At 37.3% G+C, this 121,896-nt stretch overlaps 2 protein-coding genes and 1 non-coding gene across 4 annotated transcripts; 1 reads left to right on the top strand and 2 right to left on the bottom strand.

Moving 5' to 3' along the window:
• Positions 1–2,026: 2,026 nt before the first annotated feature.
• On the bottom strand, positions 2,027–63,780 carry LRRC69 (leucine rich repeat containing 69). Its single transcript, XM_054590051.1, has 5 exons — positions 63,745–63,780; positions 60,410–60,595; positions 20,267–20,368; positions 14,807–14,986; positions 2,027–2,149 (listed from the first exon to the last, which is right to left on the bottom strand). The coding sequence occupies exons 2-5, from the start codon at positions 60,590–60,592 to the stop codon at positions 2,030–2,032; spliced, it is 585 nt and encodes a 194-aa protein (XP_054446026.1). The 5' UTR covers positions 60,593–60,595; positions 63,745–63,780; the 3' UTR covers positions 2,027–2,029.
• LOC129084483 (U6 spliceosomal RNA) lies at positions 26,600–26,703 on the top strand. The gene has a single exon (XR_008530608.1). It is a non-coding gene; the product is annotated as a U6 spliceosomal RNA (small nuclear RNA).
• Positions 63,781–65,856: 2,076 nt separating the features above from the next.
• OTUD6B (OTU deubiquitinase 6B) lies at positions 65,857–78,230 on the bottom strand. Of its 2 annotated transcripts, XM_054590250.1 has the most exons (7): positions 78,078–78,230; positions 77,323–77,474; positions 74,996–75,076; positions 72,757–73,069; positions 71,684–71,745; positions 68,850–68,956; positions 65,857–68,113 (listed from the first exon to the last, which is right to left on the bottom strand). In XM_054590250.1, exons 1-7 carry the CDS (start codon positions 78,157–78,159, stop codon positions 68,029–68,031), a joined length of 882 nt encoding a protein of 293 aa, XP_054446225.1. In that variant the 5' UTR covers positions 78,160–78,230; the 3' UTR covers positions 65,857–68,028. The 2 variants fall into 2 exon arrangements, with proteins under 2 accessions (XP_054446225.1, XP_054446226.1); XM_054590251.1 differs by lacking the exon at positions 68,850–68,956.
• Positions 78,231–121,896: the final 43,666 nt, after the last annotated feature.

Raw genomic sequence — 121,896 nt, 5'->3', positions numbered from 1 at the left:
TAGTAGTCCCTCAAAAAATATCTGTTTAATACATGAATAAATGGGAAAACATTTTGTGAGGAAGAGAATCAAGCTTATACATGTGTTAAGTTGAGGAGCTTGGAAACTGTTTAAAAATGGGGGAAAGAGCGAGGCGTGACCCACTCAGGTGTAGACAATGAAGCTAAACGAAACTGGTGGTGAGTTCCTTCAAATAAAGGAAAGGTACAGCAAAAGAAGAAAATGGGACTGAGTAGACAATCTCATAGAACCCTTGCTTTGGCCGGCGCGGGGAAGATATAGGAGAGAATTCAGTTAAAGTTATGGGACATAGGTTGTCAGAGAAATAAGGAATGAATGTAAGGCATATGGTTCAAAGAGGCAAAAGATGCTCAAAACTGCAGGAAGACCAACCAGATGAGGAGCACAAGGATTGGTAGGCAGTCACCAATGATCTCTGAAAAGCCTCTGCTGGAATAATGGAGCAGAAACCAGGTCTCAGTATCTCAAAATGCAAAGAGGACAAGGTGAAAGGTGTAGAGTCAAAATTCTCTTTTTGTGTCATCTGAGCCCCATGGATACCTGAAATATTTGTTAAATAAATGAGTGCATAGTTGAATAAATGGATACTATTTTCTCCCCTGAGTCAAGATGGCACATAAATTTTGGCTGAAATCATGGGATTAAAATGGTAAACAAAACACTCTTTTCAATAGCATAGTTTGCATAAAAATATTTCCCTAATCAAAATCAACTTACTGAATTGTTTTTCCTTAATTAACTACAGTTTATTCCTGTAATTTGTTTTTAAGGAGCTCCTATGACTTTCATTTGTACTTTGTTTTGTATTTTAGTTTTAAATGCATTCTTAGTTAATGGAGTTTTTAGAAGGTTACCTTGAGGCCCCCATCTGTGTCTCAGTAGGACCTGACTCTTGTATTTTTTGGACTTGAGGGCCTCTCGGCTGTGCTCCATTGACTTAGCTTCCCAGGCGTGCTAGGGGCAGCTCATGCATAAAGCAGGATGTCCTGACGTGAACTAATAGAAGGCCTAGTGAGAAAGGTAACATTGGTGATATATGGAATATAAGAATCCACTCAGCTTTCCACCAGAAGGACCACCAAGTAGTTATATGAATAAGTATATTTCTAGTGGGGTTTAAATGTAAAATTATGGTTACATTTCTTGCTTTTCTGAACACAGTAGAGTGTATCAAAGTTGTCTGGAGGATTTCTTAAGATAGATTGCTGGGTCACCCCCTGCCCTGTTTCTGATTCTGTGGTCTGGGGTTAGGCCAGATAATATGCATTTCTAACAATTTCTCAAGTGATCTGAATGCTGTTGGACACACTTCCAAATACCACAGGTCTATGCAATCTATACCATGTATTTGTATAATGTCTTTCCCTACTTTTCTGTTGTCCTCCACAGAAAAAGAGCCAAATTCTCATTTCAGCTCTACTGCCCTGGCTTCTGTCAGTATAATTTGTGAAAATATATATATAAAAATGAACTTTAAAAGCCGGAACAAAGTGATGTTAGGAGTAACCAACCCTGGGTTTCCAGTCTTCTACTCGTTTATAAGTGGAATGAAGGTTTTATCTTAGTTAATAAGATGTTAGTGCCTCTTAAAAAATAAGAGCTCAACTGAATTATACAAATTTTATACAACTGCCTAACATTAAAAAGTGATCTTTTTCAATTGTAAAGCTTGCAATTTCACTTGTGAAAGGAGTCTCTATCAAAGTCTCTAAATACTAGAAAAGGAGGGTGGTGGTCATAAGATGATGGGAAAAAATAACACTCATTTGCCTCATGGATCTTAATTTTTCCATTTATTGGTTTTTAAGTCAAAGGAGAAACAGCACATCTAGAGTCTAAACAGTAGGCTATAATACTAAAATTGGGATATTTAAGAGTAATTATTTTTCCTCCTTTGCTAATGTATTGACAAGGAGAAGAGACAGGGCATGATATCATAATTAGGGCACAATGTGACTGTGTAAGCAGAGATGACAGAGCAAGTCCTATGAGGCTCTAAATGAGCGTCTCACTTGCTCACCACTTGAGCAATTCCAAACAGGTTAGGGCCACGTTGATTAAAACATTCGAAAGAACAAATGGATGTTTGAAGAGGTACCAGCTGTAGATTTCTGCTTATCTTCCACTTCTGAAAAGTAAAGATAAGAAATGAAATTAAGGCATTGCTCAAGAAATCATTTGGAATAAAATAAATATTATTTCCTCAGAAATTTCATAACATTATTTTCTGAAGGACATATTATTCTATTTATGCTTGGTTTGATACTTCCCCCACACAAACTAACTTAACTAGCTAAGAAAGGTTTATTCAACACTAAATAAAGTTCAAATAATAAAAGACTATTAATGTTTTTATCACATATACTATGTTGTCTAGCCATTAACATGTTTGGGACGAAGGCAAATTACAGTACAAAACCCACACAAACTTGACTTCTGTCCTTACAGGCATATTAAATGAATCAACCAACAGACATTTATTGAACTACTCAATGGACATCTTGGTTTTGCCTGTCTTGTCTGCAATGTTCATTAAGATCTTCACTGGCTGGGTTTCAGACAAGTTGTCCAACACATGGCTTAAGTTTTTATACTTCAAATATTTCTAATCTTAATGCACAAAATAGGTAGTCAGAAACTGTTAGCCAATGTACTGTCTTGAAAACTAATACTGGAAATAAGGATAACCTTAAAAGCTTACCATTTTTATGCTTTACATACAACTTCTGAAGTCAACAAAGCTCTCAGAGAACCCAAAAATGACACACACAACTAGTAGTTTAACTGGTTGATCATGCAAATTAGTTTTATTATGAACCTATTGAGGCGTCATTATCATAATCCACAGTGAGAAACCTTATTACTGTTCTGTTCTCTCCTCCACAAAAAGAATTTTATGGCCTGTTTAAAGGTTCAAAAACCTAAGCAAAGTTATTAATTCTTCCTTGAGAGAGTAATAGCCTTTCAACCCTGATGATACATCTTTGGGAAGCCAAAGTCATATATCATACCACCTTCACATCCACTTCCAACAGTGATTATGAAGTGCTCAGAGGATACATGGCATTATTCTGATAATAAAATATTTTAGACAAGGGTGAAAATAGTACAAAATCTCTACAAACCTGACTTTTCCCTAGAGGAAAGTTTAGTTTATTAGTCAGCAAACATTTACTGAAATCCCCAATAGACATCTTATTTTTGCTTGCTCACCATAGATCTTCCATTCTTCTGGAACAAAAACTCACCTTTCTTTTGGGGAACCACCCTTTCTCCAATTTCAGCGCACATATTATGGGAGGGAGAGGACAGCAGATCCAACTCCATGACTCAAGACAAAGACACATAACTCAGGCCCAGCACATGACCCAATAATGCCAAATAAAGCCAAAGAGCATCAGCCCCAGGGCCTTTCCTACATCTATTGAGGGAGGAAAGCTCTCCCTCTGCTGTCAGAGGACACAGGTTAGGGAGCTTCTACCTGAGGACCAAACTAAGACAAAAACAGAGACAATACATAGAAAAGAACAGATTCCTGGTGATAAATTTAGCTACCTGATCCAGCATGACTAAATACTCAGCCACACACACCCCTGGGCCTTCTTCATTACTCAGTTCTTGTGTGAGTTGGGTTTCTTTAACTTGCAGCTACGAGTTATGAAAACTTACAAGGAACCTAAATTCTGCACCATATTAGGCAAAGTGCCAAAGATACAGAGATATGTTAAAAAATCCCTGCCTCTAAAAATCTTTTTAGCCTCCATTTGGAAAGATGAGACATAAACACAAAAAATTACTAAAATCATAAGGCTCAACCCAATTATAAGTTCTATGTGAGTACAGAGAAGGGAGATACCAAAATGGGCTGCATATTAAACAGGGTTTCAAAGTGGAAGAGAATGATGATCTGGGTTTTGAAGAATGACTAGGATATGGTTGCCTGGAGAGGACTGAAGAGACATTTAGAAAGGGTGAAATATCAGAGCAGAAACTCCAGAATACACATATTGTATTGGGAACACAATATATAGACCATAAAATGTTGACTCATGGATAGCAACAGTAAATGCATTAGTCCAGGGATAAAAAAATTCATAAGTAGTTTTACAATGATAGACATATTATATGTAGTATTTTAAACTTACTCGGTATGGGATCATAAAGATTAATTAGGTTATATTTAACTGATAAAGAAGAGTTTGTTCATATGTTTTTAAAAGAATGATGTTGACTTCAGCAAAGTGGGAGTAAAGGTGGCATACCTCAACATAATAAAGGACATATATGAAAAACCAACAGCCAACCTCATATACAATGGGCAAAAACAAAAAGCTTTCCCACTAAGATCGGGAACAAGACAAGAATGTCCACTTCCACCACTTCTAGTCAACATAGTTTTGGAAGTCCTAGCCACAGCAACCAGACAAGAGAAAGAAATAAAAGGCATCCTAATTGGAAAGGAGGAAGTAAAACTGTCATTGTTTGCAAATGACATGATTGTATACATAGAAAACCCCATAGACTCCACCAAAAAACTACTCAACTCAACCTAATAAGTGAATTTGGCAAAGCAGAAGGATACAAAGTCAATATTCAGAAATTGAAGGTATTGTTGTATACCAACAAGGAAATATCAGAAACAGAAATCAGGAAAAAAATCCCATTTGCTATAGCAACAAGAAAAATAAAGTACCTAAGAATAAAGTTAACCAAGGAGGTAAAGGATCTGCACTCAGAAAACTATACAACACTGAAGAAAGAAATAAAGGAAGACACAAATAAATGGAAACATATACCATGTTCATGGATTAGAAGAATTAATATCATCGAAATGTCCATACTACCCAATGCAATTTACCCATTTAGCTCAATCCTTATTAAAGTAACAATGACATATTTTACAGATATAGAACAAACATTGCAAAAATTTATATGGAACCATAAATGACTCCAAATGGCTGCAGAAATTTTGAGAATGAAGAAAAAGTAGGAGGGATCTCAATACCTGACATCAAACTATATTACAAGGCCAGTGTAATCAAAACAGTCTAGTACTGTCAGAAGAATAGAGACATAGATCAATAGAAAAGAGTAGAGAACCCAGAAATTAACCCATATCTCTATGGTCAATTAATATTCAACAAAGAGGGCAGAAGCACAAAATGGAGTAAAAATAGCCTCTTCAACAAACAGTGTTGGGAGATCTGGACAGCTACATGCAAAAAAATGAAATTTGACCATAAACTTACACCATACACAAAAATAAATTCAAGATGGATAAAAGACTTAAATATAAGTCACAAACACCGTAAAAGTCCTAGAGGAGAACATAGGCAAGAAAATCTCAGATATTCCACACAGCAATATTTTTACCGGTATGTCCCCTAGAGTAAGGGACATAAAGAAAAGAGTAAACAAATGGGACTTCATCAAAATAAGAAGCTTCTGCATGGCTAAAGAAAACATCAGAAAAATGAAAAAGGAGCCAACTATATGGGAAAATATATTTGCCAATGATACCTTGGACAAGGGTTTGATCTCCAAAATATATAAAGAACTCACATGACTCCACTCCAGGAAAACAAACAATCCAATTAAAAATGGGCAAAGGACCTGAACAGACACTCCTCCAAGGAGGACATACAGAGGGCCCAGAGACATATGAAAGGATGTTCAGCATCACCAGCCATCAGAGAGATGCAAATTAAAACCACAATGAGATACCACTTAACACCAGTCTGAATGGCCATCATAAACAAATCAACAAATAACAAGTGCTGGTGAGGTTCTGGGGAAAAGGGAACCCTAGTACACTGTTGGTGGGAATGCAGACTGGTGCCAACAGTTTGAAATTTCCTCAAAAAGCTAAAAATGGAAACTTCTTTTGACCCAGTGACTCCACTGCTGGGATTATACCCTAAGAATCCTGAAATTCCAATTCAAAAGAACCTATGCACCCCAATGTTCATCGCACAATTTACAATAGCGAAGTTTTGGAAGCAACCTAAGTGCCTAACAGTAAGTGACTTGATAAAAAAACTATGGAACATTTGTACAATGGAATACTATACAATGGAAAGAAAGAGCGAGCTACTACCCTTCACGACAACATGGAAGGAACTGGGGAGAGCATTATGCTAAGTGAAATAAGCCAGGCAGTGAAAGACAAATACCATGTGATCTCAACTATAAGTGGAATCTAATCAAGAAAACAAAGAAGCAAAAGGAAGGAAAGGGGAAAGTCAAGGAACATATAGCAAGAACTCATGGACAAAACCAAAGGGGAAGAGCTGAGGGAGGGAGGGAGGGAGGGGGCAAGGGAAAGTGGTGGGGGGTAGGCAGAGACAAATGTATTTGAAAAAATAAATTAATTAATTAAAAAAAATACCCTTCAATTGAATCTATTGGTTTCCAGTAGGACTTTTTATATGTTAAAACTAAGAATAAAATAAAAAATATAAACATCAGGTAGAAATGTACACAGCAACATATTGTGATTTTCTTTTTTTTATTTTAAGAAATATAAAAGTATAGGATGACAACATAATCTAGAATTATATTGAAAATGGCTTTAAATGGTCAATACCTATTTGTCAAAACTAAAGATTTAGAGATCCATCTAACATCTGCTGTAAAATTAAGACAAATATATTTAGAAATTACTTTAAAGACAGTGAACATCATATGAAAAGTTTCTGAAGTGATTTGATAAAATGATTATTTGTATAAGAATTACAACTAATATTTATTTAGCTGAGTTCACATGGAGCAATAGTGGCATTCAATTACATTAAACTACACAGTTCTACTAATTTCTGTGAAGTGTCTTAAAATAAAATGGATTGTTACTATTTATTGTGCTTAGGGCATCTCTGTTAATATGAGAGACTCCTCAAATGACTGGAAATAACGCAGCTGTTAAAATGCATGAGATTATACTGTAATAACATTCTGTCCCTAATAACAAATTAGGCCACAAATACTAATAAACATAATTGCTGAAGAAAAAAAAAGAAAAAAAAGAAAACAAAGAAGCAAGCAAAATATAACGAGAGACATTGAAATAAAGAACAAACTGACAGTAACCAGAGAGGAGCGCGGAGGGGGATAAAGGGAGAAAAAAAGGGGAAGGGTCATCAAGGAACACGTATAAAGGACCTGTGGACAAAGCCAAAGGAGAGAAGGATCGAGGATGGGAGGTGGGGTGGGTGGGGCAGGGGAAAGTGGTGGCAGGAAAATGGAGACAACTGTACTTGAACAACAATAAAAATAAGTAATAAAAAAATAGAAGAATGGTGTTGAATAGCAAATAATTATGTCATTTCTTTATAAGCCTGTTTTGATTTTGTTTGGTTTATTCAATTGTTTTGTTTTTTTAGGCTCCATATATAAGTGAAATAATATGGTATACATTCTTCTGTCTGACTTATTTCACTTAACATTATAAATTCTAGGCCCTATTCTTTTTATTGATGAATAATATTCCATTTTGTGAGATATATCTATATACCTCACATCTTTATCCATTCATCTTCTGATGAACATCTAGGTTGCTTCCCTATTTTGGCTATTATTAGTGATGATGCAATAAACATGGTGCATATATCTTTTCAAATTAATGGTTTTTGTTTTCTTCAAACAGATACCCAGAAGTATAATTGCTGGATTGCCTGACTGCTGTATTTTCAATTTTTTGAGAAATCCCATACTGTTTTCTATACTGGCTGCACTAATTCATAATCTCATCAACAGTTCTCTTTCCTCCACATCCTCACCAACCCTTGATGTTTGTAGATTTACTGATGGTTGTCATTCTGACAGGTATGAGGTGATATCTCATTGTGGCTTTACTCTATATTTCCCTGATTAGTTATGTTACACAACTTTTCATGTCTGTTAACCATCTATATACCCTCTTTGGTAAATGTCAATGTAGGTCCTCTTAATTCCTTTAGATCATTTGTTATTGGTATAAATAAATGCAACAAATTTCTGTATATTGATTCTGTATCTTGCAACTTTACTGAACTCATTTATTAGTTCTAATAGTTTTTTGACAACATCTTTAGAGTTTTCTATATGTAGTATTATGTCATCTGCAAATAATGAGAGTTTTACTTCTTCCTTTCCAATTTGGATGTCTTTTATTTCTTTTTCTTGTCTGATTGTTGTGGCTAGGACTTTAAACACCATATTGAATAGAAGTTGTGATGGTGGGCCTCCTTGCCTTACTCCTGATCTTAGAGGAAAGGCTTCTCACTTTGAGTATATTATTAACTTGTGGGTTTGTTATTTATAAAGGCTATATATGTTGGAATATGTTTTTTCTATATCCACTTTGTTGAGAGTTTTATCACTAAAAGATGTTGAACTTTGTCAAATGCTTTTCTATATCTATTCAGTATGATTTTTATTCCTTATTCTGTTAATTTGATATATACAATTGACAGATTTATGGATGTTGAACCATCTTTACACTACTTGGATGAATCCCATTTGGTCTAGACGTATAATCCTTTTAATACGTATATTGTTGAATCCACTTTGCTTTTATTTTGTTAAGAATTTTTGCATCTATGTTTACCAAGGATATTTGCTTGTCATTTTCTTCTTTGTTTTTGTAATGTCTTTTATTGGTTTTGTATCAGAGTAATGCTGGCTTTATTAAATGAGTTTGGAAGCATTCTTTTAACTTCTTGAAATAGTTTAATTTAAGATGGATAGGACCTGTGAAGTCATTGGGTCCTGGATTTTCATTTGTTGAGAGTTTTTTGATTATTGCTAGCCATTTGTCTGTTTAGATTTTGTACTTTCCCAGTTCAGCATTGGAAGATTAGATACTTCTAGAAATATACGCATGTCTTTTAGATTTTTTAAATTTGTTGCAAATAATTGTAATGTTCCCCAATGCTTCTTTGAATTTCTGAGGTGTCAGTTGTAGCTTCTCTTTCATTTGAGCTCTTTTTTCTAGATGAGTTCAGCTACAGGTTTGTCAATTTATCTTTTCAAAAAACCAGCTCTTAGTTTTACTGATTTTTTAAAATCTATTTCACTTATTTTTGCTCTGATCTGAAGTATTTCCTTCCATCTGTTTATTTGGGGTTTTGTCTGGTCTTCTTTTCCTGCTTCCTTTAGATGTAGAGTTAGATTATTTGGGACTGTTTCTTGAGTTCAGCCTGTATATCTATGAACTTCCTACTTAGAAATGTTTTTGCTAATCCCATAAATTTTGAGAAGTTATGTTTTATTTTTATTTGTTTTAAGATCATTTATTTCTTACTTGATACCTTCTTTGTTCCACTAATTGTTTGGTAACATATTGTTTAGTCTCCATTAAAAGAACAAAAAACTGTTTTGTGTGTGTGTGTGTGTTTTTTAGTTTTCTTCCAGCAGTTGATCTCTAATTTCATGGAATTCTGGTCCAAAAAGATATTTCATAAGATTTCAATCTTCTTGACATTATCGAGGCTTGTGTTGTGGCCTAATATGTAGTCTGTCCTGGAGAATGTTATATGTGCGCTTGGAAAAAAAAAAGAAACTCATAGACACAAACAACAATACAGTGACTACCAGAGGAAAAGTGGGGTGGGAGGAAGTTGAAGAGAATAAAGGGGGATAAATGGTGATGGGAAGAGAATTGAATTGGGTGTTAAACACACAATACAACATACAGATGATGTATTATAGAATTGTATACATAAAACCTTAAATTTCATTAACCAGTGTCACTCCAATAAATACAATAAATTTTTTTTAAAAAGAATATATGTATCCTTAAGCTTTCTATGAAATATTCTACAAATGCCTGTTAACTTGATCTGATCTAATGTGTAATTTAAGACCATTATTTCCTTACTGATTTTCTGTCATAATGATCTATCCATTGATGTGAGTGGAGTATTAAAATCTCTTACTTTATTTTATTACTGTGGATTTCTCGCTTTATGTCTATTAATAATTGCTTTATATATTTAGATGTCCCCATGTTGATTAAGTAGATATTTATGATTATTATATCCTCTTCTTGGATTGACCCCTTAATTATGCAGTGTCCTTTGATTACTTTTTACACTTCTGTTTTAAAGTCTATTTTGTCTGATATAAGTATTGATACCCCAGATTTATTTTTATTTATTTTTTTTTAAGATTTTAATTCATTTATTTTTTAGCGAGGGGGCAAGCGAGGGGAAAAAGAGGAGAGAAACATCAGTGTGTGGCTGCTTCTTGCGCGCCCCCTACTGGGGAGCTGACCCGCAACGCGGTATTAGGCCTGAGTAGGAATCTAACCAGTGGCACTTTGGTTCATAGGCCAGCACGCAATCCACTGAGCCACACCAGCCGGGGTGACTTTCATTTCTGTTTGCATGGGCTATCTTTTCCCATCCATTCACTTTTGGTCTGTATGTGCTTTACATTTTGAAGTGAGACTCTTGTAAGCAGCAAAGAGGTGGGTAACGTTTTCAATCAATTCAGCCTCCTTGGGTCTTTTTATTGGGACATTTAGTCCATTAACATTTAAAGTAGTTATTGATAAATACATACATATTGTCATTTAGTTAATCTTTGTTTTTATTTTTCCTCTGTTCCTTTCTTCTTCTCTTGATCACTTTCTTTGTGGTTTGCTGTTTTTCTTTACTGTTTTGTTTGGGTTCCTTTCTTTTTTTTTTTTTTTTGGTATATCTTTTGTAGATTTTTGATTTGTGGTTGCCGTGAGCTTTATGTATATCATTTAACAGTCTTCTTTAAGGTGAAGAGCCTTTAAGTTCAAATATATTGTATAAGGACTACATTTTTACTCCCCTTCCTCCATGTTTTATGTTATTAATATTATATTTGAGATCTTTTTGTGTTGTGTGTCTCCTACTTCCCATAGTTTGAGTCTGATACTTTTTTCTTTTGACTTTTGTAGTAGATTTTTAAATTTCTGATTTGCTCTACTTACTAAATATTTGGCTTTACCTATGGCTAAGTATTGAAATTGTGCTTGGAGAACTAGTGACACAATTTATAGTTTCTTTTTCCCCATTCTATATAGTAGACAACACTTTCATCCAACCACATATCCCTGCCTAATTTCATCTAGAACTAAAGGGTTATCAAAAAGAAACTCTTCCACATATACTTAACCTAGCTCCTATTTAATAAACTAAGGCAAAGAGTAGAGCAATGAACCAAGAGGAGGTGGTACAAGAAGAAAGACAAACATAAACAAAGGAAGTAAGTGGGACCACACAGTTATCCACTTTGCTTTGTCCAGTTTCTCCATGGAGTGAAAAGTTTGTAATGGAAACTGTTAAAGCAATTTTCTATGTCCACTGTGGTTTTAGGCATCTCCCTTATGTCATTAAGAAATCACATGGACGGTGATTGAGTTGGCTCTTATTGTTAGCAGGAATGCAAAGTGCCTGTGTCCCTCTTTTCCCTTCTTTGGAGTACTATTATTTAGTTAATTAGAATTCAATGTTTTGTTTAACTTTTTAGGTGATCACTTTACCAAAGTCCTTTATCAGTTTTGTATTGAATATATAACTCTGCTTGTGATTATTCTCTAATTTAATAATTACTATTTCTGAGATAATATTTCTCAGGGCTATAAATTGTTTCCCAGAAATTTTACTGAGAAAAATAAAAACGTAATTCCTATGTAACAATTTTTTCCATCTATAGTCACTGGACTCAGCAATGTCTGCATGAGTGACATTGGTTAATAAAATTATATAGGTTTTGGGTGTAAAATTCTATAATACCTCATCTGTTTGTTGCACTGTGTGCTCACCACTCAAACTCCAATCATGTTCCATCACCATATGTTGGATCCCCTCTTCTGCCCCTTTCCATTCCTTTTCCTCTCTGGCACTCCACATTGTTGTCTGTGTTAATGAGTTGTTTGTTTCTTGATTTTGTTTGTTGCTTTCTGTTCTATATTCTACACAGGAGTGAAATCATATGACTCTTAACTTTTTCTGTTTGAATTATTTTGCTTTGTATGATAGTCTAATATTCATCCATGTTGTTGCAAATGGTAGTATTTCATCTTTCCTTATGGCTAAGTAGTATTCCACTGTATACATGTACCACATCTTCTTTATCCAGTCACCCACTGAAGGACACTTAATCTTTTTTCCCATGTCTTGGCCACCATGAATAGTGCTTATATACTTGTCATTTTTGGTGGGTGATGTATTTTCTTAAAATTTCATCTTTACCTCTTAAGAGCTTCTCTTTGGTATATGCAGTTTTACCAAGATGTGTCAGGATATGGATTTGTCTAGGCCTTGTTTATTCTTCTTGGCATTCAATGTGCTTATTAATGTGATCATGTTTTTCAATATTTGAACATTTTCTCTCATTAGCAAAAATTCACATCCAGGTCTTGGCTTAATTTTTTGAATCATTATGTTTTTGACCCAAGCTATATTCTTATGCCACTTTGTTATTGTTTTTACAGCTCATTCAGACATAACAAACTAATACAATAGCTTTTGAAATTAATTTCAAACTTCACACACAAGAGCTATTCCCATTTCACACCTGCTTCTTTCTCTAACTTCATCCCCATAAATAAGTTCCCTCTACTCATTTTGTAATTTACTTACACTGATACCTTTACACTGGCAGTTCCCTCACTTTAAATGCCTTTCTACTGGTTTTTATCTATACTAATGTGTCCCTATCATTCAAAGTACATTTATAAACAATGCCTATTAAAATAATTTTAACATCTATTACACATTCTCCAAGTACCAAGCACAATCACTGTGCTAGGTCCCAGAGATAGACCTGAGGCATCCCCATTTAATTTAGATGCTTTCTCCTCATAGCAGCTTATACAATCCTCCATCATAGTACTTATCACAAGATTGTAATCAGTCTTTCTTGTCTAAATGCCTTGATTTTAAAAAAAATCATCTTTATTAATTATCTACTAGGTATACCTTTATTAATAACCTGTTTTGCTAAGTACTGCCCATGCATTACTTCAGATATCACTTACCACAGCCCTGTGAAATAGGTACCACTATTATCACCAAAAAATCCTAAAATTTATATGAAGCCACAAAGGACACCAAATAGGCAAAGCAACCCTAAGAAGCAAGAATAAAGCCAATGAATCACACTTCCTGATTTCAAACTATACCTCAAAGCTAATCAAAAACAGTATGGTACAGGCATAAAAAAAAGACACATAGACCAATGGAACAAAATCAAAAGCCCAGAAAGAAACCTCCACATATTTGATCTAGTAATAATTGACAAAGGAGCCAAGAATACTCAATGGTAAAAGACAGTCTCTTCAATAAATGATGTTGTAAACTGAATAACACACGCAGAAGAATAAAATTGTGCCTCTATCCTACACCACTGACACACACACATAAGTCAAAATATATTAAAGACTTAAATTTAAGAACTGAGGTCATAAAACTCCTAGATGAAGACGGAAAAAAACTCTTGGATGTTGCTCTCAGGAACGATTTCCTGGCTATGACAGCAGAAGCACAAGCAACAAAAGCACATGTGTGACTGGCACCGCATCAAACTAAAAATATTCTAACCAGTAAAAGAAACTCAAGAAAATTAAAAGGCAACCAATAGAATGGGAAAAAATAGTTACAAATTATATATATGATCAAGATCAATATCCAAAATATACAAAGAACCTATATAACTTGATAGCCAAAAAAAAAAAACAAAAAACTAACAACCTAATTAAATGTGGACAGAGGGACTAAATAGATATTTTTCCAAGGATGACATACAAATGGACAACAGGTACATGAAAAAGTGCTCAATATCAGTAGTCATCAGGGAAATGCAAATCAAAGCCACAATGAAATATAACCTCACATCAGTTACGCGGCTATCGTCAAACGACAAGAGAGAAGTGTTGAGGAGGATGCGGAGAAAAAGGAACCTTAGGATACTGGAATGCAAATAAGTACAGCCACTAAGAAAAGCAGTATGCAATTCCCTCAAATAATTAAAAATAAAACTAAAAAATATGACTCAGCAATCCCACTTCTGAGTAAAGATTCAAAGAAATTGAAATCAGGATCTCATAGAAATATCTGCACGCTCATGTTCATCACAATATTGCTTACAATAGCCAAGATATGAAAACAACCTAAGTGTCAGTCAACAAATGAATGAATAAAGACAATGTGATATTTATACCAAGGAATATTATTCAGCCATGAGAAAGAAGGAAATCCTTTCATTTACAACAACTTAGATGGATCTTAAGGTCATTACGCTAACTGAAATAACTCAGATAAAGACAGATGCTGTATGATATCACTTCTATTTAGAATCTAAAACAGACAAACTTGGAGAAACAGGAAAGTGTTGGTTACCAGGGGTTAGGATGGGGGAAATGTTCAAAAAGTACAAACCTCCAGTTATAAAATTAATAAGTTTGGGCATCTAATGTACAGTATGATAATTATAACTAATAATGACATATCTATTTGAATGTTCCTAAGATAGTAGATATTAAGTGTTCTCAACATCAAAATTAAATAAATAACTATGATGGGATGGAAACAGGAGCTAAGACTATGGTGGTAGTGCTTTTGCAATTTATAAATGTATTTAATCAATATGTTTTATATTTTAATTTACATAATATTGTGTCAATTATATTTCAATAAAGCTATGTAAAAACGTTATGCTATCACAGAAATCAATTCTTATACACAAATCTAGTTAGAATGGGTTGATTTAGATAAGGACAAAGAATAAGAGGAGATCTTATGTTCTTATTCATGTAAAAAGCACCCTTTACCTTTGATGGAGAAACAAATTCAACACATTCCATCCATAGGGTTAAAAATAACTTTCCACATATTGCACATTTTCTTCCCTTAGAGATTATGTTCCTGACTTGTGGGTACCTTTCTATGGCTTGCATTAGGAAAGGATTCATTTCTGCTAGCTGATTCATTATAAATCTTGATGTTATTTCCTAGATTAAAAAAGAATATCATTCTTCAGATGATTTTCAAAATAACTTTTATAATACATTAATTACCATTTCACTAATTTGTATTTTTGGCTTATACCTCACAGTGTCTGTTAAATTAATTTTCACATATATATAATATTGTCAATGATTAGTATTATAAATAAGTTTAGTTTTCAATAATGTAAGAAAGGCAACTTACTCTCATTTTAATAGTCCCTTGTCTTTTATAGACATGAATCCAAGTTATATATAATATTATATTATATTATATAATAAATTTATTATAATAAATTTACATTATTATTAGATATACCTTAGTTCAAATTTTGTACTTCTCATTACTGTATAAGCATGGACCATACAAACATTCAGCCTGAACTTGAAAACTGAGTCTGTCATACTTATTAATGTCTAAATCCTCACTACTAAAATTGTGGGCCATGGACAAGTAGAACTTGTATCACCTGTAGGGAAGCTTAATAAAAATTCAGACCCTCAGATGCACTCTAGACCTATTGAATCAGGATCTGCAATTAACAAAGTTCCCCAGGTAATCCCTTTGCATGTTAAAGTTTGAGAAGCATTAGTCTAAATTACCTACTGAACTGAGTACCTGAATAGAGCCATATTGGTAAAGAATACTGATTTCTATGAACCAAATCTGAATTCAATCTGTATTAAACTTATCCACACAGGTATTTCCAGAAACTTCACTGAAGGTAATAATAATATTGCAATATTAAGTAATAAAAGGGATGATGAGGAAATATATATAAGCTGACTTTCATCATAACTATTAACATCATCTTAAAGTAGAATACAAAGAAAACGGTATAATACTTAAAGTTAAATCTTCATTGACAAAGCAGATAAAACAAACATCTGATTTACTCCACTAAGTGCCCCCACTCACCACTGGTTGTGGCAGTAGCCTGAAAGTCCTGTACAAATGTTACACAAACACTGAACGAATTTTAATAAGTGTGTGGGACTTTTTTTTCCTGGCCACAGCGAAGAATTTTCCAGTGGTATTAAAGTAGGCCACATCAGGCTTTGAAAGGAATCTTTGGGAATATCCACATATACACATATATAATCTTTCCATTCACCCCAATTAAAATTTTCTTAAAATAACAACAAAATCTTATAGAGAGCTGTCTCCCTGTTCTCTAGTGCTCTATCCCTTCCACTTACAAGCACCTGGGAAAGTTGCCTTTATACAGCAAACAGCTTTGAGCATGGGTTCCGTAAATGTCTGATCTTTCAACAGCACAACCTCCTACCCACTTAAGCTCATTTTCCTGGGTGGTTAAATAACCGAGGTCATCATTTGTGAAAAAATTACGCTTTCAAACTGATATTACCAGGACTACTAAATCACACGTCTGTTATCACCCTTTCTTTGCCTACACACACCGAGCAGAGCTTGGCATTCTGAGTAAAACATTGATTTTAAAGGTAAGTTTTTAGCTATAAGAATTAAAGTCTAGGTCTCACTACAAAGCTTCAGAAAACTAATAAAAGATTCAATCCCATCAGATGGTAGAAGAATTTGCTGAAATACATGGGACCTATAAATAGGTCACAGTTCATACAGTTCCCTTTTACCATTTATGATTTCTGGAACCAAACATGTTTGTTGCATTCACTATGTGTGGAAGACATACCATTGAATTATAAAGTTATTACTTGGAAATGTGCATATATATGTATACATATATATACATATTTTCATGCCAATAGTATTTTTTAAGACACCTCATAAAGGCATATGCAATACAGTTTTTGAGAATGTACAACTTTATGGTAGCCTAATTCCAATGTTACTTAAGAGTTAAGAAATCTTTTATGGACAAAAAATATTCCCTTTAAATAGTTCACTTGTTGTTTTGTTAGGATATTTGTTATCTTAGTAGGTCAGAAATTATTGCTAAAAAAAAATTATTCCTATGTTTAAACCATCATAAGTTAAAATTGGTTTCAGGTATTCTTTTTCTTTCCTTTACATACAATGATTTCATTTGAAATATAAAAACATCTATATAGAAATTATATTTATATGGATATAAAAATATATAAAATTTAAAAACAGATATGAATCCTTGGAATAAATGATTAATTTGGAACTATTATATGATTAAGTGATACAGATACCCTGTGTATGATAGACACTAAAACACAGATACCATCAAGAGCAAATATAGAGAGAATAGACTGATGGTTGCCCGTGGGTAGGGGGTTTGGGGGGCTGCCTGACAAAGGTGAAGAGATTAAGAACTACAAATTGGTAATCACAAAATAGTTCCAGGAATATAAAGTGCAAAATAGGTAATATAGTCAATAATATTGTAATAACTATATACAGTGCCAGATGGGTACCTGAAATATCGCAGGGTCTACTTTGCAAAATATATAATTGTCTAACCACTATGCTATACACCTGAAACTAATACAAAATAATATTGAATGCAAACTGTAATTTAAAAATAAAATTTAAAAAAAGAGGAAACTTTCTGTGTCAGACTCAGTTAACAGGTGCAAATTCAGGCTCTGTGACTTATTAGCACTGTAACTTTCCTTGGACAAGTCTTAACTTCTCTAGTCTTGGATACCTCAACAATAAAACAGGGATGTTTACCCAATACTATCATCTACAGTTCGAAGAATTAAATCAGATAACATGGGTAAAGCTCTTAATCAGGCATCTACTAATACAGAATATTCTGGCTAATACTTTGTTATAATCTAGTTATCAACATTAAAATTTAGTTCATAAATCTCTGAGGTGAAGAAAAATATTTAAAAATCTTAACAAAGACAATCTTGAACGAAAGCTCTATAATTCTTCAAAGTCCAAGTATTCAATAGTTTAATCAGTAATGTTAACCAAATATCCAGTAGAAATAACTTTTATTCTAAGTACAAATATGAAATATATAATAAATGTGTTACCTTTCTATGAAAAATTCTTAGACATACTTCATGGCTTCATGAGCACCCTCATAAGACCACTGCGACATCTAGCCCCATCCACAATCCAGAACCTCCTTCAACCAAGGACTCCCCTTGTTTCCTTTTCCCTCACCTCACGCAGCCCCTTTTAGAGGTGATTCTACTGCAAAGAGTATGGAGCCCATCTGCTTAAGTTGGCATCCTCACATTAGCTCTATGAACCTGGGACAAGTTATGTAACCTCTTTGGGGCTCGGTTTATCCATAAAAGGGGAACAATAATGGTACCTACCTTTCTAGGGTTACTGGATGATTAAATAATTCATTTCTGAGTCCTTAGAACAATGCCTTGCTCACAGTAAGCTCAATAGGTGTTAGGTTTTATTATTGTTATTACTATTCTAAAATGCTTAATTCAAGGAGAACAAATACATCATAAGGGGTTAAACAAATTAATCCCTGTAGTTTTAAAAATCATTAACAATTAAATTTCAAATAGGATTTTTTTTTCACACAGAGAAGAAGATAATATTATTTGTGGAAATATAGATTGACTCTCTGGAAGGGAATTTGAAAAGAGCTAGCCAAACTTTAAAAAAATGACAATTTTTGACCAAGCAATTTCACTTGTAGGGATAATATGCACATGAGAAGTTTGCTATGAGGACAATTATCAAAGCCTTGTCTATAAAGGCCAAAAAGCCAGAAAATTATTAATAACCTAAACAACCAACAGGAGGAAAAGTAGTTAAAAATAGTATGTTGTAATATACCAGAATATTATGTATTCATTAAGAAAAAGAAGTCAAAGATTTATGTTTTTGTCGATTGGAAAGATTTTCACAATAGTTTGAAGGGGGAAAAAAACAAGTCCCTGAATAGTATGTGGAGTCTAAACTCATCTTTAATTTAAAAAACTTCTGGATGCATGGAAAGTACTAGCAAAATAAATGTCAGAGAGAATAATGGTAATATCTCTGCATATTGGATTTCTAAGTAATCTTATCAACTTCCATTGCTTTTTTTCCAATTTCTCTAAATGAGTTTGTATTGCTTTTGTAATAAACTTCTTTTAATCAATAAAACATAGAAACTTTCTTCCTTGTTCATCTGTATTTCTAGTTCTCTGTATTAAACATATGTAACCTATGCAACAAGGGAAAATGCTATTTATAAAAAAAAACAAAGCTAAACCATTAAACAAAATTGGTTGTGTCTTGCATCTAGGAAACTTGAATCCTATACAATTCTTGAAAGTCTTAAGATAAACCTGCATGTTCACGTAAAGTCTTAGAAGGACCTGAGAAGTTCAAATTTATGATGGAGACATACTCAAATGTGGGAAGATCTGCAAACTTTGGCTCGCCTATCACTAAAAGGCCCAAAAAAGAGTTCTCTAATATTCTTTCCTATTCCTTTTTTTATTATTTTTATTTTAAAAAATTTTTATTTATTGATTTTGGAGAGAGAGAGGAAGGGGAAGAAAAAGAGAGAGAGAGAAACATCAATTTGTTGTTCCACTTATTTATACATTCATTGATTGATTCCTATATGTGCTCTGACCAGGGACTGAATGCGCAACCTTGGTGTATCAGGATGATGTTCTAACCAACTGAACTACCCAGCCAGGGCTTCCTATTCCTTCTTTTAATATCACCAACTTATTTGACTAAAGTGAATATGATTTCTGGATCATAATCCATTCATCCACTAGGAATGACATCAAGTGAAGAAGGGATAGGCAAAGAAAAAGAAAACTTAAAAGATAACAGTATGGTTATTATAAGAGGGAAACAAGGGTAGGAGAAGGTAGAAGAGGGTAAAAATTGGGTAAATGGTGATGGATGGAGACTTGACTTGGGTTGATGAACACACAAAACAATATACAGATGATGTATTATAGAATTGTATACCTGAAACCTATATCATTTTATTAACCAATGTCACTGAAATAAATTCAATTTAAAAGTCCTTAAAAGGGGCATGGGGTGTGGCGATGGAGAGGCAAAGACCCCAGTAAGAACAAATCAAATACATTCTTAGAGAATACTAAACAAATTCTTGGAAGATGATAGTGAAAACAAGTTCTTCACTTTCCATACAGAAAAAAATGTTGCTATTTCTCTGAAGTTAGTCACTCTGGAAATCAGATAGGAAGACACTGGATTCTACCAGCAAGTCAAAGAGATGATGTCTCGGATTCCCATTGCCAATAGACTAGGGTGACATTAATCATTTGCTGATTTGGCTGGAATGCTTTAAAAGAAAGCTCTTTAAAACTTAAACCACGGCTTTAGTGGAGAGCTGTGTGAATTATATAAGGCCTCACCTGCAGACTCCAGACGTTCTCCTTTTTGACAGCATAAACAAGCTGCTTCAGGAACAGTGGGTTTCCCTCACAGTAGAATTCCCTCAGCTTCAGATTCTGAAACTTTCAAAGCAAAATAAAAACTTCATTTCCAACAAAATAACAACCTTCACTTCTGAGGCTGCACCTTCAATAAAATTATATTAAAAATGCTTTATTTAGGTATATTCCACAATAGTATTTTAACAGCAGGACATATGCCAGTTGTTAGAAGCATTAGAATCTTCATGCTGGCATGAATGGCAATCACCTTCGAAGGTGCTGGTGGAATCCCTTATACTACACAGTTGAGAAAACTTTATCAAGATCATAGGACTTGTTAGTAATAGAACAGGGGTTAGTTAATCAAATGCTACAAACATTTTGCAAATAATTGTTAGAAAATCAAGTATGATGAAAAATAGCATTCTAATATACACCAAAATCCAGGTCTTAAAGACTGTCTTATAATCCATTTTATGTTCAGCAAAGAAGGTAAAAGAAACAAAGAAACATCAACATGTTCTCATTATAACCTGTTGTGCAAGTGAAATTTTTTTAAAAGGAGAAAAACACAATTCACAAGAATTTTCATTCTTCTATGAAGAAAACCTAAATTCAACGGAAGTATATTTTTCTACTATTATTTTTCTATTATTTGAGTAGAAAAATAAGAATTCTCTTATATTTATATTATCTTGCTTCACAAGAACTCATATAGTTTTCAAAGTAAAACTCCTTTCGGGAATTACTTTTCTGAGTTTTAGTTTCAGCTGTGAAATGAGGAAAACAAGACCAATCTTCAGGCAAAACAGTTCCCTGGAAAGAAAAAAAAAAGGAATCTTGATTTTGTGGTATGTTTTGACTTTATGGTGTAAATACTCTTGTTTTGTTTAATCCTTACCTGAGGATTAAAGAAAAGAAGTGAGAGAGGAAGGGAGAGAGAGAGAGAAACATCAGTTGGTTGCCTCCAGTACACATCCAGATCAGGAACCTACCATTAGGGCCCAGGATAGGACCCCTAACTGGGAATGGAACCCTCAACCTTTAGGTTATGGGGTGACACTCCTACCAACTGAGCCACACCAGCCAGGGTTGATTTCATAGTGTAAATGCTCTTACCATGGTTGATTCTAGTCACTGAACACAGGGTTGGGAAGGGATGTACAAAATCAGCTCTCATGAGCCAGGATGAGCTGGAAACTCACATTTATGAGAGAATTAGAAATATTTCCCTGATTTCAGCCCAGGGTTTGAAACATAACAAGCACTCAACAAATTAAAAATAATTGATTGGAAAAATCTTTCCAAGCTATCACGTCATTGATCTCAAAAGTCTCAGGAAATTTCTGCAACACAGACAAGGTTTTAAAACATAGAGCTCAAGACCATGTTGGAATCACCTCTCCTCGTAGTATCACAACAGACACTGTGACTTTCTTAATTCAGTTCCTTATGCTATCCATCAAAGGGAGTAACCTAGAGAGTTGAACTGTAGCCCAGAGTCAGTGCTGGGTATGCTGAAATGAAAAGGGCACTTCTTGTGCTTAATGGAATGATTCTGTCATAAAGAATAACATTCCAGAATTTATACCTACACTCACAGTTCTTTATTTCAAAACTGATAGAAACGTGAACATCTTCATAGGTGTGAATATTAACATATACAGACCTCATTTCAAATTTGACCATTGTTCAAAGGGCATACATTTCTCTTTAGCAGTCATATCTTTCTTCAAATCCTGTCATTATTCTTCTATCAAACATGGTAATGAGTTCTCAAGCTTGCTAACTTATAAAATATAATGTATCAGAAAGAATTCATCTTAATAATTAATTAGTTAATTAAATTTACAGCAGTTAAGTGTCAATAACCTAAAGTCACACAATCTCTCAATATCCACTGTGAATATTCCCCAAAGCAACATTTTTTCATACCTTCTCTCTATATATCCTACTGGGTTTCCTATCAGCCCAGCTTCTTAATAGAATGATATTCTGCTATTGTTTTCATTTTGGTAGTGTAATCAACTACATTCTCCTGAACAAATAAAATGTTACAGCTTTTCATAGTCTCTTTTAAAATGTCTATTCAAACAACCACTGTTACATGTTTAATTTCAACTGGAACAAATTTTCCCCTGCCCCCAAATAGGTCTATAGTTATTTTTGGTTAGCACAAACAGGCAAGGGGAGGGGCATCTAAAAAGACCAGAGATGCTGCTAAATATCCTATAATGCACAGAACAATCTCACACACAAAGAATTTCCTGGCCCCAAATAGTATTGAAGTCAGGAAATCCTGGTTTAGAGGCATAAGATCATAAACAATCACTGACATATGTAAACATTCACCCATCTTATCTGGAGAGAGGGTTGGCAGATTGAGGGAAATGTAGGTTCAAATGAGAGTTTTTATTTTTTTAAGATGAAGACAACTTAAGCATATAGAAGGTAAGTGTCAACATAGAGAGATTAATGTAAAAGAGAAAGAGGAATACTTGAAAGTAATAATCAGGTAAAGAATACAAAATTATCTTTGAATATTAACATCTTCAAATTATCTTCTCTGTGACCAGAAGAAAGGAGGTGTAGATGCAGGAATGGGTAATTTCGAAGGCGTGGAATTGGATGGTTGATAGAGAAGAATGCATGAAGAAAATACAAATTTAAATATTCTATACATTTTATAAAAGGGCCTGGTCAGGAACAAGCAAAGATACTGTACAGACATGCTGAGGGATGCACTAGAATCCATACATTTGTGTTGGACCCTGTCCATATGTAGTGTGCTTCCCTTTAACACCCAGCAGTCCAGATCCAACATTAAGAATCTGGAGAATGGATATGTCAGAAAGCAAGAAAATGACCATAGCGTATGTACTAAAAAGTAACTGATTTGGTTTGGGTCTTTTATGGTCTAGACTAGATATAAAAAAAGAAATAAGAGTACAAAGATATTTTTCTTTTTTTAACTTTATTATTATTCTTTCAATTCTAGTTTACATTCAGCATTATTTTGTATTAGTTTCGGGTATACAAAGTAAGTGTTAGACAATCATATGCTTATGAAGTATTCCCCCTGATATTATCAGTACCCACCTGGTACAAAGTTTTAATGGACTAGAAGAAAAAGGAGAAATATAGAGACATTATTTCCAGTGATCCAAAAGAAAATCTATGTTTATAAAGCACAAGGGAGCTGGAACACAGGAGACTCCAGTGGTCAAGTGGACATACTGAGCCTTAACTCTTCAAGTTTAGTGCAGGTGAGGATAACGTTAAGACCTAGATATTACTGTGCAGGTATTTTGCTGAGGTGAAGACTGGAAAAGCTCATTAAAATTGAGGACTCCAGTATCTTGGAATCTAAATTGTGTGTATCAAACACTTTTACAAAGCAACTTCCTGAGTAACGCCATCAAATATTTGCTGGTCTACCAGACTTCTCCAGCTGGAAGTCCCACAATCATCAAATTCTAACATTGAAACCCACCTCATGTTTCCCACAAATTTTTCTCTTTTTCCTCATCACTGACATCCAATCTCCTGTCCCATCCTGTCAACTCTAACTTTTTAAATCCCCTCTTATCCTTTCCATCCCACCCTCCTCCTCACCACCTCCGCACAATCTCTTCATACTTCCAGCCCAGTCACTAACCCTCTCTGCCTCAATTAATACCTTCACCTTATATGAATCATGGCAATAGCACTCTAATTGGTCCCAGAGAAATCCTTTGCTGCTAAATTAATCTTTTAAAATGAGAATCCAGTCATAATCAAACTTTACTTAAAATTTTTCAAGGCTCTCTTGCTCCCAGGAAAACCAAAACCCCAAGCATGTCATATTTGGCTTACCTCAGCCTGTTTCTCCAGCCATATTCCTGCTAAGTCCTGCCTTCACCGTTGTACACCAGCCATCCAGAGGGTCTTGCCTCACAGTTTTTACTCATACTGTGCCCTTCTACTCACCCTCCTCCTGCATCATCTCTTCAAACCAAAAATATCACCCCTCTAAGCTTCTCTAGCCTCTATCACATGTGTCCCTGTCTCCTGCTTGGTGTTATATATAAATTAATCATACTATCTATAAATGCTATGAAAAGTCTACCTTTACTGTTAGGCTTTGTTCTCTTTAAGAAATTTATCTTAAGTGACTATATAATGCAAGTTCTAAATTCAGTACCTAGTATGTAACTGATGCCCAATAAATAATTAATATATAAATGAATATCTCCTCACAAATCCCAGGCACACATAGCTCTCCCTGGGCACTCAAGGTTTGCAAAGGCTTTCTTCTTCAGACTTGGTCAGTTATTATAACTGTCCCTGCAAAGCTCCATGCCTTAGGAACAACATGTAAGTTCAGCAATGTGTTAGTCCCCTGTTGCTTCAGACTAACCTAAAGTAATCAGAAGGGGGCAGTTTTAGCCAGAACATTGTTAATAAAAAAAGGGAGAAGAGAGACTGAGATTTTACATGGACTCAAAAATAGAACTGATAAACAAGCTATAGCAACGACGGGTACCATGTACTCTTCAGACCATCTCAAAGTTCACAGAGTTATCCCTAAGCAAGAAATGGAATTTCTAAATAAGCTGAAGGCTGAATTGCGTGGATGGTAAGATTTTAAGTGTGAGGTTGTGACAGCAAAAAAATATATTAGCTAACAATTTTTTTTAAAGGACATGAACAAGAATAGTGACCAATAAGAAATTCAAGAAAATGCATAACTTGGTATCTAAACAGAATTGTGGAGTGATTAGGCTGATAGTATCCTTTGAATATAAGAAAGCCAAGAAATAAGTTCTGAAAATTCCTCTCACATACCCTACATGAATGGAAGGAAACTACGAAGTGACCTTGAGTCAGAAGTGTTCAGTATTAGCTGATTACTTGTCCAAGAAAAACCCTTAGAGTTAATTGAAGAGAGGATACCAAGAGAAGCCTAGAGGGAAGGAGATAACTGAACTTCCAGGCTACACACACACACACACACACACACACACACACACACACACACACGTGCACGCTTGCGCGCATGCCCCTTCCTCACTCCGGCCATGGAGAAGCAGCTGAAGGCTCTGAAGCCCAGTGCCCTCCCTGATTTCAATATGCTGGGCCTTAAAGCTACTGGGACAGCGGCTCCAGCATCATCCTCAGGCTTCACTGTAAAAAGAGCAACTAATCTTGGAGGACTTACAAGTATCTTCTCACAACCCCTATCCCATACCTGCCTTAGGCACCACTTTTGTGCTATTGAGAACCACTTGAACTATTGAGAACCAGTAGCTGAACAGGCTGCTGTATCTACTCTGCCCCGTGCATGCCACATTCAACAGTGTGATCTCCTTAGAGTGTAAATCAGAATAGATCACTTCTGTTGCTCAAAACCGTCCAGTGGCTCTTATCACACTCAAAAGGAAATGCAGTCTTCACACTGGCACATAGGACTCAGTCATGAGTGGACCCTCCACTATCTCTTTGACCTCATCTCCCAGTGGTTACACATGCTCCCACACTCTTTCTCTATTTCTCTCTCAATTCTGACAACATTAGCTTTCTTTGCAAGCATTCTTCTCCTCCTCAGGATTTTGAACATTTCTCTTCTTTGAACACTTTAGTCTCATATTAGCCCATACCATTAAAATACAGAGTAAAATAGAATCATATGTTTAGTAGTTTGAGAGGGAAAACACTTATGACTCAGGGATTCAATAACCAGACACATGTTCATTAATGTCAATGGATCCCAAGAAGAAAGATTAATTAGCTGTGAACTCTCAGAAAATGTTTATTTGCTGATGTGGATTCCCAGTGATCAACTGAGGGCCCAAATTTTGTAGATAATAGTGGCCATTTTATGACATGGGCTTCCTATATACTCTGTATACCGGGAAGAACCTCAGACAGAACTCTTGGCTTCCTATACTATGGGTGCTTGTTTACACATCTGAGTTAATCACTGGAGGTAAAAACGGGCTTCCTATTTCTACTAACAGACTGAGACCTGCCCTGTCCAATCAGAGCTGCACAATTCCAAGACCTTTTGTGCACAAAACAGATTTAATGAGAACTTGAGCAGGAACTTTTGCTATAAATGACAACCTTCCCTTTGTCCCAGTGGAACTCAAATTGGGTTGCCATCTGATTCTGTATCTCCTGAGCTGCAGCTTATTTTTGCTCAAATCCATGATATTTATTCTTTATAACAGTCTAAAATTAATTTTGGTTTACACACTTTAACCAAAGAAAATTACTCAAGACACAGAGCAGCTAAAAGAAAGTAACAAAAAAGCAAGAATTTGGGGAACAGTGCTCACTACAGCAGCACACATACTACAGTTGGAATGATACAAAGATTAGCATGGTCTCTGCACAAGAATAACACACAAAATCCTGAAGCATCCAAATTTGATGGATTTAATTGATAGTTACAGAACAGTTCACCCCTGAAAAGCAGAACACGTGTTCCTCTTAAATGCACATGGGTCATTCTCAAAGATAGACCACATGGTAGAACATAAAACAAGCCTTAACAACTTCAAAAAAATTGAAATTATATCAAGCATTTTCTAGGTCACAATGGCTTAAAACCAGAAATCAACCATAGGGAAAAAAACCTCAAAACATTCAAATACATGGAGGCTAAACAACACGTTATTAAATAATGAATGGATTAACAATGAGCTCAAGGAAGAAACCAAAAAGTACCTGGAAATAAATGAAAACAAACACATAACAACCCAAAAACCTATGGGACACAGCAAAACCTGAGAGGGAAGTTCGTAGCATTACTGGCCTACCTAAAGAAGACAGAAAAATCTCAACCCTACACATAAAAGAACTAGAAAAACAAGAACAAACAAAGCCCAGAGTGAGTAGAAGGAAGGAAATAAGACCAGAGCAGAAATAAATGACATAGAGACTAAAAAATAATTAAAGGATCAATGAATCCAGGAACTGCTTCTTTGATAAGATAAGCTAAATTGGCAAATCTTTAACGAGACTCATCAAGAAAAAAAGAGAGAAGGCCCAAATAAATAAAGTCAGAAATAAAAGAGGAGAAGTAACAACTGATAACACAGAAATAAAAAGGATTGCAAGAAATTAATATGAACAACTTTACACCAAGAAATTGGACAGCCTGAGGGAAATGGATAAATTTTTAGAAACACACAGTCTTCCAAAACTGAATCAGGAAGAAGCAGAAAACATGAATAGACCTATAACAACTAGTAAAATTGAAGCAGCAATCAAAAGACTCCCGCCACACAAAAGCCCTAGACCAGACAGCTTCACAGGTGAATTTTACCAATCACTCAAAGAAGGACTAACATCTATTAGTCTCAAATTATTCCAAAAAATTCAAGAAGAGGAAAGACTTCCACACTCTTTTTACTGCTGAGGCCCGCATTATCCTAATTCCAAAGCTAGGTAAAGACACAACGAAGAAAGAAAATTACAGGCCAATATCTCTGATGAAAATAGATGCTAAAATCCTCAACCAAGTATTAGCAAACCAGATCCAGCAACACATTAAAAAGATCATACACCATATCAAGTGAGATTTATTCTAGAGATACAAGGATGGAACAATATTCACAAATCAGTAAGTGTGATACATCACAAACAAAATGGGACAAAAATCACATGATCATATCAATAGATGCAGAAAAAGCATTTGATAAAATCCAGCACGCATCTATGACAAAAACACTCACCAAAATGGGAATAGAGGGAGCATACCTCAATACAATAAAGGTCTTACATGAAAAACCTACTGCCAACATCATACTCAATGTGCAAAAACTAAAAGCATTTTCCATTAAGACCAGAGACAAGACAGGGATGTTTACCTTCACCACTGTTATTCAACATAGTATTGGAAATCTTAGCCACAGTAATCAGACAGGAAGAAGAAATAAAAGGAATCCAAAATGTAAAAGAGGAAATAAAATTGTCATTATTCTCATACACCATGATATTGTACACTGGAAACCCTATAGGCCCCACCAAAAAGCTACTTGACCTAATTAATGAATTGGGCAAAGTAGTGGAATACAAAGTCAATATTCAGAAACCAGTGGCATTTTTATACACCTATAATGAATGATCAGAAAGAGAAACTAAGAAAACCATCCCATTAACTATTGCAAAAAAGAACAAAGTACCTAGGAATAAATTTAACCAAGGAATTAAAAGACTTGTAATCAGAAAACTATAGGACACTGAAGACAGAAGTTGAGGAAGATATAAATAATTGGAAGCATATATTATGTTCATTAATATATTGGAAGGACCAGTATCATTAAAATGTCCATGCTACCAAAGCAATCTATAGAATCAATGCAATTTCTATTAAGATACCAAGGGCATATTTCACAGATCTAAAGCAAATATTCTAAAAATTTATATGAAATCACAAAGGACCCAAATAGCTTCAGTAATATTAAGAAATAAAAGCAAAGTTGATGTATCACACTACTTGACATCAAAGATACTATAAGGCCATAGTAATCAAAACAGCATGGTACTATAATAAAAACAGACATTTAGGACAATAGAACAGAATAGAGAGCTCAGAAACAAACCCACACCTTTATGGTCAATTAATATTCAACAAAGGAGGCAAAAACATATAATAGGATAAAATAGTCTCCTCAATAAATGGTGTTGGGAAGACTGGACAGATATGTCCAAAAAAATGAAACTAGACCAACTTCTTAAACCATACACAAGAATAAACTCCAAATGGATTAAAGACTGAAACATAAGACTCAAAGGCATAAAAATCCTAGAAAAAAATAGGTAGTAATATCTCAAACATTTTCCATAGCAATTTTTTCTGATATATCTCCTTGGGCAAGGGAAACAAAAGAAAAACAAATGGGACTACATCAAACTAAAAAGTTTTTGCACAGCAAAAGAAACAATAAAAAAATGAAAATACAACCAGCTGAATGGGTGAACATATTCACTAATGATACATATGATTTGGGATTAATATCCAAAATTAATAAAGAACTTACAAAACTCAAAATCAAAAAAACAAACAGTCCAATTAAAAAATGGGCAAAGGACTTGAACAGACACTTCTCCAAGGAGGACATACAGAGGGCCAATAGACACATGAAAGATGCTCAATGTCACTAATCATGAGAGAAATACAAATTAAAGCCACAATAAGATATCACCTCATACAGGTCAGAATGTCTATCATCAATAAAACAACACACAAGTGCTGGCGATGATGTGCGTAAAAGTGGAACAAACTGACAGTGACCAGAGATGGTGGGGAGAGGGAAAACAGGGGAAAGAAGGGGAAGTGTCTAGTCAAGGAACATGTATAAAGGACCCACAGTTAAGGACAACCGGGTGGGGACTGACGGAAGGAGGAGGAGGAGAGGGGCAAGGGGGAGCAATGGGGGGAAAATTGGGACAGCTGTAATTGAACAACAATTTTTTAAAAAGCAAACCCTTGTGCACTGTTGGTAGGAACGCAGGTTGTTGCAGCTACTGTGGAAAGCAATATAGAGTTATATCCAAAAATTTAAAATGGAACTGCCTTGTGGCAATTTCACTCCTGGAAATACAACAGAAGAAACATGAAACACTATTGCAAAAAAATATACCCATCCCTATGTTCATTGCAGCGTTATTTCCAATAGCCCTGATTTGGAAGCAGCCCAAGTGCCCACCAATGGATGAGTACATAAAAAAGCTGGGGTACATTTACACAATGGACTACTACTAGATCATAAAAAAGAAGGAAATCTTGCCCCTTGCAACAGCATGGATGGACCTGGAGAGCATTATGCTAAGTAAGATAAGCCAGTCAGAGAAAGACAAGTGCCATATAATTTCACTCATATATCAAATGAACAAAATAAACTAACAAACAAAATAAAAAAACAGGTTGATAGAGAACAGACTGCCTGCTGTCAGAGGGGAGGCTGATGGTGGGGCTGGGTGAAAAAGATAAAGGGATTAAGAAAAAAAATCTCACACAGGCAACAGTATGGTCATTACCAGAGAGTAAAGGGAAGGGCAAATGGTGATGGAAGAAAACTTGACTTGGGCTGGTGAACACACAATGCAATGTACAGATGATGCATTATAGAACTGTACACCTGAAACCTGTATAATTTTATTAACCAATGTCACCCCAATAAACTCGATAAAAAAGAAGAAAAAAAGAAAGACAGTGCTTGTTTAGCAGTGCTCAGCTTCCTTCAAGAAATCATGAGTTCCTTTGTTCTTTTTATATGAGGACAGTCAGTACTGGGCTGACTCTATGTGTTACTCCCCAGGGGACATTCAGTAGAACTTGTACTTTAACATAGTTAATACCTGAATAAAAATTATATGGGAGTGCTGTAAAATAATTAAATAAAGTAGTCTCTTTCCCTCTAAAGTTAAACATAGCTATACGTTTATTTTATTTGTTTTTGCTTTTCTGAGTATATCTTTTATCCAATAATATGAATCATAATTCCTCTTCCTGACATAAAATTAAGAAATAATATTAATTAGCTTAATAACAATACTCCTCATGTATTTATAGATTTTTTTTCCATTTATTATTTCCTCACCATTTATTCTCTCACAGTTTTGGTAACCCCAAGAGGATCCCAGATATAAGAAATAACTTCGGAAAGAAAGTGGAGAGGAAGAAATAACTACACCTTCTAGCACAACTTCCCTAAGGCCTTGCTATCATGGTGGCAGTCCCAGGCCACGCTCATAGTGTATATGGGGTGGGAAAAATGCTGTGCTCTGATGGTGACAGACGGAGACAGGAATGAGGACTCATATAATATATATGATATATAATATAATATATATGACATATGACTCATAATATATAATGCACTAGCTATGTTTCCGGTGGTTTACATTTGTTAGTTCAATTATGTCAGCAGCCAGTATCATTTGTATTAATGTCCAATTTTTTTAGATAGAAGAACTGACATTCAGGGCCCTGGAAAACCTGCCCATTGTCACACAACTAGGAAGCTGCAAAGCTGGAATTCAAATACAGCGCCAAGAGTTCATCTGTCTTTTACCACACAATACTGCTGCCAACGAAGATAGCACACTAGCTTCTCCACATTCTATTATGACCTAAAAAAGAAGTCACTACCAAAATTTGCCTCATCACATTTCCCTTGGAAAGCTAACTTGTAAATCCACCAAGAAAAGCCATTCTTCTATGGCCAGTTCAGGGATGTCTTATAATGGGCTGCCATCTGCAGGAATCATAAGAAATCAAATGTAAGTGTCAGAGCCAGAATTCAAGCCCAGGTTTGCCTGACTCCAGACTGTCTGCTGTTTTCACATATTGTGTTTCTTCCATTAACGCAAAAAAAAAAAAAATCAAAATATAACCAGGAATACTTTCAACTACATGTGTTTATCAGAGTTGTGTGTGTGACTTGATGCAGTTGTCATTCTTGGGACAGAGATTTGCATGGAAAAAGTCTCAGGTCCAAACATCTGGGAAAATCTAGCCATCAAATTATTTTCATAGATTAGCACCAACTCCCTACCAGCAAGCATAAGAAAGTGAAAGTAAGCAAACTTTTTATATTGTAAAACAAAGAACTATATCAAAAAGTTTAGTTTCCCCACAGGGACACACTCAAGCTTTCCTCAATGCCACCTGTCTCCCCATCTGTGAGTTGGTTCCCTCACATTGATTGCATAGTTTAGTTGTCTAAGCCTTCTATGAACCCCGTGTCTTCTATTTGGAATTATTTCCTTGATTTATAGCTCTGATCTCTCTTTAGTGCACCTTCCTAGAAAGCCACATCTGCAATTTCTTTGAAATTCCCCTTTAATCTAAAAATATCAGCAACAAACTCTAGATATGGTGTCAGAAAATACACTCCAACCCCAATATCCTTTCTTCCTCTCAAAAGTAAGGTTAGAGTTTCCTTTTGTAGGGGGCACTCCAGATAGTGCCAATTGTTCCTCTTAATTACAAGGTATAAAAAGTCCATTCCAGCAAGAGCTGTCAGGGTCAACTGCAAATCTCAACTCCTCATCTCAAATAAACCTGTGTTTTCAGTTCCAAAACCACATTCCCAGGAGTCCTGACTTCAGTATTCTAAAGTAAGCCAGAGGCCATAGGAACACAGGAGGCTACGCAGCAGCAGGAAGAGGGTTCAGAGATCAGGGCTTTACCTGGGTAATTCAACTCAGCCAAGGCTTCCACAACAATTAAAAGAACACACAATCTGGACAGTTGGAAACAATACACAATAACCAGGCATGATATATTTCTAAAAGTATTATTAGTAATTAAGTTTATCTTGGCTTTGAAGTGATTTAGGTTGAAATTTTCACTTTAATATATAATGTTGGGCAAGGAATCTTAATCTCTTCCCCACCCTTAGGTTTTTTCATCTGTAACATGGGACTAGTGATAGGACTTAGCTCACAGAGCAGTAATGAGGACTAAATAAGATGATGTTTTGCAAATGCTTAGCACAAAACCAACCATACATTTTACAAAGAATATTAGTTATCATTGTTTGCTTTCATGTAATAACTTTTACATATCCCCCTTGGTATATTTTTGTTACCAATGAGTATCTGAGACCTAGGTAGATGAAACTCTGACTAACAATCCTGAGTGTATCAGAGACTGCAGAGTATCCCTCCTATATGGCCTTTGCCTATCCCTGTTGATTCTGCTTCTAATCATAAAACTCTAGTCCGTGTAATTCTTTGCCAGAACTTCCTAAAGGAAAACTGATCGGTTCTAACAAGTGTAAATATTATTTTCTGGGCCTAGTTCCTTGAAACTTCTGAGTAGTTATCTTCTTGACCCAGTAGTTGTCTTCCCCTTATTATCTTCTAGAACCTTCTGTCTTTAATACCACTAACACCAATACCTATCTAACCACCACACCTTCTCTGTATACTACCGTGTTATTTTCTGTACATGGGCACAAAAAGAAAAGATTAAGAGAAAGATAAAGGTATAGAACAGCAGGCAGTTTTCTATAAATTTAATCCTCATAGAAATACTAGGAAAAGGAGAAAATTGACCCTCCTCCCTGGTACCATCACTGATGATTACAAATAAAATGTTCTGAAAAGCTCTGCAATTTTATTTAGGGAGTTTTGGGAGTCTTTGGAATATCTTCTTAATCAGAGCTTAGGTTTCTCATTTTTGTTTTGGTTTGTATTGTAATATATTCTCAATTATCTTCCAAGAACAATAGGTAGCTTATAATAGAAAACTATAAATTAAGGCCAATAAAATTTGAGTTGAAATACATAGAATAATTCTAAGCTGTAATTATTAATTTTGTTTTGAACTTCTTAGAATCCAAGGCAAAAAAAAATTAAGTGATTTCTATAATTTGAATTGTTTCTAAAATTAAAAAGGAAATACAACAAAAAAAAGAACTTTCCAAACCCATGGAAAAATCTGGATCCTCAAGTGTAAGAGACTAACAGAACACTGAATGATCTCAATCCAAAATAAACCTTCTCCAAGGCATATTATATTAAAACTGAAAAATTAACACAAGGAAGTAATTCTCAAGGCAGCCAGGGAAAAGAAAACAGTGACCCGCAAAGGAGAGACCATTAGATTATCATCAGATATTTCAGCAGAAGCCCTTCAGGATAGGAGAAAGTGGAATTAAGTATTCAAATTATTGAAAGAGAGAAATCACCAAAAAATAAATCAAATTTGTATGCAAGCACAAAGTCCCTGAATTGCCAAAGCATCCTAAGAAAAAAACACAAAGCCAAAGGTGTCACACATCCTGACTTTAAATTATACTGCAAAGCTATAATAATTAAAGCAGAATGGTATCACAGAGAAACAGATACACAGACCAGTGGAACATAACTGAGAGCCAAGAAATAAACCCACATATATATAGACAACTAAGTTTTTTTTTTGTCCTTTAACTTTTTTTTTCAAATACATTTGTCTCTGCCTACCCCCCACCACTTTCCCTTGCCCCCTCCCTCCTTCCCTCTCTCAGCTCTTCCCCTTTGGTTTTGTCCATGAGTCCTTGCTATATGTTCCTTGACTTTCCCCTTCCCTTCCTTTTCCCCCGCCCCCCTCCTTCCCTCTTGTCTCTGTTGGTTTCTTTTCCTTTCAGTGTTGTTGGTCTTATTTTCCTTGCATATTTGTATTGTTGGTCAGGTTCCGCTTATAGGTGAGATCATATGGTATTTGTCTTTCGCCCCCTGGCTTATTTCGCTTAGCATGATGCTCTCCAGTTCCATCCATGCTGTCGCGAAGTTTAGTAGTTCTTTTTTTCTTTCTGCTGCGTAGTATTCCATTGCGTATATGTACCATCATTTTTTTGATCCAATCATCTACTGATGAGCATTTAGGTTGCTTCCAACACTTGGCTATTGTGAATTGTGCTGCTATGAACATTGGGGTGCATAGGTTCTTTTGTATTGGCATTTTGGTATTCTTAGGGTATAGTCCCAGCAGGGGAATCACTGGATCAAAAGGCAGTTCCATTTTCAGCTTTTTGAGGAAATTCCACACTGCTTTCCACCGTGGCTGCACCAGTCTGCATTCTCACCAACAGTGGACTAGGGTTCCCTTTTCTCCACAGCCTCGTCAGCACCTATTGTTTGTTGATCTGTTTATGATGGCCATTCTGACCGGTGTGAGGTGGTACCTCATGGTAGCTTTGATCTGCATTTCTCTGATGGCTAGTGATGCTAAGCATCCTTTCAAATGCCTCTGGGCCCTCTGTATCTCCTCCTTGGAAAAGCGTCTGCCCAGGTCCTTTGCCCATTTTTTGATTGGATCGTTTGTCGTCTTGGAGTGGAGTCAAGTGAGTTCTTTATATATCTTGGAGATCAAACCTCTATCTGATTAGACAACTAATTTTTGACAGAAAAAAAAAATTTTTTAAAATACAATGGAGAAAAAGAAGCCTCTTCAATAATAGTGCTGGGAAAATAAGAAAACTACATTCAAAGGAATGAAACTAGATGGTTATTTGTCACCATACACAAAAGTTAACTCAAAATGGATCAAAGACCTAAATATAAGACCTGAAACAGTAAACTACAAAAAAGAAAACAGGCACTGAACTTACCAACCTTGGTCTCGGAGAAGCTTTTGTGGACTTGACCCCAAAGGCAGAGGAAGTAAAAGCAAAAATAAATGAATGGGACTATATCAGCCTAAAAAGATTTCTGCACAGCAAAAGAAACCATCACCAAAACAATAAGGCAACCAACCTAATAGGAGAAGATATTTTCAAACACCTCCAATAAGGGCTTAATATCCAAAACAGCCAAAGAATTTATACAGGTCAATAACAACAACAAAAAGAATTCAATTAAAAAATTGGCAGAGAACCTAAGCATAAACTTCTCCCAAGAAGACAAACAAATGGCAAACAAATATGAAAAGACGCTAATCTTCACTAGCTATAAGGGAAATGCAAATGAAAATTACAGGGCGCTATCACCTCATACTTATTTAATGGTTGTTATAAACAAATCAAGAAGTAACAAGTTTTGGAGAGATTGTGGAGAATAAGGTACCCTCATACACTGCTAGTGGAAAGGTAAATTGGTACAGCCACTATGGAAAACAGTATGGAGGTTCCTCAAAAATTTTAGAATAAAGCTACCACATGACCCAGCAACCCCTCTTCTGGGTATCTATTTGAAAAATCTGAAAACATTTATTCATAAAGATAAAAAACTTTTGGATAAAAAAGATGGGGAAAACACAGATAATGGAATACTACTCAGCCATAAAGAAAAAACAAATTACTGCAACTTTCAACAACATGGATGAATTTTACAAATGTGATGCCAAGCAAAATAAGTCAGAGGAAAACAAAACCAAAAACCATATGATTTCACTCATATGTGGGACATAAAACAGAAAGCAACAAACAAAAACCTGATAAACACAAACAACAATATGGGGTACTAAGACTGGGGAGAGACAGGGAGGGTAAATGGGGTTAAATATATGGTAACAGAAGGAGATGACTTTGGTGAACAAACAATGCAATACACAGATAATGTATTATAGAATTTTAAAATTGAAACACATATCTTATTACCTAATGTCACCTGCAATAAATTTAATGTTTTTTAAAGAGAGAAAATTCTTGAGATCCTCCCAATGCTTGTGATTTAAAAGCATTAGGTAAAGAGTAGAAAAGCCAAAAATTGGCTGTTATCTGGCCATTCAGTCCTTTATTCATTCAACAAATATATAAGGTGTGTTTACTAGTTGCCAAGCACTGGTCTAGGAAATAAGAATACAGCAATCCATAGACAGGAAAGTTTCCTGCTTTCACAGGAATTTGTATTTCATTGAGGGTAAAAGAATGGAGGGTGGGTTAAGACAAACATTAAGCACATAATCAAATAAATAAGCATTTAAAACAATAATAAGTTCCACAACAACATTTAAATTTGTGTAATAGACTAACGAACTGGCTATTTTGAGGGCTTGGTCAAGGAAGGCTATTTGAGAAATTAATTTTTGAGCTGAGACCTTTATAATACAAAAGAGTCAGCCGTGGGAAGATCAGAGTGAGGTCTATTTCCACAGAAAAGCAGGAAACATAAAACTGCCTAATCAGAGAGGCATCTCTAGTACCTAAGCACAACCAAGAGAATGCTTTCACTTTGCCAGAGTTAGAGTGTTCTGCTACTTCAAATTTGATACCTGTAAAGGAGGCCTAGAAATGGTCCTAAAAAGAGTGTTACACAAACGTGAAGTTTTCTGTTATGTCTGCAAATGTTTTATAGAATATATATGTGTGTGTGTGTGTGTATTTATTCTACCTTTAAGTGAAAGTTTATTAATGACGTGCTTAATCTTCACATGTCAAACATATTGGTTTTAGAGCTTCTTTCTCCAGATATTTTTAGAGAACTTACTGGGGTGATGTCAGTCAATAAAATTATATAGGTTTCAAGCATATGATTCTATAATACATCTGTCGATTGCATTGATATTTTGTTACAGACTTCACATCAAGACAAACATCATGATGCCCACGGGTGATGACCATTAAAACTTTATCTCACTCTTGTCAGGTCAACTTTTTGTTCAAAAAGATTGCAGTTTGAAAAATAACTGGGCTCTTGGGGCAAAGAGGAGCCAGAGAAAGATCTTTGCTTAAAAGAAAAAGTACAAATAAAAAATAGTTGTTTCAGGGGAACTAAAAATACTCAGTAATTTTTCCCTTTTGAAATAGTTGGACCATAACTACTTCAGAGACTGAGTATTCGACTCTTTATTTTAAATCTAGAGGAGAGTACTAACCCCTTCCTCCCAAACCCCACTGAGACATCTTGATCCAAATAACAATATTTTTTCATTGTCAACAGTTATGAAGGCAAATTTCCCCCTTCATATATTTAATTCAACAATAAAATTACCACCTGTCTCCATTCTCTTTCTGAGCTAATTAATGCCAGTTTCTTCTGTAATGATCTTGTTCTTGTCGTCTCTCCAGGACCCATTTCAATTTCTAGAGCATTCTTAAAACACAAAGTCCAAAGATCCTACAGGGCAACATACATGTTTTGTGTACTTGCCTCCCAAGCTCCCTTCGTACACAAATTCTTTAAATCCTCAGGCCCAATACTTAGAAGAAGGCTTGGCCAAAGAGAAGGTACTTAATAAGTTTTAACAAATTAAATTGTCATATAAGCCTCACATAGGAGAGTTGTGCATATTATACAGACAGGTGCTAAACAGACTACTAAAACTCATTATTCCACACAAGTAAATGGGTTGAATAGTGGCCCCTAAATTCATGTCTACCTGGAACCTTAGACTGTAACCTTATTTGAAAAGAGTCCTTATAGATGTAATTAGTTAAGACAATGGTATAATGGATTAGAGTGGGGCCTACTTCAAGGACTTGTGTCATTATAAGAAAACAAAGACATTAATTTAGGGCCCAGTGTGTGGTTATTTCATTACGGCAGTCCTAGGAAACTCAACAACCAAGCATTACTGTTTTCTGCACTATCTGAACAACTGGCAGTGTTTCCACATGGTCCACTGACCACCACAGGCCGTTATTCTCCCTAAAAGAGTTGCAAATGATAGACATTTCATTGCAAATCGTCTTCTTCCTGCGAGGCTTGTTCATTCAAAATCCAAGTCCAATTCCAGCAATAAATAAAAATGTAAGAAAAAGTGAATATATGATAAAGAAAAAAAGAAAAGATCCAGTTACTAAAATTTAAGTATTTGAAGATTTTGTGTAAGTGAAATGTTCAATGTATGTTAAATAAAAAACTAATATACTTTGAATTTTATTTAAGTGCACACATAAAAATGAGATCCTTAAAAAAACAACAGTAAACACTCTGTCAGAAGTAAACTTAATGACACCTTCTATTTTGATTTTTCAATAGTTATGTATTGATTCTCTAGATATTTTTAATAATCAATTAATCACTTCTAAATCAGAACAAGGTTACTTATCAAAGGATATATGAAAACAAGAGTGCTAAATGGGAGGAAAGAAAATAGTTATCCTAAAGTACATCTTAACAATCCCTACTTATCCAAAAACACAGGATATTTGCAATTATTAAAATGAATAACTTCTATATGTCTTAGGTAGAAATTGAATATTAATTAATTTTTTGGAGACAGTAAGAATTTTCCCAAACTGTGCAATGGTGTATCAGATCAAGAAACCAGCCCCAGCATTTTGCTCTCTCTCTACTGATTGTTCTACTACTAATGATACCTTTTGAATACTTAGATGGTACTTTTTTTAAAAGAGAAATTATACTGGAAAATTAAATATAATGAAGCCAATCTAGATATAGTATAATGTGAAAAAAATGCTTTAACAGAATTTTCTAAAAACACTTATGTCAAGGGCCTGAAATAGAAACTTTCATTATTAGTCTGTATTTCTTTGTTGTTTGAAAGTTTAAGAAAAGTTTATAATTTGTACAAATTTTAAAAATTAAAAAAGTTTAAGTTTAGAAAATAAAATTAAAAAGCTATGGAAAGAAACTAAAATCTCAGTGTACAAGATTTGATTACACGTTAATAAAAGTACCAATATATTTCTAACACAGCTAATTAACTATATAATCATGACAGTGTTTTTCTCAATAATTAAATAGTATAGAAATTCTGATTCAACACATATGAACACATCATTATAATAGTCCCAATGTCTTACTATAGATCTCTATTTAATGTTTATTCTTATAAAAAAAGTTGGTGGAAATTCAATTTCAAAAAATAAAAAGCCATATAAATCAAAAATATATACTACTGTGAAATAACTGCATTTTCCATGTAGCACACTAAGTTTTAGGTTATAAAATAGCAAAATACTCTTTAAAAAAAAAGAATGGCTGTGAGGCAATAAAAAACCAATTGAGACACTTCAAATCTTCATGTTAAAACTACATGAACCACAATAATTTTCATCCCTTGAACACTGATTATGTACAGAATGCTTTAAAATAATTATGTTATATTATATTGTAGTATGAAGATAGTGGTATTAACATACCCATTTTACAGATGAGGAAACAGCAACTTGGAGAAGTTAAGCATCTTGTTTAAGATAACAAAGTTAGTAAATGGGAAATTGAGATTTCAAACCCATGCATATAGGACCTTAAGGTCCATGTTTTTCAGTTTGCCTCCTGAAAATCATGAATTAATTTTTCTAAGTTTCCTACAATTACTTTCAAACTTACTCTATTTTCACTGATAATCAAAGTGTGATTTAGAGTCAAAAATGTATTCTCTGTGTTCATCATTTTCCCTACTAGTTGCCTCATCTATCAAATATGGAAAATGTATTAATTTGGACCAGCTGGGCCAAAACTCCAATGAGTTTATAGAACATCTTATTTCAAAGTTTTCACAGAAACTTCAGCAAAAGCGTGACAAAGGCAAAACTGACTTAGGTCCTATAAAAGTCACTCTAAATTAATGGAATCAAAGTATTTGTGTTTTATCAAAATCAAAAGTACAGAATCATTTTTTAGCAACAATGAATCAATGAAACTACTAATATACTGAATACTGAATATAGTTTAAGGGCATTAACATTTATTGAAATGAAATTCAAAACACTCTGAGCGTACAGGTGAAAAAGAGTTTTCCTTCTCCTTAGAAGCTTGCAGTCCCATGGCAAGGCAGGCTTGAAAAGAATTACACCACTTTGGGGTACAAACGATAAAGGTACCACGGCACCAGGTGGCACCAAGTGGCTGCTTTGGGAGTCAGGGAAGCCTTCACAAGGTGGAGAGAGTTGGACTAAGCCTTTTGAAATGAATAAAATCTTGTAGCGTTTACCAGGTCAATATTAACAACATCTAACTCTTATTAAACATTCAAAAGTGTAAGTTTTTGAAAAACGGTTTGATGAGTACTTAAAAAAAATTGAACTAACAATTTCCATGTGACCCAGCAATTCTACTTTAGGACATATGCCCAAAAGTAAAATCAGGGACTTGGATATGGTAGAAGCTTCAAGTGTCCATTGACAGATAAAGAAATAAACAAAATGTAGCATATATTTTTTTTCGATGAAATATTATTCAGTCAAAGAGGAAGAAAATTCTAACACAGGCATAACATAGATGAACTTTGAAGACATTATGCTAAGTAAAATAAGCCAATCACAAAAGAACAAATATTGTATTATTCCACTTATATGAGGTACCTAGAATATTCAAATGTGTAGAGATAGAAAGTAGAATGGTGGTTGTCACGCTCCAGGGAGAGGCAGGAATGGGAAATGTTTAGTGGAAATAGTTTCAGTTGGGGAAGAAGAAAAACTCCTGGAGACAGATGGTAGTAATGGTAGTACAACAACACAAACATGCTTTGTGCAGTGCATACAACTGTACACTTAAGAATGTTTAAAAGGACAAATTTTATGTTATGTATACTTTTACCACAACAAAAAACTCTGTATGCTTTTCTAAAACACAGGCATTACACTCATTATTCACATCTAAGACATCTTCAGTATAAAACATTGCTCTAAGGGTGAAAAAAAGACTAAAATCTCATTTTGGAGTTGACCAATCAGAAAAAGTAATTAAAGGACCAACAACTATTCACTGAATACCTTCTGGACTGATGGGCTTCTAGTTATTCCCTTGCATGTAGAAGCATTCACTAGGATATAAAAATGTGATATGAAAAACTGCCATTTCTTTCCCAAAAGTTAGAATTTGCCCAGACCAACTGCTTCTCAGCAAAGTCAAAATTCATTTCCAAATGGAAACAAGTACATTTTTCATTGTTTATGTCCTAAAAACAACTAATAGAAGTGTCAGCTCTGGATTTATTAAAAGGGATAAAAATGTATGCTCTTGAAAACAATATTTTCAAAAAGTCTGAGGTGACCAAAAGCAGTGCGCAATAACAAAAAACACCAACCATATAACAAATACATTAAAATATTTATGATAGCAGAGTTCACTTAGTTCAAACAAGTTCAGCAGGCATAGCACACAGAGGAAGGAATGGGAAAGAATAAGTTTTGAAATTGTAAAACAAAAAAAAATAGTTGAGTCATTTGTATAATTCAATATTCCAATTATTACAGGTTATACTGACTGTCCATATTTTCCTAATGCCAGTAGCATAAACAAAATTATTTTTCAATTATAATAGAAATAGACTCTACTTACTCCTGGTGGAAATATCTGAATAATATTTCCAGCTATATTTAAGATTCTTAGGTTTATAAGATCACAAAATCCCTGTGTAAGAAAACAAGAGAGAGATTCTTAAAAAATCTATAAAATATGTAGAATCATAAGTATTTCTTCTAAATTCAAACTCGATGGTATTGACCATCTTTCCTAATTACCTGATCAGTTCTTCAGTATGTCCTCCCCAAGGAGGTCACTATGTCCTGGGATTGCCAGGTTCTTTGAATTTTCCATTTCCTTTGACCACACTAAGGCAACATATCATGGTGGCCAAGAGTTGGGCTATTTGAAGTTTCAAATCTCACCTCTGACACTTACTATGTAACTTTGATTAAATATCTTAATCTCTTTGTACCTCAGTTTCTCCATTTATAAAATGGAATTGCTAATGGCAGCCCCTACCATAACTCATGTCTGTTGAATGAGTTAAATAAGTGGCTAAAGTGCTTTCTAAAGGGCTCAGTACATAGTGAGCAGTTGGCAGACATTACTGTCATTAAAATAAAAAGAATCTTTGAGAAATAGATGTAATCTTAGAAAGCTGTTTCTATTGACAATTCCACCATGATTTATTTCTTATTTCCCTTTTGTTTGGCACTGTGCTAACAGAACCCTTTCCTTATAAAGAAAAATCTTTTAGAGTCTCTATCTACAAGCCCAAAGTGACTGGATGGATGTATACATTCACATACATGCACAGACATACACACAATTTATAATGTACCAGAAAATGATTCATACTTTTTTCATTAATAGAACAAATGAGTATTTTCTGTAATGCTTTAGTATTTATAATGCAGACCAAAAAAAAATGATAAATGGAATCATATTAAATATATAAGGACATAAATGATCATAGGCATTCTTTACATAATAATTCAGGATAGGATTTATTAGCATTTAAATTTTTTAAAGTCTAAACTCTTTGGGATTTATAAATTGTAGAAAAAGTCCTTTTAAATTAGAAAGACATGTATTTGAGTACCTTCTCTGACCTTTGCAAATTGTGTCCAAGTCACATAGTCTCTGTTTCTTATTCTAAAATGGGTATAAGAGCTGCATCATAAAGTTGTTATAAACACTAAACAAGATGATGATAATACTGCTGCTTTAAAACTTTTCTCTCAAATAAAGAAGTTATACTTTTAATAGATTTATTCTGTAAGTTAAAGATATTTTTACTCATTTATAGAAATTAGGGTTTTTAAAGAATTTAAGAATAAAATTTTTTAAAATACTTATTTATAGCCTACACCTTGGTATATTTTCACGTATTGCATTATAGTATGCACAAAATTTTTAAAGGGAATGTTCCTTTGTAAGAAAAATGAAATAGCAGGAACAGATCTGCTTTTATATCTCTCGGTTTACTATATGACAGGCATTCCTTCCTAACAAATTAATTCTAATTTGCACAAGGGAGGAAGGTAAATCCATTGACAGGTTCCTAGCAGGAAACAATACTCTCAGACTGGAAAATCTGAGGAGTTTAGTAAAACCACTCTTCATAAAAGTTTGACAGGATTTAAGGGAACCTAAACCACAAAACACAGTTCACTAATCCCACAAAGTTCTCAAAAGCTAGCAACAGCTGAAAGGTTTTTAACACCATAGGCCTAAAGGGCCAGTTGTAAGGATCCACAGGAGGACCCCCTGATATTAGCTATGGCTTTCCAAAAAGGTGTGCAGGAAACTCAAAGCACCCCATCAGGCAGGGTACCAGGGGAATGGCATCTGATACTCACTCTCCTCCCATCACTTTACCTCCTGCTAGAACCTCTCATTGGCCATGTCCAAGAGGAAGCCAGAGGACAAAGGAGCTCTGTGAAGCTAATATAGATGAGTCTCCCAGATGCAAAGTAGGTTGAAAAAGGATAGAGAGTGGATATGAAGAAAAATAGAAGATATCTAGCACACATTCCACAGCCTATATACACTTACATTTGTGTAGTGCATAAGGTTGTCAGATAAAATATAGGAGGCTCACTTAAATTTAAATTTCAAAAAAAGAATTTTTTTTAATATAAGTTATGTTCCATGCAACATTTGGAACATACTTATACTAAAAACTTACTCATTACTCATCTGAAATTCAAATTGAAGTATCCTGTATTTGTAGATACTAAACCTAGCAACCCCTAGCTAAGTGAAATAATCCAAATTATAACCCTCCTTTGTCACAGGAACTTGGGAATTGACTACATCTAATGAGAAGGAAAGCAAATGATGGTTTGTACTCATAGATGGTTTAGATACCCAAATCTATTCTATAACCCCTCCCAATCATGTTGTGATGAGAGTTCTGCCCCAACCAAATAACATTTGGTTCCATGTTCTGCTTACCTCTGGCAAAACTTCAATGTTGTTCCTGACCAAAAGAAGCTTCTGGAGCCTCTTCAAGAACTTAATTTCTTCAGGTATGCAAATGAGCTGATTGTAGTTAAGTTGAAGTTCAGAAAGATTCTTAAGAAAACAAAGTTCTCTAGGAATACTGGCTAGCTGGTTATGATTTATACTCAAATATGTAAGACTTTTTAATCTAAAAAATAAATAAAACATAGGAAGAAAACTCACAAAAATAAGAAAATCAACTGTACAGACACTGCTTATCAGAAGCCATGTGTCTATTCATCTTTTTGTAGCCCACCTGAGCCTTTTTCAGCCGGGTGTTCAAACTACTATGAATCATTTGAGCCTAAAAATCTTTGTTGTAACTGAACTTTTGAAGATATTTTATATTCATATGGCTTACATTAAAAGTATTTTATGTAACCACAATGTAGATTTTAAAGAAAGAAAATCCTACTTTCATTCTTTGTGAGTATACACTTGCCATATTGAAGAGGAAGCCAGAAAATAAAGGAGGATATATGTATATATACATATATATATATATACCTATACACACACATTTATATATACATATAAACATATATTTGGATATATATAAGTATAGTTACAGATTACATATCTTGTATAAAATATTTGTGAGAATCACTTATTTCCTGCTGAAGATAGAAAGATGGATCAAACACAAATTCTGCCTTTATTCATATATCATGGTCTGAAGGAGATATTACACAGAGTCATAAAACAAGGATAAAAAAATGCCATTGGACAGGGAAAAAAAAAGATTTTAAAAAAATTGAGTTTATAATTACAGACATGACACCTGAGGTAGGTAGATCAAGATCACAAGCATTGTGGAAACACTGACATTTGAACTTGGGGAAACAAAAATAAAAAATAAAAATAACCAATAATAATAAAAGCTAACATCCACTGAGCATTTACTATGTCCTGGGCTCAACCCTAAATGTCTTTAATGGGTTATCATATTTAACCATCAAAACAACCCTGTGAAATAGGCACTATTATAGTCCTCATTTTGCAGAGGAAGACACCAAGGTATAGGAAGGTGAAGAAACTTTCCCAAGGTCAGAAAATGGAATCATGCATGGGAAGCCAGCCATTCAGCTTACATCTAAGGCACAGCTAGAACATGGACAATCTAGAATTCCCTATAAAGCAGTGTAGACCAATATCGTTTCTAACTCTACTTTTTCCAGTGAAAGTTTTCATTCATTTTTCTGGCATAGCACCATAGATTTATACAGTTCCTTTAATATTCTATTTTGTGCTCCAAAGAGAGCTTAATAAATTGTGAAATTATAACATGTTATAGCTGCAAAGATTTTGAAGTTTACCCACTCAAAATTCTTCCTTTAGAGTTGAGAAAGCTATGGTATGGAACAATTAAGTTACTTGTTCCAAGTCATAAGGCTGGTGGCTGGTTATATAAATATATGAATCTGAACCTAGCTCACTAGATCTTCCAAGGTGTCCTTTTTTCATTATATCAATATGTCAATCAGTCAAATAAGTGAAAAGGCAAGCAGACAACTATTGGCATTTTCATTGCTATAAATATTCCTCTTCTTAAAAAATTAAATTGCTTCAAAATTTTTTCTAGTGGCTCTGACTTAAAACATTACTTTCTCTGTTAAAATCTACCTGGGAAACAACACATTTGGTAGAGGTATGGACAAGTGAATTGGAATAGACTTTAGGTGGTACAGAAAACTCTTTGTTGAGGGCTGTTCATAGTTTTGTGTTCTCTTTTAAATATCTGGATGCTCTTAGCACTGTAATATGTCTGTTTCTGTTCAACAGACAATAGTCTCTCCCAAGTATATGCGAGTAAGGTTTTCTCTCCATCTGTAGGAAGAAAAGCCCAAGACAGTGTCTTGCCTGCATAAGGACAAGGCCGTCAGCTGGCTCCAGAAAGGTGCTGGAATGGAAGCCCACCTGTGCATATGTGCAGGAAGGAGAAACAGCATTTTGTTGTTGTTGTTGCTGTTAATGATAATAAGTTGTGGGGGGTTTAAAAATGAAAATGACATCTTGATTTTAAAGCCTTTGCTTTTCTAATACCTTTCCTACCAAACTGAATATGATTTACAATACTCATATGAAATAAAACAATATCACCAATTCCGTAGTGGAGCAAGCTCAAAGAACCACATACTTGGGAGATCAATAACATAATCAGCTTTAGAACTTTATGTTTCCACTCCCCTTCTTTTATACTTAGACTACCAAGCCATGCTGTTTAAGAAAGCATGTGCTTAAAATTAGTGGCCTACCTCAGTCGTTTACATGTCTCTTTGCCATGTTCAAATCCCACAAGGACTTGCAGCTAGGCAAAAGGTTTTCAGGTGGCTCTAGTGGGCTGGAGGGTCTGGAGGTGTGGGAGTTAACTAAGTCTCACTATGAACAAAATTACCTGCGGACTTCTTTAGGAATCGATGTGAGTTGATTGTTATTCAGATTAAGCAGGATCAAATTTTTTAAGCCATCTGTTAGAAAATAATTTTAGTCACTTTAGTTATACGTTTGAAAATAATCTTTACCCATTTTTCTATATGACTTTGTTTTCCTTCTCATTTTTTGCCTTAGCCAAGGCTCTCTGGATTGCTGGTAACAGATAACCTCTTAAACTAGCTTAAACAAAAAATGGTGAATTTATCGCAAAGTTACAATGCTTAGTTGTGGTGCCTGGGGAACACAAGGTACAGCCAAGCTAACATAAACTGTAACCAGAAAAGTACTGCAAAAGGCACCAGAACACAGACTTAAAAAAAACCCAGCAAAAGAACTCCAACCGGCAGTGCCATAAACATGTGTTGAGCAAATGAATAAAGTCCAAAGGTTCTTCTTCACTGGTGGCATTCATCGCAACTGAAAAACAGTGGGAAACCAAATGCCCCGTGCCCGCCAGCGTCTGTGAAGCCCACACTCAGCTCTGACAGGCCCAGCGCATGTGCGCACCCAAGCAAACCAATGCAGGCACATGTAGCGTCATCTCTCTGCACGTGTGCACACCTCTGTTCACGGGGCTCTCCTCTCTGTTCATGGGCCTGTGCTTCTGCACCCTGTGCCCCACTGCTGCATGCCACCCCTGTGAGACTGTTCAAGGCAGCAGTCTCTTGAGAGCTGAGCAGGTCGGACTCCCTGGTGAGGAGGATGAACTGCACACAGAGTGTGTTCAAGCGCCTGCAGTCCCAGAGCCAGGTTCTCCTTGGAGTGAGATGAGTAGATTTGTCCTGGGACATGAAACAGGTCCTTGCAGATCTTCACAGGAGACTCAAAGGAACTGGGAAATTCTCGGTCATATTTCATAGAGAACACGTCCTTGTTGGTCACCAGCTTCTGCATGGAGCTCAAGAGTAAGCCAATGTACTGGGGGACTGTGGCCTTGATCTTCTTGCTCTGCCCTTCGTACCAGCAGTACTGGTTGTCGCCCTCGGCCCTCATCTAGACGCCCCACCCGTGCAGAGTTCTGAGACGGTGCTGCACCGCAGGTGACAGGGCGGAGAAGTGTTGGGGCCCCCTGAAATTTCAGTCTCCCAGGGCAGCACCGCCAGCGGCTTGAACTTGAAGTCCGTGATTTCAGACTTGGTGTAGTCCTGCTCCAGATACACCTTCTTCTCCACATCAGGCCTCTCCCCGCTGGGCTTCTCCACAGACTTCTCTGTGAGCCAGTTCATTGGCTGCACAGGCCCACTGTCCCCACTGCTACACACACTGGGCCCCCAGATCACAGCAGCGGTGCTGGCCAGAAGTCATATTAATATAAACATATATTACTACATATACAAATAAAATATACAGGATGCTATGTAATTACAGGCTCATATATGTATGGGTTTTGTATATGGCCACTCTCGGTAGACATGAAAATGCTCATGCTTATGCCCGCTGGGCTTCAGGTACTTCTTCTGAACCACTAAACCAGGTGGTGAAGTCCAAGGAGACCCAGGCCATGCTCCAGCCTAACTGTCTTCCCCACCCTGAGCTGCTCAAAGCCTATAGATCATGTATTCTCTGAGAATCTCTGCAGCACAGAGTGCAGGACATAGTTTCATTTCTCATTACAGCTTCTCTCAGCTTCATATTCGTATTCTCTCTCCCCATCTAATTCTTTCTCTTTTGAACAGATTTTCTCTAATTATCCATGTATTCATAGCCATCCTATGACTCCTGCTTTTAAATGTTTACAGACTGGATAAACAGAGTTCCCAAACTGAAACGCCTGCAAGAATCAAGATGATGACTCAAAACACAGTAGCGGGCCTCATGGGAGTGTACCTGGCCCAAGTGTGCTGAACAGGAGCACACATATCTTATCTCACAAGGAGCAGCCAATCTGCCAGATCCTAGCAATTGCTGTCATATGGCAATGTGATTCCAGCATTGCCTAATCTTTCTCTTTTAAAACAGAAAAAAAAAAAAAAAAAGCCAGAAATCCAGACTTTCATATGAATTCTCTTAATCTGCAAATCTTGGCACTACAGCCAAACTTTTAAAAAAGCAGACAAAACAGTGCTGGCCAGGTGGCTCAGTTTGTTGGAGCATCATCCCATATACCAAAAGGTTGAGGGTTCGATCCCCAGTCAGGGCACATACCTAGGTTGAAGGCTTGATACCCAATTGGGGCACGTCTGGAAGGCAACTGATGGATGTTTCATTCTCACATTGATCTCTCTCTCTCTCTCTCTCTCTCTCTGTTTCTCTTTCTAAAAATCAATAAACATCCTCAGGTGAGGGTTTAAAACAAAAGAGTAGACAAAACAGAACCAACCAATTTGTGAACCAGATTCCGCCCATGGGCCCTCAGTTTACAACCAGTATCTTAGTTCATGTGATTAGCTCAAACCAATTAAACTGTTTTAGATTTTATCATAACCCCTAACAAAGAATATATGACTGACCCAGCTCAGGACACATATCTAACCCTAGTCCAGTCTGCTCTGGTCAGGGGACAGGGCCATGTAATTCATGCAGGGCAGTGCTCAACTCCCTGACACCAAACTGTTTCTGCAGTTGGGTAATCACGACCTGACACAGAACATCATTTATGTCAATCACGTAGGATTTTCAAAGTTCAACAGCTCCAAATTAAGACATGCAGGAACTAAAGATATTTAGGGCACTATACACAGATTACATACATTTTATAAACCTTACATTTAAAGGCAACAAGAGAAACAAAATTGTTTACAGAAATCTAAATTAGCACTAATAGATTGCTTAATATCATTTATGTATTTCAGATTTTACTTAAATTTGTTCTCTCAGTATAGGTCATAAAATAATATTGTCGACTTGTTTCCATTCCCTGAATTTTTTCTTAGGTAAACTGTTTTCTTTGTAAGTAAACTGTAATTGAATGTCAAATCTACGGCTTTGTGTATACAATGTGCATAAGCATTGATAAGTGTTTGTCACATTTTTTACTTTGAGGAAAATATTTCTCCAAGATACATGATCTATGATTGCAAAGTACTTTAAAGAGATGGTACCAGAATCTATTTGTGCTATTTGCCAAATACATCCCTAATTTAGTGCTCCACACAATAATATTCTGAATAAAGACTGCTTGACTATGATAATGATTATATAAAGTACCCAAGCTTCAAAAGTTCATAGAACCTTGTAAATTCTATACTGTATCTCTAGTTTTACTACCAGGGACAAAGACATAGAGTGATGAAGTGTCTTACATGAATGAGTTAATGGAGGTGTAAAATTCAACTGAATTTCTTTGTTTGCATCCTGTCCTTAAACCCACTCTGCCTATATTAAATAGGTAGAGTTTCATGTGGGATGGAAAAAATTATAGGTTTAAAGAAAACACAGAAAAAGAATGCCACTTATTGGATGCCCTATCTTTTCTTTAAAATTCTCCACAAATTAATTTAAACCTAGCATCTTGATCAAAGATTGTGACTTAGTACCCGAGACAGAATAAAATGTGTAAAGAAAAAGGAGAGCTGTGGAAACATTTTCTTGGTTTGATTTTCAACTAGTTTTCATTCTGGCCCAGAGAAAGAGCTCACAGGTTCAAGAGTCTGAGTGTATAGTGATTCTCAAAAATGGAAAATTCACTAACACTAATACTTATTTTCTGAGGTCTGCATATAAAAAAATATATAATAGTTGAAAAAAGTCCCTAAAATTCCTTGCTTTCAAGAGTAGTGTGTAAATATCTCCAAAAAAAAAAAAAAAAAAAAGAAAACCATGTACAATTATTTTTCACTTTAATTCCAAATTGTTCAATATAATAACGGGATTAAGTCTGATACCATAATATTGCTTTCCTTTGACTAACTTACCACATGCTCCAGGTGCAAATCTATTAATTCTATTTCCAAACAAATGGAGCTTCTTCAGGGAAGTAAGGTATTTCATCTCTTCTGGAACTTCTTCTAAAAGGTTGTTTCCCAGATTTAGTGTTGTCAACTGCAAACATATAGAGATTTAATGGACTCATACATTATCTATCTTCACATGAGAAAAAAGAAAATAAATAATTAAGCCCCTTTGCTGAGATCCATGTAAAACTAAGAAAACTTCAACATGATCATAAACAATTTTTTCACATATACCTAAAATGATCTTTATAAATAAAGTTCCTTTGAGCTCATATTCAAACATCTTATGTTAATTAAAGCACAATTTAATTTTCAATTAAAGTACTTCATTAAAATTGTATTACAAACCATTCCAAGAGTATTCAAAAACACAATTAATGATTCATTTACAACTCACATGAGCAACTCAAAAATATCCTAACATTGTGACATGTAGACTTGGAACCATTAAAAAATTAGCAAAGGAGCTAATCTCCTGAAATCAGATATGTAGCCAAAGATCTGAGGTCCCCCTGTCATACCACTTCCAAATGAGCCTTTTCATTTAGACTACCAAGACTTCTCTATTACATGTATATGGTAGGAGGAGTGGGGAGGGCTTTACTGTCACTCTGTGTGATGACAAAATTCACAAGAAACTACTGACAAGGTATGGTAGCATAGGGAAGGTCTGCCTTATATCCACCTGTCCTGCTAATGATGCAGTGGTTAGATATAGGAAGTAATGCACAGAAGAGCAGTTTGAAAGAGCTTCCTTGATCCTCTAATAAATCAATGATACAGGATTGTTCCCTAAAAAATTGGATTTTTTTTCTTTGATTTGATATCAAAATGTACCTTCTGAGATACAAAGTCTTTTCTTTCACTCCCACATGTAATTTACCATTCAGATTTCCCTACCAACTCCATACTCCAGGATTTTAACATTAAAAGGTAAAAGAAAAGGAATCATGTGTGTTTTCACAAATAAGTTTATATAACACAAGAAAAATTATTAAGAAAAAAATTAGGCAAGATACTACTACATGGTATTTAAATATTTAACATAAACATGGATGTATGTTAATGTTTAAATTAATACAAAGTAGACCTAGATTTATCTACAATGAACTTCTTTGCCCTTAGAATTCATGGAAAAGGCTTTCTTTCCATACATGCTCTCTTCTGAGATTTACCATTGTCCCAGAAACAAAGGATCATACCCCTTGGAGGCCTTATTCTTTCATAAAGGTAAGGTTAAAATATATCTTGTTTTATTGCATTTCACAGGTGCTGTGCTTTTTAACACCAAGAAGACAAACAATCTAATTTAAAAAAATGGGCAAAGGACCTGAATAGACACTTCTTCAAAGAAGACATACGGGTGGCCCATAGACATATGAAAAGGTGATTAACGTCACTAATCATCAGAGAAATACAAATTAAAACCATAATGAGATATTACCTCATGTATGTCAGAACAGCTATCATCAATAAATCAAAAACCAAGTGTTGGTGAGGATGTGGAGAAAGGGAAACCCTTGTGCACTGTTGGTGGGAATGCAGACTGGTGCAGTCATTGTAGAAATTAATACGCAGTTACCTCAAAAAATTAAAAATGGATCTGTTTTATGACCCAGTGATCCCACTTCTGGCAATACATCTTAAAAAACCTGAAACACTAATTTGAAAGAATATATGCACCCCTATGTTCATAGCAGCATTATTTACAATAGGCAAGACCTAGAAACAGCTCAAGTGCCCATCAGTAGATGAGTGTATAAAAAGTTGTGGTACATTTATACAAATATTACTCAGTTGTAAAACAGAAGGATATATTACCTTTTTTTTAACAGGATGGATGGACCTGGAGATTATTATGCTAAGTGAACTAAGCCAGTCAGAGAAAGACAATTACCATACGATCTCACTTATATGTGGAATCTTATGAACAAAAATAAACTGACAAAAAGAATAGAAACGGGGGCGTGGATACATGGAATAGACTGACAGCTGTGAGAGGGGAGGAGGATTGGGCGGCTGGATGAAAAAAGGTGAAGGGATTAAAAACACACACACAGACACATACATACATACATGCATATACAGGGTCCGGCACAAATAACGCCCCTGTTTTTTTAAAATCACAAACTCTTTTCTTACAAAATCAAAAGTATGTAATTCTGTAACATAACAATATCACACTCAAGTTCACCATATGAAATTTTAGGTGAAATGTTCAAATCGTTGTCCATCTTGTGCAAAACATTCATGTACCCTACCAACCACACTCTAGCACGCCTTCCTTCTGCTGGCCCCTGCGTGTATATACAACACAGAGACACAGGCAACAGTGTGGTGACAGAGAGAAAAGAGAGTGAGGGTGGGTAGAGGTGGGAAAAGGGGAACAAATGGGGACAGAAAGAGGCTTTGCTTTGGGTGATGGGTACAGGATTCAGTGTGTAGATGTTGTTTGTTAAGTTGTATATGTGAAAACTGTATGGTTTTGAGAACCAATGTCACCCCAATAAATTAAATTAAAAAAAGAAAAATAACAGAGAGCTGTGTATTTTTTTTTTAAATAAGGAGATAGTGATTGGTTGATCAAGGAAGCTTGTTTTAGCAGTTGATATTTAAACTGAGATCTGAATAACAATAAGAATAAATAACCAGACTAAGGACTTCAAAGCAGGAACATTCTTGGCGTGGTTGAGGAGCCCAGAAATGTAGCTCATGCATCCAAGGATAAAGGATAAAGCGAAATCTAACAAAAAAAAAAATGAGGTTATAATGGATACGTGGACAGATTTGTATTGTTTTATAAAGCAGGGTAAAGAGTGGGGATTTTACTCTAAGCGCAATGAGAAATAACTGTAGGGTTTTAAGCAATTGTACCAGGAGCCCTCTGGTGGGCGTATGAAGAATAGTCTTCAGATGGAGCAAAAGGTGAAGCACACACCTAATAGAGGCATGACCGCAGGGGTCCAGCTGAGAGATGGTGATGGCCTGGGCTACATCTTTGCCTAGATTCTTTCCCTGCTTTGTTCCACTTTTCTTCACACCCTTACAGGTTTCTCCTCATAGCACACACTCTATTAGTTGTAAAAATCTATGGCTCAGGCTCTCCAAGGTATATAGTGTCAGAGAAGCCAAGAGAAGAGAAAGGAAAGAAAGTTATTTTAAGATGCAAACTGGATCAAACCCCAGAGAAAGGCTAAGTAAAATAAAAAACATAGAAATAACCACTGGAATTAGCAATGGGAACATCATTAGCGACCTTGACAACAGGGGCGACGTGTTGGAAAGGAAACTCTGAAGGGTGCCGTGGAGAAAACGTGCGACAGCAGAGACAAGGACTAGAAGACAATTCTTTCAAGAACTTTAGCTATGAAGGGACATTGGAAAAATAGGAGGGAGCAGGAGTGTTTGTTTCTCCCTAAAATAAAATATATTCCAGTTGATTATATGCTGATGGAAATAATTCTGTAGATAAGAGAAACTACTGGTATAAGGAGAGGGATAATTGCAGGATCAAAATCCTTTAGAGGATGAGAAAGCACAGGATCCAAAGTACAAGGAGGGGCTTTTCATCCAGGGAGTAGGAAGGAAGGTAGAAAGTGTGGGCAGATCCGAGCCCTGGATAGATTTGGTGATGGAGAGATGAGGGAGTTCCTGACTGAGAGTATCTGTTTTTCAGTGAAATATGAAAGAAAGCCATCTGCTGAGAGAAGAAGATGTAAGAGGTTTGATTAAATGTAAGTTTGAAGATCAATCTTGGGAAATATAGTAGGATAGCTGGCAGCCACAGTTGGTTTTCTGATTCAACTTAGCACCCAAGGTGATAGAAAATGGATAGATGACCCAAAAAAAGGCATTTTCTCTGGATGACACATTAACTAAATGGTCCTTTGGTTAGAAAAGGCTACCATGTGAAACTCTGAGCCCTACAACCACGAATATGACATGTAAAAGAAGAAGAGGATTCAACTGAGAACCTCAAAATGTAAAGGATTTCAAGGTTATAACTAAGATGAAGTATGTGAAACTAGAATTATTCTTGATAGAATAGGATAACTAAAAAAAAAAAAAAAAATCATTGATGACCTTCAGATTCATAAAAGTATCTTAAAGGCCAGGTTGTTATACTCTGTCACCATGGCAAATATGTCAGAGCTTCAGCCCAGATTACATAAATTATACAGATTTTGAAAAATACCAATCTAAATGTTTTGTTAATTCAGTAATATTTTTATATAAGGGGCAACCCCCCAAAACTGGAATTTATTTATAAAAAATTATGTATTTATCCATACATGTCTAAACTGCAGTCACCTTCAAAGCACTCTCCATCTGATGCAATATACCTATCGGGATGTTTTTTTCCACTGCTCAAAACAGTTTTGAACTAGGCAATTTTGATACCTTCCAGTGCTTCTGTCATTGTTGTTGTTGTTGTTGTTGTTGTTTTACCTCTTTCACATCAGCAAAATGTTTCCCTTTGAGGACATTTTTCATCCAGGGAAACAAAAAGAGTCACTCGGGGTGAGACTGGGTGAATAGGGAGGGTGGGGCATGGGGGTCATGCCAATTTTGGTCAAAAACTGCTGAACACTCAACACACTGTGGGCAGGTGCACTTCTACATCACCCACCATGAAATGGACAAACGGGTTCAAAGAGTCTTAAGAAAAACTCACTGATGCCAAACACTGCCTCTCAAACAACGCCAGCCGGTGCACTGACACACATTGCCTTGCCTGTACGACCAGGGGCCCACCCTCAGAAGCTAATTCTGATTTTGGGGGCGGTTCTCCCCTTCTATGTCTCCTATGTGCCTGGTACTATTCTGAATACTACAGTAAAAAAGACACGCAAGATTTCCTCCCTTGTAGTGCTTCTGCATTGGGCAATGAGACAGACAATGCAAATTTCTGTTAGTGCTAAGTGCTACATACAAAGGAGAGAAAACAGGATCACAGAATGGAAAGTAACTCAGGGCTAGGCTGAGTCATTCGCGAAGACCTCTCTGAGGAGCTGATGTTGGAAGTGAGACTTCACGATGCTTGGAAGCCTACTCTAAATGGGGTCTTACTCACAGGGGTTTCAGAAACTGTGAGCATCCAGGAAGAACTCCCACATGCTCTGTGGTTATGGGCAGTCCCTGAGGGAAGACTTTAGTCAAATAAAAGACAATTACGTGGTAAATTTAAAACTAACATTACTTCCATAATTACATATAGAACAAAGTTCTGCTGGTATTTTTCAACGTGTGACTTTTGTTCCTTGCAGCTGGTTTATTGCCATAGATTGAAAGACACCATTGCTACTAAATGGTTTCTCATGGCCCCATGACCCAGAGAATTATAATATCTTATAATCAAAATGAACTTTTATAAGTCAGCTATTGCATCATATGAAACGCAAATGAGCAATTATATATCTTCCTCATGACACAGTAATGGAAAGCTTTTTTATCTTGTTAGGAATTTCTATTTATTTATTTTTCTATGTTTAGGCTCTCGGAAACTTCCACCCAATTCTTCCCGCAGCAACCATAAAAAACAGTTTTATTTCTCCTCCTTTTTCCCACATAACAATCTCTCAAAATTTTGAAGATTGTTATTACATTCCCCCTAAATTTGTTCTATTCTTCCTTAACCAATTCTCTCAGGGCATAATATTCAGACCCCTCACCATGCTGGTCATTCTCTAACTTTTATGGGTACTTTTCTCTGACATCATGGTGCCTTGGGTGACACAGGGAATGTGATCTCATAGTATAGATGCTGGTGGGACCACAGAATTTTCCTCAGGCAGGTGACTACACTTACATTAATGCAGCCAATCCTAGCATGTACTCTGCAATGAGCAGGGCACATTGTTAGTGCATAATTAATTTTGTCTGTGACAAAGAAAACTGTTAAATTAATAGTCAAGGAGATAAGCCAATCCGGACTTGTGTAATTAAATTATTTTCTTAACTTATATGCAGTTATCCCTGTAAAAATTGTATCTTGTTGGTTTGGGCTCAAATGATGTCTCAAGTGAATATGATGTCGCTTTAAATGCGAATTCTAAAATGGACAATGTCAATGAACAAAGCAGTTCTGTTTTTCCCATCCACACTTTGGTTAATGCACTTAAAATTCTTGTAAAGCTATGGTAGCCCAACTTTGAAATCAGCTCGCTTCTTTCTCTCCCCCCTAAATTCAATCAGTCAGCAAATCCTATTCTAAAAGTTCCTTTTAGATGTAACTTTTTTAGTTTTATCCCATTGCAATCACTTTAATACTAGTAATCATTATCGTCTACTTATAGCATTATATAGCTGAAGAATGCAAAGAAGGGGATGTGCTGGCACTTAAATTCCCTTTTTTTCAGTCCTGCTAGATTATATATAAACTAGCTGCCCAAATAATCAGTTGATGAGGAATCTCTTTATCCAGTATTTCCTAAATGTTTTCACCCTCCCTATAGCCTTTTCTGCATCTTTGTATACTTGCCCTAAATAGTGTCCCTCTATCCCAACACTTCTTAGATTTGATTTATTTGATTGCATTGGCCCACTCATACCTCTAAGTTATATCCTACCTGTGGCCCGCCTGAAATAGATACATGTATTTCCTGTTACATCTTGGGTATGAGATAAGCATCTCAGTGTCCATCGATGCCTTTGGATTATAGCATCTAGGTTTAATGTGTAGCAATCTTTGTATAAGTAGGAGAGAAGAAGATAAGAAGTTTGAGGAGGAAAAAAGTACTGATTGATTTGTTAATGATAATATAGTCATATCTTAGCTTTAGATCTCATGAAACCTCAAAATCACATTTTGACGAGGAAAAAAATGTTTCAGCGCTTACTGGGGACTCATTGCACTTGCTAGAACTTATATGAGTCATGAGGCCACCCCGCAAGAGAAATTGCTCCATTGTTCAGCACTCATCAGTTTCAGTACTCTTTAGGCGATGTGGAGTGAATTAATAAGTGCTAAGGAACCATGGTACTTTTAAATAGTATTTAATATGCGCCAAACACTGTGCCAAGCACCCTAATACTTTGCCTCCTGTGGACCTCACAATACCCCTGATTTTACAGAGAAGAGATCTGGGGTCTAGACTATTATTTATGGTGAAATAACATAGCTTCAATCTATGGCCTACACTTGTCACTTCTGTGCTACGCTATCTACAGTAATGTACTGCCTATTTTTAAAAAGAATTTAGTATTGCTCAGAATGATCATATATAAGCACATATATGTGCATAATACATTCATATACACACATACAATAAAACTTACATGCAATAGATGGGATTCTCATTTTAAATATAGTTTTTCTATTAGTTTACACACTCATTACTATTGTGCAGAAGGCAAAGCATAGGCTTCTTAGATCTGATATGTTGTGTACTAGGTAAGCAATCACAGGCAACTCAGTCTAATTAACACCCAAGGATATGGTTCTTTATTTTTTTAGAGAGAGAGGAAGGTAGAGAGAGAGAGAAAGAGAGAGATTGAGAGAAACATCCAGGTGGGAGAAAATCAATTGATTGCCTCCCACATGCACCAGGATGGAGCGGACAAACTGTGTGCGCGCCCACACATGGGGTGGCGCGCCAACCCACTGAGCACCCCAGCCAGGGCTCCTTTTCTGTTTCTAAAATGGGGACAGTAGCATCTACTACTCAGCGCTCTTTTAGGAATTAGAGACAATAGAATGAAGTGCCTGGCGAAGAGTAGACATTATGAAATGATAACTGTCATCTTTAGATCCAGCAGAAGACTGTTTGACAAAATGACATACATGGTGCTAAAAGTCTTGTAGGTTCTTCATCTGTGTGTGTGTTGACACTTCGACTCAGCTTTCAAATTTAAACCTATTTTTTTCTTAATGATTTCTAACTCATTTTTTCAAAGATTTCTAAATTCACAGCCACTTTTGAAAGAAATGTTAGCTATACAATAAAGACTTTATGTTAATTTGTTAATTTTGCTGGAAATTCCTTTTTGTTCCTATAGTGATAATGTGTTTCAGGATTCTGTTTCCATTACAATATCACTGTAGCTTGGTTTTCCAATTGTTATAATGAATTTCTGTGTTTATTGCTTCCCCCTGGCATGTACCAACTTCTCCAAGAAGCTACTCTTCTTTTGTACTTGCAAGGCACCATGCACTTTCTATGGCTGATTAGTATCTTCTGCTTTGTATTACACTAATTCAAATGTGTATATATATATACATTTTACCTCTACTATTAAGTGGAAATTTTGCAATGACAGAACCTCTAGGTGATTTATCTAGCATTCAAAGAATATAATAGTTGCTCAGTAAACAGTTGAATGCTGCTTGCTTAGAACATTTCTTAAACTAATGGTTCAGCTGTGGAATACTCATTATCATTATGTACCTTTTCTTTAAAAAATAAATTAAGTATCTATAGAGCTCAGTCAGCTCCAAACTGTCCAGTTTGATTCACTTCCTTCTAATTAGTTATGTGGGTTTTTTCTTTTTTTATTCTAGCCATCAACTCATTTTCAATAACTCTATATCTAATTTAATGGACTACCTATCAAGTACACCTAGAACTTGGACCGGGCTACTTTTCTAACATTTAATTATGCTGCTGTGCTTGTATCTATTAATTATCACTAGAAAATTCTTTGCTTTTTATTATACCTTTCAATTATTTACTTGATTTTTAAAATAATATCCATGACTAACTTGGATAAAACAATTTTTTTTCAAAGTGTTAAAAAAAATAAGCTGGAAGTCCTCTGAACTAAATCATGGCTTGATAATACCATTTTGGAACAAAATATTAGATAGTTTTCCTATAACATATAAATACATTTGAGATAGTATTTGAAATATCAATCTTTATATTCCCTAAGGACAGTGAATATTCCCAATTGCTATACCTACATAGTATATAATATAGTGCCAAGTTCTACCAACTGTTTAACAAAAATAACTAAATCCAAGTAATGAGAAAAATAATGTTTTACATTTTTCTGATTAGCAGGTGTGTGACCACGGTGTGTGGGGAAGGGCAGTATTATGGCTTACTCTGCCAATTCTTATAAATGCCTTTTCTTTAAAAGAAATCTGTGGCATCTTTAAGACCGCAGTTCAATACAATACCAAAGGTGTCTTCAGAATAAAGCTGTCCTGAAAGAATTTATTTAAATAAACCATACCTTACTTTTAAAAAAGAATTTAATTGAGTTAAAACTACTTCCAAAGTAATAAATGTCCCTTCCTTCCCATTCCCTGTCAATATTTCATTTCAAAGTTCAGCCTGTGGTAGGAAACAGAAAAGGAACCCCTTTCCTATAGCAGAAATGTCTCTTTTTTCCAAAGCTTCAGAATAGTCCACAGGGTGAACAGCATCTGGGAGGTCTTCAAACCTACTTCCAGATAGATTCCCCAAGGTAGACCAGCATATCCAGTCTCCCAAGCCTTTCCAAAGACAGCCTCCAGAAAGACACGTATGGCAGAGACCAAATCCTCTGATTCTAGAGGCGAGCCAAAGAGAACCTGAAGGAATTGAAACATCTCCTTCCCCTACCACAAGTAATCCCCTAACGCAGAAAGCCTCCAGATGCCTCTCTAACAAAGCTCCACAGAAAGTCTTCCAGAAGCTAAATCTCCACAAATCAAAGCCTTAATGTTCTCTCATCTCTTTTCTCGCCTTTCATTCTCAATCCAAAAAGATACGCGATTTCTCACCTGGGTCAAGGCGCTTATCTCTGAGCACACTCTGGAGATTAGGTTATTCTGAAGGTCTAGAGTCCTCAGGCCAGGCAGTTTTTCTAATGCTGAGGGCATCTTGGTCATCTTCTTCTGATTCAAGGTAACGATCCTGGTGCTTTTACCACCCTTCAGTGCTCTTATTAACAACCTTTCAGCCATGGGCTGGGAAGAGAAATAGAAAAGGGAGAAGGTAACCATTAGGGATTAAGTTCCTTATTACACATCTTTAGAATCTCTAACTGCAAAATTGCTGTGTCATGGAAACAAAAACATTCCGAGATCTACCATGATGAAGGTGGGAGGCGCCAGATAGTTTCCTGGTTAAAAGGCAGGGAGGGCAAATAGCTGATTCCAGGTTTGGGGCAGGATATGCACACAATGAGCCTAGGATATCTTATGCCAGGGACATGGAAGTTGTCAAAGGCTAATGAGACCACAGCAAAAGGACATAGAAGCCAACTTATAAGGACACCCACTTGTCTAAAATAGGAAAATTTGAGGATCAGAAAGAATAATCGAGAGTGGACTGAAACACATTAAAATGCATGAACACCTAGAAGTTCATGATAGTATTTTTAAAATAAAAGAAACTTACTGATTACATTGAGACTTGCTAGGGAACCAGTCCATAAGTCTGAAAACTGATGAAGGAAAAAATGAAGCATTTATTCTGCCTTTTTAGTACACAGTGCATTTGAGTATAACCTAATAGTTTAAAAAGTTCTTATTCACAGAATAATTGAAGGTAATAAATAAAGAAGGAAAAACAGATTTAGAAAAATCACCATTTTAGCAAATCTTAATGAAGTAATGGGATCTACACAATGATCATAATTGGATGCTAAAAATATTAGGTGAGAGGTTGATGATGTACTTTATAAATAATAAGACTAATAACCCACCAATTTTAGCATCATTAATCACATTGTAAGTCCCATAATATGATGCAATAAAAAGTATACACCACCACCTATATTCTTGTCAAAAAATTAAATCTGAATCTAATCGTTTCTGGATTTAACTAGAGAAAATATAAGGACTAGAGAACAACCTAAATTCATCTCAGGGAACCAGTCAGCCAAATCTTGAACATGGGGTATTCTACAGCAAATGACACAAAGTTTAACTAATGAATCAATGGCATTAATAAAAACAAGGAAAAACTAGTATGAAATAAATGAGACTTAAAAGAAATAATAGCCAAATGCAATGGGTAAACTTGTTTGGATCCTGATTTGAAAAAAAAGAAATATCATGGAGTCAATTGGGAAAATTTGATTACAGACAGAGTATTTGATGGTAGGAATTGGTAATTCTGTTATACGTGGTAATAGAATGGTGGTAGTTTTTTTTTTTTTAATGTACTTAACATTTAGAAATGCATCTAAAATTTTCAGGTAAAATTTCATATCTTTAATTTTCTTTAAAATAATTAGGAATTGAGGGGTGGAGGGAGGCAGGGAGGTGGGGTGGAAGAAATAAATCAAACATGATTAACCAAACATTGAAAATTGTTGATGCTCAGTTATGGGTCACGGGGTTAATTAACTATACTCATTATTTTTTGTATTTGAAAAGGTTGACAAAGACAAAAAGAAGAGAAAGGGGGAGGAGCTGAAGCTAGTTATGAGGCTTGGGGGCATTTGAGATCATCTAGATAGCTGATTTGCAAATACTTGAATACTGTAAAATACATTCTGACTTTAAAATGTTCAGAACATAATTCAATCCCTCTTTGTAATTCGAGAATTGCTTTATTCATTTATTCAACAAATATTTAGGAACACCTGCTATGTGCTAGATACTGTTCTAGGCACTGGGGGTAGAGGAATAAATTTAAAAAAAAAACAAAAATCCCTCTCTCATTGAAAGGTCAGTTAGAATTACATTCTAGTAGGATGAGGAAAAACAATCAAGGTATGTATAAGTAAATCTAGCATGTTAGGCAGTATTAAGTGCTAAGTAAGAAAAAAATTTAAAAAGCATGTAAGGAAAATAGGGAGGGTGGGAATAAGGAATCTGCAATTTTACACAGGATGACCAGAGAAAGCCTAACGGACAGGTTGCTTAAGAGACAAGGGTTTTTCCAGTACAAGGGTAAAGCGACTGTCAAAGTCATAAAGAATCATTAAATTTCTAAAGAATATTATAATGAACATCAATATCATAACAGTAAAACAAAAGGTGATTAATGACTTCCAGTTGCTAGTATGATAAAATTATTTAATCACTGTTCTTTGTCTTATCTCTTCCAATCCTATTTTCTAACTTCTTTGGTATTTTAGCTTCTGAGAACAATCATGCTGTTACTATCTAAGCAAAGTCATCATAAAGCTTTGCTTTAAAAAGTATCTCATAGGCACTCATCTAAAGTAACTGTGTGGCTAGTATGTCAGCCAAAACTATCCAAACACTAGTAATTTGTAACTGTTTTAAATGGGTGAGCAGGCTGCTACAATCTGATACTGCTATTAATTTGGTTAACCTAGATAATCTGGTACACATTTTTTTTTGTTTTTGGTTATTATTTATTATTATATTTTTTAAAGATTTTTGTTAGAAGTCTGGAAGAAGAGCTGCTAGTTTATTACAAAAGATGGTGGGTTTTTTGGTTTTTTTTTTGGCAGATTGAGTTTGATGTGCTGCTAAAATATTCTGTAGTGTTATACAGCAATTTGTATTAAGATTTTATTTATTTATTTTTAAAGAGAAGGGAAAAGAGAGAGAAAAAGAGAGAAATGCCAATGTGCAAAGAGAAACATCAATTGGTTGCCTTTCTCATGCCCACAACTGGGGACCTGGCCCACAACCCTAGGCATGTGCCTTGAATGGAAATCAGACCAGTGACCTTTTGGTTTGTGGGATGATGCCCAACCCTCTGAGCCACACTACTCAAGGCCAGCAATTTGTTTTAAAAATACAATATCTTAGAATGGTAATTGAATTTAGAGAAAGGGACTGCAGGCTAAAAGAGAAAAGAGAATACCTTGGGAGAGTGTAGAAAGAGGAAAGGACCCCAATCTGGTAAACATTTTTGATCCCTCCTTCTCTTACCTATACATTCAATCCTATTAATATCACCTGTTCCAGTTACCTATTACTGGGTAACCACTGTAAAACTTAGTAGCTTAAAATACTTTATTCACAAATCTACAACTTCGGCAATGCTCAGTGGGGACAGTTTTTCAAAGTTTCTCTTGGCAACAGCTGGGGTGGCTTAGGGCTGAGGCAGAAATATCTAAAGGCTCATTCACCCATATCTAGTGATAGGTGTTGGTTGTTGGCTGGGACTGTGGGGCCACACCACCTACCTGTAACTTCTCCAATACAGCTTGAGCTTCCTCCCAACATGGTGTCTTGGTTCAAAGTTTTAGCATCCCAACAGAGAAGTGGATGAAGCTGTATCACTTTCAAACCTAGCTTCATAAGTCAGACAACATCACTTGTGCCACATTCTACTTGTTATTAGCAAGTCACTGAGTCCAACCCATAATCAAAGAAAAAGGAATTAGACTACCTCTTGAGGCTAAGTGGACATATCTTAAAACCCACTACAGTTCACCCTCTGGCCATGAGTCATTTACATTCCTCCAACACATAAAATAGTGACACTTTCTCCAAAGATTCCCCTCTTCCCAAAAGTTTCATCTATTTAGAGCATCAGATCCCCAACTCTTGTCATCTAAATCAGGTACAAAGATGGGCGGAGCTCCTCGGGGACAGTTCCTTGAGTCCAACTCAAGTACAGTTTATCTTGATCTGGAGACCTATGAACTAAAAAGACAAGTTATCTGTTCCCATATACCCAGAATTTAACAATGGGTGAAACATAGAATAGGCAATAGACAGTACTACTCAAAAAAGTGAAAAAGCAGCACAGAATAGTCACTGGTTTATGGCAATTCTGGAACCCAATGAGGCACATGCTGTCAGTTCCTTGATTAGTGTTTAGTCCAACTTCCTAAGACTGGTTATTGGTTCCCCTTTCTGGAAGCCTGATTTCATTTTTTCCCCATAACACACAGACCACGTTTATGAAGTTTTGTGCATGCTTCCTGTTCACTGATTTTTTTTTTTTGTGGTAACAACTTTGCATAACAACATATCATACAATTCATCCACTTAGTGTACAATTCAGTGGTTTAAATATATTCACGAGGTTGTGCAACTATCTCCAGAAACCCTGTATCCTTCAGGAATCACTCCCCTGTTCTTCCCATCCATTGCAGCCCTAGGCAACTACTAATCTATATATTTGCTTATTCTAGATAGTTTATATAGATGGCCTCATACAACATGGGGTCTTTTGTGACCATCTTTCACTTGCATATTACTTTCAAGGTTCATGCATGCGATAACATGTACCAGTATGTCCTTCCTCTTGATGGTCTAAAAAATATCCATTTATCAGTTAATGGACGTTGAAATTGTTTCTACTCTTCAGCTATTACAACTAATGCTATGAATATTTGTGTACAATTTTCTTGATTGTATTATCTAGGGAGGAATTACTGGGTCAATATGGTAACTTCGGAACTGCCAGGCTGCTTCCCAAAGTGGCTGCATCAGTTTATATTCTGACCATCTTTTCATCTCATACTGTCACTTTTGATCCTAAACTGATATATTCTCTTTAAAAACATTGTAAATTTATCTTAAAACAGTTGAATTCATTCTAACAGACCAACTCCACACCCATAATCTCTTTGTGAATCCCTTCTCTATTTCGGGTTCCCATGTGAAACTGCTGTGGGATAATACAGGATTTTAGAAGCGCTCTCATCTGTGGATCAGAAAACATCTGTTCCCTTCCTCCGGTCTTAAGGGGTTTTACAGTCATGCCCTTGACTTCACCTTTAGACTTCATTTTCCTGACAGTTCCCTGATTTGCTGTCTGTAACTCACTTAATTTTAGCATAATTTGCTCTCTGGAGGGGCTACAAATGAGAAAGTTTTATTTTCAAGCCCAAAATGTATGGCTCATTTATATTTAATAAGTCTTACTTCTGCTTGACTTTCTCTTCTTTTACTATTGGGCAACTAGAAGAATCCACATAGGACTTTCAGTACTGACTCAAAACCTCTTTGGCTAGATCATCCAGTTGATGATACATGTTTTATTAACCATGTTAATGTTGCATCATTGCTAAACTTTTAGCTATTAATAGGAGCCACCCTTCTTCCAGATTCCTCACAATCCTTTAAACCCTTACCTAGAGCCTCCTAGAACTAATTCTGTTTGGCGCATAATATATTTATTCCAAATCTTTTAAATGCAAGAATGTTTTTGTATTTTCAATGATATGTGAAGACAATACAAAGACTGGATAAAATTCTAAAACAAAATGAGTTTTATTTTAATATTCTAAGATTATCAATGAATAAGAATTTGAACAAATATTTATTTAATTCATCTTTTATTCTTCTTTTGGCACAGATAATATGAACAAAACTAGATTGCCACTATAGTTTTACACGCTCTTTTTATTTGCTTTATACAAGTTGTAAACATATTTAACTGGATAAAATTCTTGGCTTAATACATATTTCAGAACTCTGACATACTTTTTGAGTTATGACCAAAAAAAGTTTATGAAATGTTTTTAGACTATCATCATATAGCAAACTGAATTAGTTTATCTGCTTTTAAATTAACTGCCATTTTTTAAAGACTGCAATTTTAAGTTACAACTAAAATCATTTTTATCTGTTCTATGAAAGAACAGAAACTAACCATATAAATATTGTTCATAACCATATCGACCATTTAAAATTAAAAAAATAAAAGATGAACCTATAATCAAGAAAATGTTACTTGTTAGGAAAAAACAACTGCTAATAAGGTGTTTTCCAATACCTTGTTTTATTACTTTATAATGCCTCTCTTTTAACTTTAAATAGATTACCTCAAAGTAAAGCCAAGGTGCTCAGTATTTTATAATTTCATTCTTTTAATAAATTTCAGACCCCCCAAAAAACTCAGATCATGGATTGAAAAACAGGCAAGAGAAAAGCAATTAGTCACCCACAGGAGAGCACCCATCAGGCCGTCAGCTGATTTCTCAAAAGGAACTTTGCAGGTCAGAAAGGATTGGCAAGAAATATTCAAAGTGATGAAAAGCAAGGACCTACAACCAAGATTACTCTACCCAGCAAAGCTAACATTTAGAAATGAAGGAGAGATGAGTAACTTCCCAGACAAGAAATAACTGAAGGAGCTCATCACCACCAAACCAGTGTTATATGAAAGGTTAAAGGTCTTCTTTAAGGAGATCAAAATTTTGAGTAAAATGGCAATAAATACATATCTATCAACACCTTAATGTAAAAAAACAAAATAAATGAACAAGCAGAACAGAAACAGAATCACAGATACAAAGAATATTTTGATGGTTGCTGGATGAAAGAGGCATCGGGGATGGGGAAAAAAAGGTGAAGGGATTAATAAGTACAAATTGTTACAGAATAGTCACAGGGGTGGGAAGTACAGCATAGGGAATATAGTCAGTAATCATCTAATAACTATGTATGGTGTCAGGTGGATGAGAGATTTATTGGATGATCACTTAATAAGTTATGTAATGTCTAATCACTGGGGTGTACACCTATGACTAATATAATAATGTATGTCAACTGTAATTGAAAATAAAAATTTATTTAAGAAATTTTTTAAAAAAGCAATGATGGTATTATTTCCACTCTGAGGTTTAAGAAACAGCAAGTAGTAACAGATGAATTAGACAGTAATCTGTTGAGTCTTTTTAAATTACAAATAAAAGGCTAATATGTAATTCTTAGGTTTAAATCTGATAGGGAACACCTATTTACCTTTGAATTTGTCTCATTTCAAAAAGCTTAACAACAGATCTCACCTAGAAAAAACCATTTTAAAATTCTTAATCATTAAAACAAGCTTCTTAGCTTCATTTTGATGGGGCTACAAGAAAGCTTCACAGCATTAATCCTATCAATACCAAGGTTACTGCAATCAAGTTTAGTATTTATTTTTATTGATTGATTTTAGAGAGAGAAACATTGATTTATTGTTCCACTAATTCATGCATTCACAGGTTGCTTCTTGTATGTGCCCTGACCAGGGTTCGAACCCGCAACCTTGGCATGCCAGGATGATGCTTTAACCAACTGAGCCACCCAGCCAAGGTCAATTAAGTTTATTTACAGCATGATTAAATTAGAAATTACCATTCCCACATTATTGCAATGACAAAGAAACTGAGTCATTTCATTTCTTTAAGAAAACTTACATTGAAATGGTTACAGAAAGCTTTCAGTAAAACATTTAAGATTTATTTCAACAGAATGTTCAGGATCCGATATTAATAAAAATATAAACAAATAGGTTTGCATCTTGCAGTTCTCCACAATAGACTCATAAGTGTTTTTAAAATACCACTAAGGGGACACCAGTTAAAGTTTATCTCTGATATTTTTTTAAAAACTTGTTAGCAGCTTTGTCATAAAACTGATTTAAGGTAGTTGTGTTTTTCAGTAATGTTTAGAATGATCCAGCACTTGGTATGAATACTCATATTAGCACACTGTACTAAAAAATAATTTGTGCAACATTTTGTAAACTAGCTGCAATTTTCAGTAGCTCTGTTCACCAACCATGTAACAGAATTGTAATGTTCTCCTAAGCCATATGCATGTCTCATATATCTGAAATAAAAAAAGAAAATGAGTAGCTTTAATGAAGGTAATTCCTTGTATACGTGTTTATTATGCACATAAAACCAAGTACTATGAATGAATCGCTCCACAAATGTTTTCATTTAATAAACTACACAAGCATATTACTTAAAAGTTTAAAACCATATGAAAAGATCTTTAACCCTGTCTGCTGAGTATAAGTCAGGTAAAACACAATCATTGGACAGGGAAAAAAAGACTGAAATGTGGAGTGCTCATTAAGCTTAAAATTTTTACTTAAATCCAACCATTAATGACTACCTTAGCAGGTTTAGCTAGTAAACACTAAAAGTCAATAGCAAACTCCTAATGCTGCGTTTCAGAGATTTCTCAATCTACAATATAAAGAAAAACCTCTAAGGAATAAACAACCAGGCAATATGAATATATATCAGCTTTTGACTTGTTAAAACTTTCAGCATTTTCTATGTCAAACCAGGGCAACATGCAAACTAAACCTAAAACTTTCTAACCTTTAGAAATGAATTGATTCTTAACTCATATGCAAAAATAAATCACTACAGATTCAATGATCCAAATCGCTTTATTCTGACAACGCTTTTTAATTTTATAATTACCTTTAACATAAAATAAGCATAAATTCTACCAAAGATAGTTTTTTTAAATTAATCAGCAATCTAAAATCTTTTATTAATCCTTTCTGTCTTAATGAAAAATGTAACAGTAGACATTTCTAGGTACTTACACAAGTATTAATGGCTTTTTTGGATATTCTTCGCCAACTACAATAGGAGGAGAATCTGCCTGTATTATCTCTATTGGTGTTTGTAAAATATGAGACAGGGCTCTTAGCTATAGGAAAGAAAATGTATTAGTGAAAAAAAATAAAAATGGAAACCTTATTGAAATCATAAGCTACTGAGGTATGCATGGACAGGGCAATCAGTCAGAGCAGGGACCCTCTGTGCTCCTCACCATATGCTTAGAACCTGGCACGTAGTAGGCACTTAACACAAATTTGTTAAATTAACAAATAAATATGCCATTTATTAAATCGAATGCAGAAGTTTCAGCCCTGGCTACACAACAGCTTCTTAGAAATATCAATGTCATAGTAAATAAGGTGAGGGGATGGGTCGATTGGGTTCGGTATACCAGGCTCTCTACTTTTGAATATAATTGAAAATGTCCGTTAAAAATGTTTTTTAAAAACCATTGTTAAAGCACTGGGCCAAATCAATTACAATTATGGAAGGAGTGAGGGGAAAAAGAAGGAACTGTGCAGATTAGGTGGTTTATTTTCCTTAAAACTTTTCAGATGATTCCAATGTACAACTGGTACTGACAACCCCTGCTTCTGTAATTTTCAAGACACAAATGGAATGAGATACATGTGCGAACTGTACTATCCTTTCCTAGAATTTCCATCTAATTACTACACAAGTTTAAGTACCATAAAATATAAAATTAGAGCTTAAAGCTGGATGAATAATAGTTATTAATGCATGTAGTCCTCACATAACCTTATGGGATATGTACCACTGTTATACTTATTTTAAAAACCTAGAATCCAAAGCAAACAAAGGTGAAGAGGCCTGCCTGAAGTCAAGCACAAGGGAATAAAATGACCTGCAAACTGAGGAAGTTCATAAACAAATCAATTATTTTTACAGTCTTTAATGTAGGGCCCTGATCTATGTATTTGCCCCATTAAAAGATTATTCCATCTAAAATGTCCTTTTACGAAGTTTTAACTGAAAGCAAAAGATTACTTCAGGAATATGAAAAAGACTCTGTTTTCATGGTGGCAAATTTAATCTCATACTCTCATAAACTGTTCCTTTGAGGCACTTTTTTATCATACCTAAAATAACATGTTTTTAAAAGCTGGCTTGAACTGAAGGGTGCAAAGCAGGCTCTAGAAATCCTAACATCCCTTCTCAGGCTTCAGAAATCATATAAAGATTTTCTCTATTGTAATTTAAATTCACCTCATTGAGAACACCGCAAATCTTATTTCAAATGGATTGGAAGATGAACAATTCAGGAGAAATATCCTTCAAAGGATTTTTAAAAAGTTTTCCTGAATTTAGAAACAGTCACTTAGGTCTCTAATTTTCATACTAACTTGGGATCCTTAAAAGCAAGTTCAAGTATCTTTAATTACTCCTAATGTAATGACAAAGCTACTTTGAAAACTTCCTGAGTTTCAGAGACCCTAGAGAGGCCCACAAAATGAATGGACGCAGTTCCCTCTGGTGGCTCAGAGAGGTACAAATACAGCAGGACTCAGAGCAAGGGTTTTGAAGAAGCCTTTATGCCATACCTTCAAACAGAGTTCCTAAAGTGAAATACTCAGAGCCACAAACTATTCAAGACGACAAATATAATCACTGCACAGTATATTTTTCTAAATCTGTACCTGTGGACATGCTATTGACTTTTTTTTAATAGAGAGAGGGGGACGGGAGAGAGAAAGAAACAGCAACTGGTCGCCTCTCATACACGCACTGGGCCCCTACCAGGGACAAAACCCACAACCTCAGCAGGTGCGCTGACTAGGAATTGAACCGGCACCCTGCTGTTGAACAGGACAGTGCTCCAACAAATTGAGCCACTCCAGCCAGTGCATCACTACACAGTATTAACAATGCTGCTAGATTCATTCACCTGGCATTTGAGCTTACAAACTTCTATGCATTTACTCCCTGCCGTATTTAGTGTCCACACATGACCTACCAAATATACACAAGGTTTTTATTACCTGCATGCAATGAGCTCAGAACTCCCACAAGGTCACAAAACTAAAAAGTGGAAGGAAAAGCCAGGACCCAAACGCCAAACCCTCCCTCTTCTCTCCTGGCTTTCTAATAACCCAGGCTGCCTCATCATCACTTAGGTGTTTTATTTTATTGTAATAAAGTTAGCAAAGTAAGATAAATAATTGGAGCTAAAAAACTAATCCTGATTAACTCCCTACAGGGGACAAAATGTATTGTTTTTTAACGCATGCATTTTAATCCATCAATACTGCTTTCAAGTCATCCCAGTCACTATCAGCTAGGAATTCACACACATTCGTAACAGGTGTGTGTGGCAGGACCTGACTACAATTTCACATAAGAATACTGCTTTCTATATCTGATGTCATGGATATGGTACCTTTCCAATATTGACTTTTATCAGTTGAGCCATTACAGTAAATATTACTGTACTGAAGTAAAATCTTAACTTTCATAAGTCTACAAAAATCAATTATATATCCAGTAGCAGCATAACAAATGGAAACACTTACGCAGATACAACACTAGCCTCACCAACCCACAGATCAAAATCCAGGCCATTTAAAAGGGCCATTTAAAATGAAATACCGCTTTACTTCCTCAAGGTACATACTTGAGAGCCTAAGAATGTTAACTCCTTACTTGAGTGCTTTGTCAGTAGAGAAATAGCAACTATGTAAAGAAAAGGAAACTTCAAAGAGAAATTGGGATCATCTGAAAAGTGTCTTGAATACTACAAATGGGACTTAGAAATAATTTCACAATCCACAACCACTACCAATAATTACAAACTTACCTCAAGTTGACCTCCCCATGCAGCTGTGTTTGCAATATCATCACAGTACTTTCCAAACTCTTCTGTAGAGAATAAGCAGAATATAGCACTTAGGAATTTTCTTAACTTTTGTGACAAAATCCTTTTTATAGCCCCCACAATTCCTGATAAAACTGCTTAAGCTAGAAAACTCCTTCTTCTCCACCTGTACTCTCCAGAATTTAATCCACTTCCCAGACCCAAACTTAACTCACTACAATTTTCCACCACCCTATCATCCGAGAGCAAAGCATTTCTGCTTCCCACCCTCGGCCTGACACCCAACGACCTGAACTGCTTAACAAGCCTGCTTCCTTCTTTTTAGCTCAAGCAATGACCCCCAAAATTGTCACCTTATTTACTATCTTGACATGCATTTTATTTTATTTTATTTTTTTTCCCTAGACATACAGATCTATTTTATTTTTTTTTAATTTTTATTTTTTGGCATTTTTAATTACACATTTTATTATTTTTTTAAATTTATTTACTTTTTAAATACATTTGTCTCTGCCTCCCCCCCCACCACTTTCCCTTGCCCCCTCCCTCTTTCCCTCCCTCAGCTCTTCCCCTTTGGTTTTGTCCATTGACATGCATTTTAAAGCCTAAGCTTGCATCTGAAAGAACACACCGGAAAAAAAAAAAATTAAAAATGTAGCCTCTATAAAATCAGCTCCACTATACGACTGTAAGAATTGTGAAGAGAATCAGGGTTAAAGTACAAATGAGTTGAAACTCCCTTCTCAGAGATAGCATCAAAAAGTGCCTCCACTTGTTATTTTGGAAGCATTTACCTTACTTGCATCAGTATGTTACATAAATCGATTATATTTTCATTACGAAATAATTAAGTACTTAAAATAATTAGGTATTTGATAGAGCAAAATGTACTATTAAAATTCGAGAAGATAGTTCTACCTCAGTTTTGGGGTATTTTTGCCAACAAGGATGTTACCAGTTCGTCTTATTCTCAGTCCCAGGATGTACTTTATTTAACCATGACAACAACCACAACTGAAACAAGAAGACTATTATAGTAAAGAAAAACAGATTACCTGGGGTGTACATATCTCCGGTATTAGGGTTCGTTAAAAATGGCAGGAAGTCCTCCATATGGCTTTGCATATATTTAGCAGTCTGGCTTCTTAAGGCAGCTACAGTCAGAGGGCACCCCCGCCCTTCCAGCTGGTCCTCAATGGCTCTGTACATACAGTGGCCATCGGACGGAATCTGTTTAATCTCCAGCTGTCTAGCTGCCAAGATTTGAGCAAGTTTTTCACTTTCTACATGCCTAGCTCCATGTAAGTTCTCAATTTCAGCTTCAGCTATCCTTTCTTTCTGCTCCTTTTCCAATGCAGCTTTCTTGTCCTAAGAAGAGGATGATGTAAGAAAGTGAATTCATGATAATTAGGACTAACTTGCAGTTATTAAGGAAATAGAAACATACGGTTCTCAAAACATTTTCCCCATTTTTCTCCCTTTTCCCACAAGCACTGTCATATTGATGATCTCATCACTTGCAGTCTTCTGTCCTGTGAACTCCTTTAGGGCAACCTACCTTTCTCTCTTTTTTAATTGGGTGCACAAGGGGAAGTGGAGGCGTCCGGCCCTCCTGCAGCGGCCAGAGAGAGGCGCCTGCACCCTGTGACCCCCCAAACTACCTTTCCCATCTGCGTACACTCAGAACCTCGCTCCGAGGCTTATTTAATATAGCATGGACTTTGGTGTTAGATAGGTGGGGTTTTAATCCCACTTCCAGGGTCACTTTGGATAAGATTCTTAAGCCTTGGGTTTACATGAATAAATGGAAAGAAAATAGTATCTCCTTCATAGAGCCATTGTGAATGGTAATATCAAGTATTAGTAAAACAGTATTTGGGACTTAAAAGGTTGGATTTATACTTCTTTTTGAAGGTGAAAAGACTTTACCTATCTAATCTCACTCCCATAATTTTGATATCATGAACTCATTAATTCCAGTAAGTCAGTTTCCCTATAGCTCTTTGATAATGCAAAATTTCATTTCCACATTTTTGTCTATGCTCTTTCTCCTACTTTAAATATCCCATGTAAATAACTAGATTTCCTTTAAATTCTAACTCATTATTTAACACTTAGCACAACAAACTTTTTCCTTCTGCGAACAAAAAGGGGCTACCCTAGCAAACCTGACAGGATTACTAACTGAAAATAACCATATGGGATGGCTTGATCATAAAAAAAAGAAAAAAAAAAAATCCTGAGCAAGTTACAGTGAGAAGTCATGCCCTAAAGCCTATATGATAGTCACCGCATTGAAAAAGTCCTATCCACTGTTTTTGAGCATCTAGAATAACATGCTAAAAATGTCAGAATGATTTCTTCTCCAGACTTTTAAAGATAAACTCCCTGGTATGGGGCCAGGTGACCCTAACACTCCTCATCCTTACCTTTGACCCACATACCTCTGTAAACTACGTTTGTTCAATGGCAACTATCCACCGAAGTGAAAGAAACATGTCTCTCTCCATTTTACTTTTTATCCAGTCCTAGAGATTTCCTGCTTTACTTTCTTTTGCCTCCTGAATCTCCCGCCAATGGAGTTCATATAACCTTTCTCATGTCTTCTCCTTTGATTCCAATGTAGAAAATAAACTATAAAACTGTTACTCCCTGGAGCACTATCTTCATCTCTTAAGATTTTGCTTCTAGAATTAACCCCAAAAACTTGGCTCAAAATAAACTTTCTTTAGGTTTGCAATTTCTTTCATCAATACTTCTCCTAGTTTTCACTGTAATTAGCCATTACACAGGAAACATAATTCTCTGAGAATTTTGTACACCTATATATCTTGCTTAACTTGTAGGTTCAAATCCTCATTTTAGCACTTACTACTATAGTTTTTAAGCAAAGCTGTGCACCAAAATCACCTAGGCCCACACTGTGAAGATTCTGAATTATTAAGTTTAGGATAATATGTTTGTAAAAACTATCCTTTGCACATCCCCCTTCCTAGCCCACCTTTCTATAAGGACTGCAAACTGAGTATTTTCTACTGCCTTAGGCCTATTTTCTTTTCTATCAAATGGGGATAAGAAATTCTACTTCGTAGGATTATTGTCTGGACTAAATGAGATTTCATATAACCTATAAACCCAGCCTAGTATCTGGCACATTGCAAGTGCTACATAAATGTTAGTTCGGGTCCTTTGACAAGCGACTCCATTTTCTTCCCTACTCTCTTCTTACATAACACCTATGAAAGCACTGAGCACACAGCACTAACTTAAATATTTGGAACATGACTTTCATACCCGTCTCTTCTGTGCTCTTGATATCCGAGGTGGCTGATTCTCAAGAACCAAGTTTGAAATGTTAACAGCATCAAAGTCTCTCTGAAGAAAACAGAAAGCAACTACTAGTTAATAAAAAATATTCAAAGTATCAGATAACTACATTATAATTGAAAGTGACAAATATGTGTAATCCCACAATTCATATTTGAGTGACAGCACTAGATGAACATTAGATAGCATAGTTGTCTCCTTTCCCTTACAATTCGACAAACTGTAAGGGGCAATCTGTCAGATTTCCAAGAAAAAGTGTTACAGCTCTTCAAAGGTAACGCTCATCCTTCCATGCTTTCCTTCCTTCTTAGCTTGCCTACTGCACTAACCTAAATACCTCTTCTAAGGGTCAACTCATTCAGCACTCCACCCTCCCCTTCCCTAAATGCTGAGAGTACTCACGGGATATACAAGGTCCTGTGCTGGCTCGGTTCATTACTATTTTCATGACCTCAAATGGGGCAGCAGAGTTCTTTCTCCATCATAATTAACCAGAACCTGAAGAACGCTGCTTCTTGACCCTGGTAACAAGTTGAACTTTTTCTATTCCTTCCCATCTATTTGACAACTACTGGTAGAATTTAATCTATATATCATTAACATATTACAACCAATCTTAATCATTAAATGGGGATTATGTATTTGCTGAAGGAAAAATGTGCCAGACTTATAACTTTCAGGATTAGTAGCTAGTATTTTATTACTGCAAATAATGCCTATAATAACAACAGCACACTCCAAGGTGATCCAAATGATCGAAATATCAAAATCAGATGAAGATTTCAATGAGTGGTTATCAACTTTAGTGAAATCAGTATTCTTATTTATTTCAGAGGAACCGGTTAAAATTTATAAATTGCTATACTGACAATAGGCTAGATGCAGAGAAGCATCTGGAAAAAAGAGAAAGCAATGACATAAGAATTCAGTCAGCTTTCAGAAAGAAAACAAACTGAAGTTAATGAAAATGATAACAGTTCTACGTAGGAAGGCAGTCGGCATTTTAACAGTTGGACAATGTGTAGCTTAAGAATAAAACATTTTTGCCCCTAGAAACCTAGGGAAAAAAAATCTTAAAAGTAAAAGGCCTGAGAGAGCAAAGAAACCTATTTCACTAACAGAAAAGATCAGGAGACAACCAGGTATACCATGATTGTGACAACACAGTTAAACACCCTGAGCACCAAGCCTCGTGACTTGGAAATAAAATGTTAAGCACACTGAAGGCCAGGATCTTTATGACTGGCTCATAAAAGTTAAAGGAAATAACTTTTCCTTTAAAGGAAAAGTTAAAAGGAATGTTTAATATAACAACCATCGTAAATCAGTACAGACAAGCCATTTTCCTTGTCAACAGCAGACCAAAAATAAACCAAATAAAGTAAAATTTCATTATGGTAGAAAAATTTTGCATAGACATAAGAACTTTCTAACTACCAGTACGGAGTAAGGTGATGGAGTCTGATCCCTGATATCCAAAACCCAAGCAATAAACTGCCACCACTACACAAAATTAGACTTCAATATTCATCTCCTAGAGTAATACAGCTCTGGCTTTGGCACTTAACAGATGCTGTGAATTCAAGACAACATTCTTACTCTCTCTGAGTCTGCTGCCACTTGAAAATGGGATTATTTCCACTTACTTCCTAGGTAATACCTTACAGTGTGTGACTATGAGAATTTATGAGATAATGCATATAATAGGTTAAACATAGTGCATGGCACATAACACACATTAGCTATAATAATAAAATAAACATGTTAAAATGATAACAGTATGCTCCAATTTACCTAACGAACATCTGTAAATCTTTATTCATTACAACTTGTGCATAAAGCAATTCTATTACCTTAAAAATGATTTCATATGCGTTGCCCCATTTGATTCATACAAAATCTTTCTTTACTCAAATGCCAGACATATTTGTATCATTGTATGTAGAGAAATTTATGCTCAGGAAGTTTAAGTAACTTTACTGGGGTTACAATCATATTTAATGGCAATTTTGGAACTAAACATCTGTACTTCTAAATCTCACTTGGTGAAGCTTCCTGTAGTTCACTTTATCAATCTATTCATCTCCTCTGCAAATAAATAAAGTGCACTTTCTTGGCTGATCGCCCTTCCAAAGGCGCACTACCATGTAAACCTGGTCACAAAAATAATGAAGGTAATGCAAGAGCATGATTGAGTGTCTTAGTTGCCCTCCCAATGTTTATGATTTTTATATAGTAAGCAGTTTAACAAGTGGACAGTTGCTTTCAAATGCTGTAAGCAAAGAGAAACATACTTTACTCTCCTTCAAAGTCAGCTTCAATTGCTCCAGTTCCTCTCTATGTTTCTGTTCCATTTCTGCTTCCAGCTTAGCAACATCTTCAGTGAGTTGCTTCCTCCTCCTTTTGTCATTCTTGGGAACAGCATTCTTCATACCTTGAATTTTGGCTGAAAAACCACCAAAAACTTAAGTCAAAACCTCAGCGGTTAAGAAGAAATGAGAAATAGGAATGATAAGGGGACGGTAAAGAGAAAAGATATAGAAAGGGTAATTGTGTAAACAAAAATAATAATTTCATAACAATCAATTATAGCGAACAGCCCAGATGAAGCTGAGTTCCCCCCCCCCCCCGCAAAAGTCTTATTAACATAACCGCGAGTTTGTTGGGGTAGGAGAAAAAAAAGAAAAAAAATGACTATAGTTTCTAAATCTTTCCAATACTTCTTTTAAGAACTTAAAATTGAAGTAAGATATTAAAAGTACTCATTTAGGGCCAAGCGTCAGTGACTGGAGCGGGAATGATACACGGAGACCCGGCAGGGAGGTGCTCTCAAACCGACACTGGAGGGGCAGTGGGCTGGGGACCGTGGCGGGGCTGGAGAAAGAGGAAGCCACTGAACATTAGAGCATTAAGGGTCCGTAGGGGCAGGGGAGGCGTAGGGTCAGAGGCCACAGGCTACTTTGGAAGTCTGGGACAATGCAGATTCCAAGCCCACGACTCCCCGAAACGGGCCTGTCCGGTGACGTCTAGGTTCCCACTCCGCCCTCACCTTGCAACTCCTTCTTCTCCTTGCGATGCTTTCTCACCAGCTGCTCTTCTTCGTCAAGCTCTTCGGCCGAGACCACCTCCATGACCACCAGGTAACCGAGCACTCACGAGGGAACAATCATGCACCATCCGCTGGCAGGCACCTCCCACCCCTCAACCCTCACCCTGGGCACCATTGGACAAGCTGGGAACCAGCCCCGCCTGCAAGGCGGTACCGGATTTAGACCGAGTCCTAGGAGCAGAAAGGCGAATGCAAAGCTGCGAGCATGCGCACTCTCGTGACACTAGGTGGGGAGCGGAGAGGAGCCGGAAGGCGCGCGGGGGCGGAGCTTGGATGGTTGAAGTTCGCAGCCTAATGATTAACTAGCTGGGTGGCTACAGCTCCTGGAGCAGTGAACCTGCGGTCTGGGCTGTCGGTTCTGATGTGAGGCGCTCAGAGATGACATAGCGAGAACCATTTTGGAAGTTCGTGTTTTGTTTCATTGCTCTTTTAATTCTCACTTTTGGTCCCATTGCTGACAAGTGCTATTGAAAAGGTGAAAAAGAGAAATCAAACATGTCAATAAAACTGTTGACAGCTATCAGGAATCTTTGGGTTGAATCAAACAGTAGGTAATAAGTTGTTCATTGTTTTAAAGGTGTAAGAAAATTGTGAAAACGGAGGCACTTTAAAATGCACTTTGAGCCCGGGCCAGGTATCCCAGTTGGTTAGAGCATGGTCAGAACATGCCAAGGTTGTGAGCTTGATCCCCAGTCAGGACACATACAAGAACGAACCAATAAATGCATAAATAAGTGGAACAACAAAATTGATACTTCTCTCTCTCTCCTTTCATCTCTCTAAAATCAATACATTTTTAAAAAATGTTTTAATCCCTGGGAAACTGCCTTGCAGGTCTTACTCCTCAAACCTTTGGAATGTTAAAACTGGGCCGAATAACCTTCGGCCTGGATCTAAAGCAGCATTGTGTCCAAGCGATTGTTTGCAAAGATGACAAGAAGCCAAGCTAAAAATTAAACACATTTAGAATTAGCATCACTATATTAGCTAACCTGCAGCTATAGAAATTCCTTCCTTCTATTCATGTAACTGTTTCCCTTACTTGTCTCATAAATACTCTCTACCTTTACTCGCTGTGAACCTGGCAAAAATAAAAGTGTCTACTAAGAAGAGCACCTGGTGGCTAACTGGCATCAAATTTTAAAAATAGGGACTTAACAGCCATTCCTACACAGCGACCTCGCACAAAAACTGCACTTTAGGGAAAATCTGCACTAAATTGCCTGCCTCCTGCAGTGAACTGCTTTCCTGCATTTGGTCCTGCCATCTGAGCCAGCATTTATAAAGAAGTTCCTGGAATCCTATTTCAACTAATAGGATTGAGACTTTCCTGTCCAATTGGAGCTGCACAACTATATCCCCATCAACATACTCTTTGACCAATCAGAGCAGCTCCATTCTGACCAATCAGAACAGTCCTTTTTTTGACCAATCAAACTGTGAGGATTTGGAGTCCTCATTTGAATAAGGATGGATCAATCAGAGACCTAACTTACTCTACTAAGTTAGCTCTCCTCCAGCTCTGGGAGAGTGCTTATCCTTTCCATTTTCCACTGAAGACTGACTGCATTTCCCCACCTGGAAGTAGAGCAGTGGAGACATCTCACCAGAGCAGAGTGAAACACACCAAGGCAGAGCAAAGCAGAGCTCTCTAGCTGGAGAGGGGCCTGGCCCTAGAGCCTCCCCACGACCCTGCTGCTTCATAATTGAGCTGCTTGCACTCAACAAAGTTGCCTTCTTCACCACACCCCAAATTAAGAATTCCTGTTGGCATTGAACTGGTGCCAATGACCATAGGTTAAAAAATGTTAGAAAGAGTAGACCATTGGGGATGGGCAATACTATAACCATGGGGTGGGAGTTAAGGCTGAATTTGCCTAAAAAAGGAAGTACAGGTGACTAGAAGACAGGTTTTATGGCCTTCAATGAGAAAACACACTTCAGATTATTTCTATCCTATAAAAGATCATGACCTCAGTTTTCCCTTGTCTCATTTTTCTGTAGTTTACATCCGAAAAAAAAGGGAGTGATTAGTAGGGAGTTGGGAAGAACCAAGTGAATATCTCGGGATTCTCATACTCCTGGCTAGTTTGTTTAACTTACAACCATATTTTACCCATATAATACTCATCACTTATTTTACAATGCTTCCCATGCAATTTAACATGAAAAAGCAGACCTGATTAGTTTAAGATTTCTCTTTTGTAAGGAAAAATACCCCAAATCTTTCTGAGGTGTTCCAGGGGCCCTCTGGAACATCACAGAGTTATCCCTTCATTTATTGAGATTTTTAACCCTTAAAACATCAATTTCTGAAAACTGAGAGGTAATCAATTAGCATTCTTTAGCTTGGCAAATTTATCAAGATATTTCATAACTTCTAGAAATACATTTTATAGACATCAAAGTCTATTATAACATGGACTTATTTTTATAAAACCCTAGTAAAATATAATGTAAAATATAAATATTATCAATAATCCAAAAAAAGTCTTTTCTACTTAAACCAACAAACTTAAACTTTTATTTACTAAAGATATATCTTAGATCATGTAAATTTAAAAAGCAATTGAGTTAGTTTCTATATTTCTGAGAATTTTAGAATATTCAATTTTTAAAAGTGTTTACCTTTAAATTAATTTTAATAATACCATTTGGAGGTAGAAAATTATTTCACATTTACAACATATATGTAGAAGTACACAAATAGACACCAAGGGTATAAAAATAAAGTGGGTCCAAATTTTGTGTTGGAAGCATTTATTGTTTATTTCTGTCCTTAACAAGTCAAGTTCCAAATGACCTTCCCCCTTTTAAAATAAGGACAACCATTTTTAAAATTTTATTTTTCAAGTACAGTTTGCATTCAACATTATTTTGTATTAGTTTCAGGTATACAGCATAGCCGTTCGACAGTCATGTACTTCACAAAGTGTTCCTCTCAATATTTCCAGGACCCACTTGGTACCATACAGAGTTACTACAACATTGTTGATTATGTTCCCTATGCTGTACTTCATATCCATATGACTATTTTATAACTACTAATTTGTACTTAATCCCTTCATCCTTTACATCTAGCCCTCTAAACCCCCTTCCCTCTGGCATCCATCAGTTTGTTTTGGGTGTTTGTAAGTCTGTTTCTGTTTCTTTTATGTTTATTTTGTTCATTAGATTCCACATATAAATGAAATCATATGGTGTCTTTCACTGGCTGGTTTATTTCACTTTACATAATACCCTGTAGGTCCATCCATGTTATCACAAATGGTAAAATTTTATTCTTTTTTTTTTATGGCCAAGTAATATTACTTTATATATATGTACAACAAATTCTTTATCCACTTCTCTATTGATGGGCACTTGTGTTGCTTCCATACCTTGGCTATTGTAAATAATGTTGCAATGAACATAGATAGGGTGTATATATTCTTTCAAATTAATGTTTCAGGGTTCTTTGATATATATTCCCAGAAGTGGATCACTGGATCATAAGGCAGTTCCAATTCTAATTTTTTTCAATTGTTGACACTATTACAGATGTCCCCATTTCCCTTCCTTTGTCCACCTCCACCCAACCCCCAACCCACCTCCTGCCTGTGGCCATCACCACATTGTTATCTCTGTCTATGAGTTATGCACACACACTCATATATGTTTTTGGCTAATCCCTTCACCATCTTTCATTCAGCCTCCCTCTTCCCTCTGACAGTTGTCAGCCTGTTCCATATGTCCATGCTTCTGTTTCTATTTTGTTTGTCAATTTATTTTGTTCATTTGATTGCACATATAAGTGAGATAATGTTAGACCTGTCTTTCTCTGACTGGCTTATTTCACTTAGCGTAATAACCTCTAGGTCCATCTATGTTGTTTCAAAAGGTAAAATTTCCTTCTTTTTTATAAACACAGTGTGCAACTCATCCATATTCACAGTGTTTTTGATACCAGTAATGAGTATTTATAGTATGCCAAGCACTGTACTAACAGATAAAGTGTGATTTGATTTAGTAGCAGTTTGCCTGGGGGAAGTTCCACGTCCAAAGAAAATCATAAGACATGTTGTGACGTACCATGTCACATCATGGGAGAAAAAAATCAAGTGGAATGGCTCTGGAATTTGAGTCAATAATTCCAGATTTGGAAGCTGTCTGGAGGTGGTTGCAGGTGAAGTCCACTTTCAGAGAAAAAAAAGATATTGCGCCTGGAGGCAGGTGGCAGCAGAAACAATGAAAGCAGATCACTCATGTACAAGTTTTTTTTAATGAATACTGTGAAACTATAAAATATATATTTTGTAGAAATAAGAAGGGACTTCATATTGCTTATATGAAGTAAAAAACTGACCATGGATGTAGATTGATCACGTTTTAAAAAAATTTTTTTTATAAATTTAGATCACATTATAAAGATATGCTGAATTGTAGTCTTCCAATTAAAAAAAAATCTTATCTTTGACATGATTGGGGTGAGTTTATAAATATGCTTTTGATTGTTATACTAATATTTATAGTAAGTAAGCACTCACAGTTGTGAGGGAGACAAGCTATTCCCAACACTTTCCCTCTCTATTTACTGTGCTGGGACCCAGACCCTGGCTCGGGTGTGCAACAATACTCTCTGAAATACTGCAGTTGAGAACTGGCCTATGTTTTTTAAAGTCAGAGATGGCAAGACAGTTTCATGTACTGGAACACACACTACAAACATTGAATCTTGCAGACTGTAATTTAATTTAAATGGATTCCTGGAGAGAAGTCTCAGTTTGGTATGGACTTCCATTGCTAACAGAACCATGAGCTCTGCAGCACTTCTGCCATTTTTTCACCATACCACCAGGGGGCAGTGTGTGTCTGTCTGGAAAAATGACACTGCGTCTCTTCCAAGCTATCTTTACTATCCTTCTTCACAATGTGCATTCTAATTTTAGAGAATGCCTTTAAGAAATATTCATTTTCTCTTCCTCTTCATTTTCATTTGGGAGGTAATGAGTATCCACTACAAGCACCAAGCACAAGGCGAGCCACTGAGAATTTAATGTCTTCATGACACAGACATTAAATTCTGTGTTCCAGCCTTTGCCTGTGCCCACCTCTGTCATTCTCCCATCCCTCTAGTCATGTGAAAACCTCTCTGTAAAATAAAAATTGGCCCCCTGCCTAAAGTATTAAATTGTCCATCACGTGGCTCCTTTGTGATATGAATCTTTAGATAACAAGCATTCTGCCCATAAGACCGGGGAACTATCTCTCTGAATCTCCAAATAAGGTGGTGAATGTGTGGGGCGGGAGATTTCACTAGAGGGCTGTCCACGTGAGAGTTCTGTTCAGCACAGCCAAGGTTTGGTCCATACTGCCTACTACCAACCAAGCGCTGAAACTTCATTTGCCTTCAAAGTGATTAAAATCCTTGATATCCTAAAAGACCATCAGGGACAGAATAGTAAAACAGAGTTATAATTATTGTGGAGGAAAGATAAAGTTATAATTTAAATAACCCAAGATCCTGCCTGTAGCAATCTTCACTCTTCGTGGCGTAGGCATCGCTGCTTAGCATCTGAGGGAAGACTTCACACCTTGGTTCTGAGACTATTTCAGGTCCCTAGCTCAGCACCTGAGTGTGAAGACACGCCACATACTGTGCAATGAGTCAATTTGGGATGCAAGATTCAGGTTTGAGAATATATTTTAAATTGGGACTCTTTAGAGCTAGTCAGATGTGAGGTCAGAAACAAGGCTGATTCGTGGCAGGTCCGTTAGAGTGACTGTCCTTCCCATTGTGCCTTTCTGCCAGGGCGGACCTGGGCCCAGGCATTTCCCAGCATCGCCATTCTGCTCTGGCTTCTCTTGACTTCCCTTCCTTGCTCTGGCCTCTCTGACTGCCCTGACGTGCGTGTCCTCTCTCTGTTTTAGGGTACACCTCTGCCCCCCAGGAGGAGCCCGTTGTATTTTCCACTTCTGGTTGGCCTGCTGTCACCGTGCTCTTGGTTCTGGCACTGTTGGGACGGCTGAGTCACCCACAACTTGGAGTAAGAGATAAGTGCTGCTCTTTGACAGCAGAGATACACACACACACACACACACACACACACACACACACACACACACAGAGTTGGCTCAAACCTTCTCCAAGGAGAAAAAACCTGCTTTAGTTGGAGGACCTTGAAGCTGCATCAGCACAGATAAAACACCCCTCAGGAATCTTTTCCCACCCTGCCAGCCTTGACCTGGGATGTGATTTGGACAAGATCACCAGGTTATGTTGCCCAACAACCTGTTCCCACCCAGGACAGAAGCTTTCTTCATCTCTCTCTTCCCTGCAACATGAAGAGAAAGATGTCAGGGCTTCTCAGAAAGGACTCACAAGTGTTGTGTCCTGACCCAGCCTAACCGACCTGCCTGCTCTCACCTTGGGACCTCCTGGAAAATGGCTAGAGACTTTAGGAACAATGTCTGTTGTATTTGAGAGGCTCCCACCATGTGGGATTCCCAATGCCCAAGTCCCAGCCATTAGAAGAAAACAAGACAACATCTTTCATTATCCCGTGTCTTGCCAAGTGAGCTGGCTGTGGTTTTGTTACTAGAATGTGGTGCCAGGTTATAGGGGTTTCAAGTTCAGTTGGGGTCAGTTCTCAAAAAGTGACTTTACCCCCTGGGGTTTGCTTCCCTGAGTCATCTTATCGAACCCTACACATCCGAGCAGTCCTCTGGGCTCCTGACTGCTTAGCCCCCTGGTCCACGCAAGACTATATTTTTAACACAGTGTCATCAGCATAACTCTCTGCACAGCCCCTTGGGAAGATCTGGTACAGCCAGAGTCCAAACATTGAAAAAAGACCTGTCTTCAGACTTAAGCCCTCATTCTTATGTCTTCGGGATCCTGGTTAAACCATTCTGCCTCTCTGGGCCTGTCTTTCTGTCTGCACAGTCGAGATTATTCTAGCATATAATCCCCAGGGACATTTACAAACATAGGTGGAATAATATCTCTAAAAGGCCATCACATGTAGATAGCGCCTCCAGCCTTTGCTTGCTTACTATTATTACCTCGTGTGTATGCCACTCTTCTGATCCTACACATAACCCTTACATCGCTTGTGTGTGTGTGTGTGTGTGTGTGTGCGTGTGTGTTTTCCAGGGCTCACGATCTGGATGCTTAGAAAAGGGTGGAGCCTTTCCATTGGGGAAATAAACAAGAACTTTACAACCCATTCGGATTTTGGATTTCCAAAGCCAAACATAGAGGAGGGTGCAGAGCTTCAATTTGGCAGGCTGAAACACGCATTTGGGGTCTGCTTGCCATGTACCTTACACAGTATCTGCTTCTCTGGGTGCCTGGGTTTTCCAGGTATCAAATGAAAGATGGAATTCAGAGCTACATAAACATGAGCTCAATGTACATGTGTCTCCAGCTGCTTCCATGCTGAATGGGCGGTTAACAGGGATGCATGCATGAGCAGTGTCTGCTCGTGGTTACAGCAGTATGGCCTTTCGAGGGCCCCAGGAAAGCCTGGCAGAGCTGATCTGTGAATTGCGAAAGTGGTCCATGGACACGGAGATCTGTGTGCACTGTGTGCATTTGCGGCTCAGATGTGATGCTTAGCACAGGGTGCAGAGTGGACACAGAGCAGGAAGCTTTCAGAGGGCAAGCCAGCACCGTGATCCATGCACTGGGTTCAGGTGCAGGCAGGGTGCTAGCAAGGTCAAGGTTAAGTCCTCAGAGCAACATTTAAAAAAGCAAACCATGCGAATTTATCTCCTATACTGAAAGTCTTGGATGATCCCTCTCCAGCACTATTAATACAGTAGAATTCACTTTGAGTGGTCATTTTCATAGGAGGTATTTGAAATGAACTACAGGTTACTTGGGATGATTTTGTAAAGGAAGTTGCCATGAGTGGGAGATTAGGGTAGAGAGATTGGGACAATATGGATACAGGAATGTCCAATCCAGACCTGCTGCATGATTTTCTTCCTCTAAACCCACCCAGTGCATTTTTACAATGGGAGATCCAATTCTTACAATTTGGTTGATAGTTTCATTGCAAAGTTTGATACAACTTTTGAGCATCTACTAGGTGTAATCATTGAATTAGATAAAATTCTTGCATTCAAGAAGCTGAGAGAAAACCAGCAATTACAATTACAATGGTAAAGGCATGCAAAGAGAACAGGGTGATTTGGTCTAGCCTGGGAGCTGAAAGAAGGCTTCCTAAAGAAAATACTGCTTCAATTGTGCCCGAATAAGGACAAATTAGGCAGGAAATGGGATTGGGGGGTTAGTGGGCAGACAATGTTTCCAGTGGAGGCAGCAGAATGAATAAAACCTGAATCATATTAAAAAAGAGGTGGGAAACACAGTGGCATCCAGTGAGCTACAAGGAGGGAAAAGTGTGAGACCAGAGGGCTGGGAGTCCAGCTGCATGGTTACTTGGAACAGGCATGGGGAACACTGCAAGACACGTGGAGGGGTGCGGACCTGCCCCTTAGGCACCCTGGGAGTCATCAGGGGGCGTTAGGTGGAGAAGACATCTGCAGAAAGATGTGGCTGTGTGGAGGAACAACTGGAGGCGGACAAAACACAATAGGAAAACCAATGGGAGGCTGGTGAAGTAGGAGAGAGATGATGAAAAATTGAACAAGGCAGGAACCCTAAGGATGGAGAGAAAAAAAGAGGGATTTGAGAACTACCAGAAGCTAAAAGTAGAGCGTGGTGATTGATTGCATGCGGAGAGGGAAGAAAAAAATGTTGAAATGGTGAAGCTCAGGATATGGCATGGTGACTGACTAGCTATAACGGAAACAGTTTATAAGAGGAGCAGACTTAGAGAAACTTGAGTTTAGTTTCGGGTATTCTATGTTGGAGCTCCCTAGGAGGCGCTATCCACTAGGCAATTGGATGTGTGCTGGCATCGGGGGCTGGGGAGGGGAGGAGGCAGGTTGCACACAGCCAAGGTCAGGTCCACTGCTACAGTGTAGGAAATCAACAGTGTATAGATAGGAATGAAAACCACAAAGTGAAAGGGGGCACTCATGGAGAATGTGTAGAATGCAGAGGTCAATGGTCAGAAGCACCAAATGAGCAAGAAGTTCATAAAGAACAAAATAATCATCAGTAGAAAGGGGGAGTAGGAGCCCCCAAGGGTTGGGGATGGAGTTCAGCTGGGGGTGGGGGAGATTGAGAAAGAACCTGACTGATTAGAGGGAATCTGACAAAGAGTTTGATCAGGAAGGAGACCATGACCTCTTACTAAAAGTTTAATTCTCAGACAGCCTTCTCTAAGTAAATGCACTTAAAGTAGCTGTGCGAGCTTTAACCCACAAGGCCACATTAGTCAGTTTGATATGAAGAGAAACATTCGGTCAGCCAAGTCGTTTGTACCATACAGAACTGTATCCTCTTACTAGTAACTACTACCACACCACATGTGACTATGTACATTTAAATTAATTCAAAGTTAATAAAAGTAACAATTTAGTTCCTCAGTAGCACTAGATTTGCTAGTAACAATATATACAAGAGATTCTAGCAGTACCAGCACGTTACATGTGGCTAGTGACTACTATATGATAGCATAGATATAACATTACCACCATGGCAGAAAGTTCTATTGGGCAGTACTGATCTTTGTACTCATCGTTAATCGTTCTGGAACATGTGATGAGTGCAAAAACCAACGAGTACTAAATGATAAAACATTTTCTCTTGCAGGGAGGCAGCGTGACTCATACAAGTTCTAGCAAGTTGCGATGAGTTCCAAGCAAGCACCAAGTGCTGAAACATTTTTTTTTCTTGTCAAAATGTGATGAGTACAGGGTTTGACGAGTTCTGAAGTCTGTGAGTACCGAAGTATGACTGTAATTGATTGGTCTGTCATTGTCCAAGAAAGAAGCCGTGTGCTAACCAAAATGCAGGTCACCAGTAGGAAAATTATAAATATGATTGCAGTAATTTTGCAGTCTTATTCAAAATATAAAACATCAAAGTATCAGCATTTAGAAGCCTTTGGAGATGGACATTACATGGAGGTAATTATAGGAAAATAGTATTTAGCCGTATTAAATGAGTAGAGGTGAATTGTTTCCTCTTATGTGTTCAGATTCAATAAAATTTGGACATGCTGCCATCATCTGGGTGATTAGGAAAATTGGATGAAGTCCATGCAGTTGAAGTTTGTATTTAATTTCCCCAAATCTGCCAAATGACATAAAACAGCAGGTGCCTTTTGTATATCCAGGGATACTTTGTTTTTAGGGGGAAAAAATCTTTCACTATTTCTAATCCAAACCAATGATCTAAACTATTTAAATTATTCAATGTTATAAAGTGAGAGGTCAGAGGGCCCTATACTATTGCTTCACTGGGAAAAATGTAGATTAAAAAGTTAACATATCTCCTTAAATGTGTGTTTCCTTATCAATTATTCTTCATAGTGGGGAATAGTAATGCTAGCCTCTACTGATAAGCAATCATCAGTAATAACTATAAAACATTAAAATGAAATTAATATCTATTATGGAAATGACTTAGAGGATGAAGGCAGGAATTCACTAAATAGGTCACTTTCTATGGTAGTGATACTGCTTTTAATTGCCAAACATGGTTACCCAGGAGGTGCTGGCCAAATGGAGGATGCTGACAGTCTGCTTAATAGACAGAAAAGTACAATTGGCTGAGAATGGTGTGGGGAGAGAGAGCCAGAGAGAGCGTGCTCGAGAGCAAGCGCAAGGTCTTACTAAGGCCGGCATACTAGGCAGTGCCAAAAGGCTGATTCTGAGAGTGTCCAGCAGGTGGCAGCCGTGCCGCAGCTAACATGGACATGCTCTTTATAAACCCTACGAAGTCACTTGTGATCAATCTTAACTAACCATTTCTCTTTGTGACAGCAAGCCAGAAGCACAATCTAAATATCTATGTCCTCAGGAGAAATCTGCTTTCATCCTGGGAATTACTGATTTTAAACATAATTTACAGAAAGCGTCTTTGTAGCATCAGCTTCAAAGGTGTTGACAGTAGTGTGGGGCGGGGGGGCCCAGATGAGAGCAATCCAAACGCGAGATAAGTGGCTGACGCTTTCCACTCAGGCAGAGGCCATCTGGGAAGAACAGCTCCCTGGTCAAAGAACAACACGTGACTTTTTAGAATAAAAATTGTATCCTCGTATGTTTAAAAGAATTTTATTTTATCCCACGTAGATCAAATTATTGCAGGATTAGTTAATTTTAAAATTCACTTAATAAATTGTATAAAAGGAATGAGAAAGCTAAATGTGCACCTTTTAAGGTACTTCCCCATCCCACCGTCCCCTGCCCCCGCCCCCAAAAGACCAACTTTCTGCTTCCTGCAGCTTCACGAAACCCTATATGCTGTAATTAGGGAGCAATATTTAGACAATGGGCATGGGCCAGGCGAACCTGTCGCTGTTGCTGTCGGTGAGCGTCACTAACCCACACCTGGGCAGCTTGCGTAGGCCTGCCTCGGGGCCAGAACGGCAAGCGCTGGAGGGTGACAGAGAGGAGGAGCAGGTAGGCCGCAGGGACTCAGGCGCTGAAACAGGCCTGTCGGGTCTGGAGCAATGCTGCTCAGTCAGTGTGAGCAAAGCATTAGTTCTCAGCTTGGGCTGCACAGTGGGATCCAGTGGCCTGTTTTAAAGCTCCAGACCAATCAAATCCAAAGCTTCAGAAGTAGAACCAAGGCATCCATGTTACTAAGTCACCAGGTGATACTGAAGTGTAGGCAAGTTTAAGAACCAGGGGCTTGGGACTGAAATCTAAGAAATGGTAACTAGAGGGGCCTTGGGCCAGGCAGGGAGCAGGTAGGAACATTCAGGCTAGTCAGGTGGTAGTTGGAGGAAGCATAATTTTTAAAAGACAAAGTTTCGTGAGGGCAGGGCCTGAGGTGCCCTGCGCCGGAGCTTGTGGCGTCGACGCGCCGCTGCGTCCGTGGAGAGAGGCTGAAGCCTCTGAGCTCGGACAGAGGCGCCTGGGCGCCAGATGGCGAGGATGTCGGTGTCGTTAATCGGGGCCACTGTCCCTGCTTTCAGCAGGAGGAAGCTGCAGCCCACCCAGGCCGCCCTCACCCTGACACACCTTCAGCCATAAACAAGAGAAAACAACTTCTGAACACGTAGGTGTGAAAGTTGGTGTGCGAGCCAGGGTGGTAGTAGCCTTTCTTATGCTCTAGAATATACAAAGACCAAAGATTCTGATGAAGTTGTTCAAGATGGAGTCAGAGTATACAATGGAAAGGAAGCTCAGCTAACACTTTTAGGAACGGAGATGGACCACGTTGAGGACAAAGTATCCAGTGAGTTTGTGTTCAATCACCCAAACATCAAAGGAACGTGCGGCTGTGGAGAAAGCTTTAGCAGTAAGCTGCAGGCAAGCCTGTGGAAGCGCTGGCCTTACGTGAAGTCATGCGACTGTCACGTGCTTAAGGTGTATCGTGCCTGGCTGCCTTATGAGGAAAATAAAGTGATGCATTTTGAAAATGGAAATAAATAAATAATAAGTAAAGTTTATTACTCATTTCATTACTGATTGATTTGATTACATGATGCCCAGCATGGTACTGAGCATGGAGTACATGCAAGTAAACACAACTCAGTTCTCACCATCAGGGAGTACACAGTCCAGGCCTTGTATTGGTGAGAAGCTTGCTGCTTGGTGAGGAGGTTTAATGGGAATCAAGGCAAGTTCTGAGCATTGCAGACATGCTAATGTTGCTTTTGTCTAGGAGTTTAAATGATATAAAAGTAATTTAAGTGGGGTGGGGTTGTTTATGATTTCATGAGCAGCACTCTTGGCTGGTCGCCAGGGACGGGGCTCCTTGGTCACACTCTGGAGAAGGACCGACTCGTTACCAGAGTCTAATAAAAACCTGGTGATCAGACACAAAGGAGCTGAAGGCTGCAATGAAAGTGTGGAGTCCCATGGTAAAGAAAGTTTATGATGCTGCCACTGAAGATGTAAGGGATGGTGAGCAAAATTAATGCACACAAATACCCTTGGCTGACAGGACCCACAGACTTCATTAAGGAAACCGAGGCTGGTGATCCTCCTCGATTTTCATTCACCTGCATAGGGTACCCTCATCGCACACTTTTATTCATTCATTCATCAACAAGAAAGGTAGTGTTTACCATCTGCTAAGATTCAGTGTCTCAGCCCTCAGAGAGCTACCAATTCACCGAGGGGGGGTGCTGGCATCTACCCCAACGAGGGCCCTCTCTTCCTGTCCACGACTAGCCATCCTATCAGTGCCCCCAACTCCACCCGTGACCTTCACTCCAAACCTTCCCCCTCTTCTAGGACCTTGTTCAAACTCATCCCCTCTCTTCCTTTTCTCTTCAGGCTCCCTTTTCTGTCAGCAGGGAAGGAGAGAAATACATTTCCATCCTAAAAAACAAAACCCTCCAAACCTCTCTCCTATTTTGCTCATGCAATTTTTCACCTCTTCTTATAATCCAAACTTCTTGAAATCACTATCCATACTTTTTTATGTCTACTTTCTTATCTTTCATTCACGTTTCAATCCAGCCTAATCTAGTTCCCATTTTTGTGTTTCTCAAATAGATCCCGCAGACAGCCTAAAGGGACATTTGCCCAACCTCAAATCTTACCAGCTCTTTTAGGTTAAACGTCTATCACTTAGGATAGAGTCCAGTCCCTGAGCAAGGCAGAGGGGGCACAGGGCCCTCCCTGACTGTCACTCACTAGCAAACGCCTCAGACCTGACACTCCAGCAACCCTGAAATGCAATGATTCCCAGCACCCTCCCCGTCTTTTCTCATTTCTGCTTTTGTTCCTACTGGCTTCTCTCCCTGATACCATAGTATGCAAACACCATTGTTCACAAATGTTTCACGTGGTGCCTAATCCTATGCTTACTTTACATAGAAAGCTAACAGGACCTGGTTTCCACAGTAGATTAAAAGCAGTAAAAGGGTTATAAAAATAGGTACAAAACAAGAGCGTTAATAGAGCTATATACAAAGACCTACCATTCAAAACGGACAGGAAAAAAAAAAAACCCAGAAGCTAATATAAGATTTCAAAGAGCAATTTTAGATGATTTAGTATAGAAACAAATAGTCACCCATTTTTCTATTGATTCTGGGGTAATAGCTGTAATAAAATGCAGAGCAGTAATTTATTTCCATACTGATGAACTTATTTCCAACAGAATTTAAAGGTAAATAGCTTTTAAAGTAAGAAGCAAAACATACATCTTAGTAAGGAAAACCCATATCCAAGGGTTATTTATTTACTTATTTATTTAAGTTTTACAGCTGAAAGCAACAAGGTTCAGCCATCCAGAAATTTAGCTCTCTAGATTGATTTAGCCCCCAAGGGTTCTAGATAACTGAGATCCTGCTGTTTAATGATTAACTAACTCAGTGAGAGCTTAATAAATGCTATTGATTATTACCTAAATGACTAATGTAAAATAAACTGCCATTATCTCTAGTTAGTCTAACCATTAGGGAAGAATGTGAAATAGGATAAATTTTACTTTTAATTGGGACAAGTCATAGGTTGCAAAATTAAAGAGAACCCAGAACCTCATTTTGGTAAAAATCTCCAAATTTGCAATAAGGTTTCTGACATTTGACACAGAGCAGCCACCGTCTCAGGGCACTTGTACAGGAGACGGGAAGAGTAGACAAACAGAGAGGGGTCAATGAGATCTGGGAAGCATAGGAAAGGAGAACAGAAATGCTTTTCTTAAGCATCCTTGACAATATGGGTTGAATTGCGCACCGTCCCTCCAAAGCACCCCTCCCCTAATAAAACTTATATGTTTAAGTCCTAACCTCCAGACCTCAGAATGTGGCCTTATTTGGAAATAGGGTCATTGCAGGTATAATTAGCCGGGATGAGGTCATGCTGGAGTAGGGTGAGCCCCAAATTCAATGGCTGGTGTCTTCTTAAAAAAGAGGAGAAATTTGGACCTAGAGACGGATGCACACAATGAGAACATCAAGTGACAAGGAAGGCAGAGATGGAGGTGAAATTATCGACAAGCTAGAGAATGCCAAATGCTGCCAGAAAACCAGCAGGACGCGGGGGAGACACATGGGATGGATTCTCCCTTACAACCGACAGAGGGAACCAACCCTGCCGACAGCTTGACCTTGGACTTCTAGCTTCCAGAACTGTGATGAAATAAATTTCTATTGTCTAAGCCACCCAGTCTGTGGCACCTTGTTATGGGAAGAATAAAAAGCTAGTTATAAGAAAACCACTGTATATATAGCATTTGTGATTTGTATGCATATAACAGATGGATAGATATGTAGAGAAAAGGATAAGTGGGTTTTAATTAACTCTAGTTGTTTCATTTCTACACATACGTGTCTGTCTAACTACCTAATCTCCCTCTGTAATTTAGTTAACTATGTAGAAAACTGCCCACCGATCTCACCCCAAGCAGAAGGGCCCCTCGTTCTCAGCCTCTCGTTGCTGTTGCCGTAGTACATGCTAAACTCTGTTAGAGAGACTGGCATTCAAGATGCTGTCGCCTGGGGGCCAGACCAATCACCTGGTGCCTCTCACCAAGTGGCGCTGCAGCCACGTGCCTGCAGGGCCACCACAGTCAGATGCAGGAAATTAAACGACTGTCTCTTGAGCAACTACTATGTATCGGGCTCAGTGTAAGACATTTGAGGACAACACATACATTAATAATGAACTAATAACAGGAATAATAACATTAATATTTAACTAATTAACAGGAATACATATATCAGAGTATCATGTTTGTAGCTTTTCATTCATAACACCCTGGGTGGAAAAGAGACCCTGGATTGTAGAGCCAAATCACAGGACTCCCTCCAAGGTCTGTCAAAGCATAATGACAGCTTCCCTCCTCCTTATTGAGTGGCCTGCACTTCAGGACATTCAGGGTAAAGCCCTGTCACCTAGAAACATGATGGCCAATAAAGTCAAAGATAGTTTATTATTGTCTGATTACGATAAAGCGTTTACACATACCTTTTCCATTTACAAAGGGCAATTTTCTCATAATCTCTCAAATGCATGCAGTAATCCTCCCTTACCCATGGTTTCCCTTTTGGTAGTTCCAGTTACTTGCAGTCAAAGTAACCGAGGTCTGAAAATACTCCATGGAAAATTCCAGAAACAAACAATTCATAAGTTTCAATTACTTGCTGCTCTGAATAGTGTGATGAAATCTCAAGCCAACCTGTTCTGTCCCATCTGGGGCATGAACCAGCCCTTTGTCCAGCATCGCCACACCGTAAACACCCCTTCGTCAGTCACCGCGCGGAAGCTTGGTTATCGGATCAACTCTCCCGGTATCCCAGTGCTTGTGTTCAAGTCCCCCTTCTTTTACTCACCGATGGCCCCCAAAAGCAGGAATAGTGATGCTGGCAATTCAGATATGCCAAAGAGAAGCCAGGAAGTGTATGTTTGCATACATGTTATGGGTTCAGTGCTCTCCTTGGTTTCAAGCATTTCCTGACGGTATTGGCACATATCCCCTGTGGACAAAGGGGGCCTACTGCACTGCTTACCACCAAATGTGTTGTGGAAAAAGTTTATGTATGTAGAGATCACTTTATTTTGAAATAGTCAATATTGTTTCCCTACTTACCTTTTATCTTTTCTGTGACTTTCTGCAAGATGTTTTATGAAACATCCACTCTCTTGCATTCAGGAAGCACATGGATAATAAAAATGTCCCCCATGTGCTGCTTGGACCTTACTGGATAAAAAGGATTTCCTTCTTATCTGTACCAGGTTGGTCCTCTGAAGATGGCGGCTTTTTAAATAGCATCATCTCACTGCAATTCAAGGCGGCTTCCTGACTCACAGGCCAGTGAAACGACTTCAGGAAATAATTTGCTTTATGGATGGAATGGGAAGAAATGTGAAATAGCAGTCGTAGAGTCAGCAAACTAATATAATTCAGACTCTGATGACAAGAGTATTATTAAATCTGACGAGAGCCCCTCACTTGGATGTATCTGGAATTTGCTTTGTGTAAATTGAAAACATAACCTCAGCACCTGTAAGTTACAGTTAAGATTTCTTCAACAGGATAAATTGAGTTACTATACATTCAAGGAACAGATTTGAGATGGATATGGAGTGACTCATGTGAGCACAGTGACTATTTTGGCCTCGGAAAAAAAGTAGAGCACCTTTTGGAGACATTTATCATGAAAATAGTTGACTCTGGCTTGGGATATAATATCACAAATTTTAAAAATTCACTTTATCCCACCCACTTCCCATAAAAGGCACAAGTTCTCTCCTTTTTTGAAAAGCCCTCCTTTGCAGTCATGTACTCTAATTTATAAACGTACTCATTCCAATAACAGTTATTGCTCATTTAACATGGATTCAGGTCAAATGCCCACAGGAGCCAGGAAATCTTGCACCCGGAAACGGTGGTTGACAAATCAAAGAAACACAGCAGCTGACAGGAAGGGCTGGGAGCAAAGGCGAGTGTGAGGATGGAGGTGAGCGGGAGACGCTAACGCTGCCTCTGGCTCTGGGTTGTCACCACGCAGGACTGCTGGCCCGGGCGGGTGTCCTGACTATAATGTCAAATTGTTTACCTGGGCAGGTTGAACAACACACTTTTGTGGGCTCAGTACAGATTACGGGTCCAGGTATGTGACTTTAAGGCGTGACACTCGTTCTATCTAATGTTGAAAGATAATCTATTCCTTGCCCTCAAGGAGGTTACAATCATTGAATAAAGTGAGAAACAAAGGTAGATAGTGTTCTATGGAAACAGAGAAAAAGGAATCTTTAGCCTCCCTGAACTTGGAGCTGGGTAGGGGATGGGAGGAGTTGGCTGATAAAAGAATGCTTCTGGGGGATAATCCACCTTGTCTTGAGTGATGATTGGGGGTGGCTAGATGTGCAAAGGAGCACAGAAGTACCTGAGGTAGAGAGAAGGACAGAAGCCATGGGATGCAGGAGCGGTTGGTTCTCTACGCCTGGCGGGGCAGGGGAGGGGGTGAGAGGTAGAAGCTGCGGCTGGAAGACAGGTCGGGGTTAAAAGACATGTGAATCAACAAAGTAAACATATTATCTGAAAGGACAGAAACAGGTGGAGCCGTATGCTAAGTGTCTGCGATAAATTTCAAAATTGATAGGAACAGATGGAGGCTGTAGCATCACCAGGAACTGAATCTGTGCTGCACCCCTCTGGCCCATGCGCATATCTTCCTGTAGAGAACACGTAAACTGACAGAGTGGAAAGGGCAAGTAACCTGCAATCAGAAAGTGTGGGTTGGAATCCTCATGTCACTAACTTCAGGCGATGTCTTGGCGTTGAGTTTCTGGGACACAACCGTTTGGGGTCACATGTTCTTCCACACCAAAATCACTTTGTAAAAAACATTCTTTGGCTACCAGACTGATTCTGAGACTTGAAGTTGAGATACAAAGTGAACTGATGAAACCTCACTATAGAGCACTGTGAAGTCTTAGCTCTGATATGTGTTTAAAATATAAGTATTGAGTTTTGATGTTACATGTTTTGTCTTAAAGAACTAGTTATTTTTGTACAGTGTGCTTCAGACTTTAAATGTCTGGCCTCCCTTTACGTTGCTGGATAGCCCTTTCCTAAAACCTGGTCCGCCTCTCTGTGGCTGGGCACTGAAGGTAGGAGGCAGGGTGATAGTCTAGTGGGTCTGTAAGAGGGGCTGGGAGCCAGGTCACTGGGACTTGGGGGTTCATGCTATTTTTCCCCCTGCCCTGTCTCTCTCGAAAGTTCTGTCTTTCTCCTGGCCACAAAAAAATATCCAGATGTTTGCAGAACCTATACTTTTTGGGGAAATTTGGCCTGCCTCTATTTACTACCACCTCCTTCTCCTCTACCCGGTTGCATTGAAACTGGCTGAAGATCTATTCTTTCCCTTCTATCTAGGAATTCTCCCTCTTCCTACACTTGGGTTCTGGGAGGCCAGGAGCCAAAGTGAAAGCTTGCTTGTGCTTCCCTATGTACTCTGTAAATTGTATCACTATATAAATGACCCACTATCTAAAGATACTAAATGTGTTTTATTTTAAAATTAGTCTTTTACCAAATCAGTGCAGGTCAGTCAACTAATTACTTTGGGTTTTAATTCTTCCATACATCAGAGCTAAAAATTCTCAGTGCTTTATACTAGGTAGAGTTTCAGGCTTCTCCTGGCTCTAATTCTCCGCACTTGTAAATATCAATTCATGGAGTTATAAAACTGATTACTGTTCACAGCTCAAGGCTTAGCTCTTCTTTCTTTTTCCTCTCTCCTTTCCTATGCAATGGAAAAGTTTGTTATAGAAATTTAACACTAAGAGTGTTGATTTAGGAGTGCTGATTGAGAAGTGTTGACTGAATTTTCTATTTGTCAGGATAGGATGTGTGATGTTTGTTCTTGAACATTTAAATTTCTCAGGAAATTTCAGCTGGCACTGTGTTGTTACCATCAGTATATACAAGTTATCATATTACTTCTATTTTAATTTACCCATGTTTACTATTTCCTGTCTTCTTATATAAAGAAAATTTGCTAGAGGAGAGACACAGGACTTAGAAGTCAGTTTAGAAGCCGCTGACTCCAGAAGTTGATGGAGATATTTGTTTTCTGTAATGGGAAGTTAAGAACATGTTAATTACTATAAGAGGACTATCATTTTGGCAGAGGTCAACAGTGTATTCTAATATAAATATTCTAGTATTACTATGTATTGATTTTAGAGAGAGGAAGTGGAAGGAGGGGGGAGAGAGAGAGAGAGGTTTGTTGTTCATAAATCTACTTATGCATACGTTGATTGATTCTTGTAGTGCGCTGACTGGGAATTGAACTCACAACTAACTGAGCTGTTTGGCCAGGGCCTAATATTTTTAAAAATTCTATCATTACTTTTATCAAAGTTGTACATGTTTTAAACAGTTTTATAAATAAAATCTTTTAAAAATAAAGTTTTAAATACTTTAAAAAATTATATATACACAATCACTATTTTCCACCCCACAAAGGCAATGACTTCTAATTTTTAATCTAGTTGTTATAATATTTATCTCAAATAATACTCTTATTTATTTTATTTTCTAATTTTCCCATTTTAGTCCTCTGTTAAAAACTGAAGTATAAGCTCTTTTTTACCTTCTATCACACACACAAACATGTTTCCTAAAATGTTAGTTTGTCATTTTACATTAGTGTGATGATATATATGCTCTTGAAAGCTGAATATTTTAATATACAGTGATCATTTTTGCTCTTCTATATGTTTTATCTTCACTGGAATTAACAATTATCTTACTTTTTTGTTTGCTAACTTTTTTATGTTCTTATTACTTATTTAACCTCCTTTAGTTATTTAAATCTCCTCTCAGTATGTTCAAACACTAGACGTTCTATCGATTTTATCTTCTTGACTAAGTCTCTCACAGGGCTTTCTGACATGCTTTGGTCTGGATGGGTTTTTCTTGTTCCTACAGCAAGGTGTTGCCTTAAAATCTCCTTTCACTATGATTTTGGTGGTTACCTTCAACTCGTCTCTTGTCATGAATCTCTTACATCCTGGATTCCAAGTCTTCTTTGTCTCTTTAATCTCTTGATATGATGTGGCAAATCCTCTTTTAGCTTCTTTAAATTGAAAACATTGCAGGCAACCTTTTTGAGAGCTTGCTATTCCATCTGAACACTTCATAGATAGTTGTTCTGGGTATAAAATTTTAGTTTGGTGATAAACTTCTTTCATAATTTTGAAGAGGTTAATCTATCATCTTCTGTCTTCCAGTATTGCTGGTGAGAAGTCTCTTCTAATTTAAAAATCATTTCTCTTTATTTAATAGAAATCATTTTGATATTTTCTCTTTTTGAAGCTATGTTTTCTGTAGTTTCGCTCTACTTTTACATATTATGCTAGCCACTTGGTGGGTCCTTTTATCTGCCAACTTATACTGTCCTAAAAAATTTTCTTGTTATTTCCTCCTTTGAATTTTTCTTTCCCCATTTTTTTAGAAGTCCAAATATCTGGGTGTCTTCTGGTTATCTTATTTTCTTGCTATTTCCCATCTATTTCTCTTTCTGTGAATTTTTTTTTGTCCTACTGTGAGATTTGCCCTAATTTCTGTGAGATTTTTTTCAATCTTATTTTCTAAATTTTTATTGAATTTTTAAAATTTATGAAATTACCTTTTCTGTATTATTCTAAGATATATTTCTCTGAATATTCCATTTTCAAGGATGTGATATCTTTCCTTCTCTCTTTATGATATTAATGTTAGTTTTTTTTAAAATTTTTTCTTTCCTCTATCTTATCACTATGCTGTATTTTTTTTCCTACTTATTCATTTTACTTCTTTCTTTTAATTTAGAATATTTTCTTAAATGCTTGGAGGTTCTTTGCTGTCCACTAACACTGAAAAGCAAAACATTAAACAGCTGATTCAAGCTGAGTGAATGCTGCAGGGCTTGTTGAATAATAGAATTACCCACTAGAGAGACTTAAAAGAGTAAATCCCATGACCAAGCCAAGGGAACAACATTTAATGTTTCCCAGGAGACTCAAAGAGTGCTAACAACTGAAATAAAAAACCCATTTGTATAATATCCCAGGACACTTCTGAACAGAAGTGTCAAGTCATCTGGCTCTTGTCTTGCTGTTTAGTGTTACATGTGTCCTTAGAACTCCAGAGGAGCTAATGTTAAGCACAAAACAAAACAAAAAACATTGTTCCCACACCTAAGGTTTTTTTTTTTTTAATATCATAATCCATTTCTTTCACTTTGAAAAAATTGTGGTAAAATACACATAACATCAAATTTACCATCTTAACCATTTTTTCATTTACAGTACAGCAGTGTTAAGCACATTCAAATTGCGGCGCAACCACTCTCCTGAACTTTTCTTCTTGTAAACTGAAACGTTGCACCCATGAAACAACACCTCTCCAACCTTCGTCTCTCAGCCCACCATTCTACTTTTTGTCTCTACGAATTTGATTACTCTAGGTACCTCATATAAGTAGAATTGTACAGTATTTATCTTTCAGTAACTTATTTCACTTGATATCGTATCTGCAAGGTTAATCAATATTATAGATGTGTCAGAATGTCCTTGCTTTGGAAGGTTTAATAATATTTCATTGTATATATATACCACATTTTGATTTTTAATTCATATTCCAGTGAATATTTGATAGCTTCCACCTTTTGGCTATTGCAAACAATGCTGCTATGAACATAAACAGAGGTGTACAATTTAATTCCTTTTTTAATTAATGTTGCTTTCGCTCAGAAACTCTTAAAAGGTCTCCACATTTCTTTCTCTCAGAGCATTGTTGAAATTTTCTCTTTCTTCTCCATTCTCTCCTAAAAATTTCTCTCCAGCTTTCATGGCACTCAGTTTCAAAAAAGATAAAAAAATCCACAGAAACTAAGTAGTCAGAAGGGTTTAGCTAAGACTCAAAGGAACTCATGCTCAAAATAACATATGGCTCTCAAGATAAGGGATTTGGTCCATATAAACAAATTAATATGATTGAGCTATTTTATGAATGACAGTTTTATATATCCTATCCTAGAAACTTAACCACAACTTGTATTAAATTTTCTGTGTGAATGTACCAAAGAAGCTTTCGGTGTATAATTTTTATTGATCTGTATGTTTGGATGCAACCTGTAAGTAATCTGTGAGTTAGTGATACTAGTGGAAACGAAATATTTTGGACGTAGTTTAAGCTATATAGCAACAAAATTACTATATGGACATAGAATTATAGAATGCCTACAGGTCTACACTTCAAGTCTAGGAACACTTTTCAACAAGTACACTACTTTAAGCGCTGAGTATAATAAATGTAGCTACCTATTAATGCATGCTTTAAATATTCTGCCATGTTATAATGAAACTATGAAGTGGGCATGATCAGCCCAATTCCCCTGGTGGGAAAACCTAGACTGAAAAAGATTACATAACTTACTCAAATCACATATATGGTCTGTTGAGAATAAAATTGTGTGATTCTCATGTTGGTACTTTTTCTGCTATGGTATAGAAGCAGAATGCACCAAAAAGGCAAGAAAATCCTAGGCAGAAAAGGAAAAGCATTACATCATGGGATGGAGAAGGAGCTCCTTCATCAAGTTTTTTATTTGTCTTTGATTTCCTCAGCTAACATTTTAAAAATACCTCTTTCCAAAAGAATCTTAGAGCACATTTTCCACTGAAGACTGAAGACTGCATTTCCCTGGCTGGAGGTGAGATACAAACACGTCTCACCACCAGGGCAGGGCGGCAGAACAGACCGCGTGAGAGGGGCAGGCTGCCATGGAGCCGTGCAGACCAGCACCACGGGGGCAGAGCACAGCCGACCATCAAAGAGGCCGAGCTGCTTAGTTTAAGAGAGACCTGCTCCACAGGCAGCCTCCTGGCCATGATGTTTTTTATAACCATGCTGCATTATCTTTGAGCTGTTTGCACCAAAGAATAAAGTTTTCTCCTTCACCATATCCCAAATTAGAGATTCTTGTCGGCTTTGAATTGGCAATGAGCATCTGTTGACATTGCAGGGCACCAACATGGGGCTCTGAAGTGACCACCTAATCTCCTGACACCATCCTGGAGCCAACTCATCTGGCACCTGAACAACCCCTTGTGCTCCAGTTGTCTTCCCCGTGGCACTTGAGGATCTCAGGAAAGTCTCTCAGATCTAAGACCTCTCACGCTTTCCGTTGAGGCTTTGGAGATTTTACTTCTATTTTGATTTAGGTAGGGGACCCTCATCCAGTGATCTTGGTTCATACATTTAGACTGAGAGGTCCCTTCCATATGATTTGAGTTTGGTGCCTAGGAGGGCTCTCCCCCCATTGCCTTTGGCACCAGGAACGGTATCCTCATAAGGTTTGTAAAGATTCTCACCCTAAGGGGAACTTGGGGGAGGGGGTCGCCACCCATAAGAAGGAGTGCAAAATAGGTAAACCATGCTGTACATTTTCAGTGCTAATCAGCTATGGTGTGGGATTTTGGCTGATTGCATGTAGCAAAATTATGGTCCAGGGAATTGCCATTGGCTAGACCTCTGGAAAAAGATCACACATGATAATCTCAAATTCTGTTGGCTAAGGTGGGGTCACTTTGCAACCCTGAAGCTTGTTTATTTGCATATTCAGTTATAACAAAATGTAATGGGGTAGATCTGGCCAGAAGTTGCTGGAAGGCAAGGGAGCCCCCAGCCCAGGGGAGCCCCAATTCACCAGAGTCAGCCCTTGTTTAGAAGGGAGGGAGTTACCGAGAGCGCTGGTTGCAGAAAGCGCCGGAGGCCATTGAAATCCAAACCGGCCTTCTGACGCCCTGGACCCAAACTATAAACATAGGTCATGTGGTTGTGCGAACAGCTGAGCTGCCAGTACCATAGCTGGGAGTGGAGCTTGTGCAGAACCCGCGGGAGCTGCGGGGGCCGCACATCCCTCCCTGGTCAAACAGGCTGCACACCTGTGCCAGCTGGGAAACCTCTGCCCCTTTGAGCAAAATGGCAGCCAGAAGAAGGTCAAAGACAGTGGAGAACTGACAAAAATGGTGGACACTGATGCATGTTGGTAAAAACCTGACACCGCCCCCCGCCCCGCCCACATACATAGGATTCTGGGAGAGGACTTTTAAACAGAAGACAGGCAGAAAATTGCACGCTTCGCTCAGGGTCTCTTGCTCTTTTGGCTTCTTGGCTTCTTGGGCTCTTGCTTCTGGGTGCACTCTTGAGACCTGGGCCCACCTGGCGCGCAGGCCCTGCACTGCTGGAAGCCGGGCCCCTGGAGGCAGGGTCCCACGCTGGGATGTGTGCCTTGCTGGGTTCCAGCCTTGGGGACTCTGTGACCCAGTGAAGCACAGCTCCTAGATCCTGGACTGCTTCCCCTGTCGCCCTGAGAGCGGTGTACCGAGACTGAGAGCAGCACATGGGGGCATGAGCTGGAAAGATCCTCACGAATGGAGCTTCCCCTGTACCACTCTCTGGAGTGACCTGGCAGCAAAACCCAGACTCTAAGAGAGAGAAGGCTGCTGCGAGATGATGGTGACTCTGAAACCCACAACTGCACACCCCAGAGAGGATGGAGACCTGTCTGCATTGCTGGCTTAAGCTCCAGAAGAACAGAGAAGAGATAAAGGGGAACTTCTGGGCATGGTTTTGGTTGGCAATCTTTTTGGGAGCAAAGGAGGTTCTGTGTCTTGCAGAAAAGGGTTCAGAGCAACAATGCTCCCAGCGCTCTCAAACTGGGAATTGTTAATAAAAACCTATTTTCTTCCACAAAAATCTTTGTGTATGTGTATACACAGTGACACAGGCCCCCATGATGCTTGGTTACAAAAAAACTGTACTTCCTAGAAACAACGGGAAGCCTTTTTTATTTTTTAAAACTGGTACTTTAAGAACCCTAAGTGAAATCAAGAGGATACCATTGCCTCCCTTGGGAAAAATAGTTCTAAATTAGGTATACACCTTGATAAATTAAAAGGGAAACAGGCACTTGTGAAGCTGGAATAGAAGAGGGATCATTGGAAAATGTCTGGACTGAAGTAGGGGGTTCTTCATCCCTCCTTCCACCCTAACCTGGCTCGCGTGCAAGGCCTCCACCGTGGGTCCACGGTTCAGCTCCCATGCCAGCAAGGTTTTGTCACTCTCAGTGGGAATCTCAAACGGGACCAAGTCTATCATCCTACTGTTAACCATTCTGCAGGCCGTGGCTAAGGCTGACGGGGCACTGCACCTGCCCAAGGTGTTCCTATGCTTTTTGAAAAGGGGCTGGCGCGAGGGGTGGGGCCAGGCCAGCTCGGCATCTCACCTCTCTGTCATTCTGCCCAGTCCCATAGGGTCTCTGCGTCTAGTTGCCTTCTTGCGCCCACCTCCCCAATTCCTAGAGTTTAGTGCTTCTCTAGTCAAGTGTATTTTAAAGGTGGAGTCCAAAGGATCTGAGGGTACGGACATCTTTTTAGTAGCAGGCTTCATCTTCACTTCTGAAGAAGACTTGAACTGTAGGCAATTGACACTACCCACCGAACTTAAAAAATTTAGATTTCCTGACTATGTGGGAAATGGCTACTAAAGATGCAATCCTTTGACTGAAGAGTGTTTTCATGATTTTAAATATGCAAATCAAGGTATAACTTATTAAGCCACTAACAATCTAGCATGAAATCCTTAAAAAAGAATTCTTTGATTTTCCTGCATGATTCTGGTGAATTGTGAATGTGCGTCTGTGCAGTTGGATGATGTAGAAGATTGGGAGGCAGAGTGAGAAGGAGAGATAAATTTGGAAAAATCAGAGTTGGCCTGAGGGGAGGAGCAACATTGGCACTCATGGTGCCCGAGAAGGATCGTTTTAGAGGTCCTGAGAGTGGGCTATTTTGCAGAGTATCTCATTCAGATAGATCCTAGAAATCCCTATTTTAACCCTAGAATGCCAGAACCAGCAGGGACCTCACAAAACAGGTCTCCTGAGGTTTCAAAACAACAGCCCTACTGGGCTGTGATAAAAGTTTCTCCTGTCCTCAGCAAGACAAGAAAAGAGTATTATAATCAGGGTTTTTAAAAAAATATATAAAACAAAATCTATTCCATTTTATTATCTACAAGTATGACCTCCATTCAATTTTGATGCTAAAAATTATTTTATGAAGAGACACTTATAGAGGATAGTTTTTTTTAAGACTACTCTTGGGCATTAAAATAAAAAGTTGGAAATCTTTAAAAAAAAGAATCTTAGAATTCTTTACATATGAGAGAGTCACCATAACATGAGTTGGGTGTAGTTCATTTTCCAAGAGCAATAGAACACCTTCCTATCTGTTTAATATGTATCATTCACTTATTTAGCATGACAGTATGACCTCTCTACACAGTAGTGGAATAATATATAAATATATGAAAGACATTTGAAAGCCACAGCAAAATATTTAATTCAGATTTTATAAAGATTTTAGCTAAAATCTTTAAAAATAACCTATTTCCTTCATTACAATATTCATAAACTGTCCTAAGAACATAGCTTTAACTTCTGTATAAGAAGGAAAAAATAACCTCTCAGTCTTTTCTAATATATTCTAATGTGTGTGACTGAATGTCTGAATGAGGTATCTTTCTACCTAAAATTTGTTAGAAATTATATCTGAGAAAAGCTTAAATTGAGATTTCAGTAAAGAGCTGGACCTGAGATCAAGGTGGACTTAGAGAACACTCGTCTTAATGGGCCTAATTGTTACTGGGGCCATTCCCAGAAGAAAATGGCATGAAAATGATCTGGGTCCAAGGAAGGAAGAAGGGGTGCTCTCAGAAAGCTAATGGGTTTTAAAAGCCACATCGTCTTCATCAAGTGAGTATCCTGATGGGCAGCATTATGCAACCGGGAGATGGAAAGTGCTCTCTGAGAGCACAATGTTAATATTATTAAGCTTCCCACAGTGAATAAGGTTTCTTGTTGAGAGAAGTTCTCAAGAAACCTCAACCCTGTTGAGTTGTAATAATGTCAAAACCTGGGGTTGGGGCAGCAACAGTAATTGGAACCCGATGCAGCAGACATAGGGAAGGGTTCTCCTTACAGAGCTCGCCATCAATAATCTAGGAGGGAGAAGAGGCTTTGCAAGGTCAGTTGCGATGAGAACGGGCTCTTTAGAAGTTGTTTGACTAATCCTAATAACGGAGGTATTAATGCCGTTGTGAGCCACTGTTGGTACATTTTGTCATTTGAAGCAAATTGGGTCTTCTGAGACATTAGAAGCAAAAGTACCTTCTTGGTATGTTAAATTACCTTCCAATGCTTTAGAAGAAAGTATATTTACTTTCATAAAGAAGCACGCCTAGTAGGTATTCAGTGATACAAGATAAAGACATTCCTTGTGCAGGTTCAGTACAATGGGTCTTGTAGTTTGACTGGGCCAGAGCACGGGAGAGAGTCCCTATATGGGGGGTGGCAGTCACAGCTGCAGACCCGGCCTCCCCGCCTCTGTCTTTTTACATCCACCCTAAGGGATTGTTCCGTGATTCCCATGGTGCCTTCTAGGCCTGGCTCCTCAAAATTCCCTGTTCTTCTTTGAAGTAGTAGTCCCAGAACACTAAATCCTTTTTCTTGTTTCCCCAAAGCCCATTAAAGGAGTGTAACCTTTTAACAAAAAAAAAAAAAAAAAAAAAAAAAAACTCTTAAAAGAGGCTGGGAAGAAAAGTTATATTTAAGAATATATATTTTTATGTTAAGACATTTCTACAAGGCCAAGGCAAGCATAACCTACATCGAATCTTCACTTTGGATTCCTGGCTGTTGGACCAGCTTATTTGTGTCATTGTTTTGCCCCTGAATGGTATTTTGTATGTCTTTCCCTCTTGGAAAATGTTGAAGATCCCCAGTTAGAATTTAAATCCAATAAAACAAAATAATCAAACTTTCCTGGTTTAAACTTCTAAGCCACCCTCAGCATCCTCAGGTCTCTGCCACCGGCTTCCAATTCCTACCTGTTTCCGGTTTCAGAAGGTCAAGGTTGACACCCCAGAGCCTCAGGGAATGACTCAGCCCATCACCAATTCTAGGCATATCTTGGGAACGCTATGCCAGTTTACTGGGGTTAATCCTCTCTCCCCACACTATGGTCTCCTCAAAACACAAAATCAATATGACACCAGTATAGTATAATATTATGTAGCTTATCCCTTAAGTGCACTAGGAAATGACTTGTGACATGAATGCAGTGAAGGCACATACATGGACTGAATGCTGCAGAATACTGTCCTTGGACCTTGTATCTGTAAGTGTTCTCGGTGGAAGACAACAGAATTTGGTCAACTTAATTTAAGCAGGAAGGGATATTTTCAAAGGATATTAGGTTGTGACGTTACCTCTCAAAGTGTTGTAGATCCACACTTTGAGAGGTAACACTTTGGATGCTACACAGACTTAGTGGGAGGACGTGCAGGGGGATCCCCAATACATATTGAATAACTAGTTTTGTTCAGTTATTACCTTTATACCTGTTGAGCATCAAATGCATGAAGACCCATTTCCTACATTAAAGGTAGAAAAGATTATTTTACTCGTTTTCAGAACAAGGGAGCAAGCAGCATCACTTCTCTCTGCACTGATGAGGTATCTTATCACAGTTAACCTGGGTCACATCAAAAAAGCTGTACTATACAAGTGGCTTCTATAAGCACTTCTATTGCCTGTACCTTGAACAATATTGGAGCCTTTATTAGGTAGCTTAGGAAATGCCAGAAATAATTTTTACTGGTGTAATTTGTGGCTTGTATAAGATCTGTCCTAAGTATCTACCCATGTAATGTGAAAAATAGAGACATTTATTGAAGAAGACACAAGATACAAGAAACATTGTACATAGGACAATGAAGCCTCAGTCCCCTTCAAAGCCAGCACCCTGGGACCTCATATTGTTCTCGCAATTGTCATTAGCTGCCCCTTCGTATTTTCTTGAATTTCATCAACAGTCTGAAATCTCCCTTTCAAAAGTGATTTTAGTTTTGGGAAAAGCCAGAAGTCACAAAGTGAAATATCTGGGCTGTAGGGGGGCTGAGTCACCGGGGTTTGCCAATTTGATGTTTTGCCAAAAAACTGCAGGAGACATGATACATGAGTGCATGTGTTGTTGTGATGAAGCTGCCAATCACCAGTTGCCCAGAGCTGCAGCCTTCTAAATCATCCGAATAGATTCTGCAGAGGAATGTTCAGACTTAGTGCAAAATTTGATGCACATTCATTGCTCTACTCATTCAGTCATTTTGAATGTGACAACCACACAGTACACATGCTCACTCAATGGCATCTACTCCCCCCATTGACTAGTACAGTGAAATCATCATTGTTTATGCATGCGCATTCCAGTCCACTCTCCTTGGCTGTCAGTTTACATCGATGTTACACAAACTGTTCTCCTTATGTTAATAATGGTTGGACTTTTTCTGGATTCTACCTCTTCACGGGTGGAGCTACAGCATTATGTTGTAAAGAGGCCCAGAAACAGGGAAGTAATCACTGAAGTCATTTTTGCAGACAGCGTATCTCAAATAATCACTATGGTTATTATTTCATTGGGCTTGCAAAAGGCTGCTGAATTTGTTGCCTTTCTTGCAAGGTAGAGCAAATCAGGTAATAATGTGAATTAACTGCAGGGGTGGGTATAGGGCCTCGGAACAGAAGCCTTCTCTGCACTGCATGTATTTTCATCTGCCCCACCTTTTCCACATCTGAAACCAAGCTTTTATTTTTTTAATGTATTCTCTTTGAATGCTGTGAAAATCAAAAGTTGTCTAAAATGAAACTGACTGCTTTCTTAGATTCTAGTATGTTGGCTTAGTTACATATCAGCAAAATGTTTTTCTGAAGCATTGCCTATTAAAAAAAAAAAAGAAGAAGAAAACAACATCCCTATCCAGCCCAGTGTCCTTGTCCCTTCCTGGGGATGGCAGAGGCAGTGGTCCTGCTGGAGGGAGGCCTGGGCCCAGAGGCAGGGCTGTGGCAGCCTCCCTCACCTCTGAGGGATTTGCCGTGTCCCCAGAGAGAAGGGAGGGGCAAGCGATCCCTTCCTCTCTCCTTCCCTCCACCATACCTCCGGGTGCTTCCTGTCTAGCGGAGGAGTTACATGCTTACTCTCTCTCCATCCCCTGGACCGGGATCTCCTGGGGCTGGAGAAGAGGCTCACTCATCTTTGCTTTCCACGTGCCCAGCACAGAGCTAGGTTGATTAACTGTGGAGATTTGTAAATGACTAGGAGTACCAAGTACTGTGTTGCATTATAGGACACTGAAGGACTTGCTGAGTTTTCTGCAAGCCTGCCCCAATGTTACAGCATCCACTTTCCATTTGATAAATAGACGTGAGAAGTTCCTTCTTTCCAACTTGGCATTCTCCTCCCACCCCACCTTTGGACCTTTCATTTCCATCGTCCGAGGGCATGACTGTTATCTTGCCCATGTGCCATTGTGGCCAGGGTGCCTGCTGAGTCTGGGCACAGTTGAGACAAACCCCAGTGTTCCTGACACCATGTGTACATGCCCTGTCTGGTCTGGTCCTCACTACCAGCCACTGCACAGCCTCTTGCCATCTGCCACTTCGCTCCAGAAATGTCCTGGCTATGGTCACCTGAGACCTCACTGTCCCTTCCAGAGATGGTTTTTCAGGCATCCTGTGGCTTGCCCTCTTGAGACACTTGGTGGCATGGATCTTCTTAAACCTGTTCCTTACCCAGGGCTGCTCAAGAACTGATTTCCTCCCATTCAGTCAGTGTTTTTATTCAGCTTCTGCTCACTGCTCCCACCACAGGATAAGCCCTCAGCCACCTCATGCCCCCAAGCCTTCTTCCTGACCTGTTCCTCACTTTAGATGGTGCATCAGTTTTCTATTGCTGCCGTAAAAAATTACTACAGACTCAGTGGCTTAAAACAACACAAATCTATTCTCTTATAGTTCTCGAGGCCAGAAGTCCAAAATAGGTTTTAAGAGATTCAAATCAAAGTGTTGGCAGAGCTGCGTTCTTTCTGGAGGCTTGAGGAGAGAATCTGTTCCTGCCTTTTCAACTAAGAGAGGCTGTCCTGCTCTAGGTCAGTCTCTCAGACTTCTGTGTCCACCCTCACACCTCCATCTCGGACTCTGACCCTCCTCCCGCCTCTCTTCAAAGTGCCCTTTTGATCGTACTCAGCCGCCTGGATAATCTCCCATCTCAAGATCCTTGCTCACGCCCGCCAAATCCCTTTAACCACGGAAGGTAATGCTCTCAGCTCCAGGGATTAAATATGCATAGGCAGCTTTGCGAGAATGAGGGGCATTATTCAATTCTACCACAGGTCCCACTTCACCCAGCTGAACTCCCAAACCTTCCCAGCGTCCCTCAAACTCAGAGCAACTAAATGGGACTCATTCCCACCCACTGCTCTCCCGCCGTGCATGCCTTTGGGCAACACACAAGCTGCCATTACCCAGGCCCCCAGGCCATTCGATGGATGAAACGGGATTTACTTAAAAAGCTCAATGTTGATGGACCCTTGGGTATTTTTCATTGGTTTGCTATTGCAACAGTTTTCCAGTGACTAACTTTGTACATTTGCCATTTTTTAATTCATAGGATCAAGTCCCAGAAGTGAGATTGTTTGGTCAAAGGGTAACTATAGAGTAGTCCTTCCTTATCTGTGTGGGATATGTTCCAAAAGCCCAAGTAGATCCTGAAACTGCAGACAGTACAAACCCTATATGTGTATATTATAAAGGACATCTCATTGGTGAAAAGTATTCAAAATATGTATATTGGCTAAGGTGTTTGAGAAATATTTCCTGTCCTTATATGAATAGGAGATGAGACTCTAGCAAGTCCTGTACCCTGAAATTTTAGGGAGAACTCTCAAGGACTGAACCTTAAATGGTCCATGGCCAACTGTTCATTAGGAGGATTTTCATTTTCCTAATGGTCATTGAATCTTCCCTCTGCAATATTCTCACGTCTGCCACATGTCCAGTGGATGGAGGAGGATGTTATACAGCTTAAACAATTTTTAAATGAATGTCTGTGGGCAGAAGTGGGTCTGAGACTTGCTTGCATTATACCTGGTAAAAGGTCGTGGAGGAGTGGCTAAACCTTTGCGGTCTTTTTTTAATGACTACTGTGGTTATCCACTAGAAAGGACCTAAGATTTATGCAATACCAAACTGGCTTAAATCTGTTTATAACTTCATTTCATTCTACCTCTTCGCCTGCAGTTCTAAGGGAGTTAAATAACTAGTTAAAAATAATTAGAAACCCTTATTTCAGCTGTGTTTATCGATCAACCTGTAGATGGAATCCAGCACTGCCTAAAAGAAATATGAGAGCCACATTTGAAAAGTTACAAGAAACATCCTTGTTGCTCCCTTTAAAAATCGTGTTTGCATAATTTATCTTAACTTTTTTTAGTTGTTTCAGTAGGAAGGTCAGTAGGCTGTTATGATACACTAATCACATGCCTACTCCATCTACTTTTTGGTGTGTACAATCTCACAAAATAAAGTAAAAAGAGAAAACAAAAGTGTCTACAGAAGAGTTGGGCTTATTCCATCTAGGTTAAGGGTCTTCTCATAAAGAAGATTTAAATAATGTGGTTGAGGGGTAATAGCCAGTGCCTTAGTATATAGTCATTGGGAATGACTTTCTCTCTCCCAAGAAGCACTAGTGAAGAATCAGTCAGCTTCATAAGGTACATATACTTATAAATGTGTAATCATTATGTCATACTTCTGAAATGAATATAATATTATATGTTAACTGTAATTTTTAAAAAAAGCATTCTGTAGGGCTGAAGTTGAATTTCAGAATCTTTGTTTAAGAAATTTGCCTTCCTAGGGCAAGAAGACAGAAAATAAAACATCCAGAAGAATGTGCTAGAAAAGGAAGGCAAAAAGTGACCTCTTCCACTTTTCAGGAAGGGCTAATGTTAAGTCTGCAATGGTTGCTGAGGGCAAAAAATGGTGAAATGCTGATGGAAATAAATCAAGGGGTGGAGACTCAAAACCAGCATAAGGTTGGTGTTTCCCCATCTAATTAATAATCTGTTCCAGCAAATGACCAAGCAATGTTAACATTTGGTCTTGTCTACAAAAAGCAAAGCCAAGTACTAGAGAGGACAAAGAATATATGATAAAGTGAGTCATTGCAGGGTTTTAGTTGCAGTTTTCAGAAATTTCAACCTAAATTCCCTTGAGCAAAAAGGCAATATACTGGTTCCTAGCGAAGGGGAAACTATTTCAGGTATGGATGAAGAATAGTGGAAAGTGGACCCTCAAATAAAAATTGGGGCTATTCCTGAAAAAGGGGAGGAAAGATGGTCAGAAAGCCAATCACAAATGTCCACCTCAAAATATATCAAAGAAATTTGATTGAACAATGACTGAAGTGGTTTTTTTGAATTTCATTGACTATGGGCTCCCCTGAGAACCTGACAATAACTGTACACTATTTCCCTAGGGAAAAAAACTTATACATAAATACATGAATAAAATAATACCATTTTTGGTAATTCCCAGACTCCCTGAAATCCATTTTGGTCTCATGAATCCATTGGGCAATAATTCCTCAAATTGTGTAATAACCGAAGCAAAAAGGATGAAATGAAATTATGGAGAGATGACACCCTGCCAAAGTACGCTGATGACAATCATGTTTTTCCTTTGGGATGCAGATAGACTTTATAACACACAGAGGGATCTTACAGGAGAAAGGAGAGATCAGCAAAGCTTTTAGTGGTTATATGGGGCTGGAGTAATAAATTGGGGACTTAAGGGGTTTCAACGCATGGTAGATTTCCCCACAGGTCTGCAGAGGAGGCTGAGGAAGAATGTAACACTCTTCTGAAAGGCAGAGTGGGATCCTGGGTAGTTTCACTGCCTAACAACACAGCCAGTATTCCTCAAGATTCTTGACAGAATGCAAAGTTATGTATGTGGTGGCGTACAGATTTAAAAGAATCACCTGAGAACCTCCAAAGGCAAAAACCTCCTAGAATGTTTCAAGACTAAGGAGGCAAGCACCAAAAGCATCTCAATTAAAATTCCCCAAAGGACATACCTTTAAAATACATATGAGTCAGACCTAGAATGAGTCTTATTAAAACTGTAGCCCAGCTCTGACGCAGCACAACCCTTGACTACATTGAAGTATTCATTTTTTCTCCCTCTCTTTCTAAGGAAAAAAAAATACATTAAAACCTCTCTGGTGGAAAATTGCATCAACTATAGCCTTTATGGTTCTTTTAACTAGAGCCCATATGGTTCTTCACAGTATTTTTGTCTCACACAATTACTAGACAGAGAACTGACCCACGAATCACCTAGATATTGGGGTTAACAGACAAGGACATTAAATATCTATCAACAGCACTAAAACAGAGTTTCACCAGTGCAACAATAGGCAAAGTGAGCATAAGGACTGAATAGATACTCCAGAAACAAGCCTACCAATATTTAGACACCTGCTTTATGACAAAGCTGACATAGAAAGTGCACTAGACAAAAATAGCTTTTTAATAACAGTGCTGGCAACAAGCAAGCAAAATAGAACCAGAGATGTGGAAATAAAAAACAGACAGTGACTCGAGGGGAGGGAGAGGGGGGTAATGTAGGAAAGAAGGGGAAGGGTCAAGTCAAGGAACATGTACAAAGGACCCATGGACAAAGACGACAGTGCGGGGGAGGATTGAATGTGGGAGGTAGGGGTGGGTAGGGCAGGGGAGAGTAATGGGGGGAAAAAGGGGCAACTGTAATTGAAAAACAATTTAAAAAATTTAAAAAAAACCTTGTTTTAACCCACCCCCCAAAAGACAAAATATAAAATGATTAATCATTGTAAACAAACAAACAAACAAACAAACAAAAAACAGTGCTGAGTTAATTAGATGTTCACATGAGGGACAGGTATACTTAGATTCCTCACTTCACAGCATATATAAAAATCAATCCCATATAGATTGTAGATCTATATGAGACTGATACTGTGTCAAAGCTTTTGGTAAGAAATGGAAGAAGTCATCTTGTGACTTGAAGTAGGCAAAGACTGTTTAAAATAGTTAACACAGCATGCATTAAAAATAAAGGAAAAGGTTGACAAAGAAGGATATGTTAAAATTAAGACTATCTATATATCAAAAGATGCCACTGAGAATAAAAACAACTCACAGTGAAATACATTCTCTTACATATACTGAAAAAAAGTCTCTAGGAAATATAAAGAACTTTTACCCATCAAAAAACATAGACATCCAAAATATCTTGATAAAATATTTTAACAGATGCATCACGAGAGAGGATATCCAAATGGTTAGTAAACCTATAAGATTCTCAAGTTCATTGTTATCAGGGAATTGTGCATTTAAACCATAACATGATACCTCAGTACTTCTGCCAGAAATAAAAATGAAAAAGATGGATAATACCAAGTTTTGGCAAAGATACAGATAAACTAGAACACTTATACAATGCAGGCATAAATACGAATGGGTACAACACCCTTAGAAAATTGTTCAGTAGCATGTATTATAACTGCACATATACATACCTTATGATCCAATAATTCCAAGTATATTCTCAAAAACAGTAACAACCAAAACCCACAAATATATGTTTCATGCCGCAGAACATGAAACAGAGTTTTAACAATGGCACTGTTTGTAAAGCAAAAAGCATGAGAATTCCAAATTTCGATCAGTACTGGAAGGCACAGGTGTATGGTGACAGTCACACATTGGAATACATGCATCAACAAGAATGAGTGATTTACAACTATGTAAAACAATTTCAAAATATCTCCTCTTAATAGTGAACAAAAACCCAAGCTACAAAGGAGTGTTGCATTGATATAAAGTTACATAAATAGGCAAAGAGATGACGTGAGAGGCCAGGTGGTGATTCCCTTGGGAAAGCAGGGGTATTGCGATAAAAAGCGGAAATGGGGTCTTCTGAGGATCTGGTGATATTTTGTTTTCATCTGGTTGCCATTTACACAGGTGTGTGCCATTTGTGAAAAGTAGTTGAGATTTCCTGTACAAAGTTGTTTAACATGTAGACAAAATAGTAAGACGAACCGCCATGTAACAGTACTCAGCTACAGCGATCAGGTGATGACTGTTTTAAATTTTCTCACTTCCCACATTGTTTTGAAGTGATTCCAGTCGTCATATCACTCATTGCATCTGTAAATATTTTAGTCGGTATCTCTTAAATTATAAGACTCTTTTAAAAACATAGCCACAATAACATTATCCTGAAAATTGGTAATATTCCCTTCATATTATAAAAATGCAATTAACATTCAAATTCCCAAACAGAGCACATACACAGTTTTTTAATGCAAGAGAAGCTCATTCTTTTTTGAAGTTCATTCGTTATGAGACCTAATTCCCTTATTGTTTTTCTGACTTATTTTTTTCATCCATTACTGTAACTCTCTGAACATCTACATAGATATAAGCAAGTTTACTTAGTTATTAATGTTTGTTTAATGAATTAATGACAACATTCCCTGAATGTTACACACTCAGAGTCACACTCTTAAACTCTATGGGTTTAAAATGGGGCTTTCTTATGGATCCTCTATGATAAAGTTTTCTTGTTTTGTTAAATGGTTTTTAATATATTCTATTTTTGAAATGATGCATATGAGCAACTACATTTAATAAAATTGCTTTTTAAATATCAGTATTTTAATGAACAATTATAAGAAGGGTCATAAGATAATTCAAGCAGTAGAAAAAAATGGAAATTTAGCTTTCTGCAATAAATTATAGCTTTGTGGATTCCAGTGACATATAATAATATGCTGGCCATGTTTATTACTGTGGGTTGGATATTTATATAAAGGAATTATGGTGCTTTGAGCACAGGATGTTTAAACAGATGATACACTCTATTATGATGGTAAGAAGAATTTACATTACTCTGACCTATATTTACCCAAACGTCTTGATGTTAGGAGCCTTGAGTCATCACGGAGGAAGTAAGCCTAAACCCTTGAAATATGATGGTGTTTTTCTGGAAAGCTTTTCAATGAATAAACATTTATGGTGATAAAAGCAGGAGTATTTGGGCAAAACCATCTCTCCTGATTCTCCCTGCACCGTAATTGTCCTCTGAAACAGATAAGCGGGAAATGGAAGAAACTCCTGCTAATTATTTATTCTTGAACATATGGGTAATGAGGTGTCCTGTCTCCAATAAAAAAATAAAGCCAGAATTTTGGGACTAATGTCTGTTTGATTTTGATTGATTTCCACTTCTTCCAACACCCAAGAGACAGCTTCCAAATTTGTGTCACTTTGAACAAAGGAAAAGGGGTTTTTATGTTGTCGTTGTTTTGTTTTTAGAATGAGTTACTGGTTCCTTCCGTGTGTCATCACTGGCATTTCAATGAGAAGTTGGGAAAGGCTATGCATGAGAAGGTGGGATATTTTGATTTATAATGGGAAATGTATATTTGATCCTCATCCCCCTTTCTGGCAGAGAGCTCCTAAAACCATTGGAATTTCTAAAGTGGAGAGACCTATACAGGCATCCTTTTTAATGTCGGTCTAATATAATGCTAATACTGTTATTATAACAATGTTACATTAACATACTGTTAATGTTAGATTAATGTTATGTTAACCTAAAGATGGAGGCTGGTTGCCAGTGGAAATAATCCTGTGATTAGAGGGTTGAAATTGTCAGTCTCACCCACTGACTTCCTGAGAAGGTAGAAGGGCCGAAGCCTGATTGACTTCAATCACCAATGGCCAATGATTTAATCAGTCATGCTTATGTGATGAAGCTTCCATAGAAACCCCAGAGGACCGGGTTCAGAGAGCTTCTGGGTGGTGAACACATGGAGATTTGGGGAGAACGATGTGCCCTTTCCCCACACCTTGCCTTGTGCTTCTCTTTCATCTGGGTGTTCCTGAGTTCTATCCTTTCATATCGAACCAGTAATCTAGTAAGGAAAATGTTTCTCTGAGTTCTGAGCTGCTCTACCAAATTAATCGATGCCAAGGTGGAGGGGGTGGGAACGTCCGATTTATAGCCAGTTGGTCTGAAGTATAGGTAGCAACCTGAACTTTCTACTGGCATCTGAAGAGGGAGTGGGGCAGTTTTGTGGGACTGAACCCTTAATCTGTGGTATCTGATGTGGTCTCTAGTGTAAGAATTGAGCTGAATTATAGGAAGTCCTGGTGGTGTCTGAAGTGCTGTTTTTTGGCGTGGGGAAACCTCCCCCAACACACACATTGCTATTTGGTCCCAGAACCTAAAGAAAAAGAATGTTTTTAATTGCAAGGAAAAGAAAGGCTTAATTATTTTACAAAAGGTATAAAGTAGTTCCATAATTTGGTTCAAAAGCTCAACAGCTATGTAACAGACACAGATCTGCTCTTCCTTCTGGGCTACTGTTAGCACATCAACTCCCTTTCTCATGTTGTTTGCCTCGTGTCACAAAATAGTTGCTGTAGATCCACACACTAAGTCTTCATTTGACAATGTCCAAAGATTAAACAAGGAGGTAGGCAGGTAGAGAAGGGCCTTCCATTTTCTCCTTCAATCAAGGAGGCAAATATTCTCAGAAGTCACTGCTCCACAGCCCAGCTCCCCATGTCTCAAGTACTAGATGTTCACACCCAAGCCAATTACTGGCAAAGAGGAATGGGATTTCCATGATTAGTTTAGACTTACTATGGCTTAGTTCCTGGGGCTCATCAAACAAAACTCAGTTGTTATCAAAGAAATCAATGGAATGGATATCAGGTAGACAAGGAATGACATCTGTCCTGGGTTGCACTGTGGTTGTCTGCCACACATCACTTTCAACAGAAGTCCTCCCACAAGTTCTTCAATGCTGCATTTTCTAATACGTGTTATATGAAATCTGGACAGATATAGGACAATAGATATCAATATGAAAAGCAACAAAAACAAATGAAAAACAACTTATATGTCCTACATACATATATGAATATATATTATATATATGCATTTTTTTTAACAGGAAGCTCAGAAGTAAGGTCACTTTTGTACACTTTCCGCAGTTAAATTAATAAATTGAAATTAGGATAATATTTGAGCAGGTATTTTCAGTCCTACAATAACTCAATAAGGAATCAGTAGAAAGGAATGTGAATAGTTGAATATAAGTTCATCATAACCACACAATGATCATTAAGTGTATGCGTTTCTGATGCTATGTCATCTTTGTATACCAGGTCATGAAGTTATTTTCCTTGAATCAAAATAACACTGTGACATGTATCAAAGCTTCCCAAAAGATAACACAAAAGTTCACAAAAAGAACAAAAAAATCAACAGATAAAGATGGAGATCATATGGTGGTTACTAGTCTGGAACAAAAACATCTGAGTTTATCTACTCCCCCAATGTTTATTGCATTTGCTAAGACACTTTTCCTGGTGTTTTAAATTTTTCATATGACTACACACCCTTGTGACTAGGAAACAATGCTAAAATAGTGATGAGGAAACTTTACAGAGAATCAGACGACATTTGGCAATTATAAACATCTAATCTGTTGATCATAATGGAAGATTCCTGAAACTGGGAAATCGCTTCTTGAAAAAGCAGAAGACTTGACAATACCAGGCCCATATTCCCACATCAAAACAATGACCTAGAGCATGGAAACAATTAAACCTTTTAGAACAATGCTTCCCAAACTTTGCTGTTGAAATGAATATTTGGATGCAGCAGCTCTGAGTCTGGGACTGCAGTTCTGCATTTGTAACAAGCTTTCAGGGAATGTCAATGTTGACGGTCCATGGACCACACTGAGTAAATAGAAGGCTTTGGACAGGACAGGTTTCCAGTTTTTCCACTCTTGTTTATGTTACTCACTTGCACAGTATTTTTTCTTTCTCTACAAATCCCTAGTCATTTATAACTATAGTCTGCCTTGCAATCTTTGCTCTACTTACTCATTTTGGTTGATTTCATTTATTCCAATGCTTTCAACAGTACTTAAGTTTCAGACTTCTCTCTTGACCCTCAGATGAATGATACCCCCCACCATCCAGAAATAGCAATCTCAGGCAGACTTCCCATTCATGTACCCACATGAATCACTTCATTATTACTGCTGTTTCCGACTCCTTTCACTGGGCCTTTCCATTCCATCGGAGCCTTTCCATTCACCAGGCCTTGTTATTTGCATAAGGGTCTGTTTCCACTCAGACCCATGTCATCACCTGCCTGTCAGCATTTTCTAACCATCTCCTTGTTTTTAGGTTTTGTGCCTTCAACCCATTCCTAACACCAGCACCAGACTAATTTTTCTAAGTGGCAAGTTGAGTGTTGCTCCACTTTCTAGATATCCCACACAATTTATAAGATGAGAGATAAAGCACTTAACAACCTCACTTCTTCCTACTTATGTGACCACTCACCTGATCAGTTTTAGGCTCCAAGGGCATTAAAGAAGTTACATTGGACTTTCAGGCCCTTAAGCCCTTTCGGCTGTTTCTACTCCCTGGAACACCTTCTCCACACCCCTTGATTCCTGCAATCACACCGAAGTGGTTTTCCCTCTTTAGGAAGGTCTTCAGACCAGCAATCGTGTCCTTTTTTTTTTTTTTATATATCTCCGGTACCTAGATGGTCTTTAGCAAGTGCTAATTGAATGAACGTATCATTTAAAATAAGAGATTGATTTTTGCCTATGTATTCATTGCAATATTTTATTTTGATAATGTAAACTGAGGTTTGTCATAAATGTTGTTAAATATTTAAAAACCTGGTATTTCCCTTGATATTTTCAATAGTATTAAGACAAATTTTAAAGAGGGTGATTATGTGCACCTTGGTTCTCAATTTGGACTTTATTAAAGATTAACTGGTTGTCTCCCTCGGGTCTGTGCTTAGGTTATCTCTCAAAATTAACCTTAATTCAGATTAATTTTGTAACTTACTGAGCTATTGAGTAATTATAATTTGTTTTTGTTTTCTTTAACACAGGAAATTTATATCTGAAAGGATTCTTGTTGGGCAGGCATTTTGTCTGACATATCTATTAAACACAGTCAGAATGAATCAGACTATTAATCCTCAGTGTTTACAGAGGAAAATAACAATTATATAAGTAGAGCAATGAAGGGAGGAGGTGAGCAACTTGTTGATGCACAGAGGTTAGTTAGATGTGACAACCAAGATATGGAATCTCTACCTTTAGTGACCCTTAAAAGCCACAGAGTAGTCACCCCTTACCCTTGGGGGATACATTCCAAGATCACTAGTGGATGCCTGAAACCACAGATAGCACTGAACACTATATATAATGGGGTTTTTTTTCCTACATACACACATGTCTACAGAAAATTTTATTTATACATTGGGTACAGAAACATTAACAATAACTAATAAAACAATATAATAATATGCTGTGATAAATGTTATGAGGATGCCATCTCTTTGAAAATATTATCCTATCCTCACACTTTTTGTGGCCATGCAAGATGAGGAAATGCTGTTGTGATGGGATGATGTGAGGTGGGTGACATAGGTGACATAGTGTTAGGGAACCCTAGGGGTGACAGGAACTCCTCAAACCAAGATGGCGGGGAGCGTCTGCAATGTGGAGACCCTGGATAAATGGATGTGTCCTGTGGGGGTGGGGGATCAAGACAATGCGAGATTTCATCATGCTATTCAAGCTACTCAGATGGGTTTGCAATTTAAAACTTATAATTTGTTTGTTTCTGAAATTTTCCATTATGTATTTTAGACTGCAGTTGACTACAAGTAACTGAAACCACAGAAAGCAACACCACAAATAAGGTGGGACTATTGTACACTGACTGGGAACTACCACTGAATAAATATCTTAATTTCCTCATTTTACAAATGAAGAAAGTAAAGGAGCTACTTCTTAGTTGCCATGAAAATTCAATGAGATAATAAATATGAAAATTAGCTCACTGTGATTATTAGTAGATGTTGGCCATCACTATAGTGAACAGTGTCCAGTAATTACTGTAAGCATCTCAATGACTCTGGGATGAAGAGGAACCATAAAGCATTGTTTCCCTTTTATTACAGTGACTCAATAAAAAAAAATTACTCCATAGTTATTTCCCCAAATGTTTATCTTATTCCCAAGAACCACAATAAAGAACCTTTGACTTTAGAAAAGTCCAGGACTTAATGTTTTCTCCACCTGAAAGGTCCATAAATGTTCTGTCTTGTACTGTGCTCCTAATGCTTTCTTATAGTACTGAAATGGCCATCAGCATAATAAATAAGCATTTTGTAATGCTGCTTGTAAAACCCAGATGATTCTTCTACACAGCACTTCCTAGTTTAATAACATTTTCTCTTTCATTATCTAATTTGTTTCCAATATCCCCCTAATGAGGCTCGCTTTATTATTTCTATTTTGTGTCTAAGAGATCAGAAATTTGGAGTAATTAAATGACCAACCTAAGGCTACAATATTGCCAGATGGCAGGTAGGGTCTCAAACTGTGGTCCTCATGCTTCAAATTCTGTGTCATTGCCTGACATTTTGGTCTCTTAGTCGGGAAGATTCTGGTTCAGCAGAACATTTGTGAAAGATTCTGTGGATAAATGGTAATTTGGAAGTAGATTTGCTGACTTTGTAGTGGGGTAACAGACCAGCTTTCAGAGTGTTCTCAATATTGGTCTAATTGTAATTCAGATGATAGCATTTACTTGATCCCTGGTGAGCTCCCTGTCCCCCACCACATGCAAAAAAAGATATAAAAGACAAAAACAACCAAATTGAAAAGAGATGTTACTTCTTTTCTTCGTCTTTGTAATAGCCCACCATATTCTACATTTAAAATAAATGCAGATCATTCTCCACTTAAACTTTTGAGCTTCTCATTGAATATTTAGTGAAAAAAGAACTCTGTTTCACTTTATCAATGATTGAATAATGAAATATATTTAATAGATAAATTTTTGTATCATATTTATTTCTTGGCATTTTGTTATCGAAGATAATGTAGTACTGCATTTTAATTTTTGAGAGGTTATTTTCTTAGTAAAACCACAATTTTCCATTCTTCCAATTCCAGTTTTGTTAATTTTCTATAAGTTGTTCCTTTTTCTTCAGAGATTTTTTTATTGCATATGAAATAATAAAATAAGCAAATTATTATTCAGTATGAAGTTTTGAAAAATGATATTCAGCATACCTTGAAATTTTGTTGTTACGAATTCCACAATTCTCACTTACAGCATTATTTTCTGTCATTTTGACACCGAATCATTAAAAACACTATG

The sequence above is a fragment of the Pteronotus mesoamericanus genome, unplaced genomic scaffold (assembly GCF_021234165.1).
Source record: "Pteronotus mesoamericanus isolate MK-2021 breed Mesoamerican mustached bat unplaced genomic scaffold, CSHL_Meso_final scaffold_174, whole genome shotgun sequence".
In the NCBI taxonomy this organism is placed as follows: domain Eukaryota; kingdom Metazoa; phylum Chordata; class Mammalia; order Chiroptera; family Mormoopidae; genus Pteronotus; species Pteronotus mesoamericanus.
Note: the sequence above shows the minus strand (reverse complement) of the source record. Positions and strands in the feature narration are given on the sequence as shown.

What these genes read in the sequence shown, in the direction of transcription:
- LRRC69 (XM_054590051.1), bottom strand. Translation starts at nt 60,592, where the DNA reads ATGGCTGAAAGGTTGTTAATAAGAGCACTGAAGGGTGGTAAAAGCACC. An exon ending in AGATAAGCGCCTTGACCCAG is followed by an intron (nt 20,369 to 60,409) that starts GTGAGAAATCGC and finishes TTGCTTTGAAAG; the next exon opens with TTTCAGAATCTGAAGCTGAG. An exon ending in AATTTGTTTCTCCATCAAAG is followed by an intron (nt 2,150 to 14,806) that starts GTAAAGGGTGCT and finishes TTTACTTTTCAG; the next exon opens with AAGTGGAAGATAAGCAGAAA.
- OTUD6B (XM_054590250.1), bottom strand. Translation starts at nt 78,159, where the DNA reads ATGGAGGTGGTCTCGGCCGAAGAGCTTGACGAAGAAGAGCAGCTGGTG. An exon ending in GGAGAAGAAGGAGTTGCAAG is followed by an intron (nt 77,475 to 78,077) that starts GTGAGGGCGGAG and finishes GTGGTTTTTCAG; the next exon opens with CCAAAATTCAAGGTATGAAG. An exon ending in AAAAAGCCATTAATACTTGT is followed by an intron (nt 68,114 to 68,849) that starts GTAAGTACCTAG and finishes TTTTTATTTCAG; the next exon opens with ATATATGAGACATGCATATG.